Below are 144,179 nucleotides of genomic sequence, written 5' to 3' on the forward strand. Positions count from 1 at the left end.
TCCAATGTATCATTCAGGGCCCTTGTTTCTTTATTGACCGTGTGTCTAGATGATCTATCCATTGTTGTAAGTGGAGTGTTCAAGTCCCCTACAATGACCACATTCTTATCAATAACATTCCTTATGTTTGTGGGTAATTGTTTTATATATCTGGGGGCTCCTGTATTTGGCACATAGTCATTTATAATTGTTACGTCTTCCTGATGGATAGACCCTGTGATTATTATATAATGCCCTTCTTCATCTCTTGTTCCAGCCTTTAATTTAAAGTGTAGTTTGTCTGATATAAGTATGGCTACTCCAGCTTTCTTTTGACTTCCAGTGGCATGATACATAGTCCTCCATCCCCTCACTCTCAATCTGAAGGTGTCCTCAGGTCTGAAATGAGTCTCTTGTAGACAGCAAATTGATGGGTCTTGTTTTTTTATCCACTCTGATACCCTATGCCTTTGGTTGGCACATTTAGTCCATTTACATTCAGTGTTATTATAGAAAGATATGGGTTTAGAGTCATTGTGATGTCCGTAGGTTTCGTGCTTGTAGCGATGTCTCTGGTACTTTGTCTCACAGGATCCCCCTTAGGATCTCTTGTAGGGCTGGTTTAGTGGTGACAAATTCCTTCAGTTTTTGTTTGTTTGGGAAGACCTTTATCTCTCCTTCTATTCTAAATGAGAGACTTGCTGGATAAAGGATTCTCGGCTGCATATTTTTTCTGTTCATCACATTGAAGATCTCCTGCCATTCCTTTCTGGCCTGCCAACTTTCAGTAGAGAGATTGGTCACGAGTCTTATAGGTCTCCCTTTATATGTTACAGCACGTTTATCCCTAGCTGTTTTCAGAATTTTCTCTTTATCCTTGTATTTTGCCAGTTTCACTATGATATGTCGTGCAGAAGATCAATTCAAGTTCCGTCTGAAGGGAGTTCTCTGTGCCTCTTGGATTTCAATGCCTTTTTCCTTCCCCAGATCCGGGAAGTTCTCAGCTATGATTTCTTCAAGTACACCTTCAGCCCCTTTCCCTCTCTCTTCCTCCTCTGGAATACCAATTATGCGTATATTATTTCTCTTTAGTGCATCACTTAGTTCTCTAATTTTCTCCTCATACTCCTGGATTTTTTTATCCCTCTTTTTCTCAGCTTCTTCTTTTTCCATAATTTTATCTTCTAGTTCACCTATTCTCTCCCCTGCCTCTTCAATCCAAGCCGTGGTCATCTCCATTTTATTTTGCAGCTCATTAATACCATTTTTAGCCTCTCCTGGCTGTTCCTTAGCTCCTTTATCTCTGTAGCAATACATTCTCTGCTGTCCTGTATACTGTTTTCAAGCCCAGCGATTAATTTTATGACCATTATTCTAAATTCACTTTCTGTTATATTGTTTAAATCCTTTTTGATCAGTTCATTAGGTGTTGTTATTTCCTGGAGATTCTTTTGAGGGGAATTCTTGCATTTGGTCATTTTGGATAGTCCCTGGAGTGGTGTGGACCTGCAGGGCACTTCCCCTGTGCTGTCTTGAATAACTTGCATTGGTGGGTGGGGCCGCAGTCAGACCTGATATTTGCCCCCTGCCCACCGCTGGGGCCACAGCCAGACTGGTGTGTGCCTTCTCTTTCCCTCTCTTAGGGGCAGGATTCACTGTGGTGTGGTGTGGCCCATCTGGGCTACTTTCACACTGCCAGGCTTGTGGTGCTGGGGATCTGGTGTATTAGCTGGGGTGGATTGGCAAGGTGCACAGGGGCGGGAGGGGCAGGCTCAGCTTGCTTTCCTTTGGAGATCTGCTTCAGGAGGGACCCTGTGGCAGCGGAGGGAGTCAGACCCACCGGAGGGATGGATCCACAGAAGCACAGCGTTGGGTGTTTGCTCGGAGCAAGCAAGTTCCCTGGCAGGAACTGGTTCCCTTTGGGTTTTTGGCTGGGGGATGGGTGAGGGAAATGGTGCTGGCGAGCGCCTTTGTTCCCTGCCATGCTGCTCTCTTTTGCCTGGGGCTCAGCAACTCTCCCTCCCTTTGTCCTCCAGCCCTCCCGTTCTCCGAGCAGAGCTGTTAGCTTATAACCTTCTAGATGTTAAGTCCTGCTTGCTGTCAGAACACACTCTGTCTGGCCCCTCCCCTTTTGCAAGCCAGACTTGGGGGCTCTGCTTGGCCGGCGGGCTGCCCCTCTGCCCCAGCTCCCTCTAGCCTGTCCGTGTAGCGTGCACCGCCTCTCCAGCTTTTCTACCCTCTTCCCTGGGCCTCTCTTCTCGCTTGGCTCCAGAGACTCCGTTCTGCTAGTCTTCTGGCGGTTTGCTGGGTTATTTAGGCAGGTGTAGGTGGAATCTAAGTTATCAGCAGGACGCAGTGAGCCCAGCTTCCTCCTATGCTGCCATCTTCCCCTGCTTCACTATATTTTAAATTTCTTCTTTATTTTCCTGATTTACCCATTCATTCCTTAGTAGGATGTCCTTTAACCTCCCTGTATTTGGGGGCTTTCCTAATTTTTTCTTGTGGTTGATTTCAAGTTTCATAGCGTTGTGATCTGAAAATATGCATGGTATGATCTCAGTCTTTTTATACTAGTTGAGGGCTGTTTTGTGACCCAGAATGTGATCTATTTTGGAGAATGTTCCATGTGCACTTGAGAAGAATGTGTATTCTGATGCTTTTGGATGAAAAGTTCTGAATATATCTGTTAAGTCCTCTGGTCCAATGTGTCATTCAGAACCATTGTTTCCTCATTGATTTTCTGTCTATATGATCTTTCCATTGTTGTAAGCAGAGTATTAAAGTCCCCGACAATAATGGTATTATTATCTATACATTTGTTTATGTTTGTTATTAATTTATTTGTATATTTGTGCATTAACATTGGGGGTATATTTACAATTGTTAAGTCTTCTTGAAGGATAGACTGCTTAATTATGATATAATGCCCTTCTTCATTTCTTTTTACAGTCTGTTAAAAAATCTAGCTTGTCTTATATAAGAATGGCTACTCTGGCTTTCTTTTTATGTCCATTAGCATGATAGATTGTTCTCTATTCTCTCACTTTCAATCTGCAAGTGTCCTCAGGTCTAAAATGAGTCTCTTGTAGGCAGCATATAGATGGATTTTTTAAAAATCCATCCTGATACCCTATGTCTTTTGATTGGGGCATTTAGTCCATTTACATTCAGAGTAATTATTGAAAGATATGGATTTAGTGCCATTGTGTTATCTGTAGGTTTCATGTTTGTGGTGTTGTCTCTGGTCCTTTGTAGTCTTTGCTGCTTTCCATTCACAAAGTCCCCCCTTCGGATCTCCTGCAGAGCTGGTTTAGAGGTCATGAACTCCTTTAGTTTTTGTTTTTCTGGGAAAGCCTTTATATCTCCTATTCTGAATGATAGCCTTGCTTATAAAGGATTCTTGGCTGCAATTTTTCCTGTTCATCACATTGAATATTTCCTGCCACTCTCTTGTAGTTTGCCAAGTTTCAGTGGACAGGTCTGCTGCTACTCTTATGTGTCTACCGTTTTAGGTTAAGGACCATTTGTCCCTAGCTGCTTTCAGAATTCTCTCTTTATCTTTTTATTTTTCCAGTTTCACTATGATCTGTCATGGTTTTGAGCTGTTTTTGTTGATTTTGAAGGAAGTTCTTTGTGCCTCTTGGACTTGAATGCCTGTTAGGGAAGTTCTCAGCTACAATTTGTTCAAATAAACCTTCTGTCCCTTTCACTCTTTTTCTGGAACTCCTATGATATGGATATTGTTTCATTTCATGGAACCTCTTAGCCTTCTAATTCTCCCCTCGTGATCTAGTAATTTCTTTTCCTTCTTTATTTAGCTTCATTATTTTCCATAGTTTTATCTTCTGTTTCACTTATTCTCTCTTTAGCTTCTTCCATCCTCACTGTCACTGTATCTAGTTTATTTTGCATCTCATTCATAGCATTTCTTAATTCCTTGTGACTAGTTCTTTTTTTTAAATGTTTATTTATTTTTGAGAGAGAGACAGAGCACAAGTGGAGGAGGGGTAGAGAGAGAAGGAGACACAGAATCTGAAGTAGGCTCCAGTCTCTGAGCTGTCATCCCATGAGCCCTGATGCAGGGCTTGAACCCATGAACCACGGGATCATGACCTGAGCCAAAGTCAGATACTTAACCGACTGAGCCACCCAGGCGCCCCTCATTGTGACTAGTTCTTAAGTCTTTTATCTCTGCAGCAATAGATTCTCTGCTGTCTTCTATGCTTTTTCAAGCCCTGCTAGTAGTCTTATAACTTTTATTCTAAATTCTTTTTCAGATATATTGTTTATATCTGTTTTGAGCAATTCTCTGGCTATTATTTTTTTCTCAATTTTCTTTTGGAGAGAATTCATCCCTTTCATCATTTTGGCAAAGTTTCTGTCTTTTGTGTGTTTTAATACCTTGTTTTGTTATGTGTCCTGCCCCTGTGAGTACTACTATATTAAATAGCGGTTATATACTTTCCAGGGCCTGACACTTCAGAACGTGTTTTTGGTGTGTGCTGCACGCACTCTGTTGTTGTGCTTTGGCTTCTTAGTCCTCTGAAAAGCTCCTCCTTGCTTGTAGTGGTGGAGTGTTTGGAGCTTCAAACAAGTGTGCTCTGAATTTCAATTTTTTTCATGTTTATTTATTATTGAGAGGCAGAGAGAGACAGAGCATGAGCATGGAAGGGGCAGACAGCAGGGGAGACACAGAAAATGAAGGAGGCTCCAGGCTCTTAGCTGTTAGCACAGAGCCCAACATGGGGCTCAAACTCACAAACTGCGAGATTGTGACCTGAGCTGAAGTCAGATGCCCAACTGACTGAGCCACCCAGGTGCCCCAAACAGGTGTACTTTGATTTGTTCAATGAAGTAATCCTGGAATAAAAGGAAAAGGGGGGGGGTTGTATAAGCCCGATCCCATACAAAAAGAAAAATAAAAGTGGAGAAAAGAAGACCAAGCAGAGAATCAGGAAAACCAAAAGGCTAAATCCAGAGAGAGAGAGAAAGGAAAATAAAGAAGAAAAAGAAGATATTGAAAAGGTGTAAAAAAATAGAGTAAAAATGCCTGATTATACAAACAAAACAAAACAAAATTTATATATATAATACATAATTTGTATGTAATATACATATAATGACAATTGACCAAAAACAAATCAGAAACTATGAGCCTGAATTTAAAAGGAAAAAATAAGAGGATAGAAAGAAAAAGAAAAGAGAAGTGAAGAGAAGAACAAAAGACAGACAAATAGACAAGCGACAAAAACAAAAACAAAAACAAAAAAACAGTTTTCTGTTGGTGCCTGGGAGTGGTGGCTGTGCTGGTCTGGAGGAGAGGTAGTCCGGTTGGCTCAGTGTCAATCTTCCTCTAGTAGATAAGCAGTTGCCAGGCATAGAGGGGCAGAGTTTGGCAGAACCGGGTCCTCCCACCCACCTCCAGTGGGGGCTGCTTTACTGCTCTCTGAAGTCCTACTGTGTTGGTATTGTGAAGAAAAATGGCTTCACCCCACACTGTCTTCCCCAGGCAGGGAATCTCAACCCACACTGTTCAGGAAGCCCTCACAATGTATCACTGGTGGTCAGCTTGCCCGCTCCACAGTACTCCCGTACCTCTTAGGCATTCTGGATGGAATTCAAACCCGATGTCTTAAGGGGCCCTGCACTGCGTGGACCCCGTTCTGGTGTAGCACCACTCAGCCCTGCTGATAAAATGCTTTTTGCTGGCACCTGCAGCATCTTTTGTCCTTGGGGAGGCAATAAACTTTCCCACAGTACTCAAGGAAGGGGACTATTCTTTCCCAGTGCACCCGTGAGATCTCTACAGCACTCTGGGCTGGCTTGTTCCCACTTCCCCAGGCATGCACACACAGCTCTGGCTTTGCTCTGGAGAAAGTCACATGCTTTTGAAACCTCCAAGTTTCAGCTTCTAAGGCTGTTTGCAAAATAGAAACTGGTACTCCTTGTATTGTATTTCTCAGTCTCCATTCTGGAGAGGTTTTCCTCTTGTACTAACCAGATACGGAAGCCCTCTGTCGTTCCCTTTCTTTTGTCTCTGCACAGAAAGGGTCCTCTCCCTTCTGCCTAACCCATTTTATCTCCTCCAATTCACATACACACAACTCGATCCTGCCAAGCTGTCTCCCTCCACCTGTGGAGATCCTTCTGCCACTCCACAGATTGCCTGAGTGTTTCAAGTAATCTGAGCTCAATACAACTGTGTTTGAGGGATGAGGAAATTCCCGGTCTGCCTACTTCTCTGCCGTTTTAACTCCCTCCTAAATAAGTAACATTTAAAATTTTTTTTTCAACGTTTATTTATTTTTGGGACAGAGAGAGACAGAGCATGAACGGGGGAGGGGCAGAGAGAGAGGGAGACACAGAATCGGAAACAGGCTCCAGGCTCTGAGCCATCAGCCCAGAGCCCGACGCGGGGCTTGAACTCACGGACCGCGAGATCGTGACCCGGCTGAAGTCGGACGCTCAACCGACTGCGCCACCCAGGCGCCCCAAGAAAAAAGTTAACTCCTCAGCAGGCCTTCCTCATTTCATCCAAGATTTAGTCTTTCCCTTTAATGTTCTCCTCCACTGTTTATATGCAGTTTCCATAACACTCCTCAGTCAGTACTATAATTTTTTGTTTCTTTTCAGTCATTCCTATGATGTTATGAACTTAAGTGTAAGACTCTTTTGTTAATGCTCCTCTGTCTCTTTCACAGTGTGCACAATATCCGGCATATGATAGTTGCCCAGTACATTGTGTTTTGAATTAATATAAGCTTTTCAGTTCTACCTATGTTAATGAATTTCTTCCTATAGTTTCTTTGCTGTTGTCTCTTATTGCATTTATCACTATCTTGTATTAGAATTATTTACTTAGATTTGTTGTCTTTATGAGATTGTGAACCCCTGGAGTTATAATAGGTGGTCAATTAGGATGGTTAAATAGTTTTTCTATAACTCCTAAATTAACATATGATGGCAATGCTATCACAATAGTTAGTGATACCTCAGATGATAACTTTTTAGTATAATAATAGTCTCATTAGTCAAAAATAAGAATTAAATCTTTAAAATATATGTATTTATTACACTGCTGCACTTATTCATGGAAACCTCACACATCCTACAGTCCTTTATTGAAAGGTATGCAGAAATCTATTAAGCTTTTTAAAAAATCTTTCAGTTTGGTTTCCAGAATGTCAAAGATTAATTTCGAAGACATTGATGGTATTTAGACCGACTTCAATAGACTAGTTGGGGAGAACAACATTAATAAGTAGGAACTGAGATTCCAAGACTGATAGAGATATTTACCTAGAGCACATACATTCTTTGAATGCATGAATGTCCCTTAATCTAGCTAAAATGTATTCATTTATACATTTGTTCATTCAGCAAATATTTTTGAGCAACTACTAGGGATTCTGAAGTATTAAGATGTAAATAAAATGTGGTCTTTGTCCTCAGGGAGGCAGTATAGCATACTGGTTAAGAACACATGAAATTAAATAAACTTACTTTTTAAATAATGCTTCTCTACCAGTTACATGATCTTGAACAAGGTACTTAAACATTGTACCTTAGTTTAATGTTCTGTTAATAGGGATAATAATAGCTATTTTGCATGATTGCTATGAAGATTTAGGTGTAATAATGCACATGTAGTGCTATTCACAATTATTGCACATAATAACCACTCCAAAAGCATTTATTTTCAATCTTATTGTCTAAAAATAGAAGTGTTCTTTTCTGCAGTTTATGTGTTCATAATAGTACCAGTCATCTGCTTTATTGTAGCATATGACCTCATTCCAAATATTTACAGATAGACTTGCTATTCACACTTGGTACTCTTATCCTAATTCTCAGGCTCCATGAGGTTTGTGAGAACAACTTCTTAGTAGTGAGGATAGTAGTGAATGAAATTGAATTACCTTAACAATAAGAATGAAAGAGTTTCCATAAGACTGATGGTGGGAGAATATTATTTGAATGAAGCAGTATAATTCTAAGAAAGATTCTAAATATATTAAAAAGTACTTTGTAAATGAAATGTTGATCACTCTAAGTTAGTGTGGATTTACTAGGAATATATTTTGCTAGACCAGTAGACCAGTGTTACCTATACTGTTGTCCCTTAGATTATTGAATGTTAATAGGGTAGTTCTGCAAAAAGAAAATATGTCTTCTATGACCAATCAATTTAGGAAAGATGAGATTAAGCAAAGTGAAACATATGTCTTCACATGTACATGTGAAAAGCCACGTGCACTCTGTAAAGTCTTGCAGAGTTTTAATACACTAAAGTGTATTATAGATTTCCAATAGGGTAAACATAATATATAGTCTTTCCCAAATGTGAGCACAAAACTATTTTGTTGTGTGTATGAGTGCATTGCTTATCAACATTATTTCAAACTAATATTTTATAAAATACAGTTTTGGAAATACAGTGCTAATTTAAGTTTCTTTATAGAATCACTAGAGTAGTAGAAAGGAGAATGAGCAGACATATTATATTTTAATTTTTGGAAGGAATTTGAAAAAAATTATTTTGTTATTAATATAAGATGGAAAAGTGTCTTCTAGATCAAATTTAAACATTATGCTTTCATTCTTTCTAAAATATTTTTGAAAACATATATATCACTCACATTTTTAAATAGACAGAAAATGTTTTTATCATCATTTTTAAATTATTTAAAATATTTTGGATCTCAGATGCACAGAATTGACTTTATTACAAATATTTTCACATATACACTCTCTTGATTGTTCTCATACATGGATTACTTTTAGTTATTTATTTTAGTAAATCAGTTTTTATAATGTAATAAGCATGCACAAACCCAACAGCCAAAATGAAAGTTAGACCATGACAATGATTTTACATTTAACCATATATTTTCCTCCTGCTATTCCACTTCTTTTTTTTATTTATTTTTTTTATTTTTTATTTATTTTTTTTCCACTTCTTTGGGTGACTTACCTTGATTCCATGTTTAGTGTTCCCTGGATTTCTACTTTATTTAGCTTTATTGAATTTAAATGTATTCTGAAGATGTATATAATTTTAGCTATTTTTTTAATTTAAGAAAGATTTATGCCATAAGTAATCTTTTAAAACTTAATATTTTCATGCAATGTTATATTGCTAACATTCATTAAGTTTTTATGTCTCTTTAGTTTATTATTTAAAAAGAAACATTTAATTATGTAACATATATGAGACATACATAACAAGAAAAGTGTCCAAATCAAATGTACAGCTTCATTAACTTAAATAAACACAACTATGTAACTACTACCTACATCTACATAAATAATAGCTTTATTATTGGGGAATGAGAGACCTAAGATGGTGGTGTAGTAGGAGGACCCTAGGCTTGCCTCATCCCTCAAACACAGCTAGATAACCACCAAATTAACCTGAATACTCAAGAAATTGAATTGAGAGCTGATAGAACAAACTGCACAAGAGGGACAGGAAAGGCCACTTCAAGGAAGGTAGGAAGTGAATGTTTTGGGGGAGAAACAGATCATGAGTGCTGTGGAGGGGATGGAGCCCTGTTTGCAGAGAAATGCAAGAGAGAGAGAAAGGAGAACACAAGAGATTGCTTAAAGAGAGCACTTTCCCAAAGGCATTGGCTGGGGAAAATGAAAGGGAGTGATTTTCATGAGTTTTTGCAACCAGTGGGGCTCAAAGACTGGAGTCTTAGAGGTTCATGGCATGGCTGGAATAGAACCCTCAGGGCACTGCCCTATTTGTGGAGAGAAGGCAGGCAGGTATCCCTGGGGCAGACAGCATGATCTATTACCTAAGATGAAACAGGAGAGACTGTTCCCTCTTCTTAGAGTGCATCTGTGAAAGGCAGCATAGCCTCTTCAGGGACAAAAGAGCTGGTAGGTGCTGTTTCCTCCCCTGCTCCTCAGCATAGGAGCGGAGACCCCTGCTAAGGGTGGCTAACCCAGACACTGTTTAGCTTGCTTTGCTCCAAATCCCAAGCCCTGATGCTGTGCCATGAATGCCCTTCTGGGTCAAACCTGAATTTTTCCCAGTGAGGTGAGACCCTTTTCCAGAGGACCAGCACAGGTCCTTGCCACACCAAGTCTCCGAAATTTGGCATTTTAAAAGTCAGCAGGCCTGGATAGGGTAGAGTTCAAGGTATGCTGCACTTGTGTTCAGGCAAGCAAGTAACCCAGAAACAGACACTATGAAATCAACAATCTGAAAAATTCCTGTGATGCACAAGGGGAAGTTATTTGATACTCTGAAAGAGCTTCCCTGAGAACAGCAAACACAGAATCCCCTCTCCAGGGATCAAGAAGCTGGCTGGCACTATTATACACTCCCACCCCTCAGCATAAACCAACTTCATTAAACAACATAGTTCCAACACTGGCTGCCTAAACTGCTTGTACCAAGTCCCACCCTCTTGCACTCCACTGATACTACTTCTCTTCCCTCATGCAAATGCACCTAATGACCAGTGCAGCAAGTCCCAACCCCCAGAAGATAAGCAAAACAGTTCTGCACACACTATGGCTACTGACCATAGAGTTCTACAAAGCTTCAGTTCTAGTGGAAATAGAATCGTGTCTCTTTTAGCAAGGAGACCAGAGCTCACCTAACTTAAAACTCCTGACACCCTAACCAAGGTCCAAACACTGCCCACTGCAGGCAACGAGAAACAGTACAGACGATTGACCTGAGGGATACAGCAGCTAAAACACAGCAGCAAAGTGCACACAGCACAAACCAAAGACACTTCCTGTAGCACCAGGCTTTGGACAATATGTGACCTTTTCTTCATAAAGGCATTGTCTTCAGGAGCAGGTAACATAACCTACTCTGAACACAGAGAAGAGGACAGAGACCTAGACAAAATGCTAAGACAGAGGAATTCATCCCAAAAGAAAAAACAAGAAAAGGTCACGGTCACAACCAGGGATCTAATCAAAACAGGTATAAGTAATATGCCTGATCCATAAATTAAAGCAACATCATAAGGATACTAGCTGGACTTGAGAAAAATAAGAAAGATTTCAGGGAGACCCTTGCTACAGAGATAAAAGAGCTATAAAAAACTAGGATAAGATAAACAATGCAATAACCAAGATTCAATGACAATGAGGATGGAAGAAGCAGAGGATCAAATAAGTGATATAGAAGATAGAATTATACAAAATAATAAAACTGAACAAAAGAAGAAAGTAAAATTTTAGGCCACAAGAGTAGACTTAGGGAACTCAGTCACTCCATCAAAAGTAATATTTGTATATAGGACTCCATAAGAAGAAGAGAGAAAAGGGGACAGCAGGTTTATTTGAGGAAATTATAACTGAAAAGTTCCCTAATCTGGGGAAGGAAACATATGTCCAAAATTGGGAGGCACAGAGAACTCCCATTAAAATCAACAAAAGCAGGCCAACACCAAGATATATTGTAATTGAATTTGCAAAATATAACCATAAAGAAAACATCATAAAAACAGCAAGAAAAAAGGAGTCCCTCCTTACAAGGGAAGACCAATAAAGTGAGCAACAGACCTCTCCACATAAACCTGGCAAACCACATGGGAGTGGCATGATATATTCAATGTGCTGAATGGGAAAAAAATCTGCAACCAAGAATACTCTATCCAGCAGGACTGTCATATGGAAGAGAAGGAGAGAGAAGAATTTCCCAGACAAATAAACACTGAAGGAGTTCATGCCCACTAAACCAGCCCTGCAAGAAATATAAGAGGGAACTCTCTGAGTGGAAAGGAAAGAACAAAAGTGACAAATACTGGAAAGTAACAGAGAAAATCTCCAGAAACAACAACAAAAAAGTAATGAAATGGCACTAGACATATATCTATCAATAATTACTCTGAAGGTAAATGGAATAAATTCTCCAATCAAAAGATACAGGATGTCAGAATGGATAAAAAACAAGATCCATTTATATGTAGTCTGTAAGAGACTCATTTGAGTCCTAAAGACATATGCAGATTGAAAGTGAGGGAATATAGAAACATTTATCATACAAATGGCCATTAAAAGAAAGCTGGAGTAGTAATAATTATATCAGACAAACCAGATTCTAAACCAGACTATAACAAGAGAAAAAGAAGGGCACTATATTGTTATAAAGGGGACTATATACAAGAAGTTCTAAAACTTGTAAATATTTATGTTCCCAACATGACAGCATCAAAATATATAAATCAATATTGGGGTGCTTGGGTGGCTCAGTTGGTTAAGTGTCCAACTTCAGCTCAGGTAATGATCTCACAGTTCGTGAGTCTGAGCCCCACATCAGTCTCTGTGCTGACAGCTCAGAGTCTGGAGCCTGCTTCAGATTCTGTGTCTCCTTCTCTCTCTGCCCCTTCCCCACTTGTGCTTGCTCTCTCTCAATGATAAATAAACATTTAAAAAGTATATCAAACAAAAAGTAACTGATTGATAATAATGCAATTATAGTAGGGTAATTTAACACCCCAATTACAGAAATGGAAAGATCATCTCAGCAGAAAATAAACAAGGAAACAATGGCTATGAATGGCACACCAGAACAGATGGACTTAACAGATATATTCAGAATATTTCCATCCTAAAGCAGCAGAATACACATACTTTTCAAGTGCTTATGGGACATTGCTCAGAATAGATCACAAACTGGGTCACAAATCAGCCCTCAACAAGTACAAAAAGACTGAGATCATACCACTCATATGGTATTTCTGACCACAATTCTATGAAGCTTGAAGTTAACCACAAGAAAAAAATTTGGAAAAACCATAAATACATGCAGGTTAAACAACATGCTACTAAACAATGAATGGTTCAAACAGGACATAAAAAGAAATTTAAAATTACATGGAAAAAAATGAAAATGAAAACCCAATGGTTCCAAACCTTAGGAATGCAGCAAAAGCTGTCAGTAAAAGTATACAGCAATATAGGCCTATTTCAATTAGCAATAAAAATGTCAAATAAATACCAGAAACCTAAACCTAAAGGAGTTAGAAAAAGAAAAAAAAATGAAGCCTAAAGCCAGCAGAAGAAGGAATATAATAAAGATAGAGCATAAATAATTGATATAGAAAGACAAAAAAAGCCAGTAGAACAGAACAATAAAACCAGGAGATGGTTCTTTGAAAATATTAATAAAATTGATAAACTTCTAGCCAGATATATCAAAAAGAAAATAGAAGGAACCCAAATAAATGAAATCATAGATGAGAGATAAGCAATAACAACCAACATCACAGAAATACAATTATAAGAGAATATTATGAAACATTATATGCCAACAAATTGCACAATTTAGAAGAAATGGATTAACTCCTAGAAACATATAAACTACCAAAACTGAAACAAGAAGAAATAGAAAACTTGAACACACTGATAACCAGCAAAGAAATGGAATCAGTAATCAAAAATCTCCCCACAAACAAAAGACCAGGGCCAAATGGCTTCACAATTGAATTCTATCAAACATTTAAAGAAGAGTTAATACCTATTTTTTTCTTAAACTGTTCCAAAAAATATATAAATGAAAGGAAAACACCCAAATTCATTCTATAAGGCCAACATTACCCCAAAGCGAAAACCAAACAAAGACTCCACTAAAAAAAGAACTACAGGCTAATAGCCCTGATAAACATGGTGGCAAAAATTCTCAACAAATTACAAGCAAATCAAATCCAACAGAACATTAAAAGAATTATTCACCCAGACAAGTGGGATTTATTCCTGGGCTACAGGTGTGGTTCAATATTTGCAAATGAGACAACATGATACACCATATTTGAAAAGGAAAGGATGAGAACCATATGATCCTTTTTATAGATGCAGAAAAAGCATTTGACAAAGTACAACATCAATTTAAGATAAAACTCCTGAACAGAGTTAGAGGAACATACCACAACATCATAAAGGACATGTATGAAATACAATAGCTAGTATCATCCTCAATGGGGAACAAATGAGAGCTTTTCCTCTATGGTCCAGAAGAAGATAGCAATGTCTACTCTCACCATTGTTATTTAACATAGTACTGGAAGTCGTAACCTCGGCAATCAGAAAACAAAAAGAAATAAAATGCATCAAAATTGGCAAGGAAGAAATCAAATTTTCACAATTTGCAAATGACATGAAACTCTATATTGAAACCCAAAAGACTCCACCAAAAAATTGCTAGAATGGATACACAAATTCAGTAAAGTCATAGGATACAAAATTAACATACAGAAATCTGTTGCATTTCTATACTCCAGTAATGAAGCGCAGAAAGAGAAATCAAAGAATCAGTCCCATTTATAATTGCACCTAAAACCATAAGATACTTAGGAATAAACTTAACCAAAGAGATAAAAGATGTGAAAACTCTGAAAACTATAAAACAATGGTGAAAGAAATTGAAGATGAAACAAAGAAATGGGAAAACATTTCATGCTTATGGACTGGAAGAATAAATATTCTTAAAATGTCTATGCTGCCCAAAGGAATCTACACATTTAATTCAATACCTATCAAAATATCACAAGCATTTTTCACAGAGATAGAACAAATTATCCTAAAGTTTATAAGGGACAACAGAAGACCTGAATAGTTAGAGCAATCTTGAAAAAGAAAAGCAAAGCTGCAGGCATCACAATTCTAGACATCAAGTCATATTACAGAACTGTAGTTATCAAGACAGTATGGTACTGTCACAAAAACATACAAATACATCAGTGGAAGAGAATAGAAAACTCAGCAATGAACCCACAACTATATGGTCAACTAATCTTTGACAAAGCAGGAAAGAATAGCCAATGGAAAAAAGACAGTCTCTTCAACAAATGGTACTGGGAAAACTGGACAGCTACGTATAAAAGAATGAACCTGGACCACTTTCTTATACCATACACAAAAATAAATCCAAAGTGGATTTAACACCTAAATGTGAAATCGGAAACCATCAAAATTCTAGATAAGAATACAGACAATAAGCTCTTTGACATCAGCCATAACAACCTCTTATTATTACATGTTCCAGTATGCTGCATTTTCACCATTGAGTTCAAAATTTTCTAATTTCAATGGTGGATTTTTCACTTTCATTCATGAATTGTTTAGAAGTAGTTACTTAATTTGCTCAAACATATGGTAATCTTTTAGTTTTCTTTTTGTTATTGATTTCTACTCTAATATATTCTGTATGCATTTAAACCGTTTGAAATTAATCAAGACTTAATAAGTTGTGCAACATGTGTCAATTTTTGTAACATTTCATGTGCAATTTTATTTTTGTTCCATGATTTCATTTAATTTCCAGATAATTAACATATAATGCAACACTAATTTCAGGTGTAGAATTTAGTGAATCAGCACTTACATATGCTGTGCTAATCACAAGTGCCCTCCTTAATACCAATTACCTACTTAACCCTTCCCCCACCACACACACTTCCCCTCCAATAACCCTCAGTTTGTTCTCTATAGTTAAGAGTCTGTATCTTGGTTTGCCTCTCTTTTTTATTTCCCTATGTTCATTTGTTTTTGTTTCTTAAATTTCACATATGGGTGGAATCATATGGTATTTGTCTTTCTCTGACTTATTTCACTTAGAATAATACTCTCTACCTTCATTCATATCATTAAAAATGGCAAGCTTTCATTCTTTTGAATTGCTGAGTAATATTTCCATTGTATATATATATATATATATATATATATATATATATATATATATACCACATCTTCTTTATCCATTCATCAGTTGATGAACATTTGGGATCTTTCCATAATTTGACTATTGTAGATAACACTACTATAAACATCAGGGTACATGTATCCCTAGATTCACTATTTTTGTACCCTTTGGGAAAATATCTAGTAGTGCATTTACTGGATCATTGTGTAGAGCTATTTTTAATCTTTTGAGGAACCTCCATACTCTTTTCGTGAGTGGCTGCCCCAATTTGCATTCCCACCAAGGGTGTAAGAGGATCCACCTTTCTCCACATCCTTAACACCTGTTATTTCCTGAGTTGTTAATTTTAGCCATTCTGACAAGGCTGACAAGTATGAGGTCATATCTCATCCTGGTTTTGATTTACATTTCCATGATGATAAGTAATGTTGTGCATCTTTTAATGTGTCTGTGAGCCATCTGTAGGTCTCCCTTGGATAAATGTCTATTCATGCCTTCTGCGCATTTCTTAACTGCATTATTTATTTTTTGGGTGTTGAGTTTGATAAGTTCTTTATAGATTTTGGATACTAATCCTTTTTTTTTTTTTTTGCATCCGTTCCCTGCATGTCCCTGTCCAGGTTTCCAAATACCATTCTTTAAAAAGTCAAATCCATGTTAGTTAACATATAGTGTAATAATGATTTCATGAATAGAATTTAGTGATTCATCACTTACATATAATACCCAGTGCTCATCCCAACAAGTATCCTCCTTAATGCCCCTAACCCATTTAGCCCAATACCCTACCCAACACTCTGCCACTAACCTTCAGTTTGTTTAAGAGTTTCTTATGGTTTCTTTCCCTGTTTTTTTTTATTGTTTTTGATTCACTTCCCTTATGTTCATCTGTTTTGTATCTGAAATTCTACATATGAGTGAAATCATAGGATATTTGTCTTTCCCTAACTGACTTATTTCAATTAGCATAATATGCTCTAGTTCCATCCACATTGTTGTAAATTGCAAGATTTCATTCTTTTTCATCACCAAGTAGCATTCCAGTGTGTGTGTGTGTGTGTGTGTGTGTATCAACAAGTGCCCTCCTCAATGCCCATCACTCAATGCCCTCTCCCCCACTACCATCAACCCTCAGTTTGTTCTTTGTATTTAAGAATCTATTATGGTTTGCCTCCCTCCCTCTCTGTAACTTTTTTTCCCCCTTCCCCTCCCCTATGGTCTTCTGTTAAGTTTCTCAAGATCCATATATGAGTGAAAACATATGGTATCCGTCTTTCTCTGACTTATTTCACTTAGCATAATACCCTCCAGTTCCATCCACGTTGCTACAGATGGCCAGATTTCATTCTTTCTCATTGCCAAGTAGTATTCCATTGTATATATAAACCACATCTTCTTTATCCATTCATCACTCGAGTGACATTTGGGCTCTTCCCATAATTTTGCTATTTTTGATAATGTTGCTATAAACATGGGGGTGCATGTGCCCCTTTGAATCAGCATTTTTGTATCTTTTGGATAAATACCTAGTAGTGCAATTGCTGGGTCATAGGGTAGTTCTATTTTTAATTTTTTGAGGAATCTCCATACTGTTTTCCAGAGTGGTAGCACCAGTTTGAATTCCCACCAGTAGTGCAAAAGGGTTCCTCTTTCTCTGCATCCTCACCAACAACTGCTGTTGCCTGAGTTGTTCATTTTAGCCATGCTGACAGGTGGTAGGTGGTATCTCATTGTGATTTTGATTTGTATTTCCCTGATGATGAGTCATGTTGAGTATTTTTTATGTGTCTATTAGCCATCTGGATGTCTTCTTTGGAAAAGTGTTTATTCATGTCTTTTCCCATTTCTTCACTGGATTAGTTTCTTTGGGTGCTGAGTTTGATAAGTTCTTATAGATTTTAGACACTAACCCTTTCCATGATATGTCATTTGCAAATATCTCCTCCCATTCTATTGGTAGCCTTTTAGTTTTGTTGATTCTTTCCTTCTCTGTGCAAAAGCTTTTTATCTTGATGAGGTCCCAAAAGTTCATTTTTGCTTTTGTTTCCCTTGCCTCTGGAGACATGTTAGGTAAGAAGTTTCTGTGACCAATGTCAAAGAGGTTGTTTCCTGTTTTCTCCTCTAGGATTTTGATGACTTCCTGTCTTACATTTAGGCCTTTCATCCATTTTGAGTTTATTTTTGTGTATGGTGTGAGAAAGTCATCCAGGTCCATTCTCTGCATATCGCTGTCCAGGTTTCCCAGTACTATTTTCTGAAGAGCCTATTTTTTTCCATTGGATATTCTTTCCTCCTTTGTCATAGGTTAGTTGACCATACATTTGAGTGTCCATTTCTGGGTTGTCTATTCTGTTCCATTGATCTATTTGTCTGTTTTTGTGACAGTACCATACTGTCTTGATGATTGCAGCTTTGTAATACATCTTGAAGTCTGGAATTGTGATGCCTCCAGCTTTGATTTTCTTTTTCAGGATTGCTTTGGCTATTAAGGGTCTTTTCTGCTTCCATAAATATTTTAAGATTGTTTGTTCTAGCTCTGTGAAGAATGTCGGTGTTATTTTGATAGGGATTACATTGAATATGTAGATTGCTTTAAGTAGTATCGATACTGCCCAAATTGTAGTACAATATTTGTTCTTCTAATCCATGAACATGGACTGGTTTTCCAATTTTTGTTTCTTCTTCATTTTTTTTCATAAGCTTTATATAGTTTTCAGTGTATAGTTTTTTAACCGCTTCAATTAGGTTTATTCCTAGGTATTTTATGATTTTTGGTGTTACTGTAAGTGGGATCAGTTCCTTGATTTCTCCTTCTTCTGCTTCATTATTGTTGTATAGAAATGCAACAGATTTCTAAACATTGATTTTATATCCTGTAACTTTGATGAATTCATGTATCAGTTCTAGCAGTTTTTTGGGGTGCAGTCTTTTGGGTTTTCCATGTAGAGTATCATGTCTTCTGCAAAGAGTGTAAGTTTGACTTCTTCCTTGTCGATTTGGATACTTTTTATTTCTTTGTGTTGTATGATTGCTGAGGCTAGGACTTCCAACACTATGTTGAATAACAGTAGTGAGAGTAAAGTGGACATCCTTGTCATGTTCCTGACCTTAGGGGGGAAGCTTTCAGTTTTTCCCCATTGTGGATGATAATTAGTGGTGGGTCTTTCATATATGGCCTTTATGATGTTGCAGTATGATCCTTCTATCCCCACTTTCTTGATTTTTTTTTGTCAAGAAGGAAACCGTATTTTGTCAAATGATTTTTCTGCATCTATTGAGAGGATCATGTGGTTCTTATCCGTTCTTTTATTAATGTGATGTATCACATTGGTTGATTTGCAGATATTGATTTGTGGATATTGAATGAGATCTGCATCCCAGGAATAAATCCTACTTGATCATGGTGAATAATTCTTTAACTGTATTGTTGGATCAGGTTTGTTAGTATCTTGTTGAGAATTTTTGCATCCATGTTCATGAAGGAAATTTGTCTGTAGTTCTTTTCAGTGAAGTCTTTGTCTGGTTTTGGAATCAAGGAAATGCTGTACTCATAGAATGAGTTTGGAAGTTTTCCTTCCATTTCTGTTTTTGGGAACAGCTTCAAAAAATAGGTGTTAATTCTTTTTTAAATGTTTGGTAGAATTCCCCTGGAAAGCTATTCGGCCCTGGACTCTTTGTTGGGAGATTTTTTATTATTGATACATTTTTCTTTTACTGGTTAGGAGTCTGTTCAAATTTTCTGTTTCTTCCTGTTTCAGCTTTTATACATGTTTCTAGGAATTTGTCCATTTCTTCCAGATTGCCCAATTTGTTGGGATTTAATTGCTCATATTAGTCTTTTATTATTGTTTGTATTTCGACAGTGTTGGTTGTGATCTCTCCTCCTTTGTTCACCCAGGTGCCTCAGAAGAACAAATATTCTTAAAATACGTATACTACCCCAAGCAATCTACACATTTAATGCAATCCCTGATTGCATTAAATTGTGAACATTTTTCACAGAGCTAGAACAATTCTAAAATTTATACAGAAACAGAAAAGACCCTAAATAGCCAAAGAAACCTTGAAAAAGAAAAGCAAAGCTGGAGGCAACACAATTCCAGACTTCAAGTTGTGTTACAAGGGTGTAGTAATAAAAACAGTATGGTACTGGCACAAAAATAGGCACATAGATCAATAGAACAAAATAGAAAACCCAGAAATTAACCCACAACTATATGGTCAATTAATCTTTGAAAGAGCAGGAACGAATATCCAATGGGAAAAAACAATGTCTCTTCAACAAATGGTGTTGGGAAAACTTGACAGCAACATGCAAAAGAATGAAACTGTACAACTTTCTTACACCGTACACAAAAACAAATTTAAAATGGATTAAAGACCTAAATGTGAGGCATGAAACTATTAAAAACCCTAGAGAACACAGGCAGTAACCTCTTTGACATTGGCTGTACAGCTTCTTACAAGCTATGTCTCCTAAGACAAGGGAAAATAAAGTATTGGGACTTCATCAAAATAAAAAGCTTCTGTGGGTGATGGGTATTGAGGAGGGCACCTTTTGGGATGAGCACTGGGTGTTGTATGGAAACCAATTTGTCAATAAATTTCATATATAAAAAAAAATAAACATTAAAAAATTTAAAAAAAGAAAAAAAAAATAAAAAGCTTCTGCACACCAAAGGAAACAATCAACAAAACTAAAAGGCAACCTAGGGAAAGGGAGAAGGTATTTACAAATGACATATCTGATAAGGGATAGTACCCAAAATATGTAAAGATGTTATAAAATTCAACAGTCAAAAAATGAATAATCCAATTAACAATGGACAGAATAGACATTTTCCCAGAGGAGACATACAGATGGCCAACGGACACATGAAAAGATGTTCATGATCACTGGTCATCTGGGAAATGGAAATCAAAACTACAATGAGGTATCACCTCACACCTGTCAGAATGACTAAAATCAACAACATAAAAGGGGTGCCTGGGTGGCTCAGTCGGTTAAGCCCCACATCTGCCTGTCTGTCTGTCTCTCTCTCAAAATAAATAAAGTTTAAAAAACACACCATAAGTAACAGGTGTTAGTGAGGATGTGGAGGAAGGGGAACCCTCTTGCCCTGTTGGTGGGAATGCAGAGTTTTGCAGCCACTCTGGAAAACAGTATGGGCATTCCTCAGATAGTTAAAAATAGAACTACCCTATGACCCAGCAATTGCACTACACTGTATTTACCCAAAGAATACAAAAATACTAATTCAAAGAGATACACACACCCCAATATTTAAAGCAGCATTATCTACACTAGCCCATTTATGGAAACAGCCCAAGTGTCCATGAGTGGATAACGAAGATGTGGTATGTATATGTGTTATATATATACACACATACCATGGAATATTACTCAACATAGAAAAGAATGAAATCTTGACATTTGCAACAACATGGATAGAGCTATAGACTATTATGCTAAGTGAAATAAGTCAGTCAGAGAAAGCCAAATACCATATGATTTCACTCATATGTGGAATTTAAGAAAAAAAACAAATGAGCAAAAGGGGAAAAAAAGAGGCAAACCAGGAAACAGACCCTTGACTATAGAAAACAAACTGATGGTTACCAGAAGAGAGGTGGGTGGGTATGGATTATATAAATGATGGGGATTAAGTTGGGCACTTTTGATCAGTGCAGAGTGTTGTATGTAAGTGTTGAATCACTATATTGTATACCTGAAATTAATATTACACTACACTATATATTTACTAAGAGGAAATTTAAATTAAAACTTAAAAAATGTGTAGTAAGGCTGCTATTCAGAATAGAAACAAACAAGACAAACAGATAAAAAATGTGCAAAAGTTTTGCACAAATATTCCCCTAAACGACATACCCAAAAGGGCTCTTAATATATTAAAAGGTGTGTCGGGGCACCTGGGTGGCTCCGTCGGTTAAGTGTCTGACTTTGGCTCAGGTCATGATCTTGTGGTTCTTGAGGATGAGCCCCACATTGGGCTCTGTGCTGACAGCTCAGAGCCTAGAGCCTGCTTCGGATTCTGTGTATTCCTCTCTCTCTGCCCATCCCTGTCTCTCTCTCTAAAATAAACCTTATAAAAATTAAATATAATATATATATATGTTTACAAAATATATATTTATATGTTAAAAATTATGACAATGATAAAAGCCATTCCTCATCATGCAGGAGGACTAAAAGAGAAACACATGGTCCAGAATGAGGATCCCTTAGTACTCTACACCATGGTAGTCATATCATACTTGGAACAAGACATTTAGTTTTGGGGACCACCCTCTGCAGAAGAGAGAAATTGACAAACTGGAACATTATTTAGAGGAGAGACTCTGGACATATTAAGCATATTAAGGCTAGTTAAAAAAAAAGACTGGTTAGAGAAACTGGAAATATTAACTTGGAGGAGAGAAGGCTTCCTATTGCAAAGGCTTTCACAAGAATAGAAATGAGTTGATAACTATGAATTATTAGTATCAAAGGAACATAAAAAGAAACTGCTCAGCTAAACCTCAGAAAAAAATTCTAAAATTTTACCTTGAACAAAAACAGTATAGGAATGGTTCAGGAATTGTGAGTTCACTGTAACTGGAGGTGTTTGCAATTAATACCTGGATGACCACTTGTTGTTGTTATAGTCAGGGTGTGTAAGGGGCTGGGAATTTGATCTCTGAGGTCCTTTTCGGATCTTTGATTCCTTAAATTGTGGAATTGTGGTATGGTGTGGTGTGTATACGTGTGTAAGGAAGGGATCTGAAAGCAGGCCTCATTTGTAAGAACTAATACTTGGAAAAGCACCCTCCAACCTAGACCATTTCATCTCTTTGTGATGCTAATGGAATTATCCTCACAGGTTGACTCACTACTCTTCTGGAATCAGTGACACCCAGTGAAAGATTAATGGGCCAGTAGCCCTTACTGCAAGTATCAGCAGGTTTTAGAAATAGTTGTTCTTGCCTGGAGTTCTGTTCAGTTCCCTGAGACCTTTTTTGTGTTACTGCTCAAGGACAATGGATAAAATAACGTTCTACCTCTCTGCTGGAATTCTGTACAGAGCTGATAAAAAAAATTATCTTTAAGTGTTGCTTTTTCAAGCACAGAACATTTATTTTTCATGGGTGTGTGGCACCCTGTAGCTGCTACAACTATGGTCATAACATCTTGGATGAGATCAGAACTCTGGACCCAGTACTTCCAAGATGTCTTCTGGCACCAAGTCCTAAAGTTCCTGCTGATGCACATCACCATGTAGCAGGTGACTGAAACAGGCTTAGAACTCCTAAGCACAATTCTCTGTTATTTAACGTACTCTGTTTCCACTGCAGATAATGCCATTGATGGTGACACTTGGAGAGAACAACAGTAAGTCCTCCAAAGTGCAATATTTTTTTAAATTTAGATATGTATGTGTTAATGTGTTGTCTGTTAATAAAGAAAAGATATATTCTTAATCTTCCACCTGCCAGAGCAGATGGAAGCATGGAGACCAGGGCATCACTGAATAACATTGTTGGTGGTTTCATCCAACACTGTTTGATGAACACTGTTCAAACACTGTTTGAACACTTAAAAACCTAGGCACTCTTATTTTGGAAACACCACTCCACAGTGTATCAAAATTTTTAAAAATTCAAATGTACCTATCTTCTTACTCAAATATAAATGTTAAATAAAATATTAATATTTTATAACTTTGTTTTTTTAAATTTTTTTCAATGTTTATTTTTGAGAGACAGAGAGAGACAGAGCATGAGTATGGAAGGGGCAGAGAGAGAGGGAGACACAGAATTCAAAGCAGGCTCCAGGCCCTGAGCTGTCAGCACAGAGCCCGATGCGGGACTTGAGCCCATGAACCGTGAGATCATGACCTGGGCTGAAGTCGGACGCGCAACTGACTGAGCCACCCAGGTGCCCCTATAACTTTGTTTTTAATTTTAAAGTCATTTAGCACCAAGTAAGTCATTAAATTATGCTTGACAGTGATTTCTCTACAACCATTATATATATTTGCGAATTCTGCTGCTGTAGAAGAAAAATCTAAACTGCAAATTGTTTTCAAGTGAAGTAAAATACTGATGAATGTTAAATTTAATGTTTAAAAAAGCTGACATGGTAATGTTTTCCATCTATTTCACTATTTCTTAATTATGATTTTGTAGTCTTCTTTTTGTATTATGGGCTAAATAATATTTTCACTTTCTCAAAAGTTTAAAAATAGGAAATTTTCTGCTTTTGTCAATAATGGACTGGGTGATCCGGAACAACCTTCTTGCAAAAGGCAATTTAAATGTTAGAAGACACTTTACAAAATCTTCTTAAAAATATCAAAGACCTAGTCAAAAAAGTGAGGAATTACCAGGGTAAGAAAAGGGGATGGATTACAAATCCAAAGAACTCAGTGATAAATTAGAGCTGCTTTTTCCCATGGGCCATTTGCTGAGTAGGAAAATGAAGCTTCTAGGCAGACCTTCTCTCCTGAAGATAACCCGCCTGAAGACTCCCAACCCTGAATGGGATGTGACAGCATAAGTAGTCTCTACTTGAGAAGGGAAAGTGCTGCCCTGAAGAAATAAGTATCAGTTCAGGCAAGGAGGTAGAAAGAATGGGGAAAAGGTTGAATATGTAGAAGAGTTTTCTCATCATAAACAGAACCCCCAGTGGAATATAGTGAAAAGGTTTGAGAGGGAGGAAATATGGAGATTGAAATTGAGGTAGAATTTCTGAATGAGATGTCTTCTAGCTCTTACCCTATGCAAGATGCATGATCCATTTCTACCAGAAATTATGAGACTCCCATTATGTTAACTCTTCCATATCACAGATATCCTCAATCTTGTCTTCTTATTCTATCTTTTCACCTATACTCCAATTTTATCACTGTGTGTACAGCTCACTGAAATTGTGCTATACCCTCCAGCTCAGCAGTTGGCCTAAAAATTCAAAACAGGGAACCAAAATGTATATTTTGAGTAGTGGTGTACTCATTCTGACACCATTACTAGTATGAGTATCTGGCTTGGCAAAGGGGATTTGGGACAGAGAAGCATTTGTAGGAACTTACCTGCATATCAGAAAAGTGCTAAGGTTAGGAACTTATATCAGAAAACTCAGTGAGGGAGGAGAGGGGAGTAAAACCTGCTAAGAAGTGTCGTTAGACTTCAATATCTAAGACCAAGATCATAAAATCTCTACTCATACCTCCACAGCTCCATTCTTGTGATTGGGGTAACATCAGATAGTTCCTCAAGGAAATCAACATTCTTTTCCAGTCTAGACCAGGGCAATGCTGGGCCCAAATGATAACATTTTAATAGGCTGGAGTGCCTATCTAGTTTGCCAGCAATTCCACATGTAAGAATTTATTCCAAAATAACTATTAGAGGTGTGGACAAAAATTTGTAGATAAACATATACTGCAGCATTAACTACAATATAGAATAATTGAAAACAAGCAACATGTCCAATAGTACAGAACTGGATAAATAACTTTTGGTATGTTTGTGAAATGGAACCATGTAAAACCATTAAAAATCATGTGGAATAATATTTCCTGACATGGGATAATTTTTCAAATACTTTGTAAGTGAAAAACAGTAATTTACAAAATAGTATGTATCCTATGATAATTTTTAAAATGTGTTTACTCTCTTCCTTCCTGCCACTTCTCTCAACCCTTCACACCCACTCTCATCTATCCCTGACTAGACTTAGAAGGGCTTGCATCAATGTATTAAAGATGGCTATCTCCAGATTCTTTCTTTCCAATATTTGCTAAATTTTCTGAACACAGCATGAACTTATTTTATAAATTTTGAAAAATACTAACATTTGGTTAATAAATCAGTAGATTTCCAGTTCCATCCATGTTGCTGCAAATGGCATGATTTAATTCTCATTACCAAGTAGTATTCCATTGTACACATATGCTGAGTGAAGTCAGTCAGTCAGAAGGACAGATATCATGTGTTTTCACTCATATGTGGATCTTGAGAAGCCTAACAAAAGACCATGGGGGAAGGGAAGGGTAAAAATAGTTACAAACAGAGAGGGAGGGAGGCAAACCACAAGAGACACTTAAATACAGAGAACAAACTGAGGGTGGACGGGGGTGGGAAGAGGGAAAATGGGTGATTGGCATTGAGGGCACTTCTTGGGATGAGCACTGGGTGTTGTATGTAAGCTAATTTGACAATAAATTGTATTTTACAAATATAAATAAATAAATAAATAAATAAATAAATAAATAAATAAATGGTATCTTATGGCAATAAGTCACAAATACTGTTTGAAAATTCTTTGATCCATCTTACTTTAATCAGGCCATAATCTTTCCAGTAAAATTATATTAAAATGATTTGGGGAACTACTTTATGTAAGATTAAAATGAAGCAAAAATGTCTATTCTAGAATATACATTCCAGGGATGGTTGAATATAGTAAGGTATAAGTCTAATATAATCTATAATGTTAATTTCTAGGATAAAAATATTGGTAAAGCCGGTCCCCTCATGTATCCCAAGTATTGTCAATAAGGGACAACAGATTTTGTTTATTGGTGAAATTTTCACTTAGATTAATATATCTGGATTTAAAATTAATTAAATACCAGGAATCATCTTCCCATTCCTGAGAGTTTCAGATAAACTGAACTCATTATTCATTCTGCCATCCATTCTCTGCAGATATAAGTTTATTTTATGAGTATGTAGAATAAGTACAAGAGTTTTTCTTTCTTTCTTTTTATTTTTTCAATTCAAAAGAGACTATGGGTCAAAATGTCCAAATAGAATACATGTTGACCACTAAGAGACAGGAGTCTGGGCGATATATGTATATGAAAAATTGTGTACATTTTGCCAAATCAAAACCTGAATGAAGATTTTCCTATCCTGTGGACTGGGAAGCACAATAACAGTCACCCTGAATTAGACAACAATGAAAGTAGCTTATCACCCTGATTTATTTCTGCCTAATCATTTGTATAATGATTTTGAGTTGTATCTAGAGAAGGAGTTAGACACATGAAGAGGACAGAAAAGAGTAAAAGGGTGTGGGAGAAAAGTGAAGAATGAGAGAAAAACAGAAAAAGCATGAAAATGAGAATAAATATGGTGATTTCAATGGGGAGTCAACAATGATTATGTAGGGAAGTTAGTTTGGAGGAGGAAGGGATAAGACTATGGCTAGTGTAGGGCCAGATTATGGAAGGAGCTCCTTAGAAACATAATTTAGGTTTGATTTGATAGTCTATGGAGAGCTATGTTTAGTGATATATGATAGTAATATTTTAAATTTTTTAGTGTTTATGTTTGAGAGAGAGAGAGAGAGAGTGAGTCAGAGCATGAGCAGGGGTGGGGCAGAGAGAGACAGGCAGACACAGAATCTGAAGTAGGCTTCAGGCTCTGAACTGTCAGCACAGAGCCCGATGTGGGGCTCGAACCCACAAACTGTGAGATCATGACCTGAGCCGAAGTTGGACACTTAACCAACTGAGCCACCCAGGTGCCCTGTATGAAAGGAATATTTTAGAAGGAAAGATAGGTAACTATTATTGAGTACTTTACTTATTCTGGTCAATGTGATACAGGATGGGCAAGAGGGTGGCCTTTGAAGTTGGCTGACTTAAGGTCTAGTACTGACTATGGAATTTACCAGCTATATGACATTGGGAAAATTACTTATTTTCCTGAGTCTCAGTTTCTTCATCTGTAAAATTGTTGTTATAATATCCACCCTTAAGGTTGTTGTATGGATCACACAGATTGAAGAAGGGAGAACCTATGAATAGGGAACAGTTAGGAAGGTATTACAATGAATGAACCTAGACAAAGGTGATTACACCACTAGAATGGAGAGGGAGGAAAAAACTGCAAAGGAAAAGGAAAGAAGTAGGACAGATAAGTGACTACCTCACCTCACTCTTATTCATCTTGCAAGTTTCTTATTTCTGTTCATATGACATAATCTGGGATAATGAAATTACACTCTGAAGTACAGGGTCCCTCTCTAGACATTATCAATTGTTTATTAATTCCCTAGAGTTATAAATAACCGTTTATTTTCTCTGTTCATCATTTAAACATCTCTGCAACATACGATTCAAACTCCCTTTCTTCAGTCAGTTAAAAAAAACAAAACAAAGCAAAAAGTCATTCACTTTCTTACACTGTATTTTCAATTTTGTTATTGTTTGCAATTTCTTCCTCCATTATTGAGTTTGCCAGTCAGGCCTCCTGTGAATTTTCACAGAGACAGGATTCCCTATCATAACAAAAAGTCAAACAGAAAGAAAACTAGTCCTGCCGTTTCTGGGCTTAGAGAAACCTGAAACTTCTTAAACCTTCTGTGTCATTGGTTACTTCTTCAGTGCCTAATTTCTGCTACCAACTAACATTAGATAATCACTACATAATAGGAGTCTTAAAATGCACAAGGCTTGGAAGGCATGGGCTTTCTTACCAGTGTCTGTATTCAACATAGAGCGTCTTATTTCAAGAAAGGTCTGTCTTATTTGCATACATTTCTGACCAGGAAGTTATGCACAGAACTTTTAGTTTCTGTGGGAAAATGTCCTTCATTTTAATATAATTTAATTCAACCCTTTCTTTTGTTTTTTCTTTCTCCTCTACCTCTTCTCGGGGAGAGAATAGTAAAAAATAAATGTTTCAACAGATCTCGCGGTGTTATTCGAGATTCCCTAATAAAAAAAAAAAAATAGAAATGATGCAAATGAGCCTGTGTTTTCCAGGCTTTGGGGCTGAGACTGCAGTGTTCTGAGCTCAGTGAAAGCAGTCAAGGGAGGAGGCGGGTCTCTGGCAATTTCCCCTTCTAACTTCCCCCACCCTTCTCTTCCAACCTCTGTTCCACCTCTAGCTGGATTCCAGCCTTTGCGGCAGCTGCTCTCTAGCCCTTTGCAGGACCCAAACAGCGGCCGGCCATCGTTCCCAGGATGGTGATCCGTGTGTATATTGCATCTTCCTCTGGTTCTACGGCGGTAAGGAGGGTGGGGAGACCACTTTGTTTTCCTACATACCAGTCTCCTTCTGCCCCAGAACCCTTAAATTGAAGTTCCTCTGGCAGCTGTTTTTTCAGAAGACACACACATCTTCCACCCCTCCTCCCCTTCTTCTGTTTCTTCTCTTTGTTGCATCGATTTCATTTTTCCATGGGGTTTAGCTTTGTTTGCCTTATGTTAGAACCACATTTCTTCTTTGAAGGAAAAAGGCGGCTACTGAGTTTTGGTAGATGGGTCTTTAAGGTTAGGGGAAGAAGGCAAGTAAAATCACACACTGGTGAGTTTCTGGAGTGGGAAATTTGCCATTTGTGCTTCTAGGTACTGAGATCAAGGGCAGGAGTGCAGTTCTGTAAGGATGCAAAACATGCTAACTGAAGATAATTGAGTGGAGGCCTATTTAGGCATTGTGATTATTTTTGAAGTGAGACCCCTTTAATCAGAGAGTTATATTGCCAATGTGTGGGAGAGGGTGTTTAAATTCAGCCTAAAAAGTGTTAGAACTAGGCAGAATGGGAGGGGATTTTGGGAACAATGATGCAAAGTTGTGGGTTTTTTTTAACTTTAATGTGACAAGGGGCCTGTTTTTTCCTTCCATATTGCCCCTTATTTTGATTTTTTTCTTTTTTCTTTTTTCAAAAGATTTTACTTGTAATATTTCTAACTGCTTCAACTATATTGAGAACTAAAAATGGAACTAAAAAATAAGTGGCTTCTTGTGTAGAGGCAGACTGCACTTCCTTTTTTTTTTTTAATTTTTATTTATTTTTTTGAGAGAGAGAGAGAGACAGAACATGAGCGGCTGAGGGGCAGACAGAGAGGGAGACACAGAATCTGAAGCAGGCTCCAGGCTCTGAGCTACCAGCACAGAGCCAGACATGGGGCTCGAACCCAGGAACCTTGAGATCATGACCTGAGTTGAAGTAGGACCCACTGAGCCACCCAGGCACCCCTCCAGTTGCTGCTTCTTAAAATGATAGGACAGGTCCCCCCTGGATTCATGTGCTTTTAATTTAGAATAATATATCAGCAGCTGTGGGGAGCAATAGGGTAAACTGGGGTGAAAGCTGAGTGTATATACATGATAAATGAAAGTACCTGTTTTTCACAACTCAAGAGAAAAGCGAACAGTAAGTAGCACATTTCTTATGTGTGAGTTCAGGATGTAGGATGTAGGAACTGCATCCCTCTTCTGAGCTTTAGAGCAGCAGCTATTCCATGTTTTCACTGTTACTGTTTATTTTTGTTTTGTTTATTTACCCCCTAAGTGGGTTTGGGATAAAACTGAAGGTTCTGGGGGTGCCTGGGTGGCTCAGTTGGTTGAGTGTCCGACTTTGGCTCAGTTCATGATCTCACGATTCTCATGGGTTCAAGCCCCGCATGGGGCTCTGTGCTGACCTCTCAGAGCCTGGGGCCTGCTTTGGATTCTGTGTTTCCCTCTCTCTGCCCCTCCCCTGCTCGCACTGTTTCTCTCTCTCTTGCTCAAAAATAAATAAACACTAAAAAAAAAATTTAACTGAAGCTTATGTGAAATCACAGGAACCTTGAACTTTGAACTTTATCTTCTCTGGTCACCGTGTGTGGGTATGTTCAGACAGTTTTCAGATGGAATACTTAACTTTACATTTTTGGGGCAAGTTTAGGTTGAAAACATAAAGAGAACTTTTTATATTACCTTTGAACTTTATTTTATGAGCTTCTTGCCTCATTATTATCCATATATATTCTGATATTTCAGAGTAACATTTGAGTTGCTCAGAGTCTCAAGTCCAGTATAACAATTGTAAAATTTTAAAGACCAGCTTAATAACTTTAGTTAAATTCCTGATTAGATTGAACAGATCAGGAAGTTAGTTTCATTTTGGGTGATACGCAGTTACAGTACTGCTATTCTTTGCTTTCTTGTTCTTCTACCCCTCCTCCAAAAGTATATTCAAAAAGAAACTGCATTCAGAATTTCTATTAAAGTAAGAACAATTGTACGTCTCTCTTTATTAAGATTTAAGTTTCTAAGGGCCTTAAAAAATAACTGCTTTCTCTTATTATGTACATTGTTAGACTAGAATGGTGAAGATTCTACAAATAGTAAATATTTATGCTATTTGTGTTTTGTTTCAATTTTTTCTTATGCGTAATTAGATTCTGTTATTTAAGTAATTATAGTTCTTTTGAGCCTGTTATCAAAATTATACATATTGACAAAATAAATTCTTATTTTTTTATAAATTATGGATACTTTTAAATAATACTAAAATGGTATAAAGTGAATGTACTTCAGGAAGAGCTCATTTATAACATAAATGGGAAATATTCAAGTGGCAATACTAAGTTTTTCCCTTAAGATTGCTACCATATAGTTTTTAACACACAATTTAGAAAGTTTGGGGTAAAAATCATAATGGGAACCCAAAAATTACTCAAAGTGAGATAGTCTTATAAGTGATTTAGTGTAGTTCTCTGAAGAGCATTTAAAAGAAAGCTTTTGATTTTGGACTGATAATTTCTGATGGTTTTCTGACTCTTCTTAATGGTTGTTACAAAATAACCAATATTAGATATTTTGTCAGGCAGGGGAGGATCTATGATAATTCTAAAACAATATTAAGTTATTCTCTTTTTATTTCAAGACTCTTTTTCCCTCATAGCTTGATTTAAAAAACAGAAAAGTTTTCATTTACTCAACTCTGTCCCAATACAGAAGAGTAACACTTGCTTCTCAAAAATTTAGAAATGAAAGTATGTTAATTTTTGCAATGGATTTCTAGAAAGCCATAATAATAATAGTAGTGGGAACACTTAATTGTGTCAAGTGCTATCTAATTTTTTTCTTGACAATTTTTAGTCCTATGAATCAGGTCTTATGATTATCTCTCTTTTTAGGTTAAGGAAATACAGGTTCAGAAATGTTAAACAACTTTCCAAGGTCACATAAGTAGGAAGCCACAGAACTTGTATCTAATACAAGCTGTTTAAATCCAATAACATGTGTTTAACCATATTGTTCCACTGGTGCATCATAGCTAGGAGGCATGAGAAGATAAATGTGAATATGAGGTGAGAGGCACAGAAATAACTATGCCCTTTAAGTGGAAGAATTGCCTATGTGTGTGTCTGTGTACACACACACACACACACACACACACACACACCCAGAGGTTAGAAAAAAGAGGAGCTGATGTGGAGGAGAGATAGTATGTCCAAAGCTGAATGCCAGTAAATGGGGTAGATGACCATTCACTCAAGAACAGGGAGATAGAGACATGCCCATTTGGAACTGTTTTTTATAGATCAAGGTATGGAAATTCAGGCATTAATATTGTTTCTTTTTATGGAAACAATTTAGCAGCAATGCAGTTCCAAAGTTGTTTGTTCATAGGAAGTGATTTAGTGATTTCTGCCTGTTCAGAGCTGTTTGTGCATGTCTTGACCCACTGTAACACAGAGGTATACACCATGGTTTTTTTTTCCTTGAGATTGTAATGCCCTATAAATTTGTATTTAATGGAAAAATAGTAAGCACAGACCTATAGAAATAAATTTCAATAACTTTTAACAAAAAATCAATATTGGCCTTTGATCAGAATTGCTAGAGTGATGATTGCTTAGAGATTTTTAACTGGTTTGAGAGGGTTTTTTTTTTTTCTCAAACTTCTTTTCCTTGGACCCATAATAATCTCCATTGTTTGGTCTCTATGCATTCTAGGTGTGCTTGGTGTAGAAATGTTAAGATTGTGGTAGGATAGATCATTTCTAGGGGTTTTATTTATGAAATAAAATTTGTAAGATGATCTCTTTTATGACTGCTAAAACATAAACTATTACTAATGAATAAATTAAATATACATAATTTTTCTTTACGACAGTATCTGCTATACAAGTTATAAAAACATTTAAATAAAACAAATGCTTGTGATTGCCAAAGCATGAGTCACAGTATTTTTTTTCATTTGGGTAATATAGATGTGGAATAATTAAACTACAGCTATTCATCTATATGATTTCCAAGTAATTGTATTTTAGGTGACAGAGTATTTTGCTGTTCTGACTCTGCATTTATAAATTGAACATTGATTTGATGTATGCTATAGTCTTTGTTATAACTGTCAAGATTTGCTTGAATGCTGTTTAAAGGTATTGATAAACTACTTAAAAGGGCAAAATCAGAAACTGTTCATCATATGAATGCATTGACATACTTTTTGGATGTTCTAAACAGTGGGAAATGATGACTTTCACTTGGCAAATGCAGGAACTCAATATCAGCACCTTCAGCCTGATGCTCTATATTTGATGACTGACTTCCTCAATTTCAAAACAATAATGACAAAGTTTTTGGAATAATTTTGCCCAACTTAAAGAGGCTTGGAAAACACAATTATCGGTGATGATTTTTGAGCTTTTAAAAGTCAAATGGTTTCAGAGAAGAATGTATTTTGGAAATTTAGTATAAAATTAGATTTATAATCTGGTAGAAGAGAAAGATAAAGTGGATTTATCTCTAGCTCAAAGACTAATTTCTCTACTAAGGAGGAGTTTCGATCAATAAACTGTAAGGTCAATTCTCCCCTTGAGTTGACCTGAAAAAAAAATTGACGCCTCAGATACAATCAGGTCAAGTGTTCTAATTCTCTGTGGTTAATCTTTAAATTCTTCTCTAAAATATATATCGCACAGGCAAATATATATCTTTTTTAAAGTTTATTTATTTATTTATTTATTTATTTATTTATGTTTTTAATTTTTGTTTAATGTTTATTTTTGACAGAGAGAGACAGAGCATGAGCAGGGGAGGGGCAGAGGGAGAGAGAGACACAGAATATGAAGCAGGCTCCAAGCCCTGAGCTGTCAGCACAGAGCCTGATGCAGGGCTCAAACTCACAGACCGTGAGATCATGACCTGAGCTGAAGTCAGATGCTCAACCTACTGAGCCGCCCAGGCGCCCCAAGTTTATTTATTTATTTTTGAGAGAGAGAAGGGGAGAGTGCAAGCTGGGGAGGGGCAAGGAGATAGGAAGAGAAAATCCCAAGCAAACTCTGTGCTGTTAGCACAAAACCCAACGAGGGGCTTGATCTCATGAATTGTGAGGTCATGACCTGAGCTGCAGTCATGAGTCAGATGGTTAACTGACTGAGCCATTAGGTGCCTGAAACATATATCTTTTATAGAAATATTTTCTGCTTTAATTGAATTATCCATGGTTATATTTCGTTTCTTACTGATAAAATTAAACAGTGAGAATCTGTTGGTGATTATCTTACCATCTGCTTTCAGTTATGCTTTATAGCCCACCAGGAGGCCTTTTAAACCTAGTACTGAATTATTTCCTCCAATCCAGACCAAGATTAAACAAACGTATATTTAGAGAGAAGGGGCAGCTCATTTATTATGACTTTTTATTAATAAGAGAGCCCAAACTGGCATTTACACTTGGCCAGTTGAGCAGAATTCTAAGCAAAGGGCTAATTTGCTAGCCCAGTCCTTCACATTTTGGCTTTATTAGGTTGTTTAAAGTTTTGCAGATTGCCAGAACCATTAGGCAAAAATTAAATATAAATTTTAAAAAATCATGACAAATTCAAAGATTGTATATATAAAAGTATACAGTGTCAGTGTTGCTAGATTTTTTATTTTATTACTCATTCATTAATGTGACTAATCGAGATTTGAGTCTAGTAATAGTAAAGGCTAACATTTATTTATGCATTATATATATCAGGCACTGTGCCCAGTGTTTTACATACATAATCTTAATTAGTTCAATCCTTATAATGACACTGGGGTGTAAGTACTATTATTATATCTATTTCATGCACTTGGAGAGAGTATCCCTAAGACCCAGAACCATTAGGTATATTCTTCAAGATCAAGGAGTTACAAATGGCAGAACTGTGATTAGAACCCAAGTTGTTCTGACTCCAGTAGCCACTCCTAAACACTGTATAATTTACACATCCTTTTAGTGTATAGGTATTGAACAAAAATTAGGTCAATAGTACATTAAAACCTTCTCATGTGACTATGGATCTATAATTGTCATTTAACACTGGATGATGCCTGGGTCGCCTGGGTGGCTCAGTCAGTTAAGCGCCTGACTTCTGCTCAGGTCATGATCTCACGGCTTGTGAGTTTGAGCCACGCGTTGGGCTCTGTGCTGACAGCTCAGAGCCTGGAGCCTGCTTCAGATTCTTTATCTCCCTCTCTTTCTGCCCGTCCCCTGATCATGCTTTTCTCTCTCTGTTCTCAACAATAAATAAATGTTGGGAAAAAAAAAAGACTAGATGATGCCTAACCAGGGAAATGTGTCTTCATCCATAATCTGTACATGAATTAGGTGCAACTGAGGGAAGTAAGGGGGTTGGTTAGCAGCATCAATTTCAGATACATTTTAGTTCTTTCTTTAAAATAAAAATAAAATTGCATAGGGGTGCCTGGGTGACTCAGTTGGTTGAGGGTCATGAGATTGAGCCCTGCATCATGCTCTGTGCTGTGAGTGGAGCCTGCTTAAGATTCTCCTTCTCTTTCCCTCTGCCCCTCTCCTGCAACTTGTACTCTCTTTCTCTAAAGTTAAAAAAAAATTGCCTAGCCAAGGACAGATTTTAAAATAGCATTTGTACCATGTATTGAAGTTTTATGACTGATTCTTTTCTCTAAAAAAAATTTTTATGTTGATATAAACCAACATAATTCAGAGATGGCTTTCTTTGATTCTTACCTTCTAAATTTATTAGGAAGGCAGTACTAGTATGACTTGTAAACTCTGGTTCTGGATTCTAGTCTGAGTTCTGGCCCTTTGGTTTAGTCCTTTCTGAAAATGAGACCCTATCAGAGTTGGAGTTAAAGCCAAACATTTTTGTTTAGGGGATTTCCAACAGTGAGTCAAAACAAATAGAACTTTACCTTTTAAATACCAGAGAATATTTATTTCAGTTAACAGTTACAATTTAGGAAACTTTTGTCTGTTTTACCACCACCACTTAGACAATTATTTCATCATTAAGTGCAGCATATTTCTCAATGTTAAAATTAAAACAGTAAATATAGGGGCACCTGGGTGGGTCAGTTGGTTAAGCGTCCGACTTCAGCTCAGGTCATGATCTTGAGGTTTGTGAGTTTGAGCCCCACGTCAGGCTCTGTACTGACAGCTCAGAGACTGGAGCCTGCTTCAGATTCTGTGTCTCCCTCTCTCTCTGCCCCTCCCCCACTTGTGCTCTGTCTCTCTCTGTCTCTCAAAAATAAATAAACATTAAAACAATTAAAAAATAAAAATAAAACACTAAATATATACTTAATAGTAGCTGCAATATCAGAAACCATTCTATCCAGCGTGGTATTTCAGTTTATTTAGAAGGAAGATGAGGATAGGTTAAAAATATGATAAATTATCTCACTTTAAATTCTCACGCAAATAATTTGTCAGTGAGCTCTTAAAATGTACCAGGGATAGTGGTAAGAACTTTACATACATTATATCATTGAATTCTTTTGACAACTCAACAAAGTCAGTACTCTTAACATTGTCCATTTTTAAGAAGAGGAAACAGGGTCAAGAGAGCTAGCAAAGCACCCCTCCCCCAGGTTTGTCTGATGCCAGAGCTCATGATCTTAACAACTATGCTATTTGGCCTTCTGGTTGATATTTACTGATTATCCACTATGAATGTGGCTTTGAAATTAATTTATAAGTCATTGCAAAATTGCTTTTCTGATAAACTGGGAAAATCATGAAAAGTACTTCTTAATTAATTGCTTTATAGCAGCACCAAGAATAATTTTGGTGGTCTGTTATATCATGTAGAGAACTTAGAATTCGTCAGAGCAAAAAATCAAAGTCATAATAGCTCAATATGTTCTATTACTTAGAATGCAGAATATGTACTTTTATCTCAATATAAGAAAATTACTTGTGTAAGGCAGTCTAACTAAAAGTAGATGAGAGAAATTGTTTTTAGAATGGATTTTAAGCTTTCAGCTAGACCAGGTAGCTTTAGGGTGAGGTATTGCCCATGTGATGTGTAGGTCGCTAAACCTTTCTGTACTTCTCGTAACCCCCAGAAATGGAATATAGCTGTCATAAAATGAGAATATCATGGAAGAAAGCTTCTACAAGTGTTTTAGAAATCCATTACTGAAAATTATAGTATATGATTTCACACTTTCAGAAACTTAAATATTTTTGGTCTTGTGCATCAGCTAACTATTTTGAACTCAAAAGATGCAGTAGTTGGGGTGAGGCTTTTTCAACAAATTTCTATTTAAAAATTTAGGAATATTAAGTTTATATTTTCTAAGCAATGTTGAGAGGACAATCAAGGGTGGTGGGATGATATACAGAGTTTTCCAGAGACAAAGACTTGGTGAATTTTAAAGGGAATAAGTAGGAAGTGTGACAGGATCTGGAATAAAGCCAATTCTATACCAGACTTGGAATTTTTTTTTTAATTTTTTTTCAACGTTTATTTATTTTTGGGACAGAGAGAGACAGAGCATGAACGGGGGAGGGGCAGAGAGAGAGGGAGACACAGAATCTGAAACAGGCTCCAGGCTCTGAGCCATCAGCCCAGAGCCTGACCCGGGGCTGGAACTCACGGACCGCGAGATCGTGACCTGGCTGAAGTCGGACGCTTAACCGACTGTGCCACCCAGGCGCCCCCAGACTTGGAATTTTTAAGAAAAGCCTGTTGAAAGACAAGTACAAAAATATTATGAGGAAACTGTGAATAAACATTGACTTATTGTCCAGTTGCATTAGTACTTATGATTACATTTGGAAGTTTAAATAATAATTTTTGTTTGGTATGTGCTTATATCCCCTTAAAAATTGGTTATGATCAGACTCTGCATGGGAACCTTAAGAGAGAAGTTTATATATCTCACTTGGAATTCAGTCTGACTACCAAAAGTTTGACCTCAAGAACTAAAACTACACATCCCAGGAAATTCTTATATTGCCCAAATATCAAGGACTGCTCTGGAGAGGTCCTACCTTCCATACAGCATATGTGTACTTTTGAAAGCCAGTGACTCTAGATTTCATAAAAAGTAATGCACTCTATGATGCTTCAAAACACAAAGGATCTAACACAATCTTATCTAAATAATTTATGTCTAGATGACCAAGTAAATTTTCTATAAATTAATTTCTAATTACTTTTAGAAAATCTCTCATATATAAAGATGGATTTGATTTTTTTTTACTGCATAATGTGGGTGGATAAAGAAATATTAGAACTGTCCTTTTAGGATAATGTTTAAAACCAGGTAAACAGTTCACAAGCATATTATTGCTTGGAATATATAGAGAACATCTCAAAAGGGGCTCTTGGTACAACAATTAGTTACCTTAATGTGCAATGCCTCATGCTGAGAGATTCTGGGGGAACAAAAAGCAAAATCTGAATTACTGGGTTGCCAAAACATGAACTGCTTCAACAATTATAAAGAAAAGTAGTTAGAATATCTCCTAATGAGTGAGGCCATTATGACTAATTTTATACCCGCACTTGCAAAAAGGACCATTATTTGATGCCACTATAAGATTTCCTGAAAATATTTGAAGTTGAAATGGTAAGCATTAATTTATGTGTCTATTTTGGTTTTAGTAAAAATGCATAGCATCATTTATTTCATGTGATTACCAATGAGCCCTTATTTTGTAAAAGCATATGATAAAAAAGATCGCATGTTGTTGTATTTCACTCATAATGTGGAATTTAAGAAACAAAACAGATGGGGGCGCCTGAGTGGCTCAGTTGGTTAAGCATCCTACTTTGGCTCAGGACATGATCTCACGGTTCATGGGTTTGAGCCCTGCGTCAGGCGCTGTGCTGACAGCTCAGAGTCTTGAGCCTGCTTCAGATTCTGTATCTCTCTGTTTCTCTGCCTCTCCCTTGCTCACACTCTCTTTCTGTCTCTCAAAACTAATAAACATTAAAAATTAAAAAAAAAAGAAAAAGAAAACAAGTGAACTTAAGGCAAGGGAAGGAAAAATACGATAAAAACAGAGAAGGAGGCAAACTATAAGAGACTCTTAAATACAGAGAACAAACTGAGGGTTGCTGGAGGGAAGGTAGGTGGGGGGATGGGCTAAATGTGTGATGGGAATTAAGGGGGGGCACTTGTTGGGATGAGCACTGGGTGTTTATAAGTGATGAATCACTGGATTCTACTCCTGAAACTAGTACTGCACTGAAACTAGTACTAACTTGAATTTAAATAAATAAGTTTAAAAAAATAGACATTGAAAAGGGAAAAAATAGCATTAGAATGTTTTTCAACGTTTATTTATTTTTTTGGGGGGACAGAGAGAGACAGAGCATGAACGGGGGAGGGGCAGAGAGAGAGGGAGACACAGAATCGGAAACAGGCTCCAGGCTCTGGGCCATCAGCCCAGAGCCTGATGCGGGGCTCAGACTCACGGACTGCGAGATCGTGACCTGGTTGAAGTCGGACGCTTAACCGACTGCGCCACCCAGGCGCCCCTAGAATGTTTTTCTAAACATTTTCTCAAGCGATAGAGATTGTCTTTACCACAGTAATTAAGTCATATAAAGTGGGTTTCTGTATATAAAAGAACAGATTTTGAGGCCAAGTCAATGTTTTTACAGTTTATGTCTTAGCTTTCCTCCTCTCAGAATGACGGGCCTGTCAAAATTTAAGATCCTTTGTAGAGCTCTACTTTAGAATAGTACTATTTCAAAATTCAACGGAGATAACAACTTACCTACCTTCTCCACCAGACCATGAGCTCCTTACTGTCCAGAATATGCTTATACGTGGTAAGTTTCTAAATAAATATTTGTTGATGCATAAATGGATGAGATGTTTAAATTCAAGTACAAACATATCATCCAAATGGAGATATGCAGTTGATAGTGAGAAATGTGTGACTAGAACTTGGGGAAGTTGGTGGCTAGAGGACAGGTTTTAGAGTCATTCACAAAGAAGTGCTTGAAACCATAGGAAAGAAGACCTCACTTGGAGGGAGGAATTATAAAGTGAGATGAGAAGAGGGCTGAGAACAAACACAGTATCTTGGTGGATGTTCACATTTAGGATGGTGTGAAAGGAAGCAGATGCAGAAGGAAACAGGAGGATTCATTAAGAGAGATCAGAGTAACATCCTTTAGTGGAAACTGGAGTAGGGAAGAGTTTTGAAGAAAGGTGACCATTGTTGGCTGGTACCATACAGAAATTGTAAAAAAAAAAAAGAAAGAAACTGATTTGAAAAGGCCATTGAATTAAAAATAAGGAAATTATTAATGATCTTGAAAATTTCATTTTCAGTGGAATTCTGATGACAGAAGCCATATTAGAAAGTGTAAATAAATGCATTATGTAATGATGAAGAGGTGAGTATGTAGACTAACATTTGAGTAGTTGGATGAAAAGAAAAAAGGAAGATAGTTGGAAAGAATTAAAATAACATTATTTTAGAGTGATTAAAATAGAACAAAACTAAGTGAAGTGGAATTTTTCCCTGAAAAATCCTATTTGCCACTTTCCCCAGCCTAGATTTATCAGAACATTGTTTTTTTTATTTCATTGTAGAATCAATTTTAAACTAACTCAATTACAAAGTGGCTGAAATAGTGAAGAATTAATATTTTAGAAATTATGACACAGAGAGAAGATGAATATTTGTGATGAGAAAACAATGAAACCAAATAAACATCTTTATTTTATTTATTGAAATTTTCAATCTTCTTTATCAAGACATATCCAAATTACTTCAGAAAGCATTCTCTTTAAAGTATAGCCTTTGCTAATTTCAGTGACCATATAAAATCTGTGTTGACTATGTAGCAAAATGTCTTTATTTTTAGTGGTAAATTTAAATTACCCTTGTAAGAGAATAGGCGGGAAAGTCAAAGTTCTTATAGAAATTATAAAGAACAGCTGGACAATTTACCTTACTCTTACTTCAGTAAGAGTTCAGGCAAACTTCAGCAAAAACTACTTTCACTCTTTAGAAAATATTGCTCTTCTCAACTCTAACTTCTATTAGATGGATTATTTTAGTCATAAGAAAGTACAATTTATCCTTTTTTTTTTTAGTTTCTTCTTTTACATTTAGTCCCCCTACTCTCAATCCTAATATAGCTTCCAAGAGGCAAGAAGGAGTATAGGGCTGGGAGATGAGTAGTCAGATAACCCCCTTAAGATTTCTGGGCTGACTTGGGATCTGGTGAAAGCAATTAAAAAAAAAAAAGACAAAGATAAATGAAAAGAAATTAGAAATGTGGGAATCCACATAAATTATTAAATTCAATTTTATAGTGTTTATGGAGCTCTGGTTTAGTACTTCTACATTTAACAAACTTTATAATATGTGTACATACATATACTATATAAAAATTTGGCAGAGATACTCAAGTGCAGAATCTTAGATAGGGTGGACAGGCCCTGCCAATTCTAGATCTCTAGGCTGTACTGAGGATTCTCTTATTCCAAAATTCATTCATTCATTCATAAAATATTTACTGTCATCCACTGGGCTAAACTCTGGATCCGGGTCCTCGAGGGCAAAAAACAGCCAGGAATAATCCTTAGCCTCTTCTCTGAGCCAGAATAAGGGAGAACATATAGAGACATCAATTTGGGGTACCAAACTATGTGGTTTATGAATAAGGAGATATATATGAGGGGCTCAAAAGCAGAAGTAATTTAGGGACTACTTGTGTGCAAGTTGGTATGCTATCTCACAGGAATTATCATTCTCTTGCCCATCAACAAATGTCCCAAGGTACTTTGTCTACCTCTTCCAGTTGCCCTGACAATGATCTTCACCTTGAATAACTATTCCAAAAGCAGTGATAGTTTATTAATTGAATTTAACTTTTACTCAGTTTTCCTGCCATTTCACTAGAGAAGGGTGTGGGAAATAGGTCCTAAGCACAATTTACACTTTCATCTTATTTTTGAACATTTTGCACAAGTATGATTATTATACAGTTCTGATTAAAGCCAAATGTAGCAATGGCAACAAGATGAAGATTTGTGGTTTTATTGCCTTACTATTTCTATCAGTTACTTTGGGATTCTGGAACAAAGATGCTAGACTCCTGTTTTATTATCTAAAAAATACCTTTTAGACCACTCTATAATCCCTTCACTTTGGGATCACCCCAGCTTTGATCTTTTGTGTAAACAGTTATGTGTTACAAAAATCTGACTCCTTTATTTATACTACCTCAACCATCTTATTTTTGTCTCTCCCTTTGTGCTCTTCCTGGATCTTTCCTTCTTTTCCAAGGATTATAGGATTCCCAACTACAGTATATGGTTCACTGTTTGGTTCAGGGTTCTTCATATCAATGTGCTTTATTTACTTTGGATTTAGCTCATGCCATTGCTACAATTAAATTTGATAAGGACTGTATCTTAAGCTAGACTTGAATAGCTAGGCTATTCAATATGTTTGCCTTTGATTAAGTATATGGCAAAGAGGCTAAGTGCTGAAACAATATTTATCCTCATGTTTCCACCAATTATTAGATAATAAAGATAATTTTAGTCCCTCCTTTCCCCTTCCACCATATTTCTAACTCCCTGCCACAAACATGTAAATTCTGTCAAAAAAAAAGTTGTTGCCTAAATACCAAGAGTTAATAAGCATTGAAATCCAGTTGGACCCTGTTGTTGGGGTGGATAAATTTTCTCCTAGTACCAGATAGTTCTTAAAATAGCATTAAGGCTTTCAAATTTTTATAATGGTGTTTTAGTGAACTAAAAAAACTATTTATAGATGGAAAAGACATGGAAAAATATTTTTGGTTGTTAATGTCACTTGTTATTAAGAAACCTAGAGTTTAACATTGAAAGTTAATTCTCCTTCGTAAAAAAAAATGGCTTTCAGTATCTTCTATTTTCATCAACATCAAATGTACTGAAAATAAACTATTAGAAGCATCTAGGTAGAAGCCTAGGAAGTCATCCAGTCTATCCAAATAAGGACTGCCTGTGAACTATTCCACCAAGATTGTAATCAATTTCCTCTTAGTAAAATCTCTAAAGAAGGAAATCTTCAACCTCCCTTGGTAATATGCTGCAGTACTTCTTTCTTCTATTTTCTGTTGTCTTAGACTTGTGAACTTAGATTATGGAACTTTGCATAACCAATGAAGAATATGTTTTACCTTTTTCTGTGTAGTAAAGAGGGAGATCAGATTCTTGTAACCATGGATGCAAAGGAAGTAAAGCACTGTGCAATTCACAGAAATCAACTAGTTATCAGCTCAACATATATTTCCTAGTATCTGATGACAAAATATTCAACTCTGTGAAGGACAAGATGTTTGTCCTGAAAGAGTTTACAACCTACCTTGTTTTTGAAAGCTTAAAATATGTTTGATGGTACTTTTTCTCTTCTTTTATATCACTCTTTTTTGGAGGGAAACATTCTGGGTGTTGTTCATGCCTACAGATCAGTACCCTCTAATCTCATGGCAAAAAGGAATATTCCAATATATTGGTTATTTCATGAGACTTGTGATTTATAGATTTTAATCTCAAAATCAGCAGTTTAAGCACCTTCAAGTTAGTAATTCATTAAAGCCCAAGTACTAGGCATTGTTCTTATGATAGTTGATGGTGTTATTAATGAAGAGAATTATATGGCATGGCTAATGTAATATCTAATGTAGTGCCTTTAAAAGGTTTAATTTCCAGAAAAAATATTTTGTTGTGAAATTATTATACTTACTTGCTGTTATAGAGAAAACAACTGTTCTAGAACTCTTTTTTTATTATTATGAAAATTATTGTCAAATTGGTTTCCATACAACACCCAGTACTAATCCCAACAGGTGCCCTCCTCAATACCCATCACCCACCCACCCCTCCCACCCACTCCCCATAAACCCTCAGTTTGTTCTTAGTTTTTAGGAGTCTCTTATGTTTTGGCTCCCTCCATCTCTAACCATTTTTTTCCTTCCCCTCCCCCATGGTCTTCTGTTAAGTTTCTCAGGATCCACATAGGAGTGAAAACATATGGGATCTGTCCTTCTCTGTATGACTTATTTCACTTAGCATAACACTCTCCAGTTCCATCCACGTTGCCACAAAAGGCCATATTTCATTCTTTCTCATTGCCACATAGTATTCCATTGTGTATATAAACCACAATTTCTTTATCCATTCATCAGCTGATGGACACTTAGGCTCTTTCAATAATTTAGCTATTGTTGAGAGTGTTTCTATAAACATTGGGGTACAAGTGCCCCTATGCATCAGCACTCCTGTATCCCTTGGGTAAATTCCTAGCAGTGTTATTGCTGGGTCATAGGATAGGTCTATTTTTAATTTTTTGAGGAACCTCCACACGTTTTCCAGAGCAGCTGCACCAGTTTGCATGCCCACCAACAGTGCAACAGGGTCCCCGTTTCTCCACATCCTCTCCAGCATCGATAGTCTCCTGTTTTGTTCATTTTAGCCACTCTGACCTGCGTGAGGTGGTATCTGAGTGTGGTTTTGATTTGTATTTCCCTGAGGAGGAGCGACGTTGAGCATCTTTTCATGTGCCTGTCAGCCATCTGGATGTCTTCTTTAGAGAAGTGTCTATTCATGTTTTCTGCCCATTTCTTCACTGGATTGTTTGTTTTTCGGGTGTGGAGTTTGGTGAGCACATTATAGATTTTGGATACTAGCCCTTTGTCCCATATGTCATTTGCAAATATCTTTTCCCATTCCATTGGTTGCCTTTTAGTTTTGTTGATTGTTTCCTTTCCTGTGCAGAAGCTTTTTATCTTCATGAGGTCCCAGTAGGTCATTTTTGCTTTTAATTCCCTTGTCTTTGGAGATGTGTCAAGTAAGAAATTGCTGCAGCTGAGGTCAGAGAGGTTTTTCCCTGCTTTCTCCTCTACGGTTTTGATGGTTTCCCATCTCACATTCAGATCCTTTATCCACTTTGAGTTTGTTTTTGTGAATGATGTAAGAAAGGGGTCTAGTTTCATTCTTCTGCATGTTGCTGTCCTGTTTTCCCAGCACCATTTGTTAAAGAGACTGTCTTTTTTCCATTGGGTATTCTTTCCTGCTTTGTCAAAGATGAGTTGGCCATACGTTTGTGGGTCTAGTTCTGGGGTTTCTATTCTATTCCATTGGTCTATGTGTCTGTTTTTGTGCCAATACCATGCTGTCTTGATGATTACAGCTTTGTAGTAGAGGCTAAAGTCTGGGATTGTGATGCCTCCTGCTTTGGTCTTCTTCAAAATTCCTTTGGCTATTCGGGGCCTTTTGTGGTTCCATATGAATTTTAGGATTGCTTGTTCAAGCTTTGAGAAGAATGCTGGTGCAATTTTGATTGGGATTGCATTGAATGTGTAGATAGCATTGGGTATTATTGGCATTTTAATAATATTTATTCTTCCAATCCATGAGCAGGGAATGTCTTTCCATTTCTTTATATCTTCAATTTCCTTCATAAGCTTTCTATAGTTTTCAGCATACAGATCTTTTACATCTTTGGTTAGGTTTATTCCTAGGTATTTTATGCTTCTTGGTGCAGTTGTGAATGGGATCAGTTTCTTTATTTGTCTTTCTGTTGCTTCGTTGTTAGTGTATAAGAATGCAACTGATTTCTGTACATTGATTTTGTATCCTGCGACTTTGCTGAATTCATGGATCAGTTCTAGGAGACTTTTGGTGGAGTCTCTCGGGCTTTCCATGTATAATATCATGTCATCTGCAAAAAGTGAAAGCTTGTCTTCATCTTTCCCAATTTTGATGCCTTTGATTTCCTTTTGTTGTCTGATTGCTGATGCTAGAACCTCCAACACTATGTTAAACAACAGTGTTGAGAGTGGACATCCCTGTCGTGTTCCTGATCTCAGGGAGAAAGCTCTCAGTTTTTCCCCATTGAGGATTATATTAGCTGTGGGCTTTTCATAAATGGCTTTTATGATGTTTAAGTATGTTCCTTCTATCCCGTCTTGGGCAGCCCTGCAGCCCAGGAATGAATCCCAGTTGATCATGGTGAATAATTATTTTTATATGCTGTTCTAGAACTCTTAACTGAAGACTGTGACTTTTAACATTGTTTAGTAGTAACTTGTTTGCAATACTTTCCATTTTTAGTGTTCTAATCAACAAGAAAGCCCTGGATTAGGGAGTATACAACATGTTAGAATAATGGGTTAATCTGTATGTTTTTTTTCCGCATTGTAAAATAGAAGAAATGACCTTATCCCAACTTCCCTTGAATGTTAGATTTTTTAAATGTTATTAATAGTAAGTACTTTGAATTCCTTTGAAAGAAAATAATTTTCATTAGCAGCCCAAAATAATTTGTTAAAACTGCCAAGGCAGGATGGCCTTTCTATTTTTCTGTTATAACTTAGAATTGTATGTTTGTTTTTACTAGTTCAAGATTAGGTTTCAAGAAAACGTTAGCTCTTCATTTTATTTTGAAATTCTAATATTGGGCATAGAAGAGAATCCTTATTCTTTTTCCTTTGAAAAATGAACTCTTTTTTAAGAAGAAATATTGTAGACTTTTCTGTCCTCTCTCACTATTTCCCTCACTTTCTCCCTCCCCCCTTCTCTCTCTCTCTCTCTCTCAGGTTCTTTTCTATGCCCTTGTAAGAATGCACAGTGATTGGGGCACCTGAGGCTCAGTCATCGGTTTAGGTGTCTGACTCTTGATTTTGGCTCAGGTCATGATATCTTGGCTCCAGACATCCAGCCCCACATCAGGCCCCGTGCTGATAGCATGGAGCCTGCTTAGGATTCTCTCCACCCCCTGCCCCTCCCATGTTCGTGTTTTTTCTCTCTCTCTCAAAATAAATAAAGAATGCACAGTGATTTGCAGTTAGTTGAACATGACATTTAATAACAAATTTGTGTCTCAAAGAAGTTGTATTTTAAGGAAGGAAAAGGGTACTAAGAAAAAGTCATACAGGACCTTCAACTCTAGAAAAGTAGGCTAATAATGCTGCTTATTATTTTCACATTTCCAAATTAGAATTGTCACATATAGACTTCAGTATATTTATTTTTGTGTTCTGGAAAGGGAATCCCATGCTATTGAAAATAATCACATTCTTTTCATTAATAATCTTTCTCTTTTTGGATATTTTCTTTCCCACCCTCCATTTCTTCTGAATCTCTTAGGACCTCTTATACTTAATTGTAAAATATTAAAAATCTACTCTGAGTATTTTTCAACTATTTCTGGCAAATTTGCAGTAGGTACCAGTCTCAAGACCATCCTAAATTATAAACAAATTTTGTGAAACCCTATCATATATACCCCAAATATGACTTCTTTAAAATACAATTTGTGAATCAGGAAGATGAGCTAAAGCACAGGTTATATGCTTAAACCGGAACCACATAGGTGGAGGCAAGACTGAGAGTTCATCAAGAATAGTTATCAGGGGCACCTGAGTGGCTCAGTCAGTTAAGCATCCGACTTCCGACTTCAGCTCAGCTCAGGATCTCACTGCTCATGGGTTTGAGCCCTGTGTCAGGCCCTGTGCTGACAGCTCAGAGCCTGGAGCCTGCTTCAGATTCTGTCTCCTTCTCTCTGCCACTCCCCCACTCTCACTCTGTCTCTCTTTCAAAAATAAATAAACATTAAAAAAATTTTAAAAAAGAATAGATATCAGAAGACATTATTTCAGGTCATAATTAATCTGGGCAACCTGAGATTAAGATGTTTTGTATTTAATAACTTCATTTTATACAAAAAATCTTATTTTTAGTCTCCCTTATGACCCCACTGCATTTTCCTTATACTCCATTTTTTTTACATAGTATAATAAAAAGACCACTAATTACCCTTTGTTCAGTCATTTTTTTGTCAATAGTCTTTTTTCCTTCCTTTTTCTTCAACTCTGGGATTGGAAACACAGATTTTTTTTTTCTCAGTAATTAGAGAAACCATGAAGGAGGTGTTATTATAGTTTCTTCTTGGAAATTGCTGATTTAAAGCTGACTCAACTTCAGTCTTTTCTAAAGAAGACAATGGATCAGATAATGACCTGATAAATGATATGTAGAGTTAAGTAAAGCTAACTTCTTCATAAAAGCTCTATACAAGTAGAGACTATATTTCACTCAATACCTAGGCCTTTTCTCAAGCCTTTCAAGCCTGAGGTAAGTTCTGCAACCCCAGTACCAATTCTGTTAATTTTATATGATTAAGACTAAGGAAATAGAATGATCCTAGTTGGAGTGTTAACCAAAGTTATGGGTCACTACAAATTATACTGTAAATAATTTCAAGGCCCCAGAAAAAGAAATGCTGCACCTTAACCTAAGTATGGGCAGATAACTAATATTTTTCCAAAAAACAATTTTTTTAATTAGGCCTTTGTCAGATTTACTCACCTAAATTTATCCCGTTTCTTTTGTATATTCTTTGATGAATCTTTTGAATTTCCAAACATTAACTGAAATTTTGTTCCCATGAAAGTTTTTTTTTTCATTATGGCTGGGGTTATGTTGATAATATTTAACTTGAGAAATAGGAGGTCATGACTTAAGAATCTCAGTACTCATTAAAAGTGTATACATTTCCAGTAACACCTTGTGCATATTTTTATATCATTGCATATTGTAATTTTCTGCTTATATTTATCTTCTCTATAAGTCTGTGAACTCCTTGGACTCAGGGACTTTGCTTTGTTTATCTCTGTTGTGTTCTCAGACTGTAGCACAGGGCCCAGTCACCAGAAAGTGTGTAATGAATACATGCTTATGGAATCAATGGATGCATGCATGAATAAAGAACTTAATTTATCCCATACAATATTATCTGTGGAATCATGGATTTAATATACTAATTATTTTTTCTATTACACATTAGTATGAACACAAATAAACATCTTCATTCATGTATTAAAAATCATTTGTGTGTAATTAGTAGAAAGCATTGTATTAGTGGCACTCTTTGGGTCAGATAACTGGGCTTACCACTTCCTGAATGTGCCAGATAAATCCTTACTTCTGTGCCTTTGCTCCTCATGTTTCCTCCACCTGAGTTATCCTTTTCCACCCATTTCATAGGCTTTGGTCTTATTTATTACCCCTTCTCACAAATAGTCTTTCCTGGATATTTAAAGTAATGTAGTTCTCTCTTCATCTAAACTCCTTTAGCACTTATTGTCTATGTGTTTCACGAGGGCTGCTCATCATATTTTCCATTATCTTTTTATAGCTATGTTCTAACCATTCCACTAAACTTTATGAGAATAAGAACTATATCATATATGTCTTCAATCCTGAAGCCAAAAGAGATATTCAGTAAATGCTTGTTGATCAATTGCTTTACTTTTATTAATGATGTTGCTGCCTTAGTAAAGTAAGCAGCATTAATGTAAGGTCTTATGTGGAAGAAATTGTATCTATCGGCAAAGTCTAATTCTAGACTCATAGAATCTTCTGGGTAAACTGGACCTACAGCCCAGTGTGTCCAACATTTTATTCAGTGCAACATCCTTTTTTAAATAGTGTTTTAAATATTGCCTTCTTCATTAATACTTCTAGTAATTCTTCAGATTGTTTCATTGTTAAACAGCTCCAGTTAACTTTTACTACTAACTACTAACTGTTCATAACTACTACTATTAATGACTAAGTTAATAAATACAACTTCTACTAATTATTCAAACAGGTTGTTTCATTGTTAGACAACTCCAGTTATTAAATGTAATTTTAAGGGGTGCCTGGGTAGCTTAGTCGACTAAGCATCAGACTCGATTTTGGCCCAAGTCATGATCTCACGGTTCATCAGATCATGCCCTGAGTCAGGCCCCATTATGTGCTGACAGTGCGGAGCCTGCTTGGGATTATCTCTCTCCTTTCTCTGCTCCCCCCAACAGCTCCTGTGCCCTCTCTCTCTCTGTGTCTCTCAATAAATAAATAAACTTTAAAAAATAAAATAAAGGCAATTTCAAATTAAGCCAAAATGTGGTTCATTCTAAGTTCTCCCTTGTGGTCTGGATTTTTTTTTTTTTTTGGTACTAAATCCTCTCTTTGATATCAGAGCCCTTCATCTAAGGGAATACCCACATCATGTCTCCTTATAGTTTTTTGAAAATAGTTTTTGAATATCTGTCTCCAGACTGAGCATTCTTAGTTCTCTCGAGTATTCCATATAATGCATATATTTTAGGCCTTTTACCATCTTGGCTGCCACCTTCTAATTTGAGCTTCACTAATTATCTTTAAAGTTTTTAATCCTGAAAAATTACTGTAAATATTCAATGTACTTTTGAATATATATACTTGTATTTCTGAGAAATTTAATAAATTTTAACAAAAGCATATTAAGATTAATGGTGTGTTCAGATTGTCCTTGTGACTGAGAGAGACTCTGATGGCAGTGACACTTGGAATAAATGTGATAGAGATAAGAGCTGTGCCTATGTATTATAATTAAGTGGAATAGTAATTTTCAAATCCCCTATTTTCTATTAGGGCAAATTGAAGAGGCATTTTTACAATCATTGGGCTACTATGGCCACCTTTATTGGGTGAATTCACTGAGTGAATTTACATAGATGAATGCCTACATACAATCACAATGGATTAATTATTAATTAGTATTAAGACCAATTATGGTAGGCAGAGTAATGGCCTCCCAAAGATGTCCACATCCTAATCTTTGGAATCTGTGACTGTATTACCTTACATGGCAAAAAGGACTTTGCAGATGTGATTAAAGATCTTGAGATGGGAAATTATCTTGGATTAACCATAAGGGACTGATGTCATCACTAGTTTTGTTATAAGTAAAAGATAGAGACAGGAGAGTCAGTATCAGATTGATGTCATATGAGAACAGTTTGACAGGCATTTCTGGATTGAAAATGGAAGAATAGGCCATGAGCCAAGGAATGCAGACAGCTTCAGGGAAGCTGGAAAAAGCAACAAAATGGATTCTTTTTTAGAGCTTCCAGAAGAGAATGCAACCTTGCCAACACCTTGATTTTAGCTCATTATAACATGTTGGATTTCTGACCTCCAGAAATTTAAGATATCAAATTCGTGTTAGTTTAAGCCATTAAATTTGTGGCAATTTGTTACAGAATCTAATAAACCAATGTTCAAATTAAATAGTCTCAGTTTAGAGAATTGAAAATAGAGGATTAAAAATAGGAGGTTTTAAAATATTGTCAGTAATGAAGAAGTAGGATATTTCCCTATAGGAAGTAAGGAACAGTTGAGCATTTTTCCAATTATTTGATCATTTGTCAATTGTCTGTATGAAACTGTGATCAGAGCCCTGAACTATCTAATCTGGCGTCATAGGAATTGTGCCTGCATGCCTGCTTATTTTATTGAGAGAGACACATCACTGGGCAGAGTGATTATGTTATGGATTGTCAATATAACTTAATCTCCATATGTACACTTTCTGACTATGTCATATAGAGAGATATGGACACAGCTTGACAGAAGGAGCCCAGCACAGACCTATTTTAATGTCTAATCTCCAAAATTTTCTTCCTCAAGAGAGATTTTAAGCAAGTTTCCTGCTTTTATATGCTTAAGATCTTTGTGACTAAACAAATGGGTCACATCTCATATTAAGGAGAATTAACAAGCAATATAATACTCCCTATTCTCCAAGCTTCATGAAGATGGCAAACAATAGAATACTTAATTTATATGAAGGTTGTTAAGCATCAAAGAATGGCAGAAAACTAAGATATGATAATATTAAGTGACTAGCCCTGGAATTCTTAAAGAAATGGTAGCAGAGTGAGGATTAGAAATTTTGCTAGTTTCAATTAGTATTTTTAGATTGCTCTGTATTTCACTATAATAAGGACATCTATTCTAGGTGGTGGTTATGTCCTTCATGGTAATAACTTTGTCTGAAAGGAATTTTTAATTTCATCTTGTTTAAACTTATTTCACACGTAAAACTGAGTTTCAGAAGGATAAAAAGACTTGACCAAGGTCACACAGCACATCAGTGACATCACTGGGAGAACAAATGTGATTTTACATAAATTGCCTATGTCAAAACTAATCTTCATAATTCACATGCAGTCTCCAATAATTTTTTATCTATAGAGGTAAAAATGTTTTGGGAGTAGGATGGGGTGATGTAGGGATAAGGAATTATCTAATTTATCTAGATTTTTTCATTTGCTATACTTGAACTCACTAGGTAATTACCAGCCATCTTTTTCTTTCTTTCTTTCTTTTTTTCTTTCTTTCTTTCTTTCTTTCTTTCTTTCTTTCTTTCTTTCTTCCTTTTCTTTCTTTCTTTCTTTCTTTTATTTATATTATTTTTTAAATATGAAATTTATTGTTAAATTCGTTTGCATACAACACCCAGTGCTCATCCCAACAGGTGCCCTCTTCAATACCCATCACCCACCACCTCTCCCTCCCACCCCCCATCAACCCTCAGTTTGTTCTCAGTTTTTAAGAGTCTCTTATGTTTTGCCTCCCTCCCTCTCTAACCTCTTTTTTTCCCCTCCCCCATGGTCTTCTGTTAAGTTTCTCAGGATCCACATAAGAGTGAATACATATGGTATCTGTCCTTCTCTGTATGACTTATTTCACTTAGCATAACACTCTCCAGTTCCATCCACGTTGCTACAAAAGGCCATATTTCATTCTTTCTGATTGCCACGTACTATTCCATTGTGTATATAAAGCACAATTTCTGTATCCATTCATCAGTTGATGGACAATTTAGGCTCTTTCCATAATTTGGCTATTGTTGAAGGTGCTGCTATAAACATTGGGGTACAAGTGCCCCTATGCATCAGCACTCCTGTATCCCTTGGGTAAATTCTTAGCAGTGCTATTGACCAGCCATCTTTTTCAAATGTTGGTATGTAGGCCTGGCTTTTACTCTACATCTTGGTCTACTCCTGACCATCTTAAAGGTAGAACTTAACAATATGGTTTTTTACTATGAAAATGTTATGCTGTGTTGAAAATTGACTCAAATACTTTATCTATATTTTTATTTTTATTCTATGTTCATTTAAAGAAAATTGTCATTTTAAATTAGAACATTGATAATCTGTTTTAACAATGTGTAAATGAGAGAGACAGAGAGACAGAGAGAGAGAGTGTGTTATTTATTTTGCCAAAATCCCAGAGTCACACAGAAAACCAATAAGAACTCATGGCGGCAATACAGCCATGGGCAAGTCATCCTTGGTTTAGTAGATGAAGCATGAATGTGCTTGGATTCAATTTTATTCTGATATAGGCTGAACTCTAGCTCCCAGAGATATCCAGGTCCTAATCTCCAGGACCTGTTAATATTACCTTATATGGCAAAAGGGACTTTGCTGGTATGATTAAATTAATGATTTCGAGATGGGGAGATTATTTTAGATTATCAGGTGGGCCCTAAATGTAATTGCAAGGGTCTAATAAGAAGGAGACAAAGGAAGATTTGATGACAGAAGGGTGATTAGGACATATAATGATGGGAATAAGAGGTTGGAGTGATGCAAGGAAGGGGTCACAAACCAAGAAGTGCAGGTAGCCTCTAGAAACTAGAAGAGGCTAGGAAAATGAAATTCCATCTAGAGCCCTCAGAAGTAACTGGCCCTGCCACCATTTGATTTAAGCCCCATTAGACTGTTTTCTAACTGTCACCTCCAGAGCTGTAAGTGAATAAATCTGTGTTGATCGAAGCCACTAAATTTGTAATAATTTGTTATTGTGACAGTAGGAAACTAATAGAATTCCCTGCTCTTCCATTGATAAATCATATATTCTCAGCCAGTTCACTTGATTCTGTCACTACTTTTATTTTTCTTAGGTAAAGTTGGATTTAACATTGCCTGTATTACAGACCCCTTAAGCCTATCATGAGGAAACTTGTAAAATTGTACCTGAAATAAATGCTTTGGGCTTTTCACAACAATGGTATCATTGTGAAAAATGGAGTCCCAAATGCCAAATGTTGAATAATCGCTTGCTAGACCCCAAATCAGTTAAAAACATGCAAATTTTTCAGTTTTGAATTTAAAACTGCCACATTTTATTGTGATCTGAAGGTGATTACTAAAGCCATTGCTAAAGCAATTAATTAATCTCTCATTTAAGAGTTCCATTTTATTTTTCTACTTAAAAACAGCCAAAATGTTTTGTTCTTTACATTTCTCACTACCATATGCCCTTACTCTGCTAGATTTACTTCAGAATAGAGAACCTGCCTAATTTCTTGCAAAACCCTTGGGGCTTGAGTGTATGTGAAGAATGCACAAAAATTTTTGAACAAACTATCAAATGGAACTTTTGATAGCTTTCTAGCATAAAGAAAATCAGTTTTTACTTTTGCTTTACAAATGACTTATTTTCTTACTTGCTGTCTTTGGTTAAGTCTTAAAGGCACAATAAATCCATTTGCTATTTAAGCTTTAAGAAATAATAACTTTTAAATTACAAATACTCTTTAAATAATGTAATTGAAAATAAATTGTCATTGTTTTTTTCAGTTTTGGTAAGCTTTACATGCTGTTAAATAGCCTAAGCCAAGAGTGGGCTTAGTACAATAAATGGTGAACTAATGTCTGTAATGTTAACTCACAGGATAACATACTTCACTCATTTTTTTGGATTTCTGCACTCTCTAATTTACAGAAATCATTACAAAATAAACTGACAGAGGGTGGCTTCATTCTTTTGTATATTTTATCAAGCAGGCAATTTTAGATACTAGGGCTCTAGAAAACATGATTACAGGGATTGCCCATAAATATGTATAGACTCGCCTAGTAGTAATTATTATTAGTGTGTTTACAAGAAGAACAGTCCATTTTAAACTATGGTACATAGTCAATCCACTTTACTTTGTTCATATTATTTGAATATATAATTCTATTTTTTCAACAAAATGACATTAGTATGACACATGAGCTATAGCTTATAAATTACATTTTGGACTTAGAGATTTTAAGATATGCTATTATTAAAATTTGGGAGTCCTGAGTGGTTGGATGAAATGGAGGTACTCTTTTGAAAAGAACATAGACAATTGGGTAACTCTTTTTTAAGGAAGTCTGTAATGTATATTCATCTCTTGTGCCTAGAATTCATTTCCAGAAGCTATGGAGGAGGTGCCAATGACTAAATGATATGGCATTACTAGTAATTAGGGAGTTTCTAGACATGTGGTGTAGTAGAAAGTACATTGGATTTTGAGTAGGAAATTCAGAGGTTGAGTTTTAGTTCCACCATTCATAGCTATGTTATAGATCATTTCATTTCTGTGAACCTGAGTGACCTCAACTAGAAAATGAGTATACCAGTAGTTGCTCTTCCTATTCCAGAGGTTGTTATAAAGAATGAGTGAATGTATATTCATTCATTATACTTTGAGCATTTTCTATGTGCTTGGCTCTGTGCTAGGCCCTGGGCATTCAGCAATGAACAAGATTGATAAAGCTTTTGCTTTCATTAAGCTTACATCTAATGGAAAATAAATATACTAAAGAGGTAAACACATAAAGAAATATGTAATTACAACTTGTGATAAATGCCATGAAGGAAGAGGTCAGGGTTTAGTTTAAGAGCATAACAAGAGACTTACTTCAGGTAGTGTGGTCAGGGAAGGTCCCACTATTGAGATGATAATTGTATAGTCCTAAAGGAAAGAAGGAAGAACCAGGTAGATGACATACAAGAGAAAAACATTTCAGGAAGAATAATAGCAACTGCAAAGACCTAGAAGAGTAAATTAGTTTGGCATATTTGAAAATACAGGCAATCCCTGGTGTGGATAGAGCAAATTGAGTAATTTGAGATAAAATTAGGATACAAGTCACAAGATAGGTTAAATAGAGCCTTGAGAACACTATGGTAAGCTTTATAAACTCTAAAATCCTCTACAAGTTTAAAGTGGTGATAATATTGGCAGTACTATTTTCTTTTTTTTGTTTATTTACTTTTGAGAGAGAGAGAGAGAGAGTGAGAGAGAAAGACAGAGACAGAGATGGCATATGAGTGGGGGAGGGGCAGAGAGAGAGGGAGACACAGAATCCCAAGCTGGTTCCAGGCTCTGAGCTGTTAGTACAGAGCCGAATGCTGGGCTTGAACTCACAAACCGTGGGATCATGACCTGAGTTGGCAGTACTATTTTCTTAATTTTTTTAACATTTATTTATTTTTGAGAGACAGAGAGAGACACAGCATGAGTGGGGGAGGGGCAGAGGGAGAGGGAGACACAGAATCCGAAGCAGGCTCCAGGCTCTGAGCCGTCAGCACAGAGCCCGATGTGGGGCTCGAACTCGTGAACCACAAGATCATGACCTGAGCCAAAGTCAGACGCTTAACTGACTGAGCCATCCAAGCGCCCTTGGCAGTACTATTTTCAACATAAAAACCCTGAATACTTTCATCTCTGTAATGTGTGGCCCTGACTCTTAGACATGAAGATACGCCAGTGGATTCCTGTATTTCAGCTTGAATCTGAGCCAAATGGGATGAAAGCTGGGTTTCTCTCACTTGCCTTAAGATCAAAAATATGCTAGGCATCTTCTATAGTTACTTTCCCCCAAATGAGATTATTGATCTCTTGGAGTTCCGAATTAGGTCACAGTAGGTTGAAGAGTTTTAGCTGTTTGTACTTCTAACATCAACGATTTCATCCCTGTAAACTAAGTAGAGAATTATTCTGTTGAAAGAGTGGTCACTAGAAGGTATACTTCTTTATGTAACACTCTTCAGGAAAAACTTATTTTTCCAACTTATTTTTCTAGAGGAGATAAAGATTCAGGGAGAATTGCACATCACTTATTCTATCTGGCTTTTCTGTTAAAGTGGAAGACTTCATTAAACAACAGCATGACAGAGTAGGAAGCTTCCTTGGAAATTAGCTATTTAAAATACCTCATTATATATAAAGAGCTACAGCTCAGGAACTAGATTCCAAGTCAACTGACTCCCAGGTCAGTGCTTCTGAGAACAATGTGTTGACATATTGAAGGCTGATACATTCACTAGTTGGTAGTCTGTGGCTCCACAGGAAAAAAAAAAAAAAGCCAGAAAAACTATAGTGGATTGCTCTTGAAACATTTTCACATAGAAATAAGTTTAAATATAATTTTAGTAGAAGCCTGTGAATATAAGTGTTGTCCACTCTTACTCTTTTAGGAAAATAGTTTTCTGTTGACAAGAATGACACATTTCACCAGACATATACCTAAAAATATGGATTTGCAGATGAAGTTCTATTTGTAAATTTGCAGTCAAGTGAATACTCATCATGCCTAACTCTGTGACATTAGGCTTTAAATGAAGAAAATTGAATTTCATTTTGTATAAATTATTAGCTTTTGAAGATATCAGTATCTGTTGTCATTTTTAGAATAGAAAAATTAGGTTATAGTTTTGGACATTTTCTTTTTTTAATCATTTCCATTTAAACTAGGGATCTAAATAAAGTAGTAAACTATTTTATGGGATTTTTGTCCTCTGCTACAAAACAGTTGACTTTTTGCTATAGCTGATTAGAAGGAGGATTCCTAACTCTTACCAACTGCTAGCAGTTATTAGTTTAACTAAAGTGCTATTAAATGGGGATTATATCATCAATTTTGTGATGAGCTTGTCAAATTTTTGCTGAAAAGTTAAGTGTAGTTAAGTTCAAAACAGAATGATCAATTTCAATTTGTGCAAAATTAATGTGCTAACAGTTTTCACAATGACTTGTCATTTAAATTTTAGAATTCCATTGTGGTATAACATATATATGTGTATGTATAGATATACATATATATGTGTATATATATGTACGTGTGTGTGTATATATATATATATATATATATATATATATATTCCTTTGTTCCTGACACAGAACTCCTAAATCTTGGAGTTTCCTGAATGATAAGAGTGCTTTTTGTTATTTATAATGACCACACCTAATTTTATGCTAATATGGTGGCTCTTGGCAGGGCAAGACCTCAAAATATCTTCAGAATGAGAGCTGAGCTACAGAAGAGACAATCAAATGATTAGAGAGTTGGAACTTTCATTCCCACCCCTAGGGAGTGGAGATGGGCCAGAGATTGAGTTCAATCACTAGTAGCCAGTGATTTAATCAATCATGCCTATATACTGAAATGTTCATAAAATCTTCAAAATGACAGGGTTTGGGGAACTTCTGAGTTGGTGAATATATTCACATTCCAGGAGAATTGCTGATGCACGAATTCAATAGGGACAAAATTCTTGCACTTGGCATTCTTCCAAACCTCACTCTATGTACCTTTTTATCTGGCTGCTCATTTCTATCCTTTACAATAAACTAATAGTAAGAGGTTTTTTTTTTCCCTAGAACTTTCCTAAGTTCTGTGAATTGTTCTAGTGATCTTGAGCAGGGATAGTTGTGGGAACCCTTGAATTTGTAGTTGGAAGTATGGGCTTCCTGGGATTCCCACTCGTAGAAATAAGTGGCTGGCATCTGAATTGAGGGCAGTCCTGAGACTGAGCCCTCCAATTTGTGGTATCTAATCTAACTACAGGTAGTGTCAGAATTGTATTGTTGGACATTCATTTGATGTCATATAATTGGAAAATTGATTATTAGGGTAGAAAAATAACACATAGTTGTCAGAAAAAACACACAAGCATGCTAGGTAGTTTGTTTTGAGATTAAAATGTGAATATATTACATTTAAATTCCAAGAGTCTTCTTTGGTCTTGGTTTTGTAATGTTTATTCGTTTTCGTAAGTGAGTCTTATATGAAACTCAGCCACATAAACAATAATGCCAAGCTGTTAGAAGACCCCAGTTGAAAAAGTGTCAGCTTTGGGTACAAGGCTGCAGTAGCAATATTCTCTGGACATTAGCAAATGAAATTAAATGAAATAATGTGTGTGGTAGTTAGCATAATACCTGTCATATAGTATATGGTAAATATATATGTATATTCATATATGTACATATGTGTGTATTTTAAAAATGATTAAACAATTTAGGTAATACAAACAAACTTTACTTAACACTTCATGAAGCAGACAGTCTCCATTTAGAGAACTGCAAAATGGGCATGAAGAAAGGCAGGAAGCTTTTATAGGATAAAGAATAAAGAACAAGGAAGAGGAAAATAGAAAATATCTAGTTGGTTGGGGCCACATAGTCAAACTTGTTTGGGGTGAGAAGGCCCAGAGTTGGCCTGGCATTTTGGGATTGGCTGACTGGATATACTATGTTTCTGGCCAAGTGGAACATGTATAGGAACACAAAAGTTATCTCAATTTTAGTTTCCTGACATGGCACCCCGGTCAGGAATGGCTCCATCTTGTGATTAGAAATTTGCTTCAAATAGACACACACACACACACACACACACACACACACACACACACATGCACACTTCTAAGCCTCAGTAAGTCAGAGATAATAATACCTACCTTACTTGGCTATTCTAAAGTTTAAATAAGATAATATAGTTAGTACAGTGCTTAAAGCAATAACTGTTTGATGTTATTTGATATTATTGCTGTTGTTATTATTATTCTTACAGATATATTTGGATAAATTCATGTTGTTTATAAAATCCTTTACTAGGTATAGCATTGTATACAAGTTCCTCTCTGAAACTCACTTTATAAAATGAAGGTAATAGGTCTACAAATACATCACAGGATCATTATGATGACTAAACAAGAAGCTCTCAGTGGAATGCTTGGCATACAGTAAGTATTCAATAAAGAGTAGTGATGATAATGGTGATAAAGATGATTTGCCTTCCCTTTGGAAAATAATAGGGTATCTGTAAGCCTTCTTGAACATCAAGATTTGTATTGCTTAATTGATACTCACCCAGAACTTTTTTTCTTGTTACTAAATTCGACTTTTCTATTCCTTTTTATTAAAAAATTTTTAATGTTTACTTATATTGAGAGAGAGAGAGAGAGAGACAGAGGCAGAGCACGAGTAGAGTAGGTGCAGAGAGAGAGAGGGAGGCACAGAATCTGAAGCAGGCCTGAGGCTCCAAACTGTCAGCACAGAGCCCAATGTGGGACTCAAACCCACGCACTATGAGATCATGACCTGCCAAAGTCTAACACTTAACCGACTGAGCCACCCAGGCACCCCACTAAATTCAGATTTTCAAATGCATACCCATCTCTTTCTCTTCTCATTCTCTCTTCTGTGCTTGCTCTGGTTTTTGCATGCTAAGACAGCAGTTTTTGTGAAATCACTCAAGGCATACGTTAGCTTGCCCTTTCAAACATTTAGCTGAACACTTTATAAAACACTTTTCATATTGTGAAAAAATGATACAGTATTTCCTTTTTCCTTAGACATGCAGGATCAAATTCTTTTTTTAAAAAAAATGTTTATTTATTTTTGAGAGAGAAAGAGAGACTGAGCTTGAGGGGCAGAGAGAGAGGGAGACACAGAATCTAAGCAGGCTCCAGGATCTGAGCTGTCAACACAGAGCCCAATGCGGGGCTTGAACCCACAAACCGCAAGATCATGACCTGAGCCAAAGTCAGATGCTTAACTGAGCCACCCAAGCGCTCCCAGGATCAAATTCTTAATATGTTTATGAACCAGCATCTGACCCTGCACTTAACCTAACTTACTTTACCTAACTGACTTCACATACCTAACTTACTTGACCTTAAGGCCTTGTCGGATTGTGTCTATTTAAAATTTTTATTTTTTTCATCATATATTTTTTGCATTAATTTTTATTTTACAAATTTCTTTAAAATATTATTTATATTGATTATCAAGATTTTTGGAGTCCCTTAAAATTTTACTATAGGTGAGTGCCTCACTTTCACCCTAGTCCAGGTCTGCTGTAAACAACTGGAGAGCATCATACATCTATAGAGCCACTTGTAATAGTGGGATACAGCTTTTCAGAATATAAATATGGAAATAAACCATAATAGTAGTTGAATTTTTATTATCCATTGATTAAGAAAGTAAATAATAACAAAAGCTACCATGAATTTGGTAGCGCTTTGAAATGAATTTGTATTTTAAGTTACATAAGTCTCTCTCTCTCTCTCTCTCTCTCTCTATATATATATATATATATATATAGGAAAACATAGTCAAATGTTTCAGTGCAAGACTTATTCTTTCAGTCTCTAGAAAATGCTTCCTGTACTTAGAGCTTTGTAAATCATTTACAGTAACAACTCTGTTTTTCCCTCCTCACAGTGATCTCGACCACAGATCAGAAACCACTGCTATAAGAATTCAGATACTATAAGGAAAATCAATGTGCCTGAAATATATTCTAGGAAAGGTAGAACTTTGGGTTGAGTTTGAAGAATGCGTAGAAGAAAATGAGGAAATGGTTGTGGAAAGACTTTCTATTTATTGAGTGTTTTGGAGGTACCAAGTTCAAAGTCAGGCACTTCACATTCTTCTCTCATATAGTCCTTACATCGCTGTGAAATAGGTATAGTATGCCCATTTTACATATAAGAAAACCAAGTCTCAAAGTATTTGGGTAACTTGGTTGGGGTCTTATAGCCAGTAAATTTGCAGAGCCAGGATCCATACCCTGGATTTTACTTTAGCATTATTCTAATAGGAAGGACAAAAGTCAGCTACTATTAATGTTGGTAAAGAAAATGTGAATTTTAACTAGTAAACTTGATTTCCACAGAAATTATAGCAGTGGTTTACTTTTGTACTTCCTCATTTGGCAGGCCTGTCTAAATTACCGTATTGTTGTTTTTTTTTTTTTTAATATCCTGTTGGTTAAACTTGTGCTGTTTCTAGACCATCATTCAACAGATTATTTCATCTTTGATTGACTTTACTATTAATGTTTAACTCTACTGCCTAGGCTCTTTCCATGATCCAGACTAATCTATTTTTCACAGGACTTTAGAAACAGGTCACAAAAACACAGGTGGCCACTTGATTGGCCTTTTCTTTTTTTTAAGTTTGTTTATTTTGAGAAAGAGAGTACAGCGGAAGGGCAGAGAGGGGGGGGAGAAAGAGAATCCCAAGAAGGCTCCATGCTGTCAGCACAAAGCTGGATGTGGGCCTTGAACTCATGAACCATAAGACCACAACCTGAGCTGAAATCGAGAGTTGGAAACAACCAACTGAGCCATCCAGGTGCCCCTTGATTGGCCCTTTATAAATTCCTCAAATTGTGTGTGAGGAAGTTGATTCCCATTATAAATAGGTTATACCAAAGTAGAAATACCCTTAACTTGCTCACTTGCTAAAAGTAATGGAGTGAATATTATAAAATCAATTCTGAATTATGCATGAGGAAATGGTTTTCTTCACTTTCTTTTTAGTTATCTTTGATGAATTTATAAAGAACATTTATGAACAGTTCAGTGCAACTTTTCCTTTTTAAACTTTTAATGATTTATTTCTTCCAATGTTCTGATTATTTTGCTTCCAAAGACAGCCAATAGATGCTATTGTTGATTACATTGTTTTATAACTTATTTTACAACAAAATGTTCTCCATTGCATATTTTTCCTATAACATGGAAAAAAAACTTTCTTCTGTTGTGAGATGATGTATGATATTTAACATAGCAATAGGCCTTACAGAAATTTAAAAGTTCTCATATGTGACTTAACTGGAGTTACTCATTTTTTTCAATTTTGTCTCCCTCTAAAATCATTAAACTTCTCTGGATCTTGCAGCATGCAAATACTTGATCATGAGTGTTTAAGCTTGGTAATAGGGGTTTACCAAGCATGTTCTAATATTATGAAGGATTTTAATTCTAGCTTTGAACTAAGTCCTTTTGCCTTCCTTTAAAATTTTTGTGGCAGTGTCTTTGACTTATGCCAGTTATTATAGACAATAATGAGCTTATAAGTAGTCATGAAATATCTGAGTTTCTACCAGCTATAGGGTTGAGCAATTAAGAGCGCAGAGTTTAGGTTCTGACTGCATGGGTTCGAATCCCATGTAGTGGCTTAAACTATCATATTCTGTTGGTTATACTGAGAAGGTTACTTAACTTTTCCCTCTCAAAGCCTCTATTTCTTCTTCTGACAAATAAAGATAATAATATCAACCTTACAGTTTTCTTTTGAAGATTAAGAGAGAATGTGATATGCTCCATGCCACCTAGCACATAGTGGGCACTTGCTAAAATGTAAGGCGATGATGATGATGATGATGATATTTAACTTTAACAAAGAAAAAATGTATTTATGAGCTTAAGCGTTCAGGAAATAGTATGTCTGGCTGAGACCACTCCCAAACTGTCACAGAAAGGTAGTTGCTTTCATATTTTGGGAAGTTTAAAGGAGTTTAATTTTAAGAACCCAGAGCTTGCAAGGATGAGGCAAAGAGGAAAGAGTTCAGTGAATTTATCTTTTTTTTTTTTTTAATTTTTTTTTCAACATTTTTATTTATTTTTGGGACAGAGAGAGACAGAGCATGAACGGGGGAGGGGCAGAGAGAGAGGGAGACACAGAATCGGAAACAGGCTCCAGGCTCCGAGCCATCAGCCCAGAGCCCGACGCGGGGCTCGAACTCACGGACCGCGAGATCGTGACCTGGCTGAAGTCGGACGCTTAACCGACTGCGCCACCCAGGCGCCCCGAATTTATCTTTTTAATGTTTGGGCCTGCTAGGTAGTTGGATACCTCTGAAAAGATGACATGGATATGAGGAGAGGGAAAGAAATAGGACCTCAAGCAAGCAGTGAAAAGCAAAGTTCACCGTTTCCCACATATAATTTACAGATTGCCCACTTGCACTGGTTCTTTTTTAAATGTAGATTCCTGAGTCCATGTCTAGACTCCCTAAATTATATTCCAAGTCACACTAAGGTCTGAAAATCCACTAGTATGGTGAAATTAGGTTGCTCTGGGTTCAAATCCCTATTTTGCCACTTATTAATTATACCCAAGCCTTCTACTCCTCTCGTGTGTCACTGCCAACCCTACTGTTAGCTCTCTTTCTCTCTCTTATTTCCTCTTTGTTATTTGTTATATGGCCAATCCCAACTGCATAAGCTCATTTAGGTAGTTGTGTAACCAGCCATCTTTTTCCCTGAGACCACTGGGGTTATCACTTGACTATTCCTTACTAGTACAGTGTTCTAGCTAACAGATATTTTTTATTTACTTCTCATTATCAGTAGTTGGTGCTGATATAGATGCCAGTATTCCTTTCCAGTTTCTATTAGCTCAAGGACAGATACTCAGATATAAAACTTAGGTTTGTAAAGCCCAGAGACTCTATGATCTCTCAATATTTCCTTCCTTGTACCCCAGTGCTGATAATGTTCCATATCTTATTCAATAGAAATGGACATTTGTGTTAGGTATGGGGGAAATTGACTAGGAGACCACATTTGAGCTGGATCTCAAAAAATAAGCAAGGTTTTTACAATTAGAGATGGAAAGAAGACAACAGTAAGAGCAAAGATATGACTAGGGGACTGGTGAAAGACTCAATATTAAGTTTTCTATAAACATTTCATTGTTTTTTCACAGTGTACTGAGGGGACTACTGGCTTCAGAAATCTCACAGGATTCTTGTTCAAAATATCATTCATGGATGCTGCAAACCTATTGAATCTGTAGGAATGTGACTCAAGAGTCTACATTTTGAGCAACATATGCAACATCAAAATGAATCAGGTAGCTACATGTAACTAAGGCTATGGAGCTGAGGATCTGGGTAGACTAAGCTAAGTCTTTCTTAAAGAGCTGAAAACTACACAGTTTGGAGAATGAATAATGACTTTATAAAAGAAGTGGTAGGGTTTGGAATTAGTCTAGGTCCAGGGAACTATTTAAGATACAATACATAGGATTCTAGGAGAAAAAGAAAGAAACCGATCTGAAATCCAGTAAGTTTTGTGGTATGTGTGTGTGAGAGAATAGAATAGAATAGAATAGAATAGAATAGAATAGAATAGAATAGAATAGAATAATAGTGCAAAGAAATCTTAATATGGTTTTGACATACCAGGGAACCCTCAGAAAGCAGACACAGCCTGGATAGTTGGAACCATGGGGATTAGATAGACTCAAGGGAGAAGTACAGTAGTGGGAGAAAAGTCAAGAAATTTTATTGAATTAAATCCTTATTATATTTATAAAGTCCTTTCACATATATTATCATATTTCACATTAATACTTCTAATAACTTATGAGCATAAGTACTCATGTCACTCTTTCGGACATTAGGACACTGAGTGAGGCCCAGAAAATTTAAATGACTTGCTTGTGATCATATTTTTTGAACCTAGTTTTTTTACTCAAAGTTGAGTCAAAATACACCAGTATTACCGATACACCAATACCACTTCCCTCACCTATGGAAATAATAATATCAGTAATAACAAAAACTAACATGAATTACTTAATGTGTATCAGACATTGTTTTTAGCACATTGTATGCATTAATCCATTCAGTCTTTTTTTATAGAAACATTTTTATCTGCCCAATTGATTTTCCGTCCTGACTTCTAAAATCCTTGTATCTGACATATGTGCCTTTACTATGTAGATCCTTATAACTCTTTATGAAACACAGACAAAAAAAAAAAAAGTGGAAGAGAAAGCTAAGGAAAAGGATTGGTGAAAGGACACTTATAAATTACAGGATCAGACAGGTCATGTTTATTTGGGACTATGTTCAGGTAGCGATCTTTGCTGACCAGTTGTAAGGCAGTAGTTAAGTAGTAAGACACCACCTAACTTTAAAATGTTGAACAACAGTGCACATTTCCATGAATATTTTAATTGAGCCTCATCTTTTTTTTTTAAATTTTTTTAACATTTATTTATTTTTGAGGCAGAGAGAGAGAGAGCATGAATAGGGGAGGGTCAGAGAAAGAGGGAGACACAGAATCCAAAACAGGCTCCAGGCTCTGAGCCGTCAGCCCAGAGCCCGACGCAGGGCTTGAACCCACGGACTGTGAGATCATGACCTGAGTGAAGTCGGAGGCTTAACTGACTGAGCCACCCAGGCGCCCCTAATTGAGCCTCATCTTTTATGAACTTTTGGATATTGTGCCTATATACAGCATGTAAATTCATGCTTGTTGCCACAGGGTGTATTTTTCATTTTTGACTTGTTTACCTTCTCAAACTATACAGGCAGGGCTCAAAAAACAGTTGTACATATATAGTCATCTTTGAACTTTAACCAATTCTAAATAGATCTTCTAGTGGCTCATGTATAAAGTATTTGGTTAACAGCTTTAAGAAAGATTATTTAATGTCTACAAACAAGACCTTTTAGAAGTTGGGGAGAGGAAGATAAAAACCTGGGAAGAGTCAGACATGCTTATAAAGCATTTTTATCTACTTTATCTCTTTGCCTGCCTCTTTTCTGGCTTAGTTTTTGGGACTGAGAATTCATTTATTCTGCTTTTCTCAAGTTCTTTGTTTTCTTGTTTGGAATTGGATCAAAACAGGTTTTGACTGAAAGATAAAAATACTACTACTAACTAATTTTACAGTGGTTACAGTGCCAATAGAATAAATCCAGTTAGTATTCTCATGACAAGAACCATCAAAGTGATGCTGTTATGGAACCAGGCTGGAACGCTGGCAGAAAAACCAAGTGGCACTCGGCTATCATGGTGGATCCGAGATTTATTTAACACCGGCCGGCTCAGAGGGGACCATTTCTTGAAAGATCTGAGCACCGAATGCAAGTGGGGAGGGTAATTTATAGTTGTCAGATTCCATATCTGTGGGGGGTTTCGCGTGCTCAGCAAACAAAGGAAGAAGAACCCAGAGGAGGGGTCTCTAAGCCAGAGACCAGAGTCAATTTTAGCCCCATCCGCCATCTTTGGCATACTTTATTCACTTCTCCAACATTCCCCCCTTTGATGCCTTTTAGAAAAAAAACTTTTAGTAGGCATCACCTTTCAGTTTTACAGGTTGGTACTCTCAGAAGGCTAAGATACGTGCTGTCGTTTGGTGAGCAACAGTGTTTTCAATAAAACGTACCACAGCATTCAGTATACAGGGACTGATGGATACAAGTAAAATTATGCAGAGGAGGGGCCCCACCAGGTCAGGAAGCCAGGATGCCCAATCCTTGAGATCCCATTCTTTCCATTGATTGATACTTTCCTGTTGTCTACGTTGAATTCTTTCCTTGAGTTCCTTAACCGTAGTCATAACTATGCCTGACTGGTTTACAAAATAGCAACATTCCTCCCCCAGAGAGATGCAAGTCCCTCCTTTTTCTGAAGTGAGGAGGTCAAGGGCTCACCTATTTTGGAGGGTCATTGACGCCAGAGAGTTTATTTGGCTTTGTAAGGTTACCAGAGAATCTGCCACCCATTCCATGTCTTCATTTAGCTCTTGAGATAGTCTATGGTATAGTCCTATGGATGAACCTATGCCCCCTATTCCGGCTCCTATTCCTGTTGCAATTCCTGCTCCTATCAGAACGGGTAGCAGGATTCCCCGTTTAGCCTGGGACTTGGGGCTAAAGGCTGTTAGGAACTGATCTTCAGTGTATACGGATATCTCTGGGGTTTGGAAGACAGAATAACATATCTGAGTCCAGTTGGCCTCTAAGCATTGGTAGGCCAAATTAGAACACAGTAGAACACCCCAGGGGTTGAACATAGGGTTGTATTCCTCTTTAAGGTTATATTTCTTCCACATAGAGAGGTACCATTCATAACTTCAGGGACTGTAAAGATTAGATTGTTGGCATTTGTGAGATGGATCCCAGGGGCCAGGGGTCCAATTAAGACAGAAGTGTTGGTTTTGAGATTTTCAGGAGCTTCCAAGGTCAAAGGGATAGGAGTGGCTAAGTAAGCCCTCTGGCTGAAGGGCAAGCACATCCAGCAGGTTTGGGTGTGATTATCTATTTTATAGAGGACTTGTAGAGTAGTGTGGCCCAATGCTGGAGTGGGGAATTGGTAAGCATCTGATTGAGGGCTGAAAGATTCAAACCTTGGTAGGCTGCCGGGGGAGTGGTCGCCTTTATGGCTTGTATTACCCTATCCTGGGTATCCATTATAACTTTTTGAAGGGCCCTGTCTTGCACCCCTCCCCCGTCCGAGATCCCCCATTGAGGAAGGTAAGTGTAGCAAGCTCACTTCCCTCTCTGGAGGCCCTTGTTGTGACATGGGTTCCTGACATTTTGGGTTATCTCTATGGTCCAATACTTAGTTCTTGGGGTACCGGGTGACTGACAGAGAGTGGGTGTTTTCCCTTGTAGCAATCTTTGTGGAGGGAGGTGAAGGTGCTGAATGCCCTTGATCCCCTTATTGTCATATAACAATCCTGGGGGCAAAGTGGGTAAGTGGCGGTTGTGAGGGTGAGAGAGGTTATCATAATATGCAGGCAATACTTAATAATCCTCCCATCCAGAGGAGGTATGGAGACCCAGCATGCATCTTTTGTCCCATGTCCAGCTTGTTGGTGCAGTCTCTATCAGCCCAACAGTAAGAAATAAGATCAGGGCTATGACACCAGTAAGAGGCAAGGGCTGGCAGAATTGCATCCAAACCCCTGGGCTAGGTTCACGCCCAGGGGCTTGATTCCTCTGGCTTCTGCCGTGCCCAGGCCAGCCAGTTTCTGGGGTGTGGCTGGAACAGGGCTGGGGATCTCAGGGTCAGCTTAAGCAGGTTGACTGGATCTGGATCACTTTGCCAGGTTGAGGTTACTCTGAGTTGGCCTTCTTAGCTCTGGAGTGATGGACCCATGGGATGATACCTGAAAATGAATTCTCTATTGGTTGCATATCTGTAAATTCCATCTCCAAGTCTTCAAAAGGGGCGGGTTTCTGGTAGCTGTCAGATGAGGTTTAAGGAAGATATGGTTTGCATATTTAGAGATCCATCCTGTTTTCCAGTTGTTTAAATAATCATATGCCCATGGGGTCTTATTATTATCCCCATAGAATCACAAGCAGAGAAGATTGCCTATACATGAAATACTGTGATAATTTTTCTGGAGTTTACTTCAAGTTGTCTAGTCTAGGCAAACAACAAACATTTAAAGACAATGATAAGTAGAATTTAACATCCATAACAGTGCATTGTTGAAACATAGTTGTTCTCTCTAAAAATTCCTCCTTTCCAGAGAGAGCCAAATTGAAACCAATGCATTTGCATTTGTAGAATAAACCCAGTCTTAACAAATCTGGCTCAGCAAGAATAGTGATTGATCATGAGTATCTTTTAAAGTTTGCTTTGCTGGAACCTTTTATAATGAATCTTCGGGTTGAACTTTTAGTAGCCTCTCCAGGCCAGAAACCAAGCCAAATACTTGCCATCAGACAGGCCTGCAGTGCCTGTAGAATTTGGCCAATTCCTCTTCATGAGGTCCTCAAGATATCCTGAGGTTTTGCACCTGCCAGGAAGTGACCTTCTTTACTCACCTGGTGAGGCTGCTGGGAACTCTGTAAGCAAGGCACCAGGCCAACATTTCCAAGGAGCTTTATGGCTCCATGTTTTATAAAGCCAACCCTGGTTCCTTAAAGCTGTGTGGTCATATCTGAGTCTATGAATGTCATCCTCAATTATGTTATTGCAGTCAAAGCCTTGGTAAAATAACCAGTATTTCCAACGGTGACCTGTTACAAGATGAATAGATTCTTATTGAGCTTATGCAAACAATTTTAATTGCCATGAAGGAAAGAATACTCATTGAGGGTTTTTGAATTTCAGGGGAATTATGTAGAGAGAAAAGATAAATGCTTCAGTTTACAAATGAATACTTTATGACATTTTTGTATATCATAGATATCTTAAGAGACAGTTTCCTTAATCTGGAAGAGGAAATGTTAGAGAACCAGCAATATTTTCAACAAGAATCACAAAACTATAATCTTCCTCAGTTCATTTAATCCCATGTTCCTAATTCTTGTTCAATTTGAATGCAGTTTTTTAGTTCTGGAAATTCTTACCCATTTTAGTATTAATCTTAAAGATGTCAAATACCTGCATTTGTCCTCAAGTCCTTTTTATAAATCTTCTTGAAGGAGAAACATGTTTTGTGAGAGAATAAGAACGATTATAAATGACAAAATCTCAAAATAAACATTAAAGATCTGATGAGAGTTCATTATGATGCAATTGACAAAGAAATTCGGTTATCTCTGTGACACATAACATTTCAAGTAATCAGAATATTGTGATGACCTTATATCAACACATTAAAACTCTATGAATTGCATATATTTGGGCAGTTCATTAAAACTTTATGAATTGCATATATTTGGGCAGTTACAACATTTACCCGTACAATATAACCTAAGGTTTACCATTGTATGACAGTGCTTTTCCAAGTAACTTAGCATCCCAAATAAAAGGGCCTACTTGGTCAAGAAGACTTCATTTAACATTTAAATCCTGAGAAGTTTGTTGAAACCCCAGGAAGTCATAAGTGCATCCTAAATAGGATTACAGATCATTACAAATCCTAAAATTTTATTTATTCAACCAAAGTGGCAATAAAAGATCCCAAAGGTGAATGTATAGCATTATATAGTTGTTATCAAAACCTAGCTTTAACATTGAGAAGTTTTAACTAAGTAATCAAAGACCTGATAAAGATGAAACCTAAAACTTTGATTTTCCCGGAGGACAGACCTTTGTTTGCATTGTCTTATCAAGAGCAGATCAACAGTTCAAGAAAACTTTGTCATTTGAGCAGAGAGAAAAGCAGAATTTCAACCTTATATCAGTGTACTTTTAAAATTCCATTCATCTCAACCTTCTACAACCTTCTTTTGCCTTCGAATTTTGTCCCAAAACCATTTCTCTCCAAATAACCAGTCTCATTTAGGACAGAATTACTTTCTTCTACCCTCAACAAAACTGTATTTCCATTCTTTATATCTTTCTTATATACCTCCTACTTTCCTACATACAGGGTTGCTTTTCTTTATTTTTATCAGTCTTAAGTACACTTAGCAGAATTTTAACTCTTAGGAAACCTTAGTCTCCAGTTGAGGATTTAGTAATCAACTAAGAGGTGTTTACATCAGAATTTTTTAAATGGTAAATTCATGAACCAATTAAGTACAAAGCATGTTTTCCAATAGGTCCGAATAGCCTTAATTTCTCAGCAATAAGAAGTTGAAAACACAAACCTATGTTCAGTAATCAAAGCTTTAGCATTCCATCCTATCTGGAAAGTTTCAGGTTACCAAGGACCTTGAAAGTTATCTTAATTACCCATGAAAACTTTGAGACAGAAAAAATAACTATCATTAACAAATTGCAAAAGAGATAACATGAGCTTATTTGACCTTTGCTGATAACTTTAAAGACAGGTCCAATAAACTTAAATTAGTTTAAACATCGAATATGTTTCACCTGCGTCCACGTAAAAGTCAATCAGTTTTTCCCCATTGTCAATTTTCATTTGGAGCACCAGTGGAGATATCTGAAATGGGTGGTCTAAGGGGGGCGCACTTTGTTCCTTGACTTGGAGGGTGGGAGGAGGAACCAACGGTGCCTGAGACATGGAGGATGGAATAGGACCACACCCAAGTTGGTGCAGAAACATGAGGGGGAGGGGAAGGTATAAGCAGCAACTGCTTGGGAATATTCCTTAAAGTCCCTGTCCCGGGGTAGACTAACCACAGTTGGCTCTAATTATAGCCATTAACCTGGGATATGAGGTAAAATCCTTCACATCTATTAGGCAGAGGAACAGGGAGAGAGAATCAGTGTCCCCTTTTAGTCTGATTCTATATTGGCTAGACCAATAAGGTCCCCTTCTCAAGGTTCCTCCTGATATCAGCTGGGGTTTGGGGACTTTCCCTGGTTGGGACACTTATTCTTTTTAATGTCCTTTCCCCTTGCAGTAGGTTCATTGACCCCTTGCTAAGGAGGTTCTGGCGGCTAGACCTTCTCTGTCCTTTTGTCATGGCTCTTTTGTGCCTCTGGAGCAAACAGGGTGTAAGCCTCACATAGTTTCTTATAATAATCCCCGGGGGGAGGGGAATCCCCTTGCTTCTGGGCATATTTATGGCCTTCTCAGCCCCTGCTCTGATCCCCCAGAGAGCCTCTTGGTACCAGCGGATGTGGACCGGCATCTGGAGAGTGCCTGCGCATGGCCTAGGGCACAATCTGGCATCTGGTCCTTGTGGGGGAGGGTTCTCCAGGCCCAGAAGGGGAAGAGAAATGGGCGGTGGAGGTGGTGCGACAGAGGGAGGAGGAGTTTCAAGCTCAGGGGAGTGGGAGGGAGCCTAATGAGTCATGAGGAGGCAGAAGACTAGGAGAGTGGTGGGTCACTTCTTTGGTTCCCTGGGTGAGTTTCCGGATAAAGTGGCTAAAACCTTAGCCTGGCTCTTCTTACTATGAATTGCATCCAAGGTGGAGGATTTGGGGCAATTTCAAGCCAGGAGTCGATGCATGGACATTGATCAGGGTGACCTGGGTCTCTGCAGACAATATGCCAGATGCAGCAGACCATTGGGACATCCAAGGTTCCCCCAGAGGGCCCCCCCACACCAAAAGTGGACCATTCCAACTCATATAGGGTCCCCAATGTGCCAGGGGCTACCGCAATTCCAGTCTCCCAAAAACCCCCTCCTTGCTCTGTCCTGACCCCACAATGCTCCCACCAGGTGGAGTTGCAAAGACAGAGGGACAGGGGCACCCCCTCCAATGAGGAGACCAGCCAGATGCCCTCCTGTCTGTGTCCCGAAGGAACCCAGGCAATGCTCAGCCACAGCAGTCCCAGCCCTGCAACTCATGACCAGAAACCACTCTGATGCTGCCACAGACCTTGTGTCATCCATCATGAAATTTCAGATGGGCCCATTCAGACTCCGTGAGCCCCTGGGGACCCCAAGGGCACCCACCTGTGGAGCCACAGAATCGAATTTGGCAGGCAGGCTAGACCAAGTAGCACATTCACATTCACATTCACATACACACCAGAGGTTATTACATTCCCTCCCATAGAATTCCTACCTGTGAGACTTCTGAAGTCTCAGGGAGTGATCAGGTCCCCCTTCCACTCTTGTGAGTGGGCCTGACTAGATTGGGCCCCAGCCATAATGGTTCTGACCTCAGGTCCAGGTCCTCACCTGCCAAGTTTCCTCGAGTCCAGTGGGAATGGTGGAGCAGGGGCCGGCCTGAGGCACCTGAGCGGGAGACTGCTGAAATTCAAGCAGGACTTGCCCTCTCCCTTGCAATCCCTCATTCTGTCACTGCCTCACCATTTTCCCTTTCCCAAGCCAGTGGCAACAATGGGCCAGCGCGGTTGGGTTTTCTGGTCAGGGAACCAAATATCTTGTGGAATCAGGCTGGAACGCTGGCAGAAAAACCAAGCGGCACTCAGAGATCTTGGTGGATTGGAGATTTATTTAACACAAGTAGGCTCAGAGGAGACCATTTCTCCAAAGATCTGAACACCAAATGCAAGTGGGGAGGGTAATTTATAGTCGTCAGCTTCCATATCTTTGGGGGGGGGGTTGCGTGAGCAGCAAACAAAGGAAGAAGAACCCAGAGGAGGGGTCTCTAAGCTAGAGACCAGAGTTTATTTTAGCCCCATCGGCCATCTTTGGTGTACTTTATTCACTTCTCCAGCAACGCATTGTTATTTAAATAAGGTCTTCTGTGTTGAAGGGGACTTTACCTAAAAATATTTAGTGAAGGGGCTCCTGGGTGGCTCAGTCAGTTAAGTATCTGCTTCGGCTCGGTTTGTGATCTCGGGTTTTGTGGGTTTCATGGGTTGGAGCCCCATGTAGGGCTCTCTTCTGTCAGCACAGAGCCTGCTTTGGATCCTCTGTCTCCTTCTCTCTCTGTCCCTCCCCTGCTCTCTCTCTCTCTCAAAAGTAAATAAACATTTAAAAAATATATTTATTGAATACCCACAATGTGTGAAGCATTCTGGTATTCTGAGGGACACAAACACAAATCAGATGTGGGAACTGCCTTTTGAGGAGATTGTAATCTAGTAGGGATAACAAAACTTGTATGTAAATGTGTGTGTGTGTGTGTGTGTGTATATATATATATATTTTAGTCTTTTTTCCACACAAGGGCTATTAGGATTAGCAAGCCTGCATTGATGATGTGGTAACAGCTCTACAAAGACAAAAGCATTTATATTAACAGTGAACCGTAGGAGTAGGAAACAAAAGAGAAGCACAGTGCATTAATTTACCAATTGTTCATTACTTACTGTGAATAGCCATTATATGTTTATCATAAACAAAAGCCTCAGGCACCTGGGTGGCTCAGTCGGTTAAGCATCTGACTTCTGATCAGGTCATGATCTCACAATTTGTGGGTTTGAGCCCCACATCAGGCTCTGTGCTGACAGCTTGGAGCCTGGATCCTGCTTCAGATTCTGTGTCTTCCTCACTCTCTGACCTTCCCTCACTCCTGCCCTGTGTCTTTCTGTCTCTCAAAAATAAATAAAACATTGAAAAAATATTTAAAAAGCGTCTTCACTTGTAAAGATAGCATTTACTGAATTTATCATCTTGTTTTGCTGTGCTTAGTTTTTTTTTTTTTTCCCCCCTTTGGTTGTTTGTTCAGATAGCACTTTCTGTTGTCATACTCATGGGTTGATTTCTCCTCCCTATAGAGGACTTATAGCTCAATTCATTTAAAACATAACTCATCATCTTTACTCTCTCTAATCCTTATTTCACCTTTTGCTTCTCAGATATACACAACACATACACATTTATATGATACACATATATATGGAAGGTCTGCCTTCATTTACAATGATGAGGGAGACAAAGGCAAACTGAGGGCAAAGCACAAGCCAGCAGGCCCCCCCTCCCCAGGTGGGATATGTGTGACATTTCTCAGGCACTTCTGGCAGCCCAAGAACAAAGGAAAGGGAGAAACCAAAGGTTATCTGTTAGAGATCACAATCATGCAGGATATGAGTCTCCATCACTTTACAAATGTCTTAGTAAATTATAAGAAAAAGGCAATCTTATCAATAACCTAATCTTCAGAAACCTATAGACTCAGTTTCCTGGAGCCCTAACATCACCCTCCCCTCCATAGTGATGTGGGGAGTAAAAGTGAGAAAGAAATGGTAGGTAAAATTAAATTTCTTTATAACCTGCAACCATTGACAAATACTTGAGATAGGCAGAGTAAAACATTCCTCCAGGAACTCCCTACTGTCTTAATGTTAATACTTTGCTAGAGGAAAAAAAAAAAACAACTTAGCTTGACAATAGCTAGGCCTCCAGTATCTTATGAGTCCTCTTTAGCATATGAAAGTCCTTTTGGAAGCCTCCCTTTTGCCTTTACCTTCTCCAACTCCATAGTATATAACCAGTTCACAACCCCAGTTCAGCTCTTTCTGTCCACAGGTCCTGTCCCTGTGTTTTAATAAAATCACTTTTTTTGCACCAAAGATGTGTCAAGAATTCTTTCTTAGCCATTGGCTCCAGATCCCCACCACCACTCCAAAACCGCATCAACAATGTCCTGCTTTTTACCAGTGGTCCCATATTATTGTCAGCATCATCTTTTAATTAAATGAGATCATTTGTTTTAAGAGCCTAGTCCATTAATTAGGATTTATTTAGTTCCTTTACACTTGTCTACTTTGTATTTTGGAAGTAATCTTTCACTTTGATAACTGATAATGTATATCAACTAATTAATATCTGGAATTATTTCATCTATTATTAATAATTAAGCTGATAACTACACTTATCCTGGTGAGCATTTTGTAATGTATATAAATGTCAAATTATTATATTGTACACTTGAAACTAATAAAATATTATGTCAACTATACCTCAATTTAAAAAATAATTAAAAGCCACTTATACTGGGTGTTGTATGCAAGTAATGAATCACTAAATTCTACTCCTGAAACTAATATTACACTGTATGTTAACTAACTAGAATTTAAACAAAAACTTGAAACTAGAAAAAAAAATGCTGCTTACTTTGAATCTCTGCTCCACTGTTTTCTAGCTGTGTCTTATTAGAAAAGGTTAACTGTTTTCTGACCCATTAAAATGAGATAATGCATTAAAGTGCTTAGTGTAATATTTAGCACATGGCGTAAGTATTTAAAAGTATATAAGTATCATGAGGCACCTGAGTGGCTCAGTCAGTTAAGCCTCTGACTCTTGATCTTGGCCAAAGTCATGATCTCAGGGTTTGTGAGAATGGGCTCTGTGCTGATGGTGTGGAGCCTGCTTGGGATTCTTTCTCTCTTCCTGTCTCTCTGACCCTCCCCCACTTGCTCTCTCTCTCTCTCAAAATAAATAAATAACTTTAAAAATACATAGCTATCATAAATATTTTACTTAAGTGTGGAAATTGAATTTAGTGTCTTAAACTTAAAGTTTTTCAAACAGAAATAGTATTTTGTCCTATTATGCTCCCCAAAGAGCTAAGCAGTGAAACAGGAATTCATCTACAGGATTGGGAGGAAGGGTGGATTTCATTACCAATATATGAGCATAGACTGAAGAAAATAGAAAAAAAATGTTAATTTAAAAAATCTTTTAATTAAGTACAAAATAGCAATGAATCTCTTTATTTTTCACCATTTTACTTGTTTTTATTCCAAGAAGTATGGAATTCCACACATTTTGGAAGGCTGGGAATATTTTTATATTATTCCCTGTTGCCCTACAAAACTAGTCACTAAAATGTTTGTGAGTCTTCAAGCTGTTAAAAAGTGCAGGATTCTATGATGAAGAATCATTGACATATATCATGCAGATGTTTTAAAAGGTCCATCAATGTTTTTTAATGTGTATTTATTTATTTAGAGAGAGAGATAACATGAATGGGAGAGGGCCAGAGGGAGAGAGAGAGAGAGAGAGAGAGAGAGAATCCCAAGCAGGCTCTGCATTAACAGCTCAGAGCCAGATGTGGGGCTCAAACTCACGAAACTGTGAGGTCATGACCTGAGCTGAAACCAAGAGTCAGACGCTCAACCAACTGAGCCACCCAGCTGTCCCAGAAATGAAGTACTTTTAAAAATCAAGGTAAAATGAATATTTTAATTTTTGCAATTTTATTCCCTATGCCATATGCTTACTTGTAATATTGATTAAAATTAAAACAAACTATAAAAGCAATTCTGTTCATATAACATTTTAGTAGTAACATTGGCATTACAGTCCTTTTTTCATAGACTTTACTTTCATAAGAATTCTGTAGTGATAACTGCCAGGTTTTTTTTTCTCTTTTAAACTTGACTATTATTAGATTTATTTCAACAAATAATTTCCTAAATCAGGATGAAAATAAGGCAAAAGCATGTTTACAGAGAGAATAAATGCTTTGCAGCTTGTCTAGACTTCAAAATGAGGTCATGATTTACTTTTTGTGTTTTGGCACACATATGGATATTTGGGTTTTGAATTAGAGAAGTTAAAGATGTAACATTGGTCACAAGAATTGATTTTACACATAAGCAACCTAACTTATGAGGGACTGCTGATGAATGTATTATCCCTGGGGGAAGAAGAGTTTAGTCTGGCTTGATGAATTCTTGAATAATCCATGATTTCTGTTTTTAATAGAATTTCTATACAACTCAACTCCCACAATTTTCTTTTCAACCATGTGAAATGATAGGATTTCATCAGGCAAAAGTACGTTTGATGTTCAGATTAGCTTCCTCTTCAGAAACCTAGAAGAGTTGAGAACCTTATAAAGCCAAATCAGTTGTAAATAGTAAATGTGGGCAGACAGTTCTCCATTAGTTTCTTGCATTTCTGCACATCTTGTGAGCAAAGGCACTGACTACCATTGTTCTGTATTATCTTTTCAAGGATAAAACCTGCCTTGAAAGATGACAGTGTCTCTCTCTAAACCAAAGTGAAGATTTGTGTATGGCTCTGTATAAAATACCTGGGTTCTCTAACATGGCTTCCTGTGTCACCATAAAGGAATTAAGGAATAGGGAAAAGGTAAAAGAAAATGCTGATACTTTGGATACTACTCTTGTTGTGATGGAGAAGTCTCATGTTTTCTGCCACCATTCTTAAAACTATGGCAGTCTTATCTGTTACTGTGCAAGTAGGATAAAAATATCAGATCTTTCACAATTCTTGACAGTAGTTTTTATTGCTGTTCATGCTGTTCTTGACAGTCATAATCCAAATAACAATGGTAGCAATTAAATTGCACAGAAACTCACTAATAAACCCACAGAACTGCATGGCCCAAGCCGATTTTGTTTAGCAACATTAGTTTACTATTGGTTAACTTCTTGGACCACTTGATCCTGGTCTTATTTAACTAATCAGGTAACATATAACCATTATTCTCAGCTGGTCAGTTTGGAATATGGTTTATTGGCTCGAGTCTGGGAATACATTCATAGTTTTCTCTGGAATGTTCACCTGGGGCACACTGGTCAGCTAAGACTTCAGTCTAGTTATTTTTTCCTATGGCAAATGAATTTGTTTTGGCCAAGATACAGAATTCTCTACATTGCCATACTCTCTTAAAAGGAAAGTGTTTAAGGGCACCTGGATGGCTCAGTCAGTTAAGCCTCTGACTTCAGATCAGGTCATGATCTCCAAGTTTGTGAGTTCAAGCCCCACGTCAGACTCTGTGCTAACATCTTGGAATCTTGAGCCCACTGCAGATTCTGTGTCTCCCTTTCTCTCTGCTCCTCCCCTGCTCTCTCTCTCTCTCAAAAACAAACATTAAATTTTTTTAAAAGGAAAGTGTTTAATTTCCTAATGAAATATTATCACTTCACCAACTAAAAGGGAAAAAAAACACACCACCGCTAATGTAGTCTGAAAGGGTTTTATTTACTCTTTTGTTTTTGTGTTTGCTTTCTGAAGTCATAGGCTGCCCTTTAGGTGTAAAGATTATTCTAGGGATTCATCATCAGCTGGATATGGTTAGCAGTTGTTTTCTTTCTTTTTCAAGTTTTTATTTAAATTCTAGTTAGTTAACATATATAGCAAAATTGGTCCCAGTTGTAGAATTTAGTGATTCATCACTTACATATAACATTCAATGCTCATCACAACAGTACACTCCTTAATACCCATCACCCTTTAGTCCATCCCCCCACCCATCCCCTCCATATCAACCCTCTGTTCTCTATAGTTAAGAGTCTCTTATGGTTTGCTTCACTCTCTCTTTTCCTCCTTTCCCCTATGTTCATCTGTTTTGTTTCTTAAATGACATATGTGAGTGAAATCATATGGTATTTGTCTTTCTCTGACTGATTTATTTCATTTAGCATTATACTCTCTACCCTATCCATATTGATGCAAATTTCAGGATTTCATTCTTTTTTAAGGCTGAATAATATTACTACACACACACACACACACACCACATCTTTATCCATTCATCAGTCAATGGATATTTGGGTTCTTTTTGTAACTTGCCTATTTTTGATGCTGCTGCTATAAACGTTGGGGTACATATACCCCTTCAAATCAATGTTTTTGTATCCTTTTGTATCCTTTGTGTAAATGCCTAGTAGTGCAATTGCTGGGCTGTAGGGTAGTTCTATCTTCAACTTTCTGAGGAAACACCATCCTGTTTTCCAGAGTGGCTACATCAGTTTGCATTCCCACCAACAGTGCAAAAGTGTTCCCCTTTCTCCACATCCTTGCCAACGTCTGTTGTTACCTGTGTTATTGATGTTAGCCATTTGGAAAAGTGTGGTGTAGCATCTCATGGTTTTGATTCCTATTCCCTGATGATGAGTGATGTTGAGCATCTTTTCATGTGTCTGTTAGCCATCTATGTCTTTGGAAAAATGTCTGCTCTTGTCTTCTGCCCATTTCTTATCTGGATTACTTATATTTTTTTGGGTGTGCATAACTTTTTTTGATAACTTCTTTATAGAATGTGGATACTAATCCTTTATGTAATATGTCATTTGCAAATATCTTCTCCCATTCCAGAGGTGGCCTTTTGTTTTGTTGATTGTTTCCTGTGCTGTGCTGAAGCTGTTCATCTTGTCAAAATTTCCCAATAGTTCATTTTTGCATTTGTTTCCCTTGCCTCAAGAGACATGTTAGTAAGAACTTGCTACAGCAGAGGTCAAAGAGGTTGCTGCCTGTGTTCTCCTCTAGGATTTTGGTGGTTTCCTGTCTCACATTTTTTTTTTTTTTGGCATCCATTAGCGTGATAGATGATTCTCCATCCCCTGACTTTCAATCTGGAGGTGTCTTTAGGTCCAAAATGAGTCTCTTTTAAGCAGCATATTATATGAGTCTTGTTTTTTGTTTTTTTTTTTTTTATCCATGCTGATATCCTATGTATTTGGGGCATTTATTCCATTTACGTCGATAGTAATTATTGATAGATAAGAATTAAGTGCCATTGTATTACCTGTAAATTCGCTGTTCCTGGAGATTTTTCTCTGTTTCTTTCTAGTCTGTTGCTTTTGGTCTTTTTTTCCCACTCAAAGAGTCCGCTTTAATATTTCTTGCAGGACTGGTTTAGTGGTCACCAACTCCCTGGGAAGTTCATTATCTGTCCTTCTTTTCTGAATGACAACCTTGCTGGATAAAGTATTCTTGGCTGCATATTTTCCCATTAAGCATATTGAATATATAATGCCACTCCCTTCTGGCCTGCCAGGTTTTTTGTGTCGAGATCTCCTACTAAACTTATTTGTCTTCCTTGTAGGTTGGGTATTTCTTTTCTCTTACTGGAAATCCCTTTCAGGATTTTTTTTCCTAAGATTTTTTTAATGTTTATTTATTTTTGAGAGAGAGAAAACATGTGTATGTGAGCGAGGTGGAGCAGAGAGAGAGGGGGACAGAGGATCCAAAGCAGGCTTCTTGCTGACAGCAGAGAGCCCAATGTGGGGCTCGAACCCATGAACAGCGAGATCATGACCTGAGCTGAAGTCAGACACTCAACCAAGCCACTCAGGTGCCCCCAGGATTCTTTACTTATCTCTGTATTTGGTTAGCAGTTATTTTCCCAGGAAGATCCAGAGAGGGTGACCAAGGACATACTTTTTACATGTATGGAAGGTAATTGGACAAAGAATTGCCTACCAACTGAGCCTGGAGAACTTAAATAGTCATATAAGCAACTTTTAGATTTTTAAACAACATTTAATAATATACATTTCTTTGTAAAGATTGTTGAAAATTCCTTTAAAAGGGCAAAAAATATATATTGAAATAATCATATGTTTGTGTAACACTACTTAAAATCCTTGACCTTGGGGGTACCTGAGTGACTCAGTTGGTTTAGCATCTGACTCCTGATTTCAGCTCAGGTCATGATCCCAGAGTCATGGGATTGAGTCAGCAGGCTCAGCATGGAGCCTGCTTAAGCTTCTCTCTCTTTCTCCGGGGGTGCCTGGATGGTTCAGTTGGTTAAGCCTCTGACTTTGTCTCAGGTCATGATCTCATGGTTTGAGCCCTACATCGGGCTCTATGCTGACAGCTCAGAGCATGGAGCCTGCTTTGGATTCTGTGTATCCCTCTCTGTCTGCCCCTCCCATGCTCACACTGTCTCTCTCTCTCTCAAAAATAAATAAACATTAAAAAGAATGTTTTTAATTGTCTCTCTCCCTCTCCTGCTCCACCCCACTTGAGTGCTCTCTCTCTCTCAAATAAAATAAAATAAAATATTCTTTACCTTGATTAGACCGTAACTGAGGGTGGCTGTATTTTTTTTTCAGTGTGTAAAAAAAATAAAGTCAGGCCTATTTGTCTGATTATATTACATTAATAAACCATGCTGTTTAATTATACAAAATTTTCATTGTTTTGATAGCTGACTCTGTGATCTAAAAGTATGATAGAATTATTTGTGAAAGCCACTCAGATATTGTGTGTGTACAAAGATTTGCTATGTCCTATTATCATGCATCTAATAGAATGGTAATTTTTAAAGGTAAATAGATTGAATTTGAGTAAGTTATAGGGGGCATTTTGTACCATTTCCATGAATTTGAACAACATGCAAAAATATTGTGTTTTTTTCCCACATTTGATGGTGGACAATGGAGATATTCTCTTATTTGAATGTCATTAGCAATAGACCAAACCTTCCTAAATCATTCTATTTTGTTCCTTCTCTTTCTGTTGTCACCACAATACTACTCTCTAGTTTGAAAAAGCCATTGCCTTAAAATATTCTTACTGTACTGAGACAGAATTTGGTCACAGCAAAGAGATGTTTTACCTGATTGAAAATGCAGTAGTACATATGCAAAAGCAGTTACCTTTACCTTTGGAAAGGTACAGGGAAGTGGATAAATCATTTTCTTTCAACCTAGAGTTATTAGGAATTGCATTCATGAGAATTTGCATGTGTCTTTTTATTTGGGAGTGTTATTGGTCTTCTTCATAGAATGATTTTGGGGGGCTTACAGAGATTAATTCAGTGACTTCGTTACTCATTGTTTCACATTTTTTTTGGTCTATTTCCTTTTTAAAAAATTTTTTTAACATTTATTTATTATTGAGAGACAGAGAGACACAGAGCGTGAGCAGGGGAGGGGTAGAGAGAAGGAAGACACAGAATCTGAAGTAGGCTCCAGGCTCTAAGCTGTCAGCACAGAGCCTGATGTGGGGCTCGAGATCATGAACTGTGAGATCATGACTTGAACCGAAGTCAGTCGCCTAACCAACTGAGCCACCCAGGTGCCCCATGGCCTTCCCCTTTTAAAGGAATTAAATGTTGGTGGACTTTTATAGTGAACACTAGCTAAGTGTCATGGGTATAGGGTTCGTGGTTCAAATTGACTTAACCTTGGAATTTTTTCTACTGCTTCAGATTTATCTGTCATTTGGGAGTGGTAATTATTTCACATTTGGAGCAGTTTAATAGATACCAGATAAAGTAACCAATATAAGAAAAAGAGCAGTTTTATAATTTGGCAGGAATTTTTTTTTAAGTAAGCTCTCTGCCCAACATGGGGCTTGAACTCATGACCCCAATATCAAGAGTCACATGCTCTACCCACTGCATCAGCCATGCATCCTTGGCAGGATGTTTTGAATGAAAATTTACTCTAAGACTCAAGAAATGTATTGTTTGGCAATATATAACCATCAGACAACTTTCTATTAGACTCTCTTACATTAGAAGGACATTTTTATGGATATTATCAGATAAAATTTCTTACTTTGACACTTTTTCTATACACAACACTTCTGGAATTTTACTGTGATGCAGTAAACAGTTTCATCTTTTTAAGGTTTTTTTTTTAGGAAGAACTTTAAAGTCTGAGTGGCCCCTCAAACATTTGCTGGGTGTGTGTGCTTAACAGCCCATCTTGCTTCTCAGCGCCCCAGCAAATGAGTGAGGGAAGTCATTAGACGTTTTGAATGTTGAGGTGTCATCCCGGCACTTTACAAAGCATTTGTCTGGTAGTGACTACCTAGTGACTACACTATCTGCTTTAAACACCTATTTATCATCCTCATGTGCAATTTCTATTGATATTGATAGCTGCTTATCAAAAAGTTACATTGAATGGTGCAAATACAATATTCATAAGTTTGATTCTAGAGCCTGGCTCTTCATCGGCAATCCCTTACTATATAGCTCTGGAAGGACTGTATTGTAATAGGATTGATGTACTATGGTGTAATTCATTGTTTTTAATAACTTGAGAACAAGGGTTCTTTATGAATATTTAAAATAGGTAGCTACCATTCCTTGAGAGTTTGCATTTATTTATTTATTTATTTATTTATTTATTTATTTTCTCACTTGTTACACATTTATAGAACACCTGCTATAGGTAAGATATGATAATGGGTACTGGATAACATGATGAGCAAGACAGACAAGGTTCCATCCATGAAAGAGCTTATTGTTTACAATCCAGCCTATTTTATTGTAGGCAGTATGAGAGGTACATTGCTTCTCTCATCTATATTTGTTTCTATAATCATTCTTGGAAGTGAATGCTATTACTCTCACCTCATAAATGAGGAATTTGAGACTCAGAAAATTTAATTAATATGCTTAGTCACACAGTTAAGAAATGTAGGATACAAATTCAAACCCAAGTCAGTCAGGTCTTGTATTAATTTTCTATGCTATGTAACAAAGTACTATCATTTTAGTAGCTAAAAACAGTGCACATTTACTATATCACAGTGTCAGTGCATCAAGGAATCTGGCATAACTTAGCTGGGTTCTCTACAAGGCCTAAATCAAGGTGTCAACCAGGACTGGTTTGTCATCTAGAGGCTCCACTGTGGAAGAATCCACTTTCAAGCTCATGGTTGATGGCAGAATTAATTTCCTTGAGGCTGGAGTACTCATGACAGCTTGCTTTTTCATATGTAACAAAGGAGAGAGAAACTCTAGTGTGGGTTAGCAAGAAAGGTCAAGCCTTACAATATCATCACTAGAGTTACATTCCATCACGTTTGCCATATTCTGTTAATTGGAAGCAAGAAACAGTTCATTTCCATACTCCGGGGGAAGGGATTATACAAGGGAGTGAATCCTAGGAGGTAAGGATAATGGAGCCCCATGACAGTGTGTTTGCCACAAGTTCCATACTCTATTGTCTTTGCATTATACTATTCTGCTTTTATTAAGAGCTCTATATACATAAATTGATTTTTGAAGTATTTTTTAACGTGTGTAAAGCATTATAACACCACTAAAAAAGTTTGGCAAGGGAATCCCCATAATCTCATGATCCTAACACCACTCAGTCTCCTGAGCAAGTTGTAAAGAAATAGCACTCCTACTATCTGTATAAGAGGTAATAATAATTGTGTTTGAATTCCTATCTGATATTTAAAAAACACAGTTTTCCTTGTCACAAGTTGGATTCATAGCAAATACATGATTCTCTAGACTTCTTTTTGCACTGTTTATACCATAAATGTTTTTCCTTGTTGCTACATAATCATACAGTGGTCAGTTTCAATTGTACTCAGCAATCTTTTGAATGATCACACCATTGTTTACTTAACCAAGTCCAAATAGTTTGATGCAGGCAATTTTTAATCTTCCACTGCTAAAAAAATAAATAAATGACAACAACAATAAAAACACACCAAAACATTGCATAAACTCTTTAGGCACAAGTTCTATCCTCTTTTGCATTATTTACTTAAACTAGGAATTCAGAAGTGATATTACTGGATCAAGGAACATGAATGTTTCCATGGCTTTTGATGCACACTCTCAAAATGCTTCTAATTTTATTTGACTTTAACTGAATTAACCAGCCTTCAAAATTGTAAAGGCATATAATTCTAATTGAAATTCTATGATCACTGGACAGACAGTATCTTAACTGTTGCTATTACTGCTGTAGTGGTTTTGGTAGGGCAAAGGGGAAATTATCTTTTCTTTATGGCCATGGACCAGATCTCAAGATGTTGTTCTATCCTGGAGTTCAAGTGAGGAAAATGATTTCCTCAGGACTTATCCTTAGTACCAAAGGATGTCACTTACATGGATATTTTTCTTGGTCATAGTGCAATATAGTGCCTTCCCCTACAATGGGGCAGAAGCTATTCACATGAGATATTTCAGAAATCTACATTAGTTTCTGTACAGGGACAGATTTAATTAATTTATTTCTTCAGATGCAATACCCTGTTGTTGAATGTGTCCATGTTGGCAGCACATTTCACAGTAGCTTTTCTTATAGTTGAAAAGGAAAAGAATAAAAAGATGGAGCTAATGTAGTACCCAGTATATTGGCTCATATTTGTCATCTGCTACAGTAATAAGAACAGATTATTTAGTTTTTTATGATTCAGGTACTGATAGTTTGGAGTTGGTGGTTACAGACCCCCCCCTTTTTTTTAAGTATCTGTTGTGAGCTGGAGAATTTAGCTACCATATTTGGTTTTCATATGCCTGCCTTGTGACCTTACATTAGCCTGTTGGAGGATTTCTGTGTTTTTGCTTATCCTTATATGGGAAGGCTGCCTGGAGAATCTGTCTGACCAGAATTAGAAGCCCTGTAGCATTTGCAGGAAGTGTGGCTTTAGGAAGAAGCCGTCATTTGTGTAATTAAGTTTCCTTATGGCCAGAATTTGTTGCATAAAGAGATGGTGAGTTAGAGAACATTTTTGCTAACTATAAAATACCTCTTCATATGCCAAATTTCCTTTATTCTAATAAAATTCCCCTAAAGAAGATTGAAATCTCTTTGTACTGAGCTTGATAATGATAAGTGGTTGGAGCAGGGAAGTGGAGGCTGGAATAGATTGATAGTTTATTGTTATAGTTTATTGTTAAATTCTTAGTGCAAACTTAGTCTGAATTATTTTGGAACATAAGATCCACATATGTTAAACTCGCACTTGTCACAAATATTTAGCTTTGATATTTGATTATAACAATGTGATTTGTGTCAAGCAAAATTTTTGCTTTAATGGCATTCCCAAAGCAGCCAGAACAGTCTAAAATACCTGTTACCCTATTTCCCCCTTAGCACTAATTTCCTGTAGCTACCTATGGCCACAAGTCACTGACACTTTTGTGGAAGCACTTCGGAATGTTCTTAACTTCACACTTTATTTGTTCAAATATGTGACAGTTTTAAATGGAGAACTTTATATATATATATATATATATATATATATATATAGGCACTGGGTTCATATGAATAACAGCTTCTTCACTGTAACTTTTTCTTATCAAGTCTTAAAGTTCCGTAACGGCTTTACTACTTGTGCCATGTTTGTTTCATTATCACAGAACTTCAGAGTGGGAAAGGATTAAAGGGATTATCTAGAAAAATATACCCTGTGTATAAAACCTTTGAAACAATCAATGGTTTTATTGCTCTTACTTTAGGCCAAGCTTTGGAAGTAAGAATGATACAAAATATATGAACCATCTCTTCACTCAAAGAGCCATCATTAAGTTGACAGTATAATTAGTATGAGATAACAAGTGTGGTAGTGCATTATTTTGTTATTCATCATGCTTAGTATTTAAGTGGTGCTTTTCACTCATACAAATCTTGGGCAAGTGTGTGCTTTGAAGAAAGTTTCTAATCCATTTGAGCATTAGTTCCTTCATCTGTGAATATGGAATGAAAATAATAGCAGCTGCCTCATAACACTGTTGTGGAAACAAAATAAGATAAGCATGTGAAAAAAAGATAAGGATGTAAAGGGCTTAATATAATGCCTGGCCCATAAAAAACCTTAATAAGTAATAATTATTATATTAAACTTTGGAGTTAGATTACACTTGGTGCAATGCAGACAGGAACCTAGTTCATATAAAATTCTGCAGCCCATTGTTAGCAAACCCTAAAGTGAAGTCTGTCCTTTTGTTTCCCCTTATTACCCCAGCCCTAATACACCCACTTACATCCAGCAGAAAGAGGCCAGACTTTGATTAAGGGCCGGCTAGTTTCCATTGCTTAAATTATCTGTTAGTATGGAATTTATAATCCTATGATTATAATTTATAAATTTCTTGAGACCATAAATAATATGTATTTTATTTTATTTTTACTTGTATCAGGGTAAGAACAATGGCCTTGAGGCCCAGTATGTACTTAGAAACTACATTTTTCTTAATAATTTTTTTATTTGAGTATGGTTGACACATAATGTTACAGTATTTTCAGGTGTACAACATAGTGATTCAACTTCTGTGTACATTATCCTATGCTCACCAGAAGTGTAGCTACCATGCTTGATTGAATGGTAGCCCCTAACATTACCTAGGCAGGGATCCAGCACTAATCTTTTTCAAGCAGCAAAGGATCCTAATGTTGGATTTGGGTATTCTAGTTACTTTTTGTTCATAATGATGTGGAGATTGATTAAATTGTGTGCATACTCATTTGGAAGATAATGGAAGCAAAATTATAGTCCAGTAAGTAGAATTTAGCATTAAATTATATAGTAAGAACACATCAAAAAGTGTTGTTGCTCTTTGTAAGAGATTGTTAACCTTGTATAATTCTTTTTTTAATCTATTTAAGATGTCATGAAGATGGATATGGAATTGTAGTGTACTAATTTAAGCTTTGGAGTTAGAGATATCTAAGTTTGCATGCCAGCCCTGCCAGGCACTAGCTTTGTGACTTTGAGTAAATTTACTTCTTTTTTTGGGGGGGGTGCAGCAATGCTTTATTAAACATAGAAAACAGACAGAAAAAGATCAGTTTCAAAGGTGGGTGTTGGTTACCCAGGGCCAGGACATCTCTCATAGTGATTTGTTTCTTTTTTTCAAAAATGTTTATTTATTTTGAGAGAGAGAGAAAGAGAGAGAGAGAGCAGAGGAGAGGAGAGGCAGAGAGAGGAAGAAAGAAAAGCCCAAGCAGGCTCTGTGCTGTCAGTGCAGAGTCGGACGTGGGGCTTGATCTCACAAAGTGTGAGATCATGACCTGAGTTGAAATAGAGTCAGATGCTTAACTGACTGAACCCACCAGGCACCCCTCTTTGTGAATTTCCTTATGCATATCCCTTTCATGCCATAGTGGAAGGAACACTGTCCTCTCCCTAAGGAAGACAGATGTAACAGTGGGGGTGACCAGGTATCATGTAAAGTACATGCTTTAAGAAAAGACAAAAGAATACTCAATGAACATGAAACAAGAAAGATATCCACACAAGGTGGCCATTCAAGCACAGGCTATTTGGGATCTTTATCTCATAAGTGTTCCAGCCCCAAGGCCCATTCTAATGTGGCTGAGTAAAGGTAAAAAGACTGTGCATGTGAGATAGTCATTTGGATTAAAAAAAAAAAAGGTACAATTGGAGATGTAAAGTTAGACTGGAAACCCTATGAAAAATATTCTCTTAAATAAGCTTTTAGTAATGTGAAAATATACATTCTCTGAGAAAAGATAAAATTTTCACTGCTGTGATGTTACAATTCCAGGGGTAAAATGAAGTCATTTTTATTGTTTGTAACAATAATTGGAATATCAAACATTTCTAGCTGTTGTCTGTCAAATCTGCACTCATTTTCTTCTTAATGTGTTTCTAAAATAGTACTGTCAGTATCTCTTTTTGAATGCAAAATAATGTCATGTCTGAAGGTGAATATAAGGTCATTTTATTTTTTTTAAGTTTATTTATTTTGAGAGAAAGAGACAGAGGCCAAAGGAGAGGGGTAGAGAGAATAGCAAGCAGGCTTCATAGTGTAAGCACAGAGCCCAATGGATACAGGGTTGGAACTCATGAACCGTGAGATCGTCACCTGAGCCAAAACCAAGAATCGGACACTTAACTGACTAAGCCACCCAGGCGCCCCTCTTGGGGACTGATTTATAGAAACACCCCAAGTTCTTTTATTTTTTAGTTTACCTCTTCAAGTTCCCATTAGCCCAATCCCCACTGCTGTCCCACTTCTTTTTTATTCTGTACCTTTCTATAAAATTCAGAAGTGAATTTGTAATCCATGCTGGTGAGACTTTACATGCTACGTGGATAAGTTCAGATTTGCCCAAGTCTTTTTTTGAAGCTACTATTTATTTACAACAATTTCACCACGTGGAGTACTGGGTGTTTATAGTAATTATTTCTTCCCCCCATTTATTTATGTATTTATGTATTTATGTATTTATGTATTTATTTATTTTTAATTTTTTAAATTTATTTTTTTATTTTTTTAAATTTACATTGAAATTAGTTAGCATATAGTGAAGCAATGATTTCAGAAGTAGATTCCTTAATGCCCCTTACCCATTTAGCCCATCCCCCTGCCCACAACCCCTTCAGCAACACTCAGTTTGTTCTCCATATTTATGAGTCTCTTCTGTTTGTCCCCCTCCCTGTTTTTATATTATTTTTGTTTAACTTCCCTTATGTTCATCTGTTTTGTCTCTTAAAGTCCTCATATGAGTGAAGTCATATGATTTTTGTCTTTCTCTGACTGACTAATTTCACTTAGCATAATACCCTCCAGTTCCATCCACATAGTTGCAAATGGCAAGATTTCATTCTTTTTGATTGCCAAGTAATACTCCATTGTATATATATACCACATCTTCTTTATCCATTCATCCATTGATGGATATTTGGGCTCTTTCCATACTTTGGCTATTGTTGATAGTGCTGCTATAAACATGGGGGTGCATGTGCTCCTTCAAAACAGCACACCTGTATCGTGTGGATAAATGCCTAGTAGTGCAATTGCTGGGTCATATGGTAGTTCTATTTTTAGTTTTTTGAGTAACCTCCATACTGTTTTCCAGAGTGGCTGCACCAGCTCGCATTCCCAGCAAAAATGCAAAAGAGACCCTCTTTCTCTGCATCCTCGCCAACATCTGTTGTGGCCTGAGTTGTTAATGTTAGCCATTCTGACAAGTGTAAGGTGGTATCTCGTTGTGGTTTTGATTTGTATTTCCCTGATGATGAGTGATGGTGAGCATTTTTTCATGTGTTGGCTGGCCATCTGGATGTCTTCTTTGGAGAAGTTTCTATTCATGTCTTTTGACCATTTCTTCATTGGATTCTTTGTTTTTTGGGTGTTGAGTTTGATAAGTTCTTTGTAGATTTTGGATACCAACCCTTTATCTGATATGTCATTTGCAAATATCTTCTCCCATTCTATCGGTTGACTTTTAATTGTGCTGATTGTTTCCTTTGCTGTGCAGAAGCTTTTTATTTTGATGAGATCCCAGTAGTTCATTTTTGCTTTTGTTTCCCTTGCCTCCAGAGATGCGTTGAGTAAGAAGCTACTGAGGCCGAGGTCAAAGAGGTTGTTGCCTGCTTTCTCCTCAAGGATTTTGATGGCTTCCTGTATTACATTGAGGTCTTCCATCCATTTTGAGTTTATATTTGTGTATGGTGTAAGAAAGTGGTCCAGGTTCATTCTTCTGCATGTCGCTGTCCAGTTTTCCCAGCACCACTTGCTGAAGAGACTGTCTTTATTCCATTGGATATTCTTTCCTGCTTTGTCAAAGATTAGTTGCCATACGTGTGTGGGTCCATTTCTGGGTTTTCTATTCTGTTCCATTGATCTGAGTGTCTGTTCTTGTGCCAGTACCATACTGTCTTGAAGATTACAGCTTTGTAGTATATAGCTTGAAGTCTGGGATTGTGATGCCTCCTGCTTTGGTTTTCTTTTTTAAGATTGCTTTGGCTATTCGGGGTCTTTGTGGTTCCATACAAATTTTAGGATTATTTGTTCTAGCTCTGTGAAGAATGCTGGTGTTTCTTTGATAGGGATTGGATTCAATATATAGATTGCTTTGGGGAATGTCAACATTTTCACAATATTTGTTCTTCCTATCCAGGAGCATGGAATCTTTTTCCTTTTCTTAGTGTCTTCAATTTCTTTCATAAGCTTTCTATAGTTTTCAGCATATAGACTTTTCACCACTTGGGTTAGATTTATTCCTAGGTATTTTATGGTTTTTGGTGCAACTGTAAATGGGATTGATTCCTTGATTTCTCTTTTTATTGCTTCATTGCTGGTGTATAGGAATGCAACTGATTTCTGTTCATTGATTTTATATCCTGAAACTTTGCTGAATTCGTGGATCAGATCTAGCAGATTTTTGGTGGAATCTTTTGGGTTTTCCATATAGAGTATCATGTCATCAACAAAGAGTGAAAGTTTGACCTCTTCCTGGATGATTTGGATGCCTTTTATTTCTTTGTGTCGTCTGATTGCAGAGGCTAAGACTTCTAATACTATGTTGAATAACAGTGTTGAGATTGAACATCCCTGTCTTGTTCCTGGCCTTAGGGGGAAAGATTTCAGTTTTTCCCCATTGAGGATGATATTAGCATTGGGTTGTTCATATGTGGCTTTTATGATCTCGAGGTATGATGCTTCTATCCCTACTTTCTTGTGGGTTTTTATCGAGAAAGGTTGCTGTATTCTGTCAAATGCTTTCTCTGCATCTATTGAGAGGATAATATGGTTCTTGTCCTTTCTTTTATTTTTTTTTATTTAAAAAAAATTTTTTTAACGTTTATTTATTTTTGAGACAGAGAGAGACAGAGCATGAACGGGGGAGGGTCAGAGAGATGGAGACACAGAATCTGAAACAGGCTCCATGCTCAGAGCTGGCAGCACAGAGCCTGACGCGGGGCTCAAACTAACGGACCGCGAGATCATGACCTGAGCTGAAGTCGGCTGCTTAACCGACTGAGCCACCCAGGTGCCCCTGTCCTTTCTTTTATTAATGTGATGAATCACGTTAATTGTTTTGCAGATATTGAACCATCCCTGCAGCCCAGGTATAAATCCCACTTGGTCGTAGTGAATAATTTTTTTAATGTATTGTTGGATCCGGTTGGCTAATATCTTGTTGAGGATTTTTGCATCCATGTTCATCAGGGAAATTGATCTATAGTTCTACTTTTCAGTGGGGTCTCTGTCTGGTTTTGGAATCAAGGTAATGCTGGCTTCATAGAAAGAGTTTGGAAGTTTTGCTTACATTTCTATTTTTTGGAACAGCTTCAAGAGAATAGGTGTTAACTCTTTCTTAAATATTTGGTAGAATTCCTCTGGAAAGCCATCTGGCCCTGGACTCTTGTTTCTTGACAGATTTTTGATTACTAATTCAATTTCCTTATTGGTTATGGGTCTGTTCAAATTTTCTATTTCTTCCTGTTTCTCTTTTGGTGTATATGTTTCTAGGAATTTATCCATTTCTTCCAGATTACCCATTTTATTGGCATATAATTGCTCATAATATTTTCTTACTATTTTTTTTTTAATTTCTGTTTTGTTGGTTGTGATCTCTCCTCTTCAATCTTAACTTTATTTATTTGGGTCCTTTCCTTTTTCTTTTTGATCAAACTGGCTAGTGGTTTATCAGTTTTGTTAATTCATTCAAAGAACCAGCTTCTGGTTTCATCGATCTGTTCTACTGTTTTATTGGTTTCAATAGCATTAATTCCTGTCTTCTGCTGGTTTGGGGTTTTATTTTCTGTTCTTTTTCCAGCTCCTTAAGGCATAAGGTTAGGTTGTATATCTGAGATCTTTCTTCCTTCTTTAGGAAGGGCTGGATTGCTATATACTTTCTTCTTGTGACCACCTTTGCTGCATCCCAGAGGTTTAGGGTTGTGGTGTTATCATTTTCATTGACTTCCATACACTTTTTAATGCCTTCTTTAACATCTTGGTTAGTCTATTCATTCTTTAGTAGGATGTTCTTCAGTCTCCAAGTATTTGTTACCTTTCCACATTTTTTCTTGTGGTTGATTTCAAGTTTCATAGTGTTGTGGTCTGAAAATATGCACGGTATGATTTCAATCTTTTTGTACTTACTTAGGGCTGATTTGTGTCCCAGTATATGGTCTATTCTGGAGAACGTTCCATGTGCACTGGAGAAGAATGTGTATTCTGCTGCTTTAGGATGAAATGTTCTGAGTATATCTGTTAAGTCCATCTGGTCCAATGTGTCATTCAAAGCCATTGTTCCTTTGTTGATTTTTTGATGAGATGATATGTCTACTGCTGTGAATGGAGTGTTGAAGTCTCCTACTATTATGGTATTATTGTCGATGAGTTTCTTTATTTTGTGATTAATTGATTTATATATTTGGGTTCTTTCACATTTGGCACATAAGTGTTCACAATTGGTAGGTCTTCTTGATCTATAGACCCCTTGATTATGATATAATGCCCTTCTGCATCTCTTGATACAGTCTTTATTTTAAAGTCTAGATTGTTTAATATAAGTATGGCTACTCTGGCTTTCTTTTGTTGACCATTAGCATGATAGATGGTTCTCCATCCGCTTACTTTCAATATGAAGGTGTCTTTAGGTCTAACGTGGGTCTCTTGTAAACAGCATATAGATGTATCTTGTTTTTTTATCCATTCTGTTACCCTATGTCTTTTGATTGGAGCATTGAGTCCATTGACGTTTAGTGTGAGTACTGAAAGATACGAATTTACTGCCATTATATTTGTAGAGTTGGAGTTTCTGGTGATGTTCTGTGATCCTTTCTAATCTTTTGTTGCTTTTGATATATATTGTTTGCTATTGATATATATATATATATATATATATATATATATATTCATCTTTTCTCCTCTCTCCCCTCAGAGACTCCTTCATAAAATTTCTTGCAGGGCTGGTTTAGTGTTAATAAACTCCTTTAATTTTTGTTTGTCTGGGAAACTTTTTCTCTCTCCTATTTTGAATGACAGCCTTGCTGGATAAAGAATTCTTGGCTTCATATTTTTCTGATTCAGCACACTGAATATATACCACCACTCCTTTTCTGGCCTGCCAAGTTTCTGTGGATATGTCTGCTGCAAACCTGATCTGTCTTCCCTTGTAGGTTAGGGACTTTTTTTCCCTTGCTGCTTTCATGATTCTCTCCTTGCCTGAGTATTTTGTGAATTTGACTATGATATGCCTTTTTGATGGTTGGTTTTTGTTGAATCTAATGCAAGTCCCCTGTGGTTCCTGGATTTTGATGTCTGTCTTTCTGCAGTTAGCAAAGTTTTCCGCTATGGTTTGCTCACATAACACTTCTACCCCTATTTCTCTCTCTTCCTCCTCTGGAACCCCTATGATTCTGATGTTCCTTTTTAATGAGTCACTGATATCTCTAATTCTTTAATAGTGCTCTTTTGCCTTAATCTCCCTCTTTTTTTCTTCTTCGTTATTCTCTATAAGTTGTCCTCTTTATCACTGATTCTCTGTTCTGCCTCATCCATCCTTGCCACCGCTGCATCCATCTGTGATTGCAGCTCAGTTATAGCATGTTTAATATCATTCTGGCTTTTTTTTTCTTCTTTTATCTCTGAAGTAAAGGATTCTAATCTGTTTTCAACTCCAGCTAATATTCTTATTATCGCGATTCTAAATTCTGGTTCAGACATCTTGCTTCTATCTCTGTTGGTTAAATCCCTGGCTGTCGTTTCTTCGTGCTCTTTCTTTTGGGGTGAATTCCTTCGTTTTGCCATTTTGAAGGGATAAAAGGAATCAATGAGGTAGAAATATTGAAATAAAAAAATTAAAATTAAAAAAATATTGAAATTAAAAATTAAAAAAACACACACAGATACAAATCAAAAAGATTATTCTAGATCCTAGGTGTGTTTTGGTCTGGGTGTTGAAAGTGGTCTGACAGATTAGAGGGAAAAAAAGGGGGGGTGGAGAAAAAAAAGGAAATCGTTTGAGAATTTGAAAAAATGGATACACTAAAGTAGACTAAAATAGATGATGTGGGTAAAATAGAATTTGAAAAAAATATACACAAAAGTATAGAATATAGTAGAAAAAAAGAAAAATTTTTTTAATAAAAATTAAAAAGAAATATGAATTTTTTCATTTTCTGTATTTAAGAAAAAAGAAAAGAAACGAACAAGAGAAAAAAGATAAAGAAAAAAGAAAAGAAAAGAAAAAAGGAAATCATTTGAAAATTTGAAAAAGTGAATACACTGTAGTAGACTAAAATAAAATGATGGGAGTAAGATAGAATTTGAAAAAAATTACATAAAAGCAAAAAATACAGTAATAAAATTTAAATAAAAATATATTTAAAAGAAGTTGAAAGTAAAAATGAAGCTTTTATCTTTCTGCATTCAAGAAAAAGAAAAGAGGGGCGCCTGGGTGGCACAGTCGGTTAAGCGTCCGACTTCAGCCAGGTCACGATCTCGCGGTCCGTGAGTTCGAGCCCCGCGTCGGGCTCTGGGCTGACGGCTCAGAGCCTGGAGCCTGCTTCCGATTCTGTGTCTCCCTCTCTCTCTGCCCCTCCCCCGTTCATGCTCTGTCTCTGTCTGTCTCAAAAATAAATAAAAACGTTAAAAAAAAAAAAGAAAAAGAAAAGAAATGAAAAAGAGAAAAAAAGAAAAGGAAAGAAAAAAGGAAATTGTTTGAAAATTTGAAAAGGTGAGTACCCTGAAGTAGACTAAATTAAAATGATGGAAGTAAAGTAGAATTTGACAAAATTTACACAAAAGTAAAAAATATAATAATAAAAATTAAAGACAGATATTTTTAATAAAAATTGAAAATAAAAATGAGTTTTTTCTCTTTCTGCTGAATTCTGTGGTTCAGCTTGTGCATATTGTTGTCTTAATCTTCCAATAAGTTTTATAGATGTGTAGGATGGTTTAGTGTTGGCCTGGCTGTATTTCATGGACAGGAGACACACCAAAAGCTTCCATGCTGTTCCACCTTCTTGGCTCCTCCTACTTCTTTTAACTTCAGTATTCTAATCCATAAAGTGGAGGTAATATCTTCCTTATAGCATATTATAAATATTAAGTGAAGGAGTGCCTGGGTGGCTCAATAGGTTGAGCATCCAACTTCAGCTCAGGTCATGATGTCACAGCTCATGGGCTCAAGCCCCACATCGGGCTCTGTGCTGACAGCTCAGAGACTGGAGCCTGCTTTGGATTCTATGTCTACCTCTATCTCTGCTCCTCCCCCACTCATGTCTTTCTCTCTCAAAAATAAGTAAAAAGCGTTAAAATTTTTTAAATATTAAATGAAATAACATGTAAAAAACATACTTTGGCTGCTGTCACTTAATGGGCCTTTTATAAATGGTAATTGTGATTGATTGAAATAAATAATAAGACAATATGTATCTCCTAGTCTTGTCTGAAAACAACCACAATTTGAAATTCCTGTGAATTTGGGAATAATTAACAAATACCTTCTAATAACCCAAAGTATCTCTCTATGCTAGATGAACCATAACTTCTGTGAGCCCAGATATTCTAAATCTTGTGAAGCTTATGAGATTCAATCCTGACTGGAACAAAAGTACAAACGGTGTGGGGAATAAGCTTAGGAATCCCCTGGGCTTACACCAATGGGTTGACAAGGCATAAAGAAATACAAAGTCATAAAATTGCTCACACCCGATTTTGGGTAAACCAAATTGGCACCCCAAGAATAGGGGGGGTGCAAAGACACCCCAAGAATAGGGAGGCACAAAGGTGCCAGGAATAAGGAGGTGCAAAGGCACCCCAAAATAGGGAGGGGGTGCAGAGCCCCCAAGAGTAGAGAGAGAGAAGCAAAGTCCTGAAATAGAAACAGTGCAAAGATGCCCAATACATAGGAATAATATTAGAAATTCAGAGTGAAAGCACCCCAAATTTAGTACTATAGCAGAAAGCTGCTTTCATAGGAGAATAGGGCCAGGTCGGGTAAATTGGTGAAATTGGACTATGGACTACTGCACTGCAGGCAAAGCAGGCCAGAGCGGAGATGATTAACAAAAGAAAAGGTGTCTTGTCAGCCTTGAGGTTATTCCCCTTATCTTTCTCATCCCATAGGCTAGCAAAGATAAACAGAGGTTCTGCCTCACTTCTGCTGTAAACAAGAAATTACTTTGGAGTTAAAAGGTTATTGGTATCCTCTTCAGCACATAAAAGCATTTGCAAGTGGACACTGGCACAGTCCAAAAATTTAAATCAATCTTTTGAAAAGAGCAAACACCCCTCACTTCCACCCAAAGAATGTGAAGTTATTTCAGTCCACATGTCAGGGTTGAGAATCAAGGTATCCTTCCCTCCAAAGACACAAAGCAGGGCCACTGAACAATTGTTACTTGGAAGAAACAGTTGCTCTCCTGCTAGCCTCAGTTTCTTGTCTGTCATGTCAAGAATCAAGTTTCTTTTATTTTTTTAATATGATATTTATTATAAAATTGGTTTCCATAACACACTCAGTGCTCATCCCAACAGGTGCTCTCCTCAATGCCCATCACCCACTTTCTCCTCCCTCCCCCCCAGCAACCCTCATTTTATTTATTAGACTCCACCACAAATCTGCTAGAACTGATACATGAATTCAGCAAAGTCACAGGATACAAAATCAATGTACAGAAATCAGTTGCATTCATATACACTAATAATGAAGCAACAGAAAGACAAATAAAGAAACTGATTCCATTCATAATTGCACCAAGAATCATAAAATACCTAGGAGTAAACTTAACCAAAGAGGTAAAAGATCTGAAAACTTTAGAAATGTTGAAAACTATAGAAAGCTTATGAAGGAAATTGAAGAAGACACAAAGAAATGGAAAAACTTTCTGTGCTCATGGATTGGAAGAATAAATATTGTTAAAATGTCAATACTACCCAAAGCAATCTACACATTCAATGCAATCCCAATCAAAATTGCACCAGCATTCTTCTCAAAGCTAGAACAAGCAATCCTAAAATTTGTATGGATCCACCAAAGACCCCGAATAGCCAAAGTAATATTGAGGAAGGAGACCAAAGCAGGAGGCATCACAATCCCAGCCTTTAGCCTCTACTACATGAAGTCATAGGGTATACATGAATTCAGTAGAATCGCAGGATACAAAATTAACATACAGAAATCTATTGCATTTCTATACACTAATAATTAAGCAGCAAAAAGAGAAATTAAGGAATCAACCCCAATTACAATGGCAACATAAACAATAAGATATCTAGAAATAAACCCAATCAAAGTGGTGAAAGACCTGTATTCTGGACTCTAAAACATTGACGAAAGAAATTGAAGATGACACAAGGAAATGGAAAGACATTCCATACTGATGGATTGCAAGAGCAAACATTATTAAAATGTCTATATTACCAAAAGCAATCTACACATTTAATGAAATCGCCATCAAAATGCCAATAGCATTTTTCTAAGAGCTAGAACAAACAATCTGAAAATTTGTATGAAACCACAAAAGATCCTGAATAGCAAAGCAATCTTGAAAAAGAAAAGCAAAGCTGGAGGAATCACAATTCTAGGTTACAAGTTATATTACAAAGGTGTAGTGACCAAAACAGTATGATACTGGCACAAAAATAGACACATAGATCAATAGAACAGAATAGAAAAAAAACAGAAATAAACCCACAATTATATGGGCAATTAATCTTCGACAAAGTAGGAGAGAATATCCCATTGGAAAAAGACAGTCTCTTCAACAAAAGGTTTTTTTTGTGAAAACTTGTCAGTTACGTGCAACAGTGAAACTGGACCTCTTTCTTTTCCCATACTCAAAAATAAATTCAAAATGGATTAAAGACCTAAATGTGAGACCTGAAACCATAAAAATCCTGGAAGAGAGCACAGACAGTGATATCTCTGACCTCGGTCATAGCAACATTTTTCTGGATATATATCTTGAGGCAAGGGAAACAAAGGCAAAAATAGACTGTTAGGACTACGTGAAAACAAAAAGCTTCTGCACAGTGAAGGAAACAGTAAAAAAAACTAAAAGGCAACCTTCTGAATGGGAAAATATATTTACAAATGACATATCCAATAAAGGGTTAGTATCCAAAATATATAAAGAACTGATGCAACTCAACACCCCCAAAAATAAAATAATCCAATTAAAAACTGGGCAGAAAACATGAACAGACATTTCTCCAAAGAAGACAGATAGTTGGCCAATAGATGCATGAAAAGATGCTCAACATCACTGTCAGAGAAATGCAAATCAAAACTGCAATCAGTTGTCACCTCACACCTGTCAGAATGTCTGAAATGAAAAACACAAGAAACGAGTGTTGGTGAGGTTGTGGAGAAAAGGAAACACTTTTGCACTGTTGGTGGAAATGCAAACTGGTGCAGCTACTGGGGAAAACAGTTCCTCAAAAATGTATAAATAGAATTACCCTATAATCCCGTAATCACACTACTATTTACCCCCAAAATACAAAAGTGCTAATTAAAAAGGATAAGTGCACCCCCTATGTTTATTCCATTATGGTATACGGTAGCCAAATTATGGAAGCAGCCCAAGTATGCATTAATAGATAAATGAATGAAAAAAAGTGGTATATATACATAATTGAACATTATTCAGTCATAAAAAAGAATTAAATCTTGTCATTTGCAAGGACATGGAGCTAGAAAGTATTATGCTAAGCAAAATATGTCAGTCAGAGAAAGGCAAATACCCTCTGATTTCACTCATATGTGGAATTTAAGAAACAAGACAGTTGTGCAAAGGAAGAAAAGAAGGGAAAGACAAACAAAGAGACAGACTCTTGACTATAAAGAACAAACTGATGGTTACCAGAGGGGAGGTGGGGGGTGGGAATGGGTGATATAGGTAATGGGGATTAAGGAATGCACTTGTGATGAGCACTGGGTGATGTATGGAATTGTTGAATCACCTGAAACTAATATGACACTGTTAAATACACTGGGATTAAAATAAAAAGTTAATTAAAAAAAAGAACTGGAAAAATGCTAGCAGGCATATATTTTTAAGAATTATTCTGTCATGAGAAAGATCTAAAATCACTTAGAAGCTATAATAATTATGGACTTTTTAATTTAAAAATACAAAAATAAAAATTAAAGATAAAATTTAAAGCAAAAAAAAGGACATAATCTCAAGTCATTTGGAAAGATTTTCTGTGAGGCTGAAACTAAGAAAAGCTTGTAGATAATCAGAAAGCAAAGCTTCCCACTACTCAGTTTTGATTTAACTGCACTTTAGGTTATTGATATGCATTAGCTAGCCTCACTTCTGCATCATTAGATGTGGGAGTTTTCTTTGGATAAAGAAAAAAAATAGGTTTATACACGGATTTGTAGACTTAAAGCTATTCAATCCACTTGTGAGACATCATTAACAACAAAATAATAAAGAAGAAAAGCTACATATCTTCTGTGAAACCACAAATCTTGATCCGTGTCTGAATTAATTTCAGCTAGTTCACAAACACTGGCTTTTAATTTGAAAAATAAAAACAACGAAATCTTTTTTTCAACAATATAGTTTCTTTGTCCTTTGGGTTCTAGATTAAGAAGAAACAGCAAGATGTGCTTGGTTTTTTAGAAGCTAACAAAATAGGATTTGAAGAAAAAGACATTGCAGCCAATGAAGAGAATCGAAAGTGGATGAGAGAAAATGTACCTGAAAACAATCGACCAGCCACAGGGTACCCCCTGCCACCTCAGATTTTCAACGAAAGCCAGTACCGTGGGGTAAGAAACCAATTTAAACTCTTGTTTTATCGAAATGGATCACCTCACATCCATCCTATCCCCTTCACTACACCCCCAAATTTTCATACAGCCATTTATCCTGTTCATCTCTTCATCCAACCTAGGCAGCTAGGATATTTCTACCAGGAAGCAGATGGATGAGTAATCCATCCCTACCTCACAACTTTCCTGTAAATGCATAAATACAGACCTTGGGCACATAGTTTCCTTTCCCTTTTTTTAAAGTTTTTATTTTTAAGTAATGTCTACACCCATCCTGTGGCTCAGACTTACAACCCTGAGATCAAGAGTTGCATGCTGTACTGACTGAGCTAGGAAGGTGCCCTGCCTTTCCATTTCTTCATCTGAATTCTATCTAGAGCAATTGTGTTGTTTCTGTCCTGTCCATGAAGAAGTTTCTGAAAGAAGTCAGCTGCTTTACTTATTTAGATTAAAAGTAGTTTAAAAAGAGTAATATCTTATTTCCTACTTGAATCTAGTAATACTTTTATTTTGATATTATTTAAAATATTTTTTTTTAATTTGAGAGAGAGAGAGAGGGAGAGAGAGAATCCCAAGCAGGCTCTGCACTGTCAGCACAGAGTTGGACGTGGGGCTCCATCTCATGAACTGTGAGATCATGACCTGAATGGAAATCGAGAGTTGGACGCTCAGCTGACTGAGCCACCCAGATGCCCCTTATTTTGATATTATTAATGAATTTTCATAAAATCTTAAGTTAGCTAATTGAACTCATGTAAGTAACAAGGGAAACAAAAATGGAGTTTTTGCTTTGTGACTGGTGTTTTCAAGTATGCCATCTTTAGTTCATTTAAACCCTAGAGTAGTTTCCTTTATTCTTTTAGTAACATCTGTCGTCTCTGGCAATTTTAGATACTATGGCAAGTGCAAGTATAAATAAAACAGTCTTTTCTCTTAAGGAGCTGGTTGGGAGTGAGATGTCGGAAGAATCACACACACCTGAAACAATTGGAATGTGGTTATAAATATATATCCATGTGATGACACGGTACAGAAAGCATATGGGAAGGCTATAGGAATTTATAGTAAAGAACTGTTTGCACTTCTATGTCCTCAGAATTAGCATGAATGAGAGAAAAATGTATTAGAGCCAGCAATCCAAATCTTCTACTTGATAGGTTTATATGGAAGTAAGAAGGACACTTTTGGGTGGGGATCTTTTTTATGTGCCAATTCAGAAAATCTAGGGGAGGAACCATGGAAAAATTGAGAACTTTATTGGCATAAAATATTTTCTCTGTGAATTCAATTTGTTCAGTTCTGAGGAGCATCCTGGAGATTTCATCTGTTGCTGCTAATGGGGCCAATGTGTAAAGACATACTCTGCAGATAAGGAAAAGACAATTAGGCTCTTCATTTAGATAGTGAAACCTCAGTGCCTCTATAATGGAAATTTCTGCAAATTATTGAATACCAGGAGCTGGAAGAGGCCTCAGAGGCCATCCAGTGCAATCTAAGCCAGCATATATTCTCTTAACTTTTTTGAGTCAGAAATTTTAGCTCATTTGACTTTGAAAACAAGCACATTTTAGGTTATAAGGGTAACGTTTGAGAAGCATTTACCTGGTTTATTTCTCCCTCAGAAGCCACACTGTAAAGGAATGGAGAATGTTATAGAAATAAGGTATCACTGAGAAATAAGGAGATGGAAAGGAAGGGGCAGGAGGTGAGACTTGATCAAATAAATATTTGTTAATGGAAAGAGAATCCAACTTTTACTGAATGCCTGCTATATACCAGACACTAAGTTAGGAATTTAATAACAATAAGAATTAAAATTTATCCCTATACAGACTCATATGGAGAAGAATATATAGTAACTATTCATAGAAAACATATGTATGATATGTCAGCTATTGTGCCACATGCTTTATGTGTATTATATTAATTAGTTCTCATACTAATCCCATGAGGTAGGTATTGTTATTCCTGTATTATAGATGAAGAAATTGAGGCTTAGAAGAAGGCTAACTGACTTGCTAAACCATACATAGGATTTAAGCCTAAATCTGTTTTATTCTAAACCTCTTACCTTTGCTGTTGAAACACTGTGTATTTCATTTTCCTATTTATGAAAAGATCCCATTTTCGTTCTTTTTTTCCATTCTGTATTATGGGGGAGGTTGACTCAGTAAATTACATTTCCTAATCTCCATTGGTGACTGGCTACCTATTAGGTTTGGCCAATAATAGGAGATACTGGTTGGTAGAGTAGAAGACAGAGGAAAAACCAAGGTATTCCTCTCTTTCTAGCTTCTGGAAGTGTCCATGACAGTGGCTATGTCTCCTTTGTGGTACTACATGTCTCAGCTCCTGGATTTGTAATATCTTCTCTACTCTTTCCTTTAACCTTGTAGCTGTGGTAGTAGCTTCTTGCTGTTGTTAATCTTTGGGTTTCCTTATCATTTCCTGTTTGCCTTTCCTCTATCACCCTCTCTCTCTGCCCCTCCCCCACTCACTTGCATTCTCTATCTCTCTCTCTCAAATAAATAAAACATTAAAAAAGAATTAAAAATATTCTGTTTACTCTTGTATTCTTAGCACCAAAAAAATGATTGGCATGTAGTAGGTGCTCAATAAATATTTTCAGAATAAATTAATTAATCTGGGTTAATTGAGAAACTGGTAATGTTCTTTTGTCTCAGAGTTAGAAACCTGTTTGGGCTTGCAAAGTCTAAGGCCAAAAAAAGATAATATACTTTGATCCAGGGCAACCTGGGTGGCTCAGTCTGTTAAGTGTCTGACTCTTGATTTTGGCTCAGGTCATGATCTCACAGTTTGTGGGATCAAGCTCCGCATTAGGCTCCATGCTGACAGTGTGGAGCCTACTTGAGATTTTCTCTCCCTCTCTCTCTGCCCCTCCTGCATAAAAATAAACATCTAAAAAATATATATACTTTGATCCCAAAACACTTGAACTAGAGTTGCATTTCTTGATCAGTAGAGTACAATTTTATGATCAGATTTAAATATAGTTGAAGACCTACTTTCTTCCACATGAACTTAAAGACTGATAAGAATTTTTTTTTGTTACTTTGAACAAGAGGTAAGAAATACCTCTTCTACAACTGTTGGACTCTTTCAACTAACGTTTTGTTTACTTCCAAGTGGTTGAGTTTAGAAATGATGTATATTGTTTGTATATTGTTTACCTTGAGTGCTTTAAAGGTAATGTGTCTCAGTATGAAATTGTTTATCAGTATCCAATTAGTTTCACTTTAGAATAGTGAGCTCAAAGAGTGAGCTCATAGGATACTGTTCATATGTGCCTACTGTGTAGGGTTTATTCCTTTGTCAGCATCTAGGGTACATGATAAGGTGCTTTGAGTCAATCCTTGGGAGATTCCAGTAGGGCTAATCAATTCTGACTGTGAAAAGAATCCCTAAATAAGAGAGAGAAATTCTGATGTTTCTTGAGGTGAGGTTCCAATTTAGGATCATCCATTGCTTGAGAGATCCTCCAAGTATCAGGAACTATACATATATCTAAAATTTATATCTCCAGATCCTCCAAGTACCAGGAATTACACATACACATATAGAAAACTATAATTGATAATCTGTTGGTGAGGAAGTCTCTAGAGAAACCAGAAAATTATGAGTGCTCTTCACCTCCAATAAATCAGCCAAAATGCCAGACTTATTTCTGTGTGTTTTAAATTAAACAAAGTAAGGCCAGTTATAGGCAGTAGGTTTCCAAGTTTTCTAAGTAGGTTTGCTATTGATTATATGTCATAGTTAAATTTAGGCAATTCTATTTGTTACTTGTAAAGCATGCTTAGTGGCTTAGAGGATGACAGTGGGAAGCCCAACCAAATTCAGTCATGTGAGGCTTTTCATGGATCCCTGAATTGAAACTTTTTTGTGGTCCATTTGCTCTTCTGGTCATATTTCATGAAAATCTCATTCCCTCCTTCCAAAAACAGCACAGATTTATTACTCTTATGGTCTTGGGCATATATAGCTAATATTCAGTCTACTGAAGGTTCTGAGGATATCTCTATCTTAATAAATAATGAAAGAGAAATAATGGGGAATGGAAGAAATAGCCTCTTACTAGAAATAAGCAACCTCTTGCTGGCAAATAGTTGGCTGCTTTAGCTGTGGAGAAAGCTACTTGGCCTGAGGCAGATTTAAACACTTTGTGATATTAAATAATCTGTTTTGAAATTTCTGCCCCACAAAATAGCATATATTCTAACTCACATTAAATGGGATCTAACATGCCTAACATTTCCCAGAGTCCTAGCACTATGGAAATTCAATAACCTATATGCCCCCCCAAAAAAGTTCACAAATCAGTTAGTTATGAATAAATTTACTCTTTTATTTCCTTTGTTGGTTACATATTGCTTATTCTCCTTTCCTTCTTTTCATTAAGGACTATGATGCCTTCTTTGAAGCCAGAGAAAATAATGCAGTGTATGCCTTTTTAGGCTTGACAGCTCCACCTGGTTCAAAGGTATGATTCCTTTTTTTCCTTGCTTTATTAGCCATTTTATTGCTGCTGGGTTTTTTAGTCCGTGAGATGTCTACCCTTATTATGTATTCAGATTAAGCTAGAGGCAGTGTAACATGGCTGAAAGGAAATGCTCCTTTTTTGCATGCATTTAATTCCTGGTAGGGCAGACATGTGCATAATCAAATACATAAAGTATGTGAGTGGGAGGTAGGTGGAGTGACTTCCCCATCAAGTTACCCAAAGCAGTAGATTTCTCATTGACCCATTCATAAATAAGTGGTTACCAACTTTAAAGACTCCATTATTTCAGCTGTCATGAATGGTTTTACATCAACAGAACACATCTTACTCATAGTAATCTTCTTGGCAGCATCTATTGTCTTTGTGTGAGAGTAAATGCTGGAGTCACCCATTCAAATTAACTAAGAGCATTGGGGCGCCTGGGTGGCTCAGTCGGTGGAGCCACCGACTTTGGCTCAGGTCGTGATCTCACGGTTCGTGGGTTCAAGCCCCGCATCGGGGTCTGTGCTGACAGCTCAGAGCCTGGAGCCTGTTTCAGATTCTGTCTCCCTCTCTCTCTGCCCCTCCCCTACTCGTGCTCTCTCTTCCTCTGTCTCAAAAATAAATAAACATTTAAAAAATTACATAAAAGTTAAGAGCTTTTGAGTTTCTAAACTGGTCACTAAATTGCTGGCTAAATTTGGGACTTTCTCCCTGCCAACAACAAATAATTTTTCAAATGGCAGTGTTTCCAGGGGAGATCATATAAAGAAAAGAATCAAAAATTAAATTGCTTATTTAATGAAATGTCTCAAAGCTATGAGCTTTAAATATACCTTTGCTTTTTACCATAGGTCTTTTCTTTTTTAAAATATTTTTAAATGTTTATTTTTATTTTTGAGAGACAGAGCATGAGAAGTGGAGGGGAATAAAGAGAGGGGGACAGAGGATCAGAAGCAGGCTTTGCGCTGATAGCAGCAAGCCCTATGTGGGGCTCGAACTCATGAACCAAGAGATAATGACCTGAACTGAAGTTGGCTGCTCAACCAACTGAGCCACCCAGGCACCCCATGCTTTTTACCATAGGTCTTTTCTACACAGGCTGGCTTAATCAGAATGTATACCTCCCTGTTCTATCATTTTATGTTTTGTTTGTAGCAACTAATTTTATGTTAAATGGATTCTTTGAACTCCAGCTCCTTCTCCAATTTCGGGAATCTGTGTTATTGCTTGTTTTCAACTAGAGATCATTTGCTAACATTGTTGTCTGATTCACTGTGAAATTCTGTTTCCTTCCTGAAATTTCTTTTCCCATGAATAAAATGTCTTATTTTAGGCTTTGTATAATTTAAGTTGGAAGAAATATTAGGTAAGACATTTCTGTTTAATCAAGTTAGTAAAACCCAAGTTAAATCATTGATTTCAGTTCAGATAAGAGGAAGTATGAAAAGAAGGATTATCTGTTTTCTGTGACTGATTACTCCCTCTTCTTTAGTTAAAAGTAGAAGTCATTCATTCAGTAAGTATTTATTGAGTGCCAAACACTAACTTGACATTGATGGTGAGACAAATATGGAGAACACAACATAATCGCTACCTTCAAAATGTTTTTAACCTAGTGAAGGAAAAGTATACAAATAATTATATAACAAATATGACTACAAATAATTATAATCCAACACATATTATAGTAAATTCTGTATGCTGTGAAAAAAAGTGCCATAGGCATCCAGAGAAAATAATAATAAATTATTATTAAGGAATTTGGGGAAAGTTTCATAGAGGAAGTGACATTTGAGCTGTTAGGGATTCAAAAATACTGAAATGACACTAAGGTGTCTTTCATAGAGGCAGAACAGGAACTACTGCATGTAGCTTCACATGATGATATTTTCAGGGAGCAAAGTGTAGTGCTGCATGTCTCCATAATAGGGCATATTAAATAGAGGAGGTGAGATTGACTAGGTAGGTTTGGACAAAATTATGAATGCTGTGTTAGGTACTTTCAGTTTTATCCTCTAGGTATCTAAAAGCCAAGGTAGGAACAGGGGGAATACAGTGATAAGATTATCTCTGTACTTTAAGATGTGATTTGATCTATGTCTTAAGAGAATAAATTTGAAAGCTGTATGGATTATAAAATATTGGAGAAATGAGATATTAGAGATAGGCCTACCCATTAGAGGGTACTTTAGAAGTCCAGAAAAGTCATGAAGAGGGCTTAAAGTGGTGTAGTGGCCATGGAAAGGAAAAATGAATTTAGGAGATATAGAAAACTCATGTATAATAAGATATAGAAATTTATGAGATGTTTGTGTATGTAAAGAACTGGGAAGAAGTGAAGCTATATACAGGGCTTCTAACCTGAGTGACTGGAAAATAAAACAAACATCATGGAGGAAACAAAAAAGTGAGTGATCCAGGGGAAGAGTTAGTCTTGGAAAGGAGAGGACATGCATTTTTTTCTGACATTGGACAGAATGAGAAGAGAAGGATAAAAATAGAAATTTTAATGTGCAGGGAGGTTAGAGAAGTTCATATTTTAAAATGTCTTATATTTAGTGTAAGGTCATCTGCTAGGTGTGATGGGAAATTTAAGGTATTAGAACTTTGAGGAGAATTGAAAGGATTCAGTTGGTGAAAATAGGCTAGGGTAGATTAAGATTGTGAATGGAAGTATGGCTGAGCAAAATAGAGAGTCCAGCTAGAGTTGATGAGTTCATAGTGGAGCCAGTCAGCTGATAGGTTTTTTTTTTTTTTCCATCCTCATTTAAGCCTAGGAGTAAGAATAAAGTAAAACAGTGCATGTTAGCAAGGAGAGAGTGGATAGACTGGGATAAGAAAAGATCTTGAGTTGACAGTGGAGTTAAGGGAGAATTGGTAATAGGGAGATTGTTTTATTTTGTTTAATTTGTTTTTACTTGAGTATAGTTGACACACAATGTTACATTAATTTCAGGTGTACAACATAGTGATTCAACTTTTGTACGAATTATGGTAAGCTATCATTTGTCACCATGTAACACTATTACAGTATTCCCTATATTCCCTATGCTATGTCTTTTATTTGGTGATAGGAAGATTTTGAATGCTAGTATTTCATAGGTTTTTAATAGGTTTTTTTCCAAGACTAAAAGTGATAAATTTGATATCGGAATGATGATTTTTCTATTCTTCAGCTTAGCTTTCAGAGTTTTTCCCCCTTTAATTTAACATGACAATAAGCCTTCCAGAAAGAACTGACAAAGAGAAAGTATACAAAATAAGGGGTGACTGTGTGGCTTAGTCAGTTAAGCGTCCAGCTCTTGATTTCAGCTCAGATCATGATCTCACAGTGGTGAGATGGAGCCCAGCATTGGGCTCTGTGCTGATCATGGAGCCTGCTTAAGATTCTCTCCCTCCCTCATCCTCTGCCCCTCCTCTGCTCATGTTCACACACTCTCTCAAAAAAAGAAAGTATACAAAATAAGAAATACAACTAGTTAACCCACATTAGAAAAATGCACTGACAATAAAGACATGTGATAAAATGAGATTCAATTTTCATCCATGAAATTAGTAAATATAAAACAAAGGATAATACTCAGTGCTAAGAAGGGTGCATTAAAACGCTCACATATTGCTGGTGGTAGTATGAATTGGTACTCTCTTTTGATAACCAGAATGGCAAACAGATATCAAGGACCCTAAAATGTTTATAGTTCTTCACCCAGTAATTTCACATGGGGTATTATAGTCTTCATTAATGAAATAATTCTATACATGGAAAAAGTTTTATGAATAAAAACATAAATCAAAATGCTATTTGCAATCCTAAAACTTTGGAAGTAAATTAAATGTCTAACAGTGGGGTCAACCAAAATAAATCAACACTGAATGAATTTTATGGATAAAAATATGTGTCAAAGCACTATATATAATCCTGAAACTTTGAAAACAAGTTAAATGTCCAAAAATAGTGTCGACAAAAATAGTTTATTCACTGAAAGAACTAGTGCTTTCATTAAAAAATGAGTTTGTAAAAAGATACATTATAATAAGTTATATAATTGTTTTTACTGTATGATTAATACTCTATGTTAAGAGACTGAACTGAACCATAGCTAAACATGAATATTTTTCTCCTTTCTTTATGTTCCAAATAACTTGCATACATTCTATTTACATTTAAAAATTATTCAAAACCAATTCAGTGGAGAACTTGGTATTTAAAAATATCTTCTGACAAATATTTCCATGAAACAAGGAATCCTCCTGTGAAAGACAATTTTTATATTATTTTGTATATGGATGTATTCAAAACAGGGTATATTAATATTTACTATTTATTTTATTAATATGGAAGATTATTCCTTAGCACTAGCATTTCTTTATAGAAGGTGATGGTTTTCAGATATGAAATAAAATAACATTTTTTTACTAAAAAATAAAAATCTGGTGATGTTCATGTTGAGAGAAAAAATTATTGACCCATATTCACTAGTAGTATATTGAGGGAGTAGAGAATGCTGGTTGCAGAAATGTTCTCATTAGCTTTGGTTGAACCACACTGCTTCAGGGAGGAGCAATGGAGTCTGCCTCTGCTGTGAGATTTGAAACATTCCTATTTCCACTAAGCCCATTCTATTTTGCCACATCTCCAAGAGAAATTTTATATTAATTTCACTTAGCTGTGGTGTTGGTCCTAGTTAATTGGCAAAAAGTGGAGAAAAGAAAAGCAGGAAAGAAGAATGTATGCTTGAAATGGCCAAGCACTGAGCTAGACCCTTCACATACAACTCATTTTATCCTTAAACCATCGTTATGAGCTAGGTGTCCTCAATGACATTTTATAGAAAAGGAAACTGATGCTCAGATAATTTAATTAATTTGTCCAAGGTTACATAATTATTAAGTAACAGAGCTGAAATTTGAACCCAGGATTATCTGATGCAAAATTGGTACATTTATGGAATGATGTTTATATTAGGAATAAAGGGGGAAGATACCTCATATGGCTGTTTCCAAATCTCTCAGTTTAATTAGATAATCCATGAACTATAATTATTGGCTACTTACATTTATGTACTAACAAATATTTTAGCACAATTTATATATTTGATGGATAAAATATAATTAAAAAAGTAAATAATTTACTTTAAATATAATGTATTATTGCAAAGACAAATTACAAAAAAATTGAATAGCTTTTTTGTTTTGGATGTCTGTGCCAATAATTTCTTCCATTAAAAGGGATAACTGAGAGCTAAAGGATTTATAACTAATTACAGCAAAGAGTGATAAGATGTGACTTTAGGGATTTAGGGTGTTTCCAAAATACTAGTTACTCAGAGGCATTAGATGTGCATAAAAAGAAGGACTTCACATTAGGACATATTCACATTTTTATTTCTATTTCTATTGTATTTTATTATTTTTTTTTTTAGAGAGAGAACACGAGTCAGAAAGAGGGGCAGAGGGAGAGAGAGAGAGAGAGACAGAGAGAGAGAGAGAGAGAGAGAGAGAGAATTCTAAGCAGGTTCCACACTCAGCACAAAGCTGTACACAGGGCTCCATTCCACGACCCTGGGAGATGACCTGAGCCGAAATCAAGAGTTGGATGCTCAGCCGACTGAGCCACCCAGGCGCCCATATTCACATTTTTATATAACTACTTCCCCAATGATATGAGCTAAGCTTTTGAGGAGTCTTAGTGTAAAATTCATTATGTTATGAGGAAATTCTCACAAGCTTGTTCCATAAAATGAAACAAAATGCATAATGAGGGTCTAAGATATATTCATTTTGACAATGTAACAGGATATTTAAAGTTTTAAAAGCACTTAGGATCTTTTTTTTTTTTTTTTGCCAAGGTTTCTGGAAGGTAGTATTTTACATCTGTTTTGTTGAAAATGTATTAAGAATGAATTACAGGGGTTCATGGGTGGCTCAGCTCAGTCAGTTGAGCTTCTAACTTTGGCTCAGGTCATGATCTCATGGTTCATGTGTTTGAGCCCCAAATCAGACTTTGCACAGACAGCATGGGGCCTGCTTTGGATTCTTTGTCTCCCTCTCTCTCTGCCTCTCCCCTACTTGTGCTCTCTTTCTCTCTCTCAAAAATAAATAAAAATTTTTTTTAAAAATTAAAAAGAATGAATTACAGTGTCCTCTTTTGCATCCTTCTTTCTTTCATTTCTACCTTTTTTTGTTTTGTAAGAATCTAGGCATCTTTCATTTTTGCTCTTTCCCCCTTCTTCTGGGCAGAGTATCAGAGGCTCATTTTGGAGGATTCAGATGCTCCTACTCCTCCTGAGACCATCAAGTATTCAATTTATGACACGTGTTTAGAATGATATTGTCTAGTATGCATGATTTCTACAACCTAACTCTGAAGTTTCTTTCACCAAAGTCACTCTTACCACCCATCTTTAGTTCCATAAACTTTCCTTGAAGTGTATTTTGTGTCAAGTAGTATGGTAGGTTCCAGAGCACACCTATAGTTCAGAGTTCCTATGGTAGAAATACTCATTGCCCAAAGGAGAAGAAAGAAAACCTGACCTGTTTTCCTGCCTACCGTTATAAAATTTAAAGCAAGAACATTTTAATAAATATCACATTTTTTAAGTAATTTAAACCTTAATTAAACAAAACAACTAACTGTAAACTTTAGGTGACAATGTTTTTGAACACTCAATTTTTGATGAAAAATCACAGAGAAAGGAAATCATCTATTTTTTAAAATTTGAACTATAATTGGAAATCACTGGCTTTTATGGAATTATTTCACACAATTAGTAATGATTAGGCAGTCTTCTATTACATCTGCTTCTAAGCAGAAGTTTCTATTTTATAGTTTTTCTATTAAGAATTTTTAAGCAGTCTTCTCTGGGAACCATTTGTTTTTGTTTTTGAATATTCTTAATAATTTGAGCTAATATAGTGTAACCAAAATGTACATGGATGTCTGTTTTGTGATATTTAAATTTATGTTTTGTGTGTTTTTCATTTCAGGAAGCAGAAGCTCAGGCAAAGCAGCAAGCATGAACCTGAAACATTCTGCCTTAAGCATCCTGAAAAAGGAATCTCTATTGCTCTTAAAATTATCTTCAAAAGAAATCAGCTTAATGTTGAGATAATAGATTATTTGGTGTTTTCACATGCAAACAATCAAAATGAATAATACATAATTAAAATGTGAATATTATGATGAGGAGAATGAGAAGTGAACAAAATTTTTAGATGTCATGGAATAGTATTGTTATCTGCCAAGGCATTTTATATACTTCAGTAATTGTAAAAAAGAAAAAAAAGACCTGTGCCTTTTCTGGTATTATTATTGCAGCTTTTAAAACAGAGCAAAATAATCTGTCTCTTGTTCCAAAATTGCCTCATTAATTTTAGTTAATAAAAATATGTACCCTTTGATATAACATTATTGTGATTAAAAAGCAGTTGCAGGTAATTTTTATATGTCAGACATTGTAATTTCTTATGGTAATTATAACATTCCCATTATTTTGTAATTGAAACTTTTATGTACTAAACAGGTTTTTTATGCTTCTAAATGTAGCCCTTTATTGTTTACTTCAGTGATCAGAACAGATGATCTCCTACAAAAAAAACCAAAAAACAGATATGTTCAATTGACAAGTTCCTCGCTTAACTGCAGAGCTATGATGCAATTATGTTTCTAAGTTGCTTGCCTCAGTGAAACATGTATATATATATATATATATATATATGTATATATATATAATTATATATATAATATATATATACATATATATATATACATATATATATATTATGAAAGTGGGCTAGCATGTAATTTTAAAATGGCATTCTTTTGCAAAAAGCTCAGACCTCTAATTAACTATTACAAAATAGGTCAGCACTCAATGCCCAAGTCTGATTTTCCTTAGGTCTTTGCTAAAAAAAATCTTAATGGTTCACACTTTTAAAACAACTTGTGGTCATGAATGCCACTACCTCTCAGATATTTGACATGTTTGTTTCAGCTTGGGCACATATTGTATGAATATGTAAATCTAAGCAGAGAGAATCTTTTCTATGCTTCTATTCCAGTGATAACACAAGTATCAGATAAAAGAGTCAATTTTTAAAATATTAATTATGAAAACTTGTAAGAAAACAAAAAACATTATGACTTAATTACTTACCCAGAAGATATACATATTGTACCTTAGTTCCACACTACTTTATTACTTAAAAAAAAAAACACCTTTTACTTTAAATTACCTTACCCTATCATTTGATGTGTGCAAGTCTGTGTTCTATGCCAAAATCAACATAGAGTGAGGACATAGTTTTGTTTACTGAGATTCAAACTTAATGTGATGCTTTACAATAAACTCAGTCCTTTTAGAAACATATTTTACGTGTTCCTGGAGTTTCTAAATAGTATAATAGTAATTTTAGATGAGTAATACATGTTTTAGAAAGTGGGAAAGGAGAAAAGAAAAAAATGACAGAAAATAATTTAAATGTAATTTCTAAATTTCATTTTTTAGAATTCTAAATTTTGCTATATACACTAGAATTAAACAGAAGTATTCCATTGTTTTGTCTACAAAAATATGCCATAGAGAACTCTAGAGAAAACAGGGTGCCTTGTAATTGATTCTGGAAAATGCTACAAAAATGTTTGGTCAATATTTTCTCCTGAGCTTTATTAAATGCTGATTTATGAAGTTTTGGGATGATGAGGGACTCATGGGGTCCAGAGCCAATGGCCAAGAGAGAATTCTTGAAGATGTCTTTGGTGCAAAAAGTTGATTTTATTCAAGCATGGGGACAGGACCCATGGGTAGGAAGAACTGCACTGAGGTCGTGACAGGTAACTCATTATATATCCTCAGGTTGGGAGGGGATCAGGGATAGAATAAGTCTCTGAGGAATTTTGGAAGCAAGGTTTCCAGGACCTTGAGGGGCTAGTGGTTGCTAGGAAAATGCCATTTATTACTGTTTAATAAAACCTCAGTCATAAGACCCTTCAGATGTATATCAGGAGACCATAAGCTTGGAGTATGATTGCCAGCATGTATCTTGGGGCAGTTGAGATAAAGGAACTTGACTTACAGGATCCTTGAGGCTGGGAAAAAAGGTAAGATTCTCTTTTGCCCCTAGCAAATTGTCATCATCTAAGCAGCTGAGCTGAGCTCCTAGAGGGCGGTCACTCTGCTGATTTCAAGGACTTGTCAATTGGCTGTAGGCAGTAAGGGAATTTAATTTTTCATTTGCCTTAGTTTCCCACATTACCATGGCAAGCACTTAAACCCCTTTCCTTTGTTTTTGGGTAGCCAGGAGTGTCTGAGAAATATCACACATATTCCACCTGGACAGGGGAGTTGGGGGGAGAGCCAGCCTGTATTTTGCCCTCAGCTTGCCCCAAGTTCCCTCATCACTGATAATGTTTCTTGCAGTATTCTAAGTGGACAATTATTTTATACTTATTCATTCAAAATCATATTTCAATTCATTTGAATTATGAGAAAAGTAATAGTACTAAATTATAATATTCTTAAATGATAATGACAAATAGTACATGGCAAATCCCTATTACTTCTGTTGGCTCACTATCCTATCATTAATCATGGTGAATTACTTTGATATTATAAATGGGAGTACAAGAAATAATACTATGAACATGAAGAGTTAATCATTCCTCCAGCAGTTCAGTGTCTTACAAATACCTTCTTCATAATTTTTGAAATCATTGCTGATGAGGTTTTTGGGGTGATGGTGGAGTTTGTAGGGTTTGGAGCTTATGGCCAAGAAAGAATTCTTGAAGACGTCTTTGGTGCAAAAAGTTGATTTTATTAAAGCACAGGGACAGGACCCATGGGCAGAGCTGCCCGGAACCCTGTGGAGAGACTGGTTATATATATTTGGGAGTTGGGGGAGGTAAAATCAAGGGGAGCTTCCAATGAGATTTTCATATGCTAAAGAAGACTCACAGGATACTGAAGGCCTAGCTATTGTCAAACTAAGGTGGTTTTTCCCTCTAGCAAAGCATTAGCTTTAAGACAGTAGGGAGTGCTTAGAGAAAAGTTTTACCCTGCCTGCCTCAAGTATTTGTCAATGGGCTGCAGGTTATAAGGAAATTTAATTCTATCTGCCATTTCCTTCTGCCTTTGTTTCCCACATCTTTCCCCCTGAAAACTTTTGACTCAAAATCTTTAAGGTTTCTGAGGGTGGAAGGTATTTTCTTCTGTAACTTCTTCCTGCTGAACAGGGGTGTAGAGATGTCCCTAACTGTGTGTCAACATTGGTCAGTTGGGTGTTCATATACAGGAGTTACCAAAGGCAAAGGCAGCCAATCTAAGGTAGACAACATATATGAACCTCCTTGAGTAGAAAAGATCATCTGTCAGCTAGAGGTTATGGTGCTGAAGGAGTCTTGGCACCAGGCAGACACCAGAAAAGACAACAAAATAAGGTTAATATTATGAGAAAGAGAAGCCAAAAAAAAAAAATCTCCAGTCCTTTATTGTCATTTGAAGAGAAATTTAAGGTCTTCCACTGGTTCACAGGAATAAGAAGGAATGTCAGCTGGCATACTATGATTGGAAAAAAAAAAGGATGAAATAGGCAGAGAGGGAATAGGATCTGAGGTCCCTGGGTGGGGAAAGACACATTTTGGAACAATGCTGGGAGTGTCTGACCACAGCAACCCACCCTGGGCATAAAAGTTCCTCTTAAGAATGTAACAGGCACTGCCTACTCCCCCTCAGGTTTCCCCTCTGGAATTTGACAAAAGACCTAAGTGCGGCCATAGACAACCCCTCATAACAACGAAAACCAATCAGGCATGGACAACCCAGCACCTAGAGCTATCAAGACAATAAGGGTAGGGGCGCCTGGGTGGCTCAGTCGGTTGAGCGTCCGACTTTGGCTCAGGTCATGATCTCATGGTCTGTGAGTTCAAGCCCTGCGTCGGGCTCTGTGCTGACAGCTTAGAGCCCAGAGCCTGCTTTGGATTCTGCGTCCCCCTCTCTCTCTGACCCTCCCCCGCTCATGTTCTGTCTCTCTCTCTGTCAAAAATAAATAAACACTAAAAAAAAAGAAAAGACAATAAGGGTAGAACCTGAGAAGGAGTAAGGGAGAAGGGAAGAGGGAGGGCTGACCAGAACCTTATAAAACAAGGACCCTTGCCTAGAGTTCTCAGGCATTCACTTCCGAACGTCCCTTCTCTGTAAACAGAGCTTTCCTACTATTCTTCCTTTCTAATTCTATACTCTAATAAATTTTTGCCTGCTGCTCATTTTGTGTCCACCTCTTTGTTCTTCAAAGTGGCAAGGCAATGAATTCTGTGTATTGTGGTAAAAAATCCTGCAACAATACTAGATTCCTGTGAGGAAGGTACAGGTTTAATTCTTTAAAAAAATTTTTTTTAACGTTTATTTATTGAGACTGAAAGGGCGGGCCTACACCGGCCAACTCCATCTTGTTCTGTGTCCTTGACCTTGACCACGCCTCCTCCCCTTGAGTAACCTCCCGCTCACCTGCCTAACAGGACTCGGACCCTTCCCCACCCGGTGCAGGTAGGGGATTGATCTCGAGCTAGCTCAAATAAAGGCTCTTTTGCTTTTACATCGGACTCGGCTCCCTGGCGGTATTTGGGGATCACAAATTCTGGGCATAACAGAGACACAAAAGAGACAGAGCATGAGCAGGGGAGAGGCAGAGAGAGGTGGAGACACAGAATCCGAAGCAGGTTCCAGGCTCCGAGCTGTCAGCACAGAGCCTGACATGGGGCTTGAAGTCACAAACTGTGAGATCATGATCTGAGCTGAAGTCAGATGCTCAACCGACTGAGCCACCCAGGTGCCCCCAGGTTTAATTCTTGATATAGGAGTCCATGAGTAATGGCCTTCTAATTTAACTACAGTGGGATTCCATAATATGACTCAGTAGGGGCCCTTCCATTTTGGAGTTAAATCCCTTACCTATAGTAGACTTCTAATCCTTTAAATAAACATATTTCCTTCGTTTATATGGGGTGGGTTTCTAATAACTACAGATAAGGTTTAGGGAGACTATGACTTGTATATTCATTTAGAGATGTATGAGTTAACCTGGGCTCAAGGAATAATTTAATAAAGCACTATAGTCTTTTCATAAAATTGTTGGGGAAATCCATCCCATTCTAGTTTTTTAAATAAATAATATACCCATTGGGACCTGTTACTATCCCCACAGAATAACAAGGAAGAAGATTGTCCATACCTGTTCTATTGTGACAATATCTCTGAAGTTTACCTCAAGTTGTCTAGCTTAGGCAAACAACATTTAAAGACTATCAGAACTAAAATTTAACATCCAGAAATGTGCATTATTAAAATAATTTTTCTCTCTAGTAACCCTCATTTCTGGAGATAATCAAATCAAGACTAATTCATTTGTAAAACAAGTCCAGTTTTAACAAACTTGGCCTAATTATTTACATGAACTCAGCAAGAGTAGTGATTGATCATACAGATCTTTTAAAATTTGCTTTGCTGGAACTTTTCATAAGAAATCTAGATTGAATGTTTAGTGGCTCTCCAAGCCAGAAGCCAAGTATTGCCATCAGACATGCCTGCAATACCTGTATATTTGGGCAAATTCCTCTTCAGAAGGTCCTCAAAGTATCCTGAGTTTCCTGCAACTGCCAGGAAGTGACATTCTTTACTCAACTGGTAAGACTGCTGGGAACTCTGTAAGCAAGGCACCAGGCCAACATTTCCAAGGGGCTTTATGGCTCCATGTTTTATAAAGCCAACCCTAGTTCCTTAAAGCTATCTGATCATATCTGACTCTATGAATGCCATCCTCAAATAAGACATTCCAGTCAAAGCCTTGGTAAAATTACCAGTATTTCCAACAGTGACCTGTTATAAGATGAACAGATTTTTATTGAACTTATGCAAACAATTGTAATTCCCATGAAAGAAAGAATACTCATTGAGAGTTTTTGAATTTCAGGGGAATTATGTAGAGAGAAAAGATAAATGCTTCAGTTTACAAATAAATACTTTATGACATTTTTGTATATCATAGATATCTTAAGAGACAGTTTCCTTAATCTGGAAGAGGAAACATTAGAGAACCAGCAATATTTTCAACAAGAATCAAAACTATAATCTTCCTCAGTTCATTTAATCCCATGTTCAGTTTAATTCAATCCCAATTATCATGTGAGCAACACGTTAAAGTTTTAGGTTACAGAAGACTGAAAGCTATCTTAACAATTACCCATGAAAACCTTGAGACAGAATTAACCATCATTTTAAGTCATCTTTTTTGTTAACAAATTGCAATAAAGACAGCACCAGCTTATTTATCTTCAATAATCCTAGATAGAATAAGAGTTTTATATTTAATGTTGATAACTCTAAAGATATGTCTATTTTAATTAAACCAACAAAATTAAATTAGCTTAAACACTAAATATGTTCCACTTGCATCCACTTAAAAGACAATCTGTTCCCCATTATCAATTTTCACCTGAGACACTGGTGGCAAAATCTGAAGTAGGCAGTCCAAGTGAGTGCTCTTTGCTTCTAGACAGCCAGTGGTGCCTGAGGAGGCACCGAGAATGGTATAGAATCAGCTTTTCAGGCCACACCCGAGGTGGTGCAGAAACAGGAGAAGGCAGAAGAGGTGAAATGCTGCCAGCAGGTAGAGAAAGAGTTCCCAGTTCTACATCTTGTCAGCTCGGACAGAGGAGCAGATGCCTTGTTTTTTTGTTTTCCACCAACTAGTGGAATTAGGCAGTCCATGTCAGGTCAGAATAGACAGGGAATTTCCCCAAAACAAAGGGAGTTTGGGCAGCTGCTCTGCTTGGGAATATTCCTTAAAGTCCCCGTACTGGGATAGACTAACCATTTGGTTCCAATTAAAGCCATTACCCAGGATATGAATGAAAGAGAAGCTCCCATTATTAGGAACAGTGAGAGAGAGAGTCAGTATCCCCTTCATTAGGGATGGCCTGTGTTTCCTCCAGCAACCTGAGTTTATTTGGAGGAGGCCAGTTTAGATAATAAGAGGCCTTTAGATCCAGGTCATGATTTAGAGCCATGAAGGTCTGGGCCTAGGAGACTTTTGTCGATTTTCCCTGTTTCCTGCAGAAGAGATCTGTTAGATCCTACAAAGGCCATGCAGTGTTACAGGATATCAGTCCTTTCCTAAATATTGTAATCTGAATTGTTTCCAGTGGGTTAAAAAAGCATCTCAAGGGAGAGTCCTTGGGAACAGAAGAGAAAAAATAGAGAAGGTCCATTACCACAAAGATCCCCCTTGACTCCTGGGTGGTGTCCCATGCTCAGGATATATCAGATGTTCCTTGTGTCAAAGCGACCTGAGGCATCCATCAAACGAAGTCAAAGGTCGAGGATCCACCAAACGGCTGTTAGAAACCCCTGTAGGAGGGAAGCCAGCCCTCCCTCCACTTCCCCATTGCATTCTAGACTACAAGTGGGGGCTGGCATATGGACCAAGTTTGCCTTGTTGAGAAGGCCTTGCTGTGCCATCCTGTGGCTTGTCCTGTGGAGAAGGCGATGTTGTGCCTTGGTGGCCATGTACCACACTGTGTCTTGCCTTGCAGAGAAAGCCATGAAAAACCAGCCATTTTTAACCCATGGAAAACACTGGAAAAGTTTTACAAAATTACCCAATTCTGTAGTTGAGGACAATGACAGAAAGCAGTAAAGCTAGAAATCCATCATGATCTAAGCAAAATTCCAACACATGTAGTCCTTACAGCTGACTTCCTAGGAAATTGTCCCCAGTTGGGTTTTATTTCAATCAGGTACTGGTTTCAGGTGGCTCCCAGTGGAGGCCTCACAACCAGAAGGGGCCAGACCAGGGATATGGAGGGGATCCCATTAGACCAATGAGGAGGAAACTTCTCACAGGAATCTTAAGACTGGCAGCATGCTAGTCACTTAGGTGGCTGTCCCATGTCCAAAACAGACAACTTTGTATAAAGACAGGAATAAAGAGAGGGCATCAAGTTTCTGGATCTTATTACCATTCTGGCCAGGGTACTAACTTCCAGCCAAAAGGCAGGCTTTCTCCTCCCCATACAGTAGCCATGGGCAAGAAAATTGTAGCCTGAGCAATTGACATGAAATTGTTCCAATAAGACCATGCTCCTCAAAAAGGCCCCTGAAATGAGAGTAAAGGAAGAAAAGGGAAACTACTCACCAAATTTGCACCACTCAGAGTCCAGATGAAAGGACACATAGTCTGGCATTTGGGCACAAAATATGATGAGTATTTTGGGAGGTGATGGTGGGATTCATGGGGTTCTGAAACGATGGTCAAGAAAGAATTCTTGAGATGTCCTTGGTGGAAATATCATGATTTTATTAAAGCACGGCGACAGGACCTGTGAACAGGAAGAGCTGACCCAGATGCTGTGGAAAGACTGGAGATATATATATATATATATATATATATATATATATTTGGGAGTTGAGGTAGGTAAAGTCAAGGGGAAGTTTCCAATGAGATTTTCATATGCTAAAGAAGACTCACAAGTACTGGAGGCCTGGCTATTGTCAAACTAAGGTTGTTTTCCCCTTTAGCAAAGCATTAACATTAAGAAAGTAGGGAGTTCCCGGAGGAAAATTGTACTCTAACTGCCTCAACTATTTGTCAATGGGTTGCAGGTTATAAGGAAATTTAATTCTATCTGCTATTTCCCTCTGCCTTTGTTTCCCATATCAATTGCTATTCTTGACATGGACATGGAAAGAGAAAGAAATTAACATTTAATTCAATTGTTTGATAGATTGTTATAGTTGTATTCTATGCTCAGAATAATGAAGGTGTTTTATTGAAAACAATGTCAACCTATTTCATTCTTCAAATTTACCTTGTCTTCCATGAAACATTTTAGTTTGTCTTTAACTATTTTCTATTTCAATCCAAATTTTCACAAGATGGAATTAGACACTATAACATCTTTGGAATTAGATGTTCCATTGGTGTGTTTTCTCATATGAGAAATAAATCTCATAATGTTGCCAATATGACATTTTGAAAAACCAAAATATTTTCCATTCTATATTAAGAGATTATGTTTCAAAATGTAAGGGTCAACATACTATATATACATACTTATGAATTATAGTGTTAAAAGGCATCTTTCACACTTATTTTCATGCGCACTGAGCAATACATGGAATTGTTGAATTGCTACATTGTACACTTAAAACCAATACAACACTGTATGTTAACTACATTGGAATTTTTTAAACTACCAAATAAGTTAACAATGTCAAAACTAGAATCCTTCAAAAGCAAATGATATATTTGAGATGTTTATATTTACTAGGCTGTACCTTACTATATATAAATTTAAATTAAAAGGATAGATTGAATCTTCCTAAATTGAAATCTTTCATTTTGTCAGTGTCCTTTAGCACCATATGCTAGTAGATATAAGTGGATACAAAAAAAGCAAGTGAAGTTCTGAATATTAAGGTGAGATTTATAAAGAGTTTTCACAAAATTTGCCTCGAAAATACAACCCTTGCTACCTTCACGAAAATTTCTATTTTCAACAAACAATGCAAATTGGTTCTTGATTATATTGCTAAATGTCAACATTTATTTGAGAATCTTAGTGGAGGGGTAAATAGAATTTTAAATAAACGTTTTTCTCTTCCTTATGATCTTCTTTTCTTTTCTTCTTCTTCTTTTTTTTTTTTTTGAGTATAGTTGACACACAATGGTACATTAGTTTCAGGTTTACAACTTAGTGATTTGACAAGTTTATACATTATGCTATTTTCACCACAAGTGCAGCTACCAGCTGTGTCATTACATTGCTATTGCAATATCATTGACTATTCCTTATGCTCTGCTTTTTATTCCCATGACTTACTCATTCCATAACTGGAGGCCTGTATCACCCTCTTTCCTTTACCCATTTTGCCAGACACCAATGTTTATTTATTTTTTTTAGATTTCATTTATGAGTGGAATCATATGGTAGTTGTCTTTCTCATCTGACTTGTTTCACTTAGCATAATACCCTCTAGGTCCATCTATAATGTCTCAAATGGCAAAATCTCATCCTTTTTTATGGCTGTGTAATATTGTGTATATATACCATATTTTCCTTATTCATTTGTCTATTGGTGGACACTTAGGGTTGCTTCCATGTCTTGGCTACTGTAAATAATGCTGTAATAAACATAGGGTGCATATATCTTTTTGAGTTGATGTTTTTGTTGTCCCTGGGTAAATACCCAATAGTGGAATTATTGGATCACATGATATTTCTATTCTTAAATTTTTAAAAGTTTATTTATTTATTTTGAGAGAGAGAGAGAGCGCATGTGTGCATGCATGTGGGGGGAGGGAAGGGCAGAGAGAGGGGGACAGAGAGAGAGTCCCAAGCAGGCTCTACACTGCCAATTCAGAGCCTGACACGGGGCTGGAAATCACGAACCATGAGATCATGACCTGACCCAACATCAAGAGTTGGATACTTAACCAACTGAGCCACTCAGGTGCCCCTCTATTTTTACTTTTTGAGGAATCCTCATACTGTTTTCCACAGTGGCTGTGCCAATTTATATTTCCACCAACAGTGCAAAAATGTTCTTTTTTCCCCATATCTTCACCAACACTTGTTGTTTCTTGTCTTTTTGATTTAGCCATTCTAACAGGTGTGAGGTGATATCTTATTGTGGTTTTGATTCGCATTTCCCTGATGATTACTGATGTTGAGTATCTTTTGTTGTGTCTGTTGTCCATCTGTATCTCTCTTCCAAAAATGTTTATTCAGGACCTCTGCCCATGTTTTGATTGGATTATTTGCTGTTTTGGTGTTGAGTTGTATGAGTTCTCTATATATTTTGGATATTAACCTGTTATCAACTACATCTTTTGCAAATATATTCTGTTCAGTAGATTGTCCTCTTGTTTCCTTGATGTTTTCCTTCACTGTACAAAAGTTTTTATTTTGATGTAGTCCCAATAGTTTATTTTTCCTTTGTTTCCCTTGCCTGAGAGGACATACTTAGAAAAATTAATATCAGAAAAATTACTGCCTGTGTTCTTATGTAGGGATTCTATGCTTTCTAGGCTCACATTTAGGCCTTTAATTGATTTTTAGTTTATTTTTGTGTGTGGTGTTAGAAAGTAGTCCAATTTCATTCTTTTACATGTAGCTGTTCAATTTTACCAGAAAGATTTGTTGAAAAGAATGCCTTTTCATTGTATATTTATGCTTCCTTTGTCATAGATTAATTGACCATATAAATGTGGGTTTATTTCTGGGGTCTCTATTCTGTTCTACTTATCTATGTTTCTATTTTCGTGCCAATACCACATTGCTTTGATTACTACAGCTTTGTAATAGATCTTGAACTCTGGAATTCTGATAACCCCAACTTGATTCTTTCTTGTGATTGCTTTCACTATTTTGGCCTTCTGTGGTTCCACACAAATTTCAGTATTATTTGCTCTAGTTTTGTGAAAATTGCTATTGGCATTTTGAGAGAGATTGCACTGAATGTGTAGATTCCTTGGGTAATATGGACATTTTGACAATATTAATATTTCTAATACATGAGCATGGAATATCTATTTGCTTATATCATCATCAGTTTCTTTCATCAGTGTTTTATAATTTTCAGAGTACAGAACTTTCACCTCTTTAGTTGAGTTTATTTCTACATATTTTATTCTTTTTGGATCATTAGTAAATGGTATTTGTTTTTAAATTTCTCTTTCTGTACAAGGGAAGAGGGGTCATGAATCATGAAGGCAGACCTAGGGAACTCAGTGACTTATTAAAATGTAATAACATTCTTATAGTATCCCAGAAATGAAGAAAGAGAAAAAGGATCAGAAGGTTTATTCAAACACATTATGGCTGAAAACTTCCCTAATCTGGGGAAAGACACAGACACCAAAATACAAGAAGCACAGAGAACTCCCATTAAATTCAACAAAAGCCAATCATCATGAAGACATATCATAGTCAAATTAAAATTATGCAGTTGAGGAAATAATCCTGAAAGCAGCAATGGTAAAAAAGACTCACAAGTAATATCATTTTCAATAGGGAAAAGCCAAGAGCCTTTCACATACAGTAAGGAACAAGACAAGGATGTCCACTCTCACCATTACTTTTTAATATAGAACTGGAAGTCTTAGCCTCAGCAATCAGACAACAAAAAGAAATAAAAGGCATTGAAATCAGCAAGAAAGAAGTCAAACTCACTTTTTCCAGATGACATGATACTCTATGTAGAAACCCCACAAGACTCCATCAAGAAATTGCTAAAACTAATATATAAATTCAGCAAAGTTTCAGAATATAAAATCAACCTGCAGAAATCTATTGCATTTCTATACACCAATAATGAAGAAATAGAAAAAGAAATCAAGACAACAATTCCATTTGCAATTGCACCAAAACAATGATACCTAGGGATAAACCTAATGAAAGAGGTAAAGATCTGTACTTTGAAAAATATAGAACTGAAAAGGACACAAAGAAATGGAAAAGCATTGTATGCTCATGGATTAGAAGAACAAACACTGTTAAAATGTTTATACTATCCAAAGCAATCTACACATGTAATAAAAATCCTTATCAAAATACCACCATCATTTCTTGAAGAACTAGAACAAACAATCTTAAAATATGTATGGAACCACAAAAGACTCTGAATAGACAAAGCAATCCTGAAAAAGAAAAACAAAACTTGTGACATTACAACTCCAGGTTTTAAGCTATATTACAAAGCTGTAGTCATCAAGATAGTATAGTTCTGGCACAAAAACAGACACATAGATCAATGTAACAGAACAGAAAACCCAGAAATTGACCCACAAGTATATGGTCAAGTAATCCTCAAAAAAACAGGAAAGAATATCCAATGGAAAAAAGACAGTATCCTTAACAAATTGTTTTGGGAATACTGGATGGTGACATGCAAAAGAACGAAACTGGACCACCTTCTTACACCATTCACAAAAATAAGTTCAAAATGGATTACAGACCTAAATGTGATACAAGAAACTATCAAAATGTTAAAGAAGAACACAAGCCATAACCTCTTTGACCTTGGCTGCAGCAAATTCTTGCTAGATACGTGGCAAAAGGCAAGGGAAACAAAGCAAACATTAACTATTGGGACTTCATCAAGATACAAAGCATTAGATAGTGAAGGAAACAATCAAGAAAACTAAAAGGTAGCTTACAAAATGGGAGAAGATATTTTCAAATGACATATTCGATGAAGGGTTAATATCCAAAATTTATAATGAACTTATCAAAGTCAACATAAAAAAACAATAAATCCAGTTAAGAAATGGGCAGAAGACATGAATAGACATTTTTCAAAAGAAGACATCAAGCTGACTAACAGACACATGATAATATCCTCAAAATCACTCATCATCAGGGAAATACAAATCAAAACCGCCATGAGATGCCACCTCACACCTGTTAGAATGGCTAAAATCAACAATACAAGAAACAACAGGTATAGGCAAGGATGCAGAGAAAGGGGAACTCTCTTACACTGTTGTTGGGAATGCAAACTGGTGCCACCACTCTGGAACAGTATGGAGGTTCCTCAAAAAACTAAAAATAACACTACCCTATGATCCATCAATTGCACTATTAGGTATTTACCCAAAGGATATAAAAATACAGGTTTGAAGTGGTACATGAACCCCAATGTTTATAGCACCATTATCATCAATAGCCAAACTATGGAGAAAGCTCAAATATCCATCAACAGATAAATGAATAAAGAAAATGTGGTACACATATACAATGGAATATTACTCAGCCATCAAAAAGAATGAAATCTTGATTGCGATTGCATTGAATGTGTAGATTGCTTTGGGTAGTATGGACATTTTAACAATATTTATTCTTCCAATCCATGAGCATGGAATGTTTTTCCATGTCTTTGTATCCTCTTCAATTTCCTTCATAAGCTTTCTATAGTTTTCAGCATACAGATATTTTACATCTTTGGTTAGCTTTATTCCTAGGTATTTTATGATTCTTGGTGCAATTGTGAATGGGATCAGTTTCTTTATTTGTCTTTCTGTTGCTTCATTATTAGTGTATAAGAATGCAGCTGATTTCTGAGAAAGACAGATACCATATGTTTTCACTCTTATGTGGATCCTGAGAAACTTAACAGAAGACCATGGGGGAGGGGAAGGAAAAATTAAAATTAGGGAGAGAGCCAAACCATAAGAGACTCTTAAAAACTGAGAATAAACTGAGGGTTGATGGGGGGTGGGAGGGAGGGGAAAGTGGGTGATGGGCATTGAAGAAGACACTTGTTGGGATGAGCCCTGGGTGTTGTATGGAAACCAATTTGACAATAAATTTCATATTAAAAAAAGAATGAAATCTTGCCATTTGCAATGATGGGGATGGAGCTAGAAGGTATTATGCTAAGCGAGATAAGTCAACAGAGAAAGACAAATACCATATGACATCACTCATATGTGTGTAATTTAAGAAACAAATCATGAATATATGGGAAGTGGGGGAGTGGGGAAGAGGAGACACAGAAACAAACCACAGGAGACTCAATAGAGAAGAAACTGAGCATTTAGGGAGTTAGGTGGGTGGGAAATGGGCTTAGGTAGATGATGGGTATTAAGGAGGTCACTTGTGATGAGCACTGGGTGTTGTATGTAATGAGTCACTGAATTCTACCCCTAAAACAAATATTTTACGATGTTGGCTAACTAAAATAAAAAAAAAATGTTGTGAAGCATAAAAAAATAAATGCAAAGAAAATTAATCTTTCTGTGACTTTGTTATTAGTGTATACAAACACTACTGATATCTGGGTATTCATTTTGTATCCTGACAGTTTACTGAATTCATTTATTTTAGTAGTTTTTTGGTGGTGTCCTTAGAATTTTCTATGTATATTATTATGTCATCTGCAAATAGTGATAGTTTAAATTCTTCTCTACCAATGTGAATGTCATTTATTTTTCTTGTCTGAATACTGTGTCTAGGACTTCCACTACTCTGTTGAAAAGAAGTGGCAAAAGTGGACATCCTTGTCTTGTTCCTGACTTTAGAGGGAAAGTCCTCAGTCTTTCACCATTGAGCTTGAGGTTAGTTGTGGGGTTTTGATATATGGCCTTTAATATCTTAAGGTGTATTAGCTCTAACTCCATTTTATTGAGAGGTTTTTTTATTATGAATGTATGTTGAATCTTGTCAAATGCTTTCTGTGTATCTATTGACATGACTGTATGATTCTTATCCTTTGTTTTGTTGGTATGGTATATAATGTTGATTAATTTGCAAATATTGAACCATTCATGTATTGTGGGAATAAATCACACTTAATTGTGGTGAATGGTCTTTTTAATGTATTTTTCTTTGTCACTTGCCAATATTTTGCTGAGGTATTTTGCATCTATGCCCATCAGGGATACTGGCTATAGGTTTTTTTTTTTTTTTTTTTGGTGGTGTCTGTCTGGTTTTGGTATTATACTAATTATAGCATTGTAAATTGTATTTGGATGTATTCCTTATGTTTTTTGAATAGTTGGAGGAGAATAGGTATTAATTTTTCTTTAAATGTCTGGTATAATTCACTTGTGAATCCATCTGTTCCTAGTCTTTTGTTTTTTGGTAGTTTTTTGATTACCAATTCAATTTTATTACTTGTAATCAGACTGTTCAGACTTTCTTTTTTTTTTTCCTAGTTCAGTTTTAGAAGATTGCATGTTTCTAGAAAATAATCCATTTCTTCTAAGTTGACCTGTTTGTTGGCATATATTTGTTCATAGTATTCTCTTATAATCCTTTGTATTTCTGTGCTGATAATTGTTACTTTTTTCTCATTTGTGATTTTATTTATTTGGGTTCTTTCTCTTTTTTTTTCTTGATGAGTCTGGCTAAGCATTTGCCCATTTTGTTTATCTTTTCATAAAACCAGTTCTTGGTTTTATTGATGTTTTTTTTTTCTTTTTTATTCTCTTTGTTATTTATTTCTGCTTTGATCTGTATTATTTCCTTTCTTCTACTTACCCTAGGCTTTTTTTGTTCTTTGTATTCTTGTTCCTAAGGCCTAAGGTTAGATTGTTTATTTCATTTTTTTCTTGTTTCTTGAAGTAGTCCTGCTTGAACTTCTTTTCCTGTGTCTCAGACATTTTGGACCATTGTGTTTTCACTTTTCATTTGTTTACATGTAATCTTTTATTTCTTCTTTGATAGCTTCATTGACCCACTGGTTGTTTATAATGTTGTTCAGTCTCCACATGTTTTACTTTTTCCAATTTTTTCCTTATGATTTAATTTTGGTTTCACACAATTATGGTCAGAAAAGATACATGGTATGATTTCAATTTTTTTTAATTTATTGAGGCTTGTTTTATGGCCTAAAAATGATCTATTCTGAAGAATGTTCCATGTGCACTTGAAAAGAATATTTATTCTTTTGTTGTTGTTGTTTTATTGTATTTTGGGTGGAATGTTTGTACATATCTGTTATGTCCACCAGGTTTAATGTGGAAACAGAATTTTGAAACAGATTATTTACTTGCTTCGGAAAGTATAAATTCAGAGAATTTTGTGGAGCCAGGTTTCACGTCACATATTCCATTCATTTAGGAAAAGGAAAAAGGAAGGCTCACATTAATTTTGTTACCCTGATGTGGATAGTGAAAATAAAGAAAGATTGACATTGACTGCATTTTTCCATGTAAAATAAATATTTCTTTTCTTTTGAAGAATTCCAGTAAAACTGATTAATAGTTATTCACATTTTATTAATTTGAGCCTTCAGTTCTTCTGCCCTCACCTCACCAACCTCATCCCTGAATATTATCAGCTGTCTCTTATTTAACAAAAGTTTGAGTTCCTACATAAACATTAACCATATTGTTAATATAAATACTATCTGAGCATAATTACCTTTAAACATCTCCATTGATATATAATCCACATACAGTAATTCACCCAAAGTGTACAATTCAATGGTTTTTAGTATATTCTTAACCTTGCACAGCCATCACTATAACTTAAGTTTCAAACATTTTATCACACAACAAACCCTGTATGCATTAGCAGTCACTGCCAATCTCCCACTCCCTCCACCTTATGCAACCACTAATCTATTTTATCTATCTATGCATTTAATTATTTTGAATATTTATATAAATGGAATCACAAAATATGTGGTCTTTTGTCACTGGCTGCATCTAAGTACCATGCTTTTGAGATTCATCATGTTGCAGTTTGCATTAGTACTTCATTTTTTTTATTGTCAAATAATATCCATTGTATGGATATAACTACATTTTGTTTAACCTTTAATCAGTTGATAGACACTTGGGTTGTTTCCACTTTTTGGCTATTATGCATAATGAATATTTGTGATGTATTTTTTTTGTTTGAGCACCTATTTTCAGTTCTCTTGTATATGTGTACATATACATATATGTATATATACATATACATATATGTGCATATATTATATATACATATATGTGCATATATGTGTATATATATGTGCATAAATGTCATATGACTGGAGGGATTTAAGATAGCAGAGTAGTATGGGGACCCTGAGTTTGTCTTATCCCTGAAACACAACTATATCAGCATCAAACTATTTTGGACACCTAGGAAATTCATCTGAGCATTAATGCAATAATCTGCATAATTTGAATCAGAGATCTTGGCAGGTACATGATGCAGAGAGATAAATGCGGGGGGAGTGAAAAGCAGCAGTGCCACCGTGGGTAGGGAGCTATTTTTGCAGAGAGGGGACAGAGAGAGAAAGAGAAAGGGGAAGACAGTGCAATGCTTTGGGATTGCACAAGAAAAGCATTCCCCCTGAAAGTAGCTGCAGAGAAAGAGAGAAAGAAAGACTGAAAAAACTCACAGAAGACACAAAATCTGTTCCCCCAAATCATGGGCAAGGAAAAACGAGAGGATTTCAATACCACCAGTTTTATATAAATAGTGAAGCACAAGGAGAGTCTGAAGTTTCAGAGTTCAGTGCCTATCAGTATTCTGGCAAGGAAGCAAGATGATTCCCCAGGAGCAGGCAGTACAGTCTGAGGGGTCCATGTGCCACACAGGGAGAAGCAGTTCTCCTGCTTGCAGTGCATTTAGTAGAGGTGATACAGCCTCCCCATGGGCAAAAATCCCAGTGTACCCAAGAGAGCTGCCACGTTTACTGATATTGGAACAAAGATGCCAGATGAGTGCATCAAAATCCGGCACCTGCGGTATGCTGTGAGTTACCACAAACTCTGCCGCTATGCAATCATGCAGATGTTTTCTGGGACAAGTCAGTACCCAGTCATTGCTCAGCAAGACCCTTCTCCAGAGAATCAGGTGAGTCCAAACCGCAGGGGTCTCTGAAATGTGGGGTTTTGAAGCACAGCCCCATCTGAGGTAAAATTCTAGAGGGAGGCACCTCCTGGCAGTCAGACTGCTTAAACACACAGTAAAGACAAGGAGTTGACAGAAGCCTGAGACAGAAGGGTAATTGATAGCACATCTGTAAAGGTGGAAATTCCCCCTCTGGAGGCTAGAGAGTGGGGTGAAGGCATTTTCACCTCTAGCACACTCACACTGATCTACCCCAGTATGCTAAGCAGGAGAACAGAACTGTTACACTAAGCCCTGCCCACCTGTGCTCTCCAGGCACATCCCCCAGAAGACCAGCAAAAATCCTTATCACCCACTTACCACCCACTGTGGACCATAGTGTGCTGCAAAGTTGCAATTCTGGGGGAAACTGGATCTAGCTTCATTTGGGTTTCATTTTGTTTATTAATTTGTTTCTTTGCTACAGTTTTTATGTTGTGTTCCTTTTGTTTTTTTCTTTTCTTTTTCTTTCCTGGACACAGAAAGAGCAATTTTTTTATTCTACTATATTTTCTTTATTTTATTATATTCTATTTTATTATTTAAATTTGTTTTTAATTTTTAATTTTAAGGTTTTTTTAATTTCTTTTCTATTTTTTTCTCTTTTCTATCAAGCTTCTCCCAACAAGAAGACTGAAACACACCTAGGATTTAACTTCCTTTATTTGACTTTTGGTTTTTTTTTTTCATTTTCAATTTTTATGTTTAATTTTATTTTACTATTTTTTTCTTCCTCCAAAATGAAAAGATTGAAAAATTCACCTTCCCAAAAAATAACAGAAAGAAATGACAATGAAAAGATGGAGAAATTCACCTCCCCAAAAAAGAACAGAAAGAAATGACAACTAGGGATTTAATCAACACAGATACAAGTAAGATGTCTGAACTGGAAATTTAAAATCACGAATACAAGAATAGTAATTGGGATTGAAAAAAGCATAGAAGACACCAGAATCCCTTTCTGCAGAGATAAAAGAACTAAAGTCTAGTCAGGCCAATTTAAAAAATGCTATATCCAAGATGAAATCTCAAATGGATGCCATGATGGTGAAGATGGATGAACTATAGCAGGGATTCAATGATATAGAAGATAAAATTATGGAGAATAATGAAGATGGAAAAAAAAAAAGAAATGTCTTAAATACACAACCCAACTTTACACCAAAGGGAGCTGGAAAAAGAACAGCAAATAAACACCAAAACCAGGAGAAGAAGGGAAATCATAAAGATTAGAGCAGAAATAAATGATATTAAAAAGAAAACAACAGTAGAACAAATCAATGAAAGCAGGAGCTGGTGTTTTAAATTTTTTTTTAATGTTTATTTATTTTTGATACAGAGACAGAGCATGAACAGGGGAGGGGCAGAGAGAGAGGGAGACACAGAATCTGAAGCAGGCTCCAAGCTCCAAGAGGTCAGCACAGAGCCCAATGCAGGGCTCAAACTCACAAACTGTGAGATCATGATCTTAGCTGAAGTCGGATGCTTAACTGACTGAGTCACCCAGGCGCCCAGGAGCTGGTGTTTTAAAGAATTGACAAAATTGAGAAACCCCTATCCAGATTTCTCAAAATGAAAAAGGGAAGGACCCAAATAAATAAAATCATGAATGAAAGAGGAGAGTTTACAACTAACACAATGGAAATACAAAGAATTATGAGACTATTATGAACAATTATATACCAACAAATTGGGCAATTGGGAAGCAATGGGTAAATTCCTAGAAGCATATAAACTACCAAAACTGAAACAAGAAGAAATAAAAAAAATGAACAGATTCATAACCAGTAAAGAAGTTGAATCAGTAATCAAAAATCTCCCAACAAACAAGAGTCCAGGGTCAGATGGCTTCCAAGGGGAATTCTACCAAACATTTAAAGAATTCTTTTGAAGCTGTTACAAGAAATATGAATGGAAGGAAAATTTCCAAACTCTTTCTATAAAGCTAGGATTACCTTGATTCAAAACCAGACTATGAGCCCCCTAAAAAGGAGAATTACAGACCAATTTCCCCAATAAACATAGATGCAAAAATTCTCAACAAGATACTAGCAAATTGAATTTAACAATACATTAAAAGAATTATTCACCAAGATCAAGTGGGATTTATTCCTTAGCTGCAGGGTTGTTCAATATCCACAAATCAATCAACATGATATACCACATTAATAAAAAAAAAGAAAGACCACATGATCCTTTCAATAGATGCATGAAAAGCATTTGACGAAATACAGCATCGTTTCTTGATAAAAACTCTGAAGAAAGCAGGGATAGAAGGAACATACTTCAACATCGTAAAGGCCATATATGAAAGATCCACAGCCAATAACATCATCAATGAAGAAAAACTGAAAGGTTTCCTCCTAATGTCAGGAACATGACAGAGATGTCCACTCTCACCATTGTTGTTCAACATAGTGTTGGAATCCTCAGCAATCATACAAGAAAAAGAAATAAAAGACATCCAAATCAGCAAGGAAGAAGACAAGCTTTCACTCTTCACAGACAACATGATGTTACACATGGAAAGCCCAAAGATTCCACCAAAAAACTAATAGAATGGATAGATGAATTATGCAACATTGGAGGATATAAAATCAATGTACAGAAATTGGTTGCATTCTTATGCACCAATAATGAAGTAGCAGAAAGATAAATCAAGGAATCAATCCTATTTACCATTGCACCCAAAACCATAAAATTCCTAGGAATAAACCTAACCAAAGTGGTAAAAGATCTGTATGATGAAAACTATAGTAAGCTTATGAAATAAATTGAGGAAGACACAAAGAAATGGAAAAACATTCCACGTTCATGGATTGGAAAAACTAATACTGTTAAAATGTCTATACTACCCAAAGCAATCAACACGTTCAATGTAATCCCTATCAAAATGGCACCAGAATTTTTCACAGAGATAGAACAAACAATTCTAAAATTTGAATGGGATTAGAAAAGACCCAGAATAGCCAAAATAATATTGAAAAAGAAAATCAAAGTAGGAGGCATCACAATTCCAGACTTTAAGTTATATTACAAAGCTGTAGTAATCAAAACAGTGAGGTACTGACACAAAAACAGACATGTTCATCAATGGAGCAGAATAGAAAACCCAGAAATGGATCCACAACTTTATGGTCTATTCTTCAACAAGGCAGAAAACAATATGCAATGGGAAAAAAGACAGTCTCTTCTACAAATGCTGTTGGGAGAACTGGACAGTGACCTGCAGAATAATGAAACTGGACCACCCTCTTACACCATACACAAAAATAAATTGAAAATGGATGAAAGACCTAAATGTGAGACAGAAAACCATCAAAATCCTAGAGGAGAACACAGGCAGCAACCTCTTTGACCTTGGCCATGGCAACTTTCTACTACAGATGTCTCCAGACACTGGGGAAATAAAAGCAAAAATGAACTATTGGGACCTCATTAAGATAAAAAGCTTCTGCACAATGAAGGAAACAATCAACAAAAGTAAAAGGTAACCTATGGAATAGGCAAAGATATTCACAAGTGACTTATCAGATAAAAAGCTAGTATTCAAAATCTATAAAGAGCTTGTCAAAGTCAACACCCAAAAAACAAATAACCCAGTTAAGAAATGGGCAGAGACATGAAGAGACACTTTTCCAAAGAAGACATACAAATGGCTAACATATACATGAAAAACTGGTCAACATCACTCATCATCAGGGAAATTAAAATCAAAACCAAAATGAAATACCACATCACACCCATAAAAATAGCTAAAATTAACAACTCAGGAAACAACAGATGTTGTTGAGGATGTGGAGAAAGGGGAACTTTCTTACACTTTTGGTGGGAATATAAACTGCTGCATCCATTCTGGACAAAGTGCGGAGGTTCCTCAGAAAATTAAAGATAGAACTACCAGCAATTTTACTGCTAGGTATTTATCCAAAGGATACAAAAATACTTACTCAAAGGAGCACATACACCTCAATATTTATAGCAGCACTATTAACAATGGCCAAATTATGAAAAGAGCCTAAATGTCCATTGACTGAAGAATGAATAAAGAAGATGTATACATATAATATGGAATATTACTATCATCAAAAAGAATGAAATCTTTTTGAAATCATTAGAAATTTTGCCAGTTGCAATGACATAAATGGAACTAGAGTGCTTTATGCTAAGTGAAATAAGCCAGTTAGAGAAAGAAAAATACCATATTGTTTCTCTCATATGTGGAATTTAAGAAACCAAGTAGATGAACATAGGGGAAGGGAAGGAAAAATAACATAAGATAAAAATAGAGAGGAAGGTAAATCATAAGAGACTCTTAACTACAGAGAACAAACTGAAGGTTGCTGAAGAGGAGGTGGGGGTGGGTGGGCCAAATGGGTGATAGGCATTAAGGAGTGCACTTGTTGAGATGAGCACTGTGTGTTATATGTAAATGATGAAACACTAAATTCTATTCCTGAAAACAATACTAAATTATATGTTAACTAACTTGAATTTAAATAAAATTTTGGAGATCACAATGCTATGAAGCTTGAAATCAACCACAGGAAAAAGTTTGGAAAACCTCCAAAAACATGGAGGTTAAAGAACACCCTACTAACGAATGAGTGGGTCAACCAGGCAATTAGAGAAGAAATCAAAAAATATATGGAAACAAACGAAAATGAAAATACAACAATGCAAACGCTTTGGGACGCAGCGAAGGCAGTCCTGAGAGGAAAATACATTGCAATCCAGGCCTATCTCAAGAAACAAGAAAAATCCCAAATACAAAATCTAACAGCACACCTAAAGGAAATAGAAGCAGAACAGCAAAGGCAGCCTAAACCCAGCAGAAGAAGAGAAATAATAAAGATCAGAGCAGAAATAAACAATATAGAATCTAAAAAAACTGTAGAGCAGATCAACGAAACCAAGAGTTGGTTTTTTGAAAAAATAAACAAAATTGACAAACCTCTAGCCAGGCTTCTCAAAAAGAAAAGGGAGATGACCCAAATAGATAAAATCATGAATGAAAATGGAATTATTACAACCAATCCCTCAGAGATACAAACAATTATCAGGGAATACTATGAAAAATTATATGCCAACAAATTGGACAACCTGGAAGAAATGGACAAATTCCTGAACACCCACACTCTTCCAAAATTCAATCCGGAGGAAATAGAAAGCTTGAACAGACCCATAACCAGCGAAGAAATTGAATCGGTTATCAAAAATCTCCCAACAAATAAGAGTCCAGGACCAGATGGCTTCCCAGGGGAGTTCTACCAGACGTTGAAAGCAGAGATAATACCTATCCTTCTCAAGCTATTCCAAGAAATAGAAAGGGAAGGAAAACTTCCAGACTCATTCTATGAAGCCAGTATTACTTTGATTCCTAAACCAGACAGAGACCCAGTAAAAAAAGAGAACTACAGGCCAATATCCCTGATGAAAATGGATGCCAAAATTCTCAATAAGATACTAGCAAATCGAATTCAACAGCATATAAAAAGAATTATTCACCATGATCAAGTGGGATTCATTCCTGGGATGCAGGGCTGGTTCAACATTCGCAAATCAATCAACGTGATACATCACATTAACAAAAAAAAAGAGAAGAACCATATGATCCTGTCAATCGATGCAGAAAAGGCCTTTGACAAAATCCAGCACCCTTTCTTAATAAAAACCCTTGAGAAAGTCGGGATAGAAGGAACATACTTAAAGATCATAAAAGCCATTTATGAAAAGCCCACAGCTAACATCATCCTCAACGGGGAAAAACTGAGAGCTTTTTCCCTGAGATCAGGAACACGACAGGGATGCCCACTCTCACCGTTGTTGTTTAACATAGTGCTGGAAGTTCTAGCATCAGCAATCAGACAACAAAAGGAAATCAAAGGCATCAAAATTGGCAAAGATGAAGTCAAGCTTTCGCTTTTTGCAGATGACATGATATTATACATGGAAAATCCGATAGACTCCACCAAAAGTCTGCTAGAACTGATACATGAATTCAGCAAAGTTGCAGGATACAAAATCAATGTACAGAAATCAGTTGCATTCTTATACACTAACAATGAAGCAACAGAAAGACAAATAAAGAAACTGATCCCATTCACAATTGCACCAAGAAGCATAAAATACCTAGGAATAAATCTAACCAAAGATGTAAAGGATCTGTATGCTGAAAACTATAGAAAGCTTATGAAGGTAATTGAAGAAGATTTAAAGAAATGGAAAGACATTCCCTGCTCATGGATTGGAAAAATAAATATTGTCAAAATGTCAATACTACCCAAAGCTATCTACACATTCAATGCAATCCCAATCAAAATTGCACCAGCATTCTTCTCGAAACTAGAACAAGCAATCCTAAAATTCATATGGAACCACAAAAGGCCCCGAATAGCCAAAGGAATTTTGAAGAAGAAGACCAAAGCAGGAGGCATCACAATCCCAGACTTCAGCCTCTACTACAAAGCTGTCATCATCAAGACAGCATGGTATTGGCACAAAAACAGACACACAGACCAATGGAATAGAATAGAAACCCCAGAACTAGACCCACAAACGTATGGCCAACTCATCTTTTTTTTTTTTAAATTTTTTTTTTCAACGTTTATTTATTTTTGGGACAGAGAGAGACAGAGCATGAACGGGGGAGGGGCAGAGAGAGAGGGAGACACAGAATCGGAAACAGGCTCCAGGCTCTGAGCCATCAGCCCAGAGCCTGACACGGGGCTCGAACTCACAGACCGCGAGATCGTGACCTGGCTGAAGTCGGACGCTTAACCGACTGCGCCACCCAGGCGCCCCAACTCATCTTTGACAAAGCAGGAAAGAACATCCAATGGAAAAAAGACAGCCTCTTTAACAAATGGTGCTGGGAGAACTGGACAGCAACATGCAGAAGGTTGAAACTAGACCACTTTCTCACACCATTTACAAAAATAAACTCAAAATGGATAAAGGACCTAAATGTGAGACAGGAAACCATCAGAACCTTAGAGGAGAAAGCAGGAAAAGACCTCTCTGACCTCAGCCGTAGCAATCTCTTACTTGACACATCCCCAAAGGCAAGGGAATTAAAAGCAAAAGTGAATTACTGGGACCTTATGAAGATAAAAAGCTTCTGCACAGCAAAGGAAACAACCAACAAAACTAAAAGGCAACCAACGAATGGGAAAAGATATTTGCAAATGACATATCGGACAAAGGGCTAGTATCTAAAATCTATAAAGAGCTCACCAAACTCCACACCCGAAAAACAAATAACCCAGTGAAGAAATGGGCAGAAAACATGAATAGACACTTCTCTAAAGAAGACATCCAGATGGCCAACAGGCACATGAAAAGATGTTCAGCGTCGCTCCTTATCAGGGAAATACAAATCAAAACCACACTCAGGTATCACCTCACGCCAGTCAGAGTGGCCAAAATGAACAAATCAGGAGACTATAGATGCTGGCGAGGATGTGGAGAAACGGGAACCCTCTTGCACTGTTGGTGGGAATGCAAATTGGTGCAGCCGCTCTGGAAAGCAGTGTGGAGGTTCCTCAGAAAATTGAAAATAGACCTACCCTATGACCCAGCAATAGCACTGCTAGGAATTTACCCAAGGGATACAGGAGTACTGATGCATAGGGGCACTTGTACCCCAATGTTCATAGCAGCACTCTCAACAATAGCCAAATTATGGAAAGAGCCTAAATGTCCATCAACTGATGAATGGATAAAGAAATTGTGGTTTATATACACAATGGAATACTACGTGGCAATGAGAAAAAATGAAATATGGCCTTTTGTAGCAACGTGGATGGAACTGGAGAGTGTGATGCTAAGTGAAATAAGCCATACAGAGAAAGACAGATACCATATGATTTCACTCTTATGTGGATCCTGAGAAACTTAACAGGAACCCATGGGGGAGGGGAAGGAAAAAAAAAAAAAAAAAAAGGACGTTAGAGTGGGAGAGAGCCAAAGCATAAGAGACTGTTAAAAACTGAGAACAAACTGAGGGTTGATGGGGGGTGGGAGGGAGGGGCGGGTGGGTGATGGGTATTGAGGAGGGCACCTTTTGGGATGAGCACTGGGTGTTGTATGGAAACCAATTTGTCAATAAACTTCATATAAAAAAAATAAATAAATAAATAAATAAAATTTTGGAAGAAAAAAAATTGAAGGTGAAGGATGAAACCATTTAAGTGTTGATTTGGAATTATTACACAGAAAAACCTTGGTTTGTGAGCATAATTCATTCTGAAAACATGCTTGTAATCAAAAGCACTTGTATAGAAAGCAAATTTAAACAACTGTTGGCTCAGTTGTGATCATGTGGCGTTTGGCATCACGTACTACTTGCATTGCAACATTACTCATTTATCAAGTTAAAATTTATTATAAATGTTTTGTCTCCTTGCAAAACACTCACAGAACAAGTTACTTGCAATCCAAGATTCTATTGTATTTGTTTTTTCAGGAACTAACTGGGTTACATATATAACTGATACTTGGCCATGATTTCATTTTCCTTTAAAGTTCTTATGAGACTATGTCAGATATTTTCTATTCTGAGACTTTTATAGGAAAACCTTTTTGTTTTTATGGTAATGAATGTATTCCTTTAAAACTTTCTTTGCAAAACAAGTGTATTTTTTACAATTTTACTGTCAGTTTTAAATTGTGTTCACATGTGTTTCAACAGTTAATTTAGTATGAATTTCTTCAATTAAAGCAGTATAATTTAAAACAGAAAATTTGTATTTCTATTTGTATGAAAAGTATAGTACATTTTATACTCTCGTGATGCTTATGAATCTTAGTTAATATATTTGACATTATTTTCTAGTTACTATTCATTATTTCATGTGAACTACACATATTTGATCCCCTGTTACATCCAATGCCACATTTATCACAGTTTGGTATGTATCCACTGAAAGACATATTTTTTTCTGCATAAAACCACATACACCAAATATCAAATATATAACTTTGCTAAAATTATATTATGAATTAATCAGTTTGCAAAAGGAAAAAGGTATTAAACTCATTTGTACAGTTAAATAAAGAGAAGTTTGATCTTGATAAATGTTTAACAATGTTTTTTACACATCTTTGTAAAATGTTCACTATGTAACAAAGAAATGATTGTAAAGCAAAATTGAAATTGTAAAAGCCCCCATGTTAGTGATTGCAAATGAATCTAGATATCAATTAACCTTATGAAGCTCTCATATTTTTTTTAATTAAAAGTAACCAATGTATATGGAAGTATATGCAGATCTACCTTGGTAAACATATTTTGTATCATCACTGCACATTCATTCCATCTTCAGGAATTTCGGAATCTCTTTGTTCTCCTTTGCCTTGTGAAACATTTCAAAATCCTAAAAGGAATTAAAATTAACTTGTAACATCAATGCTGATAATTTCACTTATGAAACAATTAAATTCAAGTGTCAAGGTCAGTTTGCTAATTATCTTGCCTGGGCCTTTGCAAATGTCTACCAGCTAAGTTAGTTAAAAGAATTTCCCCAAGGTATCAGTTATTTCATCCTATAACGTATGGTGAAAAACACTGTGTATCTCCAAACAAGCAGCATGATATACTTTCCTTTTATGGTATTTTTCATAATGAAGTACACATTGCCTTATCTTCAGGAACACAATTAAGTTATTATGTAAATGAAAAAACCTCACCCTCACAGTCCATAAATGTATTGTTTCCCCATCTATATAATCTTAAAATACGAAATGAAAATAAAATAAAAATGGAAATTTACTCTTACCCCACAATATTCTTGGCCATTGAATATCTGAGGTGGCAGAGCCCTAGGGGTAGAAACTTTAGTCCTCATTTCCTGAAGTATTTTCAAACTCACAGAAATATCTATTAATTCATATTTTATTTTGTAAGTATCTAAAATTCTGGTAACTTCTTCCTGTCTCTGCTTCACCTAGATAGACAAAGATATAAAGAGATGGAAAGATGTTAATCAACTGGCCCCAATGTTTTATGTTTTATTTTTATTTTCCCTATCCATTATGCTATGGTAGGGTAATAGATTTTAATGGTGTGATTTTTTTGAGCAGCAAAATTAGGTAATTTTATTGTGATAAACACATACACATACACACATATATAGTATATATGTTTAATATGTATATGAAGAAATACAGTAAGGTGTCAGTGGGAGTTAAAAATGTCTAATGGGGTATAAATATTTACCATATTGATTTCAAACTTCATATGAAATGGTATGAACATTCTGCTAACAGTGGAAGCACACATTTCAGCTCATCACTGCATTAATTTATGCTAATATCTATGGTAGTCCTGTGTAGGAAATGAATAGGATACCAGGTTTTTACATTTAAAAGAAAAAACTGCATGTTCTTAACAATAATTGGAGACTATGCCTAAGTGAGGAGATAAAATCTACAGAATGAGAAAATAAATCAGAGGATTAAGATTTACAAAAACTGTGAGTGAATAAAAGTGGTCAGTTCTTGCTATGTCCTCCTATATGAACTTTACATATCTGTTATCTGTTATAAAAGGCTGTATATCCACCCCCATTGTCTTTTCCCCTGAAACACTACTGCCAAAGTATAATTGTAATAATTGGTTATCTTTTAAACATAGTGTAGGGACACCTGGGTGGCTCAGTTGGCTAAGCGTTTGACTTCGGCTCAGGTCATGATCTTGCGGTTCATGAGTTCAAGCCCCATATCGGGCTCTGTGCTGACAGCTTAGATCCTGGATCCTGCTTCAGATTCTGTGTCTCCCTCTCTCTCTGCCCCCCCCCCGCTCATGCTCTGTCTGTCTCCCTCAAATATAAAATATAAAAAAAATTAAATAGTTTATAAGTACATTTTTTGTTAATAACTGTAACATAAATCTTAAAATTTGAGTTTTCTACATTTTCACATGATAATCTTGGGCAATTTTGCCACATAAAATCTGTGATGCTAGAATAAGAAAACATATGTAAAATCAATTTGACAAGTACAAACCCCAGTTTATTCAATTATGACTTCTGTGAAAGTGCATGGCAGAAGGTTTTTTGTTTGATGACTTAAAAATATAATCCAGTCAGGTTTAGAAAACCTTGTCTATTTCCAACCGATAGTGGAGAAGTTTCTGAAATTCCATCATGCAACATTTCTACTTTCTGAGGCTCATTAGTCTTCAAAATTGCAAAAGCATGATTCATGTGACTTAAGTCACATTTTTATAGTGTTTTTTTCAAAACTCTTTTTAGAGGAACCACATTATGAAAACAGTTGTTTAGACTAGTGCTAATCTGAGTGTGATTTATAAGACCAGCGTCATCAGCCTTATCCCACCCCAAAACTATAGAATTTGGGAATGGTTCTCAGGAATGTTTTAACAAACCCTCCAGATGATTTTTATGTTACAGTTTGAGAGACACAGACCAACAGTTGGGTGAATCTTCTGCTGCATCCATTATGGTCCTTAATGATTTCAAATCATTCCCTCTTATCGAATCTTAGTACCATATCCAATAACATAAGTTACAATGTTAAAAATAGTCAAAAGGTCCATGATTTTCGTTTTAAAACTGCTTCTTGTTATTGTTGTTTCTTAGTACCCAGGTGAAATCCTTAGTTGTTAAGGCTTTATGCAGAAGCAATGCACTATTTCTAGGCTGAGATAAAATCTCATTGCTCCTTGCATCTATCATGGTGCCTAACACACCAAAGGAGTGTGATGAATGTTTGTTAGCCATTTATAATCCATTCTAAATTCTTCAGTTTTCATGCTTTTCCAAAAACTTTGCAGAATGAGGTTCTTAGACATATAACATTCCTTGTATAGCTGAGCTGTGATAACCATTAGCCAGCCACATATGACTATTGAGAACTTGAAGTGTGGCTAGTCCAAAATGAAATGTTCTGTAAGTACAAAATACATACTGGATTTTGAGGACTTAATATGGAAATACATAACATCTCTTTTTAAATATTTGTTATATGTTGCAATGATAACATTTTGTAAACTTTGTGTTAAATAAAATATATTAAAATCAATCTCATCTCTTTTTTTAAGTCATTACTAGAAAATTTAAAATTACACATGTGGCTCACAATATATTGTTGTTTGAAACCACCGTTCTACAATATTTCCTACAACATGGTCAAAATAGTTCATCTAAACTGTAACCTAAGACATGTCTGATCTATGCAAATACATATTCTTCTTAGAAATTAAGTTTGTCTTTTTGAGGTTATCCAATCTTCTCTGAGGATTATGGCCATTTACTCACTGGCATTTTCCCTCTCCTATCCTAAACAGTGTTCTTTATCTCTTCCATCTCCCATCCTAAACATCCTAAAGAAAAAGGTTCTTTATCTCTTCCATTTGAAACATATGCAAAATTACTGGAAATAATAAAGTTGGCTGAACTCAGGACCCAGAAACCTCCCAAAGCAGTCAGTTCTTAGAGCACAACCAGGGTGAGGGCAATAATCACATTCTCTGTTGTCCACTGCACCTCCCATTCCTGAAAACCTAGAGAGGAAGGAGCTGAAGAATGAAAGACAAGAAGGAGATGGTAATGCCCTAGCACAATCCTGAAGTCCCCAACTAGAATGTCTTCACTCTAGTCTTTTTTGCCTGCTAAGGCTCTTTTCTTTCCACTCACCTCTCTAGACCCTGACACGCTGGTGTAATAGACTTTAATGGAGCTCATCGTTTCCACTTAAAGGCTACTTTGCAGAAATAACCCAGAGTCAGTCACTTCATTACCGCCTAAGGCTGAGCTAATAGAAGTCCCAAAACCTGGCTGTGCCTTTTCTCAGACTGTTGCTAAGAGCCGTTGGCCTGTACACTCTGGATTGGCTGGGAAAGTAGTGCCCTTGTGACGCAGGAACACTGGAGCGTCGTGACTGCCAGCCTGGGGGAGAGGGCATGAACTCTGGGGTGATAAACTTCTGTTAAGGCCTCTTTTCTCCCCTCATCGGCCGGGGAGGCACAGGGGAGGACTGGATGGAAGAATTAGTGGACTCTGTATTCCTGCTACTCATACTCCCTGCTTAGGGATGGTGGTAAACATGAGCTGTTTTGTCTGGCAACCACAGCCGCAAATGAAGGGCTGAGACACCTGAGGGAGAAACTGATCAAAATACAATGTTATGGCAAATAAAGAGATATATTAAAACTTGTATTCCCTGGGGCGCCTGGGTGGCGCAGTCGGTTAAGCGTCCGACTTCAGCCAGGTCACGATCTTGCGGTCTGTGAGTTCGAGCCCCGCATCGGGCTCTGGGCTGATGGCTCAGAGCCTGGAGCCTGTTTCCGATTCTGTGTCTCCCTCTCTCTCTGCCCCTCGCCCGTTCATGCTCTGTCTCTCTCTGTCCCAAGAATAAAAAAATAAAAAACGTTGAAAAAAAAAAATTAAAAAAAAAACTTGTATTCCCTAAATTTGTAGTGACAGAGCAAGTGGCGCCAATGCTTACTTGGACAGGAAGGGACGGGACCACCATAGCAACCTTTGATGCTTTTTTTCTTAGCTTGGGGAGGTGACTACTTTCCCACTCCCATGTTCCTCCCTTCCTGAAGACAGCAAGCTTTCCTATGATTTGATCTTTTGGTTTATGCAATAGTGGGTTCAATAGTCGCTGACTCTCCTAGCACTTCCTCCCTACACCTGGTATAAAACACTGACTTCGTGCTTTAATGTCTACTTCTTCAATACATTCGTAGCTCATTATTCTAGCTTTTATTTTCAAGTAGTTGAAGATAGTGATAATGTTTGCAGGATTTCTTTGGTTTGCCAAAATTGAGCAATGGAAATTGACAGTAAAGAACTAAAGAATTTTAGCACCAGTTTTTCTGTTAAGCAAGTTTGGATTCCATGGTTCTACCACTTGATAACTATAGATCTTGGGCAAATTACTTCCTTCTGAATGTCAATTTCTCAATCATTAGTGTATAAATGTGAATAGTGACACCTACATGACA

At 36.6% G+C, this 144,179-nt stretch overlaps 2 protein-coding genes across 2 annotated transcripts; one reads left to right on the forward strand and one right to left on the reverse strand.

Moving 5' to 3' along the window:
* The first annotated feature begins 28,474 nt into the window (after window positions 1-28,474).
* On the forward strand, window positions 28,475-113,186 carry SH3BGRL (SH3 domain binding glutamate rich protein like). The gene is made up of 4 exons (XM_047076282.1): window positions 28,475-28,674; window positions 100,125-100,310; window positions 104,734-104,814; window positions 111,805-113,186. The coding sequence occupies exons 1-4, from the start codon at window positions 28,630-28,632 to the stop codon at window positions 111,835-111,837; spliced, it is 345 nt and encodes a 114-aa protein (XP_046932238.1). The 5' UTR covers window positions 28,475-28,629; the 3' UTR covers window positions 111,838-113,186.
* A 26,329-nt stretch (window positions 113,187-139,515) lies between these two features.
* Window positions 139,516-142,911, reverse strand: LOC124509596 (SH3 domain-binding glutamic acid-rich-like protein 3). Its single transcript, XM_047076332.1, has 3 exons — window positions 142,864-142,911; window positions 139,984-140,151; window positions 139,516-139,581 (listed from the first exon to the last, which is right to left on the reverse strand). Exons 1-3 carry the CDS (start codon window positions 142,909-142,911, stop codon window positions 139,516-139,518), a joined length of 282 nt encoding a protein of 93 aa, XP_046932288.1.
* Window positions 142,912-144,179: the final 1,268 nt, after the last annotated feature.

The sequence above is a fragment of the Lynx rufus genome, unplaced genomic scaffold, assembly GCF_022079265.1.
Source record: "Lynx rufus isolate CCGP_SWC_20201006 ecotype Redwood Valley unplaced genomic scaffold, mLynRuf1.p SCAF_14, whole genome shotgun sequence".
Lineage (NCBI taxonomy): Eukaryota > Metazoa > Chordata > Mammalia > Carnivora > Felidae > Lynx > Lynx rufus.

What these genes read in the sequence shown, in the direction of transcription:
- SH3BGRL (XM_047076282.1), top strand. Translation starts at nt 28,630, where the DNA reads ATGGTGATCCGTGTGTATATTGCATCTTCCTCTGGTTCTACGGCG. An exon ending in CTTCCTCTGGTTCTACGGCG is followed by an intron (nt 28,675 to 100,124) that starts GTAAGGAGGGTG and finishes TTTGGGTTCTAG; the next exon opens with ATTAAGAAGAAACAGCAAGA. An exon ending in ACGAAAGCCAGTACCGTGGG is followed by an intron (nt 100,311 to 104,733) that starts GTAAGAAACCAA and finishes CTTTTCATTAAG; the next exon opens with GACTATGATGCCTTCTTTGA.
- LOC124509596 (XM_047076332.1), bottom strand. Translation starts at nt 142,911, where the DNA reads ATGAGCTCCATTAAAGTCTATTACACCAGCGTGTCAGGGTCTAGAGAG. An exon ending in GCGTGTCAGGGTCTAGAGAG is followed by an intron (nt 140,152 to 142,863) that starts GTGAGTGGAAAG and finishes TTGTCTATCTAG; the next exon opens with GTGAAGCAGAGACAGGAAGA. An exon ending in ATGGCCAAGAATATTGTGGG is followed by an intron (nt 139,582 to 139,983) that starts GTAAGAGTAAAT and finishes AATTCCTTTTAG; the next exon opens with GATTTTGAAATGTTTCACAA.